Source organism: Chanodichthys erythropterus, chromosome 11 (assembly GCF_024489055.1).
Source record: "Chanodichthys erythropterus isolate Z2021 chromosome 11, ASM2448905v1, whole genome shotgun sequence".
NCBI lineage: Eukaryota > Metazoa > Chordata > Actinopteri > Cypriniformes > Xenocyprididae > Chanodichthys > Chanodichthys erythropterus.
The window spans coordinates 54,091,113-54,235,291 of NC_090231.1; the positions used below are offsets into that span (position 1 = coordinate 54,091,113).

Sequence of the window (144,179 nt, forward strand, 5' to 3'; positions counted from 1 at the left end):
CCTGAGGGCTGAGGATGAGCTGCTGTAACTGAGGTGGAGCCTGAGGGAAGGCGGAGCTTGCCGGAGCCGAAGGGGTGGAGAGCCAGAGAGCAGCAAACGGCCTGCAAGTCCGCAGTGAAGACGTGGCAGTGTCTGACCCGGGTGGAGCCAACATGCCAAGGGAGATTAACAAAGGTCTGATAGTCCACACTAGAGTTGAGGGGGGGGAGGAGTGTAGGTGCAGGAGTCTTGGGGGGCCGGTCGAGGTAGACCAGCGTGCTCCAAGGCTAAAAGCGGAGCCCCATGCTCATGGTGTTGCCACACCACTGAGAGGAGGTAGATGTTGCACCATGGGACCGTTGGGGGACAAGGATGACTGGGTGGACTGACTGACTGAGGATTGCAGAGGAAACTGGGGAACCAAACAAAATCCAGTGAAAAACAGAACATTCTTGATGGCAGTTTGAATTGGTGGTGGGAGAGGGAGGGTGGGCGGGGCTAACAGGACCGAAGACGGAATTTCTGATGAGGTCAAGGTGTACAGGAAATGCATCTCTCCACACATATCCAAACTCTCCATTAGGTTCAGCTGGTACTCAATCTCAGTGGCGGGGGAGGGCAGGGCTCGCTTCCATCCCCTTGAACTCGTTGGCGATGGACAGTGTTGCTGGCTTACACCCTTGGTCAGACTCTTCAAGCTGCTTCGGCTCCAGGGCTATGGTGTGCTCTGTGCTTGGGTTGAGGCTCACTCGTCACAGCAGACGGAAGCTTACAGTCTGTGGGGGGCTCAGGCACTGTCGATCGGGGTGGTGATGGTCTGGGCTCTGGTTTCGGCTGTAATCTGGACCAGGGGTATACACTTTCCAGATATTTAAGGACATCGTCCTTCCAGTGAAGACCTTGGATGTCTGGGAGGTCTATGGAATAGTAGTAATTGGCAGGACAAAGAACACTGAAAAAACAGGAACTTAGAGCCCGTACACACAGAGATGTGTTTAGCTGTATACGTAAAAAATTTTATCATATCAGCATTTAGTCCAGACGGATCCAGCATTTTGGGAGCCTGAAAGCAATATTTTTTTTAAACCGGGTCCTAGTGTGGATAAATCTGAAAACGACAGCCTTGCGTTTTCGTGTGTACAGCCAATCCATATATTTTGGTAAACGATGATGTCATCACCCCACATCTCGACACTTGTCAGACACCGCTACCTCACGTAACAGCAACAACAACAATGGCGGACTACACGCTTGTGTTCGTGCAGCAGAAGCTAAAGTACTAAAGTTAAGCATTACTAAGCTTTACTAAAGTTTGTATACAGCGAGTAAGGTTTATGCAATTGCTCCAAGTCTTCTTCTTTGTTTTTAGTGTATCTCTGTGGCAGAATTACAGTGACAAATACTGGTCTGGCATGTATGCTACATCGTTTTGAGTTGGATTCTACTGTGGCCCAGTAGTGCACAACACAACTAAATTAAAAAAGCAAACATAAGTTCACAACACAACGAAATAAAGCCACAACGCAATGGAATAAAGCCACAACACAACGAAATCGAGCCACAACACAATTGAAACAAGCCACAACACAGCGGAAACAAGCCGCAACAAAAGAAATAAAGCCACAACACAACGGAAACAAGCCACAACAAAACGAAATAGAGCCACAACACAACGGAAACAAGCCACAACAAAACGAAATAAAGCCACAACACAACAGAAACAAGCTACAACACAACGGAATAAAGCCACAACACAATGGAAACAAGCCACAACACAACGGAATAAAGCCACAACACAACGGAAACAAGCCACAACACAACTAAATAAAGCCACAACACAACGAAATCGAGCCACAACACAACGGAAATGCTCCCGACCACTTGGGGGCTCTCAGAGCTTGGTAATATTAGTATTCCTTGCCACTGTTCTATAAAGTCGACAGTCTTGCAAAGATATCAACACCATGATTAGTTTTAAGTATGTTAACATTGTATATCGACATGAAATTAATTAAAAATCAGCTACGTGCACAATAGCTTCATATTTATACTTGTGAATGATTTGACGCGATACAGCGCATGATAAAGGGAACGTCCACCAATTCCACCAAGTGGTTAAAACGTATAATTTGTATTCATTACAATGACTTTGTTTAACATTTAAAAACAGAAATGTTCAAATTCCAAAGCTTGTTAGTTCCTGTGGGTAAGACTGACAAGATTTGGAATTTGAATATGTCTGTTTTTAAATGTTATAAGTAATTTTAATGAATACAAATTATACGCTTTAACCACTTGGTGGAATTGGCAGATGTTCCCTTCACCACAGTGGTAGAGCGTCAAATCATTCACAGGTAAAAATAAAAAGCTATATTGCACGTAGATGATTTTTAATTAATATTTCATGTCGATATACAATGTTTACATAGAAGTGATGGCAAATCATATAGTAACCATGACAACAAATGAGTAGCAGGAAAACTGAACAAAGGAAAACAGGAGACAGTGAATTCTAACTAAAAGTCTGTGAAAGTGAAATTAAGATGATAGACAAATTAAGTGTGACAATTTCATGTTGTGTATACTAAACTAAGTAAAAAAAAAACATAAGTTCATGTATTATGAACAAATATGAATAAACAATGAACCTGCTAGGTTATATTTATGAATTTACATTGAAAACCTAGATTTAAAAGGCTGTAAAAATATTGTTTATTGTTACCAAATTGAATCTTTCTAAAGTGTTACACTGTATTTCTTTCCAGGTTTTAAATACATATAGAGTCCCAATTTTTTTTTTTTTATGTGGTGTCAGATTGTTGGTCTGTTGTGTATTCACAGTTAGAGGGAGTTAAGAGTAAGCACAAAAAGAAAAAGCTTATTAGGAAAGACTGCAAGTGAAAAGCCGCCAGTGGGAATGAGTCAGATTTTTCTATGGTCTTCAGTTATTAGTCACTGTCATGGTTCATGCCTGAGCAGTCATAGAAGCTTTTCAGTGGGGGTGATATCCAGACACTACATTATACACCCAAACACAGACCAGCGAGCGCAATAATTGCTCATACTTTTCTTTCTTTCTTTCTTCCTTTGTGTGTCTGCAGATCCATGAACCATTCGGTCCTTGAACTTGTTTTTTATCTTTTGCTGAACCCATTATTCTGAAAATGGGATGTGGGAGAAAATACTTTTGAAGTGCTATTTGAGCACAACCCTGCTTCAACTCATTCACCTACGATGAGCTTCCATGAAAGTTTGTCATGCGTGTTCACGGCTCTGGTAAATATAAGACATCCAAACAGCTGTAGCCAACAGCATCTTTTCGTGTCATTGGACATTTCATAGGCCATATGCTGCAAACTCCAGTTACCGTTAAATAACACATTTCAGTTTTAGCTCTCACATTAAACCAGCGCATGAGGTCAGTGTGCTCAGAATATATTCAGAAAAAAGATTAGATTAGAACTGACTCATATATCATGGCAAGCGACAACTAAACTGAGGTACTGAGAAGTGTTTTTCCACTGTGAGGGTGAAATATCAGTGGGCTTTCATTGCATTACACACACTAATGCTGGACATGAAAGGATTTTTATCCAGGCCAAAGTCTATTCTTGTGTTTCATAGTGAGACCCATCAGGATCATTCCTAATATTCTGTTGACCACAAAATGTATGACCCTACATGATCTTGCATACTGAACTGAGTGCGCCAGCTAGACCAGCGTAGGAATGGGTTAAAATATATATTTTCTGTTTAAATTATTTTATTGATTTTTTGTTAAATTGATTTTCTGGTAAAAGATATATATACAGTATATATATATATACAGGGCCTAAAATTAACACTCAGCAATTGCCAAATGCGAGTAAAAATCTGTGTTGGTAAGTAAACAGTTGCTATTGGCCGGTAATATTTTTATGAATTCTAGCAATGCAATGTTTTGAGAACATTAATGTGAACAAACGTGAACGATGCTTGGGACAGTTGACGGGCCAGTGCTCCATCGTCATGAAAGTTTAAGCCTTGCCAATTGAAAAATTCAATCGCAAGAAAACATGAAAGGGAACTCGATTTGTTACTTGGGAATTTTTCTGTGCGCAAACATCCGAAACGTGCACCCAGAAAGCAGCATCTCAAGAAAGTGCACTAATACTGAATTGAACTCTCTTTTACATCTTCTTGCGCTTGAAAATGCCCGTATTGGCGAATATCCTCATTCACATGGTCAGTTATGTTTTGGTGTCATAACTGTCTGATTTTGCAAAAAAGGCCCTAATTTTAAGTGAATCAAAACAAATAGTGTGACCAGAGGTGGAGTATTCAAGAAAACGGTAGTGAAGTTCCTAAACGTAATTTAGGGAGGAGCGAGTATATAAGCAGCTGCTTACCTCTCTTCAGTCTCAGCTGTTCCAGCATCCCTCCACCTCCCCAAACTCCATTTTCATCTCAGGTACCTTGCCCTATGTAATCACATCCTACATTTATTCACTGGGTGGGGGGTATATCAGAGCTCGAGCTGAAGCTGCTTCATCGAGCCCCTCCTCAGTGGACAGCAAGCCAAATTAGCTAACCTAATACCCTAAAGATTATATGGGCAAACAAACTCATTAATGCGATTTACCTATGCAAGTTAATGGCAAGTAAATGGCAAACCTCAACATTTGGTTCCAAAACCTGAGGTGACTTTCAGGTAAGTAGCCATAGCACAGTTAGTTTACTTCAGAGGTACTCAGCGCATGTATGCCCTATTGATGGGGTGCGAGTGGGCTTGACAGATTTCACACAATATTATACAGTGCTTGCAGTATTATTAGGTACATTGATTTTCTGATCATATTTTTTTTTTCCAGGCACATCTTACCAATTCCAAACCACATTAATCTTAATAACTATTATTCATTTTGTATTTAATTATTTATAAGTGATATATAATTGTTCATGAAGGCTGGAAATGAAAAATGCCTTATATTCAGGTGTGCATAATTATTAGGTACACTTTCTTTTCTCAGGCTGAAAAGTCAAAAATTATTAAATGCTCATGAGAAGGATGCAATACTAGAAACTGCAGTTGTGAAGTGTTGTAAAATACATGAAGACAGACTTTATAGGCTTTATAGACAGACAGCTTGAGAGTGACTCTTGAAGGACCAGCACCATATCCTCTTGTACCACTGTTTGAAGAATTTATCTTGCAGAGTCTGGCAGTAAGTTTTGGGAGTTCATTTTTATTCCATCTCCTAACCTGAAGTCCGTTTTGCAGAGATGGACTAAAAATGAACTCCCAAAACTTACTTTGTATGACCCTGCTGACCCAATGAGCATTTCACTGTCCAATGGTCATGCCTTAACTGCAGTTTCTAGTATTGCATTAGTATTGCATCCTTCTCATGGGCATTTAATAATTTTTGACTTTTCAGTCTGAGTTAAATCTGTTTTTTAGCGCATTGTATCTGTAAAAGAAAGCGTACCTATTAATTCTGCACACCTGAATATAAGGCATTTTTCATTTCCAGTCTTCATGAACAATTATATATAAATTATGAAATACAAAATTAATAGTAATTATTAAGATTAATGTGGTTTAGAATTGGAAAGATGTGCCTGGAAAAAAATATAATCAGAAAATCAATGTGCCTAATAATTCTGCACGCACTGTGCCATACCGCGGTTTTGGAACATGCATACTTCAAAGTAATCAACGTTTAGATTAATCAACCAAGAGTTTATGATATATGTGAAGGTAAGTTAAAGGGGACCAATTATACCCATTTTTACAAGATGTAATTTAAGTCTTCAACCCGCGGATATTAAAAACAACCCACGACAACAGTGTAAAAGTAGCCCAATTCAAAGAATACACACTAAGAAGAAGCGACAATAGAACGTTCCATTGGAACACCGGTGACCAGCAGCAGCCCTGTGTTTCTGGTTTTGAAAGCGAGTCGTCAGTCCACTAGTTTCTATGGCAATATCAGCTGCTTTGTTAAAAAAATGTACATTAAAGCTGAAATCCAACCTGAATGATGACAACACAGAATAAAATACTATCACTAGTGATTATCAAATCCTTTTAACAGTTTATTTTACAGACTTTGTGTTTAAGTCTTCCACTTTTTTCCACAAAAACTATGCTCTCTAGAAACCCAGTCAGTTTGGGTTAAAATTCTTTGAAGTTCAAGTATTAGCATTATAAACATTGAATTAATACAAACATATGAAATTAAATTAAGGACATGCATCAGAAAAAATTGGGAATGTTGGACAATAAATATATGAATATAACAGCTTGATTTTGCAGTGTTGTCTAATGTCCGTTAAAGCAAAAGTGTCCAAAAGTGGGAATTATGCGATAACGGACACAGCAATGCATCATGTATTATAAGATCATTATTATGTTTGAGGCGTGATCCATTAAAACGTACAATATATATATTTCAGTTCAGGCCTAGATATTATTACTATTACTCCACTAGGTCTTAAATATATTGTTAGCTGCAAACATGATGATCTTAAATGTATTAATTATTAATTTACTATTAATAAATGTGAAAAGTTGCATAAAATGGAAATACTCAATAAAGTAGGCTAACTACGTTACCTCAGATGATTGAATGGTTGGATTCCACAACTGGTAAAATAAAACATATATAAGACAATACATCATTACTGTAGGAGCCATACAATTTACGGGTGACTTAATAAAAAAAAAAAATGTTCTATTACGCTTCTGATTTGGCAGTGAAATTCGCCGATTTTGGGTGCGTAAGATGTGAAGGATTCTATGGCCCAGTAAGTATTTTCACCCCAAAATGGCGGCCGCGCTTCCGGAGCGCCATCTAGTGGCTATTACCCAAAAAGTATCAAAGTGTCGCCTCTTGGGTTCTATACTCTTTGTCCAATTCCGCAGGAAAACTGCGGACTTGGCAAAACTGTGCAGGACTGTCAGTCAGTGGTTGTGGGCGGGGCCTGTGGCTAATGTGACATCACATTATCACCATGGCTGATGGGAGACACTGCTTATGATTTATGGAGATAAAAAAAAAGGAGTAGGTAGATTTGTATCACTATAGGGTGTAGGGCTGGGCGATATATCGCATCCGATTGTCACGCACATTTCGTCAGTAAAGCTGGTTCCCTGATTACCGCTAAATCACCATCACCTGCTTTCAAATGGAGTGGCATTTATTAAACACAGCCGTAGATCACTGACAAACCACGCAATATCACGTTCATTATCACAGATAAATCGCCTTCGATAATGAACGCGATATTGCGTAGCTTATCAGTGAACTACGGCTCTGTTTATTAAATGCCGTTCCATTTGAAAGCAGGTGATGGCGATTTAGCGGTAATCAGGGAACCGGCTTTACTGACGAAATGCGCGTGACAATCGCATGTGATATATCGCCCAGCCCTAATAGGGTGGTTGTGTACACACACTGCCAACATACGTCCAAACACCACCCAAAAGTGAATTTTGCAAAATAGGTCCCTTTAACCTTGCTTACTGGAATACCCTCCTAATCAGTTCCCAAAACATATGACTCTAATGAATCGTCTCTTTAATGAATAGTTCAAAAAGATGAATAAACTTCCATGTATAATTTAGAGCATCAGCAGACTGAGGATTTCTTTCATATATGAGCAAAATGGACATTATAACTGAAATAACCCAAATGCATTGGAGACGAGTCAAACTGAATCAAGAGCTTGTGAATCTGATTAAAATAAAACAAAAATGATCAATTATCACGCCCAAGCCCTAAACATAAACCAGTCTGGGTTACAACAACAGTTGATTCTAATCTAAGTTGGTGTTTTTAGCAGGGGTCTGCTCAGGTGGAAGTAAAAGATCAGTTTCTAGAAGATGTGTCCTATAAAGGCCAATTCACACTGAACCGACAGACGCAGACCAACACCGATTACAGCACGTCATTTCTCAGACATTCTAATTCCAATTTTCAATTGGCCAAAACAAGCTCCAAAGTGCCTGTTGCCTTCTGTCGGCATCTGTCGGTACAATGGGAATTGAATTGAGGTAAAATATGATGGAAAAATCGAAATAGATTTTAGTACAAAGTCAAACGCACAATAGAAGCAAATAAACCTGCTCTCTTCACCTCAGATGACTCTGCTGCAGGGCTGCTGCAGCTGATTTCCTAATCCATCCCACAGACTAATGTTATTAACAATTAAGAGTTGACAAACACAAGATGAGGCTCTCTTAATATGGTGCTGATGAAACTGTGAGTTTGGAGTGTTAGAGATTGGGAGAAACGCCTCCAAAGGTTTTAAACCAGCTAATGTCTCTTTCTTTATGATTTATCAAAAAATATTTCTTGCTCCCCTAGAGGTGATATAGGGCGATATCTCTCGGTGCAGACATGGGACTATGTGTTGTTGGGGCTTGCGCATATTTAAAAGAAAAAGAAATGAATTAGAATGAGGAACAGCAGCAGACTGCATAAATGTCTTTTGCTCCTATGGCTTGCGTAGGCAATGTAAAACACAGCTGGAGCTCTTGTGGGTCGAGCTGTTTGACTTGGGGAAGCAGCTCAGTCAATACTGCCGAAGATGGAAGATCATAACCTGGAGAAAAATAACAGGTACCGGTTCATATGTATTCCATATTTATGAGTCAATTGACAGTGGTACTTATGGGACATTATGTGCTCTGGTGGTGTACTGATTGCCTCACAGAGAACAAACTTGACTACTGTGAAGCTTCTGCCACTGTATACTAACATAAAAGTACAATGATTTTGCAGTGAAAGATAATAAGGGTCACAATGACCCATACATTCATGAAATATACAGAAATTAATCATTTTGGGGTCTCAAGGGTCATTTTAAACCATGGATTTATCTTCAGCTAAACTTTTATTATGAAGTTAAAAAACATTGACTGGAGAAGTACAGCACAATCTATTGTCTCTGACCTGTTGCCGCAGAAAAGTTTCTGAGACTATAGCACATGAATATTTAACGAGGCAAGCATTTTTTAGTTTATGATTAGTCTCACGTAGCCACTTTGACACGATGGCAAAAGGTCTGTTTCACAATGCAGCTTATTCTGGCCAGAAATAACCCACTTAGACAGGAAGAGTGTCTGACTGACATGCAAAGCGTCCGTTTTGTTTAACGAGGTGCATTTATATTTAAAAGATTAAACCACAATAATAGACTGATGTGAAAGAGAAACATTTAAATAAATAATGTTGCAGTAGTTTGCATGAATGGTTATACAGAAAACAGCAGCAATATAACAGAATCTGAAAAGAATTTCCATCCCTCCAAAAGTAATAAAACTGACAAACTGACAAAACTCAGAAAACAAACCAGTTTGTTTCTTGTTGTTTCTTCTCAGTTACACTTTTTAAATCCACTTACTTCAAACTGTACTTGCAGATAATAAAATATTAATGATAAAAGGCCACTTAAGTGTACTTAAAAAAAGTACACTTTCATGGCTGTTTCTTAATGTCAAATTAAAAGTTTTACTTTAAAGTACATTTTAAATCATTATTTTTAATAAACGTTTTGTAGTTCTTTGATGAAGCACACTTATTTTGATGTGCTGAATAACATATTGAAGCTCAGATAATGCTTGTTACTCGATATTACATTTAATGTGAACATATTTTAAATTTACTAAAATTTAATTACTGCAAAGATGTAATTAAATATATTTAAATGCATGACATATACCTTTCAAAACAAATGACATTAAAGTGTATTTTATTCAGTACATTTTGCAGTGGTATATTTCAAACACATCAGAAGCAATTGTGAAATTACATATAAAGATGTACTGAAATCCTACTTAAAGGAACACTCCACTCTTTTTGAAAATAGACACATTTTCCAACATTTTACGATTTTACCATTTTTGTAATACTGTGTGCGTTATATCATTGCTCCTGCTGCACCCACGGTACGGCAGCAAAGTTCCTTGATTATTACTCCGGAATGAGAGTATAGCTCCTAGTCATATCGGTCTAGAAAATCGCAACTTTTCATTTTCCGTTGGTCTTACGATGTAACTACAGAAGAGTCAAGTTTAAATAGGAAAAATATCAAAACTCTTTGATCATTTTTGAGCATTTTTGAACGGTCTAATCAGATTCAATGAACTATGCTAAGCTACAGTGAGTTCGGAAAGTATTCAGACCCCCTTAAATTTTTCACTCTTTGTTATATTGCAGCCATTTGCTAAAATCATTTAAGTTCATTTTTTTCCTCATTAATGTACACACAGCACCCCATATTGACAGAAAAACACAGAATTGTTGACATTTTTGCAGATTTATTAAAAAAGAAAAACTGAAATATCACATGGTCCTAAGTATTCAGACCCTTTGCTCAGTATTTAGTAGAAGCACCCTTTTGATCTAAAACAGCCATGAGTCTTTTTGGGAAAGATGCAACAAGTTTTTCACACCTGGATTTGGGGATCCTCTGCCATTCCTCCTTGCAGATCCTGTCCAGTTCTGTCAGGTTGGATGGTAAACATTGGTGGACAGCCATTTTTAGGTCCCTCCAGAGATGCTCAATTGGGTTTAAGTCAGGGCTCTGGCTGGGCCATTCAAGAACAGTCACAGAGTTGTTGTGAAGCCACTCCTTCGTTATTTTAGCTGTGTGCTCTGGGTCATTGCCTTGTTGGAAGATAAACCTTCGGCCCAGTCTGAGGTCCTGAGCACTCTGGAGAAGGTTTTCATCCAGGATACCCCTGTACTTGGCCGCATTCATCTTTCCCTCGATTGCAACCAGTCATCCTGTCCCTGCAGCTGAAAAACCCCCACAGCATGATGCTGCCACCGCCATGCTTCACTGTTGGGACTGTATTGGACAGGTGATGAGCAGTGCCTGGTTTTCTCCACACATACCGCTTAGAATTAAGGCCAAAAAGTTCTATCTTGGTCTCATCAGACCAGAGAATCTTATTTCTCACCATCTTGGCAAACTCCATGCAGCTTCTGGAGAGGAGAGGAGAGGAGAGGAGAGGAGAGGAGAGGAGAGGAGAGGAGAGGAGAGGAGAGGAGAGGCTTCTGTCAGGCCACTCTGCCATAAAGCCCTGACTGGTGGAGGTCTGCAGTGATGTTTGACTTTCTACAGCTTTCTCCCATCTCCCAACTGCATCTCTGTAGCTCAGCCACAGTGATCTTTGGGTTCTTCTTTACCTCTCTCACCAAGGCTCTTCTCCCCCGATAGCTCAGTTTGGCCGGACGGCCAGCTCTAGGAAGGGTTCTGGTCGTCCCAAACGTCTTCCATTTAAGGATTATGGAGGCCACTGTGCTCTTAGGAACCTTAAGTGCAGCAGAAATCTTTTTGTAACCTTGGCCAGATCTGTGCCTTGCCACAATTCTGTCTCTGAGCTCTTCAGGCAGTTCCTTTGACCTCATGATTCTCATTTGCTCTGACATGCACTGTGAGCTGTAAGGTCTTATATAGACAGGTGTGTGGCTTTCCTAATCAAGTCCAATCAGTATAATCGAACACAGCTGGACTCATCTGAAGGTACAGAACCATCTCAAGAATGATCAGAAGAAATGGACAGCACCTGAGTTAAATATATGAGTGTCACAGCAAAGGGTCTGAATACTTAGGACCATGTGATATTTCAGTTTTTCTTTTTTTAATAAATCTGCAAAAATGTCTACAATTCTGTGTTTTTTTGTCAATATGGGGTGCTGTGTGTACATTATTGAGGAAAAAAATGAACGTAAATGATTTTAGCAAATGGATGCAATATAACAAAGAGTGAAAAATTTAAGGGGGTCTGAATACTTTCCGTACCCACTGTATGCTAAAAGTGGTACCACCAGACTCGGAGATCGGCTGAATGGATTCGAAAATGGTAAAACCCAACTGTTTAACTCTAGGGGAGTTGGAAAATGAGCCTATTTTCAAAAAAAGTGGAGTGTTCCTTTAAGTAGCTCTCTAAAGTTCAGCTAATTGCATTTAATGTAAATTTAAACTATGATACATTTTCATTTAATTGCAGTTAAAATGCAGTTAAGTATCCAAAAACATTACATTCAGTTCACACTTAAGTATATTCTTTTAAAATATATTATCTCCATAATAAGCACTCTTTTTAAAAGTATGCTAAACTGTATGTCTTTTTCACAAGGAGCACATTTTTCTCTTAATTATCTCTCTCCTCAGCAGGTTAAAGATCCAAAAAGGTGACGTGTCTAATGGGTTAAACCAGCACATCAGTCTCCTCCCGACAGACTGATCAATGGCATTGATCCAGTGGTTGGCACTTTACAGTCTGAGTCTGAGGCTGGATGTGGAGTTGTATTACAGATGGTGTTGCACATTAGTCTAGACACCACTACTCCATTTACTCATCCCATCCACTGAGAGGCAGCATGGAGATTTACCTGCCTGGATACAAATAGCCTACATGACTGCTGAAGGGCTGGGCATACATTTAAGGTTAGCACTAATGTTGTTCCAGGGACAACAAAGATGCTGATCTAAGAACACGCCCTACCCTGCGAATCATGTTCGCTGTTGTGCCACACTGAGCAGTGTAGGTGTTACTCCATGACAGGTGAATGTGCTTGGGTCAGTCTTGAGGTCAGAGTACTTGAAAAGGAACCAGGCTGAACTAGAAAGTAGATGACTTTAACTGTTCATGAATTTTACACTTCAAAAAGTTGTTCAAAGACAGTGGCACCCTATACCCATCAAAGAAAATTTTCTGCATTAGTATTATTACTTTATTAGTATGATGTTTAGTGAGTTTGGTCGGTTAATATCACTGTCTTTCTTAATAGGCAAGCCACTTTAAGCATTTTCTATAGCGGTTTTCTATGGGAGGAAAAGGCTTAACGTTATTAAACGCGTTGAGATCATTCAGTACTCATCTGATTTGTTGTAGGCCTACAGAGTATTTATTAGACCGATGTTTAGTGAGTTTGGTCTGTTAATATCACTGCTACAAGCCACGTTAAGCTTTTTTTTTACGTTAAGCGTTTTAGAATGTCGCGTTGCCGACGCGTCATGCAGCATAGGCTATCGCGTTTATTCCGTTTTTCCTTTTTATTTTAAATATTCACAAACTTGTTAACTATATCATGAATTATATGATATATTCCGATTGTCAAATATGTGGAAGTGAATGTGTTTTGTTGTTTATAATGACCATGTTGATAAAACAGAGGATCAGTCGGATTTATCACGTTGCCTAAATTTCAATAACGTTATGTAAAAGTTTTGTGAATGTTAGAAAAAACATTTCTAAAATAATGTTTCAGGAACATTCTTATAATGTTTTCATAGTTAAAATACATTCTCATAACGTTGAGAGGAAACTTAGAACAACATTGTTGGAACGTTCTTACCATGTTATTTGTACTTGACCGATGTTCTCATAACGTTGAGCAAAAACGTTCTCATAACAACGTTCTTGAAATGTATTTATTATGTTAAAATACATTCTCAGAACGTTGAGAGGAAACATTCTTAGAACAACATTGTTGGAACGTTCTTACCATGTTATTTGTACTTGACTGATGTTCTCGTATGTTGAGAGAAAATGTTCTTATTAGGATAACATTCTCAGAACATCCTTTTAATGTTATTATCATTTGCTGAATGTTTGCATAATGTTATTATAATACATTCTGAGTACAACGTTTCTAAAAAACGTCCTTACATTGTAATCTGTACTTAATGAATGTTCTCATTATATAGAGAAAAGGTTGTGAGAACAACGTTCATGGAACGTCCATACAATGTTATTTTTACTTAAAAAACATTCTCACAACATTGAGAGATAACGTTCTTAGAACAACATTGCCGTAGCGTCTTTATGATGATATTATTATGTGCTAAATGTTTTTGAAATGTTAGCTGGATGTTCATCTAACATTTTTTTTATTTTATTTTTTAAATAGAACTGAAGAGAACATGAAGCCACATTGTGACCTTCTCTGAACGTTCTGGGAACGTTACTAGGTGACAGTTTACCACGCTAGAAATTTTACGTTCCCAGAACATTCTCAAAACATCCACTGGATGTTGTCTAGTAACGTTCCCAGAATATTCAGAGACAGTCACGATGTGGAGTTCTTTTAAGGGTTGGGGGACGTTATTTGGTGGACCTTCAGGGAACATTCAGGACATTCTGGGAATGTTTAGGGGACCATTACTATAGGACGTTCTGTTAACTTCCCAAATGTCCTCTTTGTAACGTTCTCAAACGACCATAAAATAACCAAAATAGAACATCCCCCTAAACTCATCGGGAATGTTATTAAATGAACCAGGACCATGTGGCAACGTTCAATTAATGTCCAAAATATCCTCATTGTAACATTCTTATGTAACCATAAAATTAACCAAATTGGAACGTCCCGCCAAAATCATATAAGGAACCTTGAACTGCAGCACTTTCATTACCAACAGAAGACGTTTTATGTCCCAAATGTTCTGTAAAATTTCTGAATTTTTGTCACATTTAGAGAACTTTTAGGCAAAGTTGCACAAGGTCATGAGAACGTCGACTTCTGCTTGGGTGTTAATAGAAAATAATAAAGTTTGAAGTCACCGTTATGGAGGTGAGCATTTGCTTTAGATGGGCTCTTGATTCTTGACTTTTAACATAAGATTTTCTCTGCTTTAACTGTTTTATCAAGACGCGTTAGTTATAGCAAAAAACGCAAGAGAAATTCTGTTTAAATGTGTTGTGTTGTTAAGTGTTGGTGATTCAATCATCATGGAGTGTCCTGATTCACTGATCATCACCAATGTCTCAAACTATGAATATATTAGCTGTTAGTTTTGCACTATCAATGTTTTACATTTTTTTATTGAATTTGTTATACAGACAAGAATTTTGACAGTGTTTTTCAATCTCACACAGACATCATGAATCAGCATTTGATCCTCAACGATGGTGACACTAAACAAAAATCTTTTTTGTGACTTTAGTAGCTTGTTTTGTGATGTGCAGAGTTAAAATGTTGTCACCATTGTTGAGGATCATACGCAGAATCTTGATGTCTGTGTTAATCTGTATGATGCTGTTTGAATAATTTCTGCCCAATAATAAAAACTTTCAAAACAGGATTTTATTCATTATCATATGACAACAACATGAAAGAAAATACAATATTCAGAGATAAGTGAATAAGACCACTGTATGATGAGACAATCATCAACAATGAGCAGCCAAATCCATATGATCAGATTTTCATTTTCTCACAATTTAAAAAAAAAAACAAAACATTAAAACGTACTCGGTTACTAACGTAACCTCGGTTCCCTGAGATACGGAACGAGTACTGCGTATGGGGAAAGGTCTCCCTTTTTCCCCGCTGCTGAAGCCTTTTTCAATAACGCAGTGTAACTGCACCGTCATTGGTTCACTCATAGACAAGTTGTTGAACCAATGGCGGCGCGGCATAGCTGCGCGGCCTATGGCGACAAAGCGCGCGAATATTCCCGCCGAAATGGGCGGGGTATAGGGCTATATAAGCAGGCGTTTCGCCATAGGATTTCAGTGTCAATCGACTGAAGCGACGACCCTGAGCCGCAGCCTCGTGGCACGGCAAGTGACGCAGTACTCGTTCCGTATCTCAGGGAACCGAGGTTACGTTAGTAACCGAGTACGTTCCCCTTTCGATACTTCACTCGTACTGCGTATGGGGAACGAATTCAACCACGCCGTGCCACGGCTGGGAACGATATAGCTTGCATTTGGCCACCCAGAGGGGGCAAAAAGGACAAGCGGAGGCAAAGCCTAACCGAACCCATGGTTACACTGAAGGAAGATACTTCCTATGGTGGCGTGAAGCGGGACCTGTTGGAAGCCGCTAATCACACCGACAGGACCCGAGCTTGTAAGGTCGGGACATCGAAGGTGATAGAACCTGACAAAGGTGGACGGCGAAGACCAGCCGGCCGCCTCACAGATGTCTTGGATGGAAACTCCGTTGGACCAAGCCCACGAGGAAGCCATTCCTCTAGTGGAGTGGGCCCTGACTCCTATGGGGCAATTAGTGCCCAGTGAGGAGTAGCACAGGTTAATAGCATCCACTATCCAACGGGAAATGCGTTGTTTCGAGACCGGAGACCCTTTGGTGCGGCCGCCAAAACAAACAAAGAGCTGATCCGACAGTCTGAAAGACTGTGATCGATCTATGTAGGTCCTCAATGCCCTGACTGGGCAGAGTAGCTGCAGCTCTGGTTCGTCCGCCGAGGGAGGAAGAGCAGAGAGCGAGATGACCTGAGCTCTAAACGGAGTTGAGAGCACTTTAGGACGTAGCCATGCCTAGGTTTCAGAACGACCTTAGAGTCACCAGGCCCGAATTCGAGGCATGCAGGGTTCACAGAGAGGGCCTGCAAATCGCCAACACGCTTTACCGATGCTAGTGCTAGTAGCAGAGCGGTTTTAGTGTTAGGGGCCTGAGGTCGGCTGAACCCATTGGTTCAAATGGGGCTCCTTTCAAGGCCCTGAGGACCAACGAGAGGTCCCAGGAGGGAATAGTGAGAGGGCGAGGAGGATTCAAACGCCTAGCACCTCTCAAAAAACGGATCACGAGCCCGTTTCGTCCCACCGATTGGCCAGCAATAGGAGCGTGGAACGCTGCAATGGCTGCTACGTAAACCTTAAGCGTGGAAGGGGAGCGCCCCATTTCCAAGCGTTCTTGGAGGAAAGACAGTATGGAAGATACGTCACTCTCCACAGGGTCTATGTTGCGTGTTGAACACCAATCAACAAAGACTGACCACTTCTGGTCGTAGAGGCGCCTCGTAGATGGGGCTCTAGCCTGAGAAATGGTATTTAGGACGTCCTCGGGGAGGCTAGTCGGCTCCCATCGAGGGACCAGAGGTGCAGAGCCCAGAGCTGCGGCTGTGGGTGCCAGATTGTTCTGTTTGCCTGAGAGAGGAGGTCCCGTCTCAGGGGAATCGGCCACGGGGGCTCTTAGAGAGAGCCTGAATAGCTCTGAGGACCAAACCTGGTTCCTCCAGAGCGGGGCCACCAGAAGGACTCTGTGCTGGTCTTCTCTGATACGCCTGATGACCTGGGGGATCAGTGCGATCGGAGGGAAAGCATAAAGGAGCGTGCTGGGCCATGTGTGGGCCAGAGCATCTACTTCCTTCGAGAAAAATGTTGGGCAATGAGAGTTGTCTTCTGAGGCGAAGAGGTCTACCTCTGCCTTCCCGAAGAACTCCCAGATCGTGAGGACCACTTGGGGGTGGAGCATCCACTCGTCGGAGGGGATGTTGCTCCGTGACAACATGTCCGCACCCAGATTGTTCCTGCCAGGAACATGAGTCGCTCTGAGCGACTGAAGCCTCGGAAGAGCCCATTCCAGCAGTCGTTTCGCCAGAGCGCATAAGCGGCTGGACGAAAGACCGCCTTGGTGGTTCAGGTATGACACCACCGTCATACTGTCTGACCGAACTAGAACATGACGTCCCGTCAAGTAAGCCTGAAAGAACTGAAGGGCTTTCATCACTGCTAGCATCTCTAGACAGTTGATGTGTAGATGGCTTTCCTCGTGGCTCCACGAGCCGAAGGCCGGTCTGCCCTCGCACACAGCGCCCCAGCCCAAGTTGGAGGCGTCTGTTGAGAGCACCGTCCTCCGTGAGACCGCCTGTAAGGGGACTCCGCGTTGGAACCATACTGGATCCATCCAAGGTTTCAGGGCTAGAAGACAGGCCCGATTGACCTTGAGACATAGGCGGCCGTGCCGCCATGCGCTGGGAGGAACCCGGAACTTCAACCAGTACTGAAGAGGCCGCATCCGAAGAAGGCCTAGCTGCAGCACCGGGGAGGCGGAAGCCATCAGCCCTAGCAGCCTCTGGAAAAACTTCCAGAGGGAGATAGGCTTTGTTCGTGACAGATGCCGTGAGCTGCTGAATTGCCAGGGCGCGCTCTGGCGAGACTACTGCCGTCATACGGACCGAGTCGAAAACTGCTCCCAGAAACGAAATTCGTTGAGTGGGGCATAGCGAGCTCTTGGCTAAGTTGACCCTGAGACCCAGGCATTGTAGATGGCTGAGGAGCACGGATCTGTGGCGTTCCAGCTCGTCTCGCGAACGGGCTAAGATGAGCCAGTCGTCGAGGTAATTCAGAACCCGGATTCCCATCTGTCTCAGAGGGAAAGCGCCGCGTCCATGCACTTGGTGAAAGTGCGGGGAGCCAGAGACAGCCCGAAGGGCAGGACCGTATATTGGTATGCCACCCCTTCGTATGCGAATCTCAAGAATCGTCTGTGACGGGGGGCTATCTGGATGTGAAAATACGCATCCTTCAGGTCCAGCGAGCAGAACCAGTCCTCGGGGCAAATGTGCGCGAGGATCTGCTTCAGCGTCAGCATTTTGAACTTCCGTCTCATGAGGGAGTGATTCAAAAGCCTGAGGTCTAGGATGGGTCTGAGACCGCCATCCTTTTTGGGGACCAGAAAGTAGCGGCTGTAAAAGCCTGTCTCGCTCTCTGACGGAGGAACCATTTCCACAGCTCCTTTTTCCAGCAACGACATGACTTCGGCCCGGAGGACATGAGCGTCGTCCGGATTGACCGATGTTTGAAGCACCCCGGCGAAGCGAGGGGGCCGTCGTGCAAACTGGAGCGAGTAGCCCTGGTTTACGATCCCCATGACCCATTCTGACACATCGGGGATGGCCTGCCAGGCCTCGGCCCGAGTGGCTAGGGGTTGAATAATGTTGGGTGACAGACCGCCGTTGAGAGGGTCGTACACCGCGAGGGGTGGAAGAGGAAATTTGCTCTTTTTGTGATGAGGTAAAAATTTGTCCGCCGTGAAAACGGCGTTTGGAGTGGGCGCAACAGGTGTGGGCCCAGCTGTCACTTGGAGTATGTTTCCCACGCCCGGAAATAAACGAGGCGGAGGGGAAATTACCCGTGGGAGCTTTTGGGGTGGTCCGGTCGTAACGGGACGGTCCCCCATCCTCTTCCTGTCCGACGAATCAGGACGACTTCGGAGGCACCGGGTCCAGCACAGTCCTGGGCCGGGGTCCCTGGCGCCTCGGGAAGGGGAGGGCGCTTCGCAGGGCGCGAGCGCTGGCGATGCTCCTGGGGCGGCGCTGCCTGTGTTGCAGGTGGGGCTGGTTTGTTCTGCTGAGCCGGCGCAGTCCTGGGGCGGCTAGACGCAGAAGCGGAGCTGGAGCGCTTAGGCAAGAAATGCCTCATAGCCTGAGACGATTTCTGCGCGGCAGTAAAGCGCTCAGTGAAGCCATCCACTGCAGGCCCGAAGAGACCAGAAGGCGAGACCGGGGCGTCTAAGAAGGCCGTCTTGTCTAGGTCTTTGATCTCCGTTAGGTTGAGCCACAGGTGGCGCTCCAACACGACCAGGCTGGCCATGGAACGACCGATGGCCTGGGCCGTAGCCTTCGTAGCTCGCAGGGCAAGATCCGTGGCGCTGCGGAGATCTTTGAAGGCTGGCGCGTCGATTCCAGACTCATCCAGAGAGCGGAGGAGTTTGGCCTGGAATGCTTGAAATATGGCCATGGTGTGGAGCGCAGAGGCAGCTTGGCCCGCCGAGGTGTAAGCCCGTCCAGCCAGAGTAGAGGTGGTCCGACAGGGCTTGGAAGGAAGGGCCCTCTTCGTCTTCCAACCCACAGCCGCGGGAGGACAGAGGTGAGCAGCCACCGCTTCATCTAGGGGTGGCAAGCGCTCGTATCCCTTCTCCTCGGCGCCGTCGACGGCGGTGAGGGCGGAGCGGTGCGTAGTGTGGAGGCGGGCAGAGTAAGGAGCGCGCCACGACTTCGTCAGCTCTTCGTGGACCTCAGGAAAGAAGGGCGCTGAACGCTGGCGAGGTGCTTGGCGGCGGCCTGGCAGAAACCATTCGTCCAGGCGGCTGCGGGGACGGCTCCTCTGGAGGGGCCCACTCGAGGTCCAGCTCTTCAACGGCTCTGACAGGATGCGGAAGAGCTCGGCATCCATGCCCTGGCCATGCTCGATGGGTTCCAAGGGAGGCGGTGGAGCGGGGTCTTCCGGCTCGCCAGCCCATCCTTCCGCTTCGGAAGCCGCAAGAGACATGGAGTCGTCTTGTTCGTCGTCTGTTCCCCCGAATGAGACGAGGTCACTCGCTTCTGCGGAGGGACGCTGCTCAGGGCGAGAGAACAGAACTGGAGAGAGTTCCCTGGGAGGAGAGGGCGAGGCACGCGGGGGCTGGGCCGGCGTGAGCTCGCTCAACTCCTGGCGCTGAGTCGCTCTACCCCGCTGTCTTTTCCTCGCCGGACCGCGGGAGGAAGGAGACGGGAGGGCGCGAGCGGCGAGATCGCCCTCAGTGAAGAAAGGCGACCCGCGAGCGCAGGGAAGCGAGACTCATACACTCGCAGTGCGGGCATGAGTCTCCAGCGAGCGCGCCGTCTGCGTGGGGCTTGCCCAGGCAAGCGACACACTCGCTGTGTCCATCGTCGTCGTGCAGGGGGCCCTGCAAGTACCACATGAGTGGCGGGGCATCGTGAGACGCCGCTGCCGTGAAAACGGCAATTGGGTGGCTCTTTTAGAGCGGCGAGGGCCGCGGCACCTCTTAAAGCGGTGAAAACCGCTGGAAATCGCTCTTTTAGAGCGGCGTTTAAGCCGCGGATGAAGCTCTCAGGCGGCGCGCCGGATGGCGGCAGGGGACGCACAGGAAGCGGCCGGAAGCGGGAAGCGGGAGGCGGCGGCTCGGCGACGGCGCTAGAAGCTGCAGTCCGCGAGGGCGCCGGCGCTTTCTTCCACCGGCGAGTCCAGGCGAGTCCGCTGCGGGAGCCTCTTCAGACGGCGGCGAGAGCAGAAGGCGGCGAGCTTCTTCGGCTTCAGGCGGAGATCAGCGAAGAGAAGTAGATGTCGTCGCTGAAGGAGAAAACACTGAAATCCTATGGCGAAACGCCTGCTTATATAGCCCTATACCCCGCCCATTTCGGCGGGAATATTCGCGCGCTTTGTCGCCATAGGCCGCGCAGCTATGCCGCGCCGCCATTGGTTCAACAACTTGTCTATGAGTGAACCAATGACGGTGCAGTTACACTGCGTTATTGAAAAAGGCTTCAGCAGCGGGGAAAAAGGGAGACCTTTCCCCATACGCAGTACGAGTGAAGTATCGAAAGGGAAACACAATTACAACAATTGGAGAAAACATAATCAAAATGTTAAGGGTCAGGAGCCCAACTAAAGCAAGTGCTTACCTCCGTAACGGTGACATTTATAAATTTGATAAAATATCAACACCTAATTAAGAAGATTTGTATGAAAGAAACAAAGTCAGAGTGGTTTGTAATAAGTGAAGATGCTGATATCTAGAGAGATGTGTTAGTGTTTAATGTTGTTTCTGTTATCTGAGTTTTGTGAGGTCACCATTGTGCTGGAAAGTAGAGCCTGTGCTTCAGTCAGTGATGATCCAGAAACATTGATATTTTGCTGCATGTTGCTTTATTTAAAGGCTGCAGCAACTGTGTAGTTGCTGATGCAGTGAAACAACATATTTATTTATATATATATATATATATATATATATATATATATATATATATATATATATATATATATATGGTTCTCTAAACATTCAGAGAACTTCCTGAAAGGTTCTGGGAAGGTCTGCCAAATAACGTCCCCCAAACCTTGAAAGAAATCCAAAATATGTTTGTATATTTGGTTAACAATTATTGAACTAGTGGCTCAGAAAAGCAAAGTTTGTTCTGAGAAAAACTCGTTCTGGCTTTTGTTTGCAGATTCCACTTGGTCTGATATTTCATCGAATGCATTTTAAAGTGCTTTAAGTATCTGAAAGTACTAAAATACCCTGTTCAAAAGTTTGGGACTCCTTGGTTCTCAATACTGTGTGTGGTTACCTGGATGATCCACGACTGTTTTTATGTTTTGTGATGGTTGTTCATGAGTCATTTGTTTTTCCTGACAGTTAAACTGAGCTCTGTTCTTCAGAAAAATCCTCCAGCTCCTGCAGATTCATCAGTTTTCAAGGATTTTTTTGCATATTTGAAACCTTTCCAGCAGTGACTGTATGATTTTGATATCCATCTTTTCACACTGAGGACAACTGAGGGACTCAAACACAACTATTAAAAAAGGTTCAAACATTCACTGATGCTCCAGAAGGAAACACGATGCATTAAGAGGCGGAGGGTGAACAAATTTGAAGATCAAGGTAAATTGCACTTAACTTGTCTTCTGGGATACATGCAAATATCTTCTGTGGCTTCCGAAGGGCAGTACTAAATAAATAAATTAATTAAAAAAGTTATTTCAACAAAGTAAGAAAAATGTGGGCACATCTCCACCCCCTCTTAATGCACCATGTTTCCTTTTGGAGCATTAGTGAATGTTTGAATCTTTTTTATATTTGTGTTTGAGTCCCTCAGTGTGAAAAGATGAATCTCAAAATCCTACAGTCACTGCTGGAAAGGGTCCAAATATACAAAAAATGCTTGAAAACTGATGAATCTGCAGGAGCTGGAGGATTTTTCTGAAGAACAGAGCTCTGTTTAACTGCTCAGAACAAACAAGAGACTCATGAACAACCATCACAAAACAACAACAAAAAAAAAACAGTCATAACCGCACATGAACCCACAGTTCCCAAACTTTTGAATGAATAAATTCAGCTATTTTTTTCATCTTGTGGACTATGTAAACACCTTTTATGTAAAATATCTTACTCGGGACAGTACTAAATAAAAAATAACATGCAGTTGGTAGAATCACTCTTATTTTATTACAATTATTCACATTTGTACAGATTCTGCGGTTCCAATTCTTTTTCATGCAACTGTTATATATAATAAAACAATGCTTGAAATGTGTGTGTGTGCACAGAAAACAAAACCATCAATCTTATGTGAAACTTAAAGCAATGTTCCCTTCTTTGTAAGCCTCTGCTGTAGTTTTTCCTCTAGTTCAACCATTTGTTATCAGGTGCTGTCAGCAAATATTAGCATTTTGCAAAGCTCCTTCATCTACATCTTTTCAGGTTCTCTCAGAGGAAGACTGGAGCCAGGCAAACGCTGTGCTTGTTTAAATGCTGCATGTTATTGTCTTATCCTGTCAGCCGTTTCAGAGCGTTTAGCTCCTTTATGACACTAACCATATCTACTCCCACCCAGAACGCTCGTAATATTTCAGAACAAACGTTAGGATGCCACGACACCAAAATGATGGATGTGAGAATCTCTTTGAGCTTCCTGTCAAAAGTTTTCAAAAACACAGAAGAAGCTCTTGGAGACTGCGCTGGGTTTATCTATTACAACAATCAGAGGTAAACTGTTAACTCATTAACCAGATTATCACAAGCCAGTAATCTGCAATATAGAACAAATTTAAGGTAATTACAGCTCTTCGTGTCAGGTTTATGAGCTGAGCATTAAATTTAGGATCACAGAGAAAGTATTGATTAATGTCGCCTTTGAATGGACACTGAGCAATTATGGAATATTAGATCTTGTGAATAAGATCGTGAGGCCGTTCATCATGACTGCATTTATTAGAGCTGGGGATAATGGAAGATACAAAAGGCAGGCATATTATAAAGCATATAAGCCTGATATAAGACGGTAAATTGGAGCTATAGCTGTATTAGGATTACCAGTCACACTTTATTGTACTACTATGTACTTATATATAAATAAATGTACTTATTGTGTTCATGTTTTATTGCAAAACACATTTGCTAATATTGATGTGTTCAGGTATGATACGGGTAAGGTTCGGGGCAGGTTTGGTGGTATGGGTAGGTTTAAGGGTGGATTAAAGTTATAGTTCACCCAGAAATGAAAATTACCCCATGATTTACTTACCCTCAAACTGTATATGACTTTCTTCTTTCAGACAAACACAGTGAGAGAGAGTTATATTAAATAATGGCCTTGGCTCTTCCGAGCTTTATAATGGCAGTGAATAGAGGATGATATTTTGAAGGTAATAAAGGCTTTTTGAAGCAAAGCAATACATTTGTTTAAGAAAAATATCCATTTTTAAAACTTTAAAAACTAAAATAACTAGCTTCCGGCAGTAGTTTGGCACAGCATTAGAGGATCCGTTACTTTAGTGTGGTAAGTCAATAAAGCAACAAAAACATGACCTTCTGAAAAGGCACTGGCAATTTTCTGCCAGGGCATTATCCGTTAAGTTTATGGATATTTCTTTTAACCCTACGACACAATACAAAGCATAATTCAAAATACTGTATGGATAAAAACGCCTGTAAAAAATCTATATTTTTTATACATATTAACAGTACATTGGCAACAGTCTGTGCACCCCAGATTTCAGTTACACTTTATTTGGATGGTCCACTTTAGACAATCTACTAACTATGAGCAACTTTGCAACTACATGTCAACTAACTCTCATTAGAGTAATAGTAGATTGTTAAGGTTATGGTTTGGCTTAGGGTTACTACAATAAGTTGACATACTTGACATGTCGACAAACTTATAGTAGCATCAAAATAAAGTGTTAGTATATATTAAGCAGACACACTACTAATATTCTAATGAGATTTAGTTAGTAATGTCTAAAGTGGACTCAAAATGAAGTGTTACCCATTTTTCTGCAATATCCACTTTCAAAGGTGAGTGTGAGAAAGAGATATTAACTAGTGAGGTTTGGTGTTTCTCATATTACAGAACTCTTTACTATATAACAGAACACTTTCTGCTAAATGTGACTGTTTAAATAAAATGTAAATATTAAGATTTAGCTTTGTTTGTTGTGGGACCGGTTGCACACTAGATTAATATCGTGCAAAATGATGTAGTGGTTTGTTAGCTTGTTAGCTTGGTGTTTTTCAAAAGGGCTGAGGAATTCTAATTGTACATTAGCATTTATTGCAGAGGAAAATAAAATATTAAACAGCTGCAGTGGAATACAAATCTATGAACAATTTAGCCCAAGGGATCATCTTTGTGTGCAAGCAGAACAAGCCTGGGTGAAATTAACCACATTAATCTCATAAAGTGACCGCAATCTCAAACAGAAACAACCTCTTGTAAACACCAACTTAAAATGCACTTCTACTCACTGCATTTCCAACATATGCAACTGAAAGGAATAATATTAATACACATCATCTGTGCACGAGGTAGGGCCTTAAAAAAATCAGCCAATATACAACAGGACAAAACTAACACTACCTTTCAAAGGATCCTAATGCGAGGAATATGGTTATTTATTTTCAACAATGTGAATGTCTCAGTTGAGCTTTATTTATTTGTATTTGCGATTTCACTGTGGATTCTTTGGTAAATCAATAGCATTTCAGCGCAGGCTTTACAAACAGACTTTTACGATATGGACTCGACAGTAATGCAACAACATGTAAGTAACCGAGTTCATTCTAATGCCTGATCTGATATGGAATGATTCATGTACAGTCAGATGTTCTTTGTCTATGTGTCAGTAAATCAAACCAGTGACTAAACACTCAACTTCACGTTGTTTCTTTTAGTAGGATGAAAAAAATCTGTTATTTAATAGGTGATTCAATTATATAAAGAAAGCGATCAAAGAACGCTCCCTTTACAATCGTTTATCAGTGACTGAGTTCTGGACTCACACCAAAACTCCTGTTTTATTCAGCGTATCTCTTAGTTACAATGCGTTTGGACTATCAGTTACAATGAAAGCATTTGTTATTGTGCAAAGTTGAGTTGCAATGACAAAATCACTGTTTTCATGCACTCAACAAGTCTGTGATCTAGTGTTCTAATGCCATAGATATAAATGTAATGCAACACTTTTCACGATTAGTTAACCTTGAGAGCTGCAATAGTAAAAATGTGCTAAAAGTTTTCCAGAGAGTAATATTTGGCTATTTCATATGCAAAGATGTTAGCCAATCACAGCAGTGGGCGTTTACACTGAAGTCTCACAGCAGACACGCCCCTTAAAACAAAGCGTTCAAATAAGAGGGCTAAAATCAGGGTAGGAAAATGCCTTTTATTTCTAAATTATGATGGTTTTTGATGTAAAAAAAGCATACTAACATTATTAGTGTACCCCAGGAAACATTATAAAACAATAAAACAACACGGTTCATGACCCCTTAAAAATCATGTTTGGTGTAATAGTGGTGTTTCACTCTTCCACTGATAATTAGGAATGCGTATCATGAACTTTGAAGAAGTATAATGAAGCTAACCTTTCAGAGAAGCTAATCTAAATAACCTGCTAATATCCAAATTAAAAAACGGACTCTATTTGCTTTTCCAGACACTGCCCAGTTGGTGATAGAAACGTCTCTTTTTGGGCACTGTGGAGTCAGTGGGGTGAAATGCCACTGTTATGATGTGCAGCCTGTGCTTTGAACATTCATTTACATCAGAAATGCAAAGCAAAGAGGGCAGACATCAAATACACGCAGCTCAATTGAAGTTTCTATTTTGTTGTTTGTTTGTGTGTGTTATCAAGACATGGAAATGGAACTGCCTGCCACCCAGCCAAAATACTGCCAGTGAATTTGATTAGTAGCACAATGCCAGTTCATTCCTCTTATAAAGGCTAAAATGATAAACACATTTTCTACTGCTGATACCAGGCATTCTGCAAAAATAAAACTAGAATTGGATGTGATCTTGTGAATTTTGCATGTGGGTGTTTCTTCAGCTTTGGTTCAAACTGAACATTAAAATTGAGACTTTTGTTGCATTCTCGCCATGTTGTAATTATCGTAATTAAGAGATGATAACACATGACTCTGTACTTGGAGCTGTACTTGGGTTAGTTCACCCAAAAATGAAAATTCCATTATTAATTACTCACCCTCATGTCGTTCCACACCTTCGTTCATCTTCGGAACACAAATTAAGATGTTTTTGATAAAATCCGATGGCTCAGCGAAGCCTGCATTGCCAGCAAGATAATTTACACTTTCAAAAGCCCAGAAAGCTACTAAAGTTATATTTAAAACAGTACACGTGACGTGGTTCAACCTTAATGTTATGAAGCGGTGAGAATACTTTTGTGCACCAAAAAAAAGCAAAATAACAAATAACAAAATAACTTTCTACAACTTTCTCCCATCTCCCGACTGCATCTCTGGAGCTCAGCCACAGTGATCTTTGGGTTCTTCTTTACCTCTTTCACCAAGGCTCTTCTCCCCCGATAGCTCAGTTTGGCCGGACGGCCAGCTCTAGGAAGGGTTCTGGTCATCCCAAACGTCTTCCATTTAAGGATTATGGAGGCCACTGTGCTCTTAGGAACCTTAAGTGCAGCAGAAATTTTTTTTGTAACCTTGGCCAGATCTGTGCCTTGCCACAATTCTGTCTCTGAGCTCTTCAGGCAGTTCCTTTGACCTCATGATTCTCATTTGCTCTGACATGCACTGTGAGCTGTAAGGTCTTATATAGACAGGTGTGTGGCTTTCCTAATCAAGTCCAATCAGTATAATCAAACACAGCTGGAATCAAATGAAGGTGCAGAACCATCTCAAGGATCATCAGAAGAAATGGACAGCACCTGAGTTAAATGTATGAGTGTCACAGCGAAGGGTCTGAATACTTAGGACCATGTGATATTTCAGTTTTTCTTTTTTAATAAATCTGCAAAAAAATTCAACAATTATGTGGGGGTTTTATTGACAATATGGGGTGCTGTGTGTACATTAATGAGGGAAAAATATGAACTTAAATGATTTTAGCAAATGGCTGCAATATAACAAAGAGTGAAAAATTTAAGGGGGTCTGAACACTTTCCGTACCCACTGTACACTAAATGGATGTATTGGGACAACACAGACTTTAATGACATTGCATTCTAAATTCATAGACATTAATATTGCAGTTACAACAGCTTCCACTCTCCTGGGAAAGCTTTCCACAGTGTTTCTGTGGGAATATTTGCTCATTCATCCAGTAGAGCATTTGTGAGGTCACTTACTGATGTTGGATGAAAAGGCCTGGATCACAATCTCTGTTCCAGTTCAATCCCAAATGTGTTTGATGGGGTTGAGGTCAGGGCTCTGTGTGGGCCAGACCAGGACAAAACTCATTCAACCATGTCTTTACAGACCTTGCTTTGTGCACTGGGGCACAGTCATACTGCTATAGAAAAGCGCCTTCCCCAAACTGTTCCCAAAAAATTGGAAGCATAGTTCAAAATGTCTTGGTATGCGGAAGCATTAAGATTTCCCTTCTCTGGAAGTAACGGGCCAAGCCATTATCCCTCCTCCCCTAAACTTTACAGCTGGCACAAAGCAGTCAGGCAGGTAATATTCTCCTGGCATCCGCCAAACCCAGACTCGCCCATCAGACTGCCAAACAGAAAAGCATTATTTGTCACTCCACAGCTCCAGAGTCCACTGGCAGCATGCTCTACACCACTCCTTTCGACGCTTGGCATTGTAATGATGAATGAAAATGGCTAATTATTTGACCAATCATGGCAAAGCACACATGTATTTAAACTGACTCGTCAGGTTGAAAATTTCTATATTCCGCCATGTAAATGCAATCTGCCATGGTCCAAGCGCACCTGGCTTTTAAAGGGAATGGGAGATGACACTGTGATTGGTTTATTGCACATTATGCCCAAAACACACCCATGACTCATTAAGAGACTAGGTAAAACCCTTTTGGACCATGCACCTGGTTCGTTGACCATTTTTTCCCGTCGTTAAACTAGCAAAAGTGGATTCGGACATAAGTGCACCTGTGCCATGCGCTTCAGACCATGTGCTTAATAGATTGTTAAAATATTGCCCTATATCTTTATAATGAAACACTTTCTAAGCTGGCTAAATTCAAGGATAGACATGACTATATAATTAGGCAGGAGGTGGTGGAAATGGAAAGTCAGAAAGAAGGAAATCATAATGTTGGGGAAAAAATCAAGCAAGGAAACCAAAGGTAAAAACTCTATAGAAAAGGAAAAGGCTAATTACAATTGTGATACAATTTATGATTTCTGAGGGATGCAATGAAACATATTTACATATACCCCATTCAGAGAAGAACATTCAGTTAATTCATTCAATAAATCAGTTAAAAGTGAACATGTTTCTCGATAAGGTGTTATTTACAGTATGTGTAGAAATAGTGAAAGGTAAAAAAAAATGCTTGCATCTGACCATGAATAGGATGGGTGAATAAATAAATGAGTTCAACAATGATATGATATTGACATATGAACCTTACTCCCACACTCAGATCTTAGAGAACATACTAAGTATTTATGCTCATACAAATGTGCATTTTTGATGGTCTAAAAAACCCATTTATATTTCAAAACAGTGTCAACATCTGAGACCGTAGCAATTCTGCGCTATTCTTTGAAAGCCCTGAACTTCATTCAAGGTTGTTCGGCTCTTTTAACAATTATCTGCTCCTGCTCATCTCGCTCCATTTCTTCATGGCTGCCCTTTAAGCACCCAGCACGATCTCCATGGCAACTACAATCATTCATGCAGTCACCCAATGACGTGACGCAACTGAGGTATGCTGAGAAGACCTCATCATCTTTAAGGGGACACCAGTGATCTGGAAACCGCATCACGTAAATCACAAGATTCACTTAGATATCGCTTTAGTGCAGCACGTTTTGGTTTAATGCTCATATGGTGTGAAGGCTGACAAATTGAAAACAAAAACACATAGTGGATTTCATTTACTTGTGGTTTGAAATAGGTTTATAACAGTACTCATCTGACTGTGAAATGAAGAAGCATAAAAATGTGCAAAAACTGGTTTTGAGCAGAAAAGAACATTGTTTAGGTATATATATGACTTTGAGAAAAATTGTGAGCTGAAAAACAAAAATAAAACAAAATAAATATATATAAAAATAAGATTTTTAAGTGAGGGCAAGAATTTCACATTGGACCTTTAGCTGAGCAAATCCCATGAAAAATGACCCTTTTATTACATCTAATAAAAATGCCAGGATCTTTATCACCCTATTTTGCAAATCAGGACTAGTTTAAACGTGTCTCTTTTTCTAAATAATCTTTCTTTTCCTCTATTTTAGATTGCAGAGTGTGATGTATGTATTGTAGATGTGACCTTACACTCTTAAAAATGAGACTTACAGTGAACAGTTCTAATCATTTTAATAATCTAAAGAACATTTTTCCACAACGAAGAACCCTTTTGTGTGATGAAAAGATTCCATTGATTCCAAAAAAGAACCTTTATTTTTATTTTTGTACTCAACTAAACCAGACATGCATAACATTTGAGTCCATGACTGGTAATTAGAAAAAAGCCCATTGTTTTAACTCCAGGCTATTTGAACGGATTATTATCTTAATCATTTGAGCAATAATTGCAATATAATTCACTTTCTTTGAAGCGCAGGTCTTCAAAACACACTCGATGGGCCTTATATTTACCTGTTAATATGTAGGACTGACTATTCCACATAAAGATATCTGCATGAGAGTGAATGGAAATAAAGCAGCACCTATACACTGCAGAAATGACCTGGAATTATAATGCTTTAAAATGCTGTGCATTGCCTGGGTTGATTCTAGATGCACATTTGATGCGTTTTTCATGTTTATGTAATGACAGATGTGGCTTCTGCTTAGATACATTTATGTTGCTGGATGCATTTAAAGGACCACCACAGATTTCCTGGAACCAGCATTATTACTCAGATTTCAATAGAATGTGACCTAAATTCAAGTTTTCAATTCAAATCTCAAGTTTTGCAGATTTGCAACCAAAATTGCAAACAATAATGGGCCATTCCTACAGCTTTGTGGATTTTTTTTTGTCCCCATGAAACACAGCATATTTTACATACAATTTTAATAAATTTTCATGTCACATGGCTTTTCATGCATATATGTACCCTAATTAACACAAATTTATAATGATTAGCACCAAAGAACACTATTTGAAGCACTTGACAGGCAAATTCCCTTGTCCCCAATCATGTTTTCTCAATTTCACTTTGAAGTAAAGGTTGCATTTATAATTCTAAATTAGCCATTTTAAGTATTAATATATACATTTCCTTATTCTCTTTGACATAAAATACAATTTATCATGACACATATTTTAATGCAAAACCATTAGTTTATGTCCTTTAAACTCCAATCCACCCTGTTACATTGGTGCTATAAAATCTTAAGCGTATGTCCTAACAAAAAATAAATCATAAATGTTTGTCTCTTTTCCTCATTTTTACGTGAATAATTTCTTCTGTTCCCTGTCAGTCTCCTACGCTGTTGATGTTGTACACACAGTGCAGCGCTTCCGGGTAGGAGACTGACAGGGAAATTGTTGAATAAAGTCATAAATTTTGTTCACAAAAATATTCTCATTCAAGGTTGAACCACTGTAGTCACATGGACTGTTTTAACAATGTCTTTACTACCTTTCTGGGCCTTGAAAGTGCTAATTAAATTGCTGTATGGAGGAGTCGGAGAGGTCTCGGATTTCATCAAAAATATCTTAATTTGTGTTCAGAAGATGAACGAAGGTCTGAACGAAGGTTTGGAACAACATGAGGGTGAGTAATTAATGACAGATTTTCATTTTTGGGTGAACTAACCCTTTAAAGGTACAATATGTAAAATTTTTGCAGTAAAATATCCAAAAACCACTAGGCTAGTGTTATATATTTTGTCCAGCTGATTACTAACAATATCTCTAATGTTTTCAACTACCTGTAAATCATGAGAAAATTCCCATTCTAAACAGTGACACGGGGCAGTGCAGTCGCCTGTCAATGACGTCAGTTACCTTTGTTACCGCCTTTACTGACGTAGAAACCACATGACAACAGTGCCGTGGACAAATGCGGAAGTAGAGTCTAGCGTCCAGCAAACCACTAGCTTGCTTCAAGCAGTTCCTTATTTACTTCTTGCACGTTTTATGGTGGATTGTGTTAATTATTTATGGAACATAATTACTGTTTACCATCTGCCGCTGGTTCTGTCGACAAGGAGAGCTCCCGTAAACTCATGACCGGAAAAGCGGAAGCGGCGCCGGCGACTGTTTCATAATAAAAGTCCCGCTGCTCGTGAGGCGTGTGATGATCAATCGCTCCAGCTCCTCGTTCAGCTCCCACAACACTCGCTCATGCTCTGCTTCATACTACAGTAACGTTAATAATCGCATCCACGAACATGAGTTCTTCCAGACTCCAATCCCTATTCTTTTGCACCGTCCGTTGAGATGGAGACCACATGTCCCAAGTTTCCGCTCTAAAACTTTGTCATCAAACTACGCCCTTTTTTTGAATAGGCTTCTAGCGACCTCTAGCGGAAAAAATATCACACATTTTACCTTTAATAGTGTAAAAACATAATGTGCACCCCATTTTGTCAATTTATACTGGACATGTAAATGTTTCTTTTTTTAAATAGATTTTATAGATCTATTAAAAATCTTCTGCAAGCTTGTTGTTCTTTCCTAGCTAGTATGGCTTTGTTAGCCTTAAAACACCCATCCTGTTATGGTCCGCCCTGTTACAGATTACACTGTAAATATGTCATGTAACACAAATGCCATACATGTGAAATTTGAAATATTTGGTCAAAATTATTAGGTTATACTAACCCTAACCCTAACATATCTTTCTCAATCATATTTGATTCTTGCTCTCTTGGTGTATCTTCTGCAGTATGTTGCAATGGTGGATGCTCTATTTTTCTTCTCCGATCCTGCACAGCGTATCTCCCGTTGATGACACAATGTCTGGTATAGTACAGAGTATAGAAAAAAATTGTACTGTGCATGTGTCGAACTCAGTCATCCGCAGATGAAAATACTTTGAAAGATGCACAGACACAAATGTGAAGTATACCCGGGCCTTTAGTCTCAGCCTCAGACGTCACACCCACAGACTGTTGGCTGAACGTCTGATGCACAAGGCACACAAAATGGGAACACTTTGGGGGTTCTGAAGTTGTCATCTGATTGGTTGAATTCTCCAGGATTTCCAGGAGATGTTTGTCATGTTCTTCAACGGTCCACCTTGAATCAAAGCCATCGTGACAAAAAACCCCCTCATGGAAGATGAAAGCCGCTGTGATGCCAAACCCCCTCATGGAAGAAGAAAGCCATCATGTTTACAACTGTGACAATGAGCGCTTATCAGGATCAACTAAATGCTGGATTTTCAAAGGTACGTGAAGTTCATGGCTCCATTGTTACAGTAAACTTCCACAACGTTCTTGAATAATTTATTATATGCATGCCGGTCTGTTATTGTAGGAACATCGACTTTACATTTTCACTCCCCTAAACATGACTCAGAACAAAACGAACAGTGATTGGATTCTTTACATGTCAGTCAGACGTATTCTTGGGCGGTCCTTTACCAATGAAAACTGCGATGGAGTCCAGACCTTCTGCCGTCACTCTGAAGGTCTGGCTACATGAGACTATACTAGCCTAAACTTGACCGGCGTGCTTTTATGATAGCAAGACATTTTCTTGTCTAAAAATAAATTTAATTTTAAAAATGTTTTCAACTAACATGCTCAGACCAAAATCCACCAAACTGTTAGAATGACCCATATGCATTATTAGTTAAAAGTTTGGACAAACTTAATTGAAATGTTTATGATCTTAAAACTTGCTTAAAGGGTTAGTTCACCCAAAAATGAAAATTCTGTCAAAATTTACTCACTTTCAAGTTCTTTTAAACTTATTAAAATGTGTCGGGTGAGTTGGGCTAAATAGAGAAAGAGTCTTAAGGTGATGATACACGGGGCAACTTTTTGAGCAATGTTGCCGTCAACGGGCAACCTGATGAGACACAGGGCAACTAATTAGGGCAACAGACAGTTGGCAGCAACTAATCAGAGAGGAGCAAATCTATTGCTAACTCTATAAATACTTTATTATAAACACTTGTTAGGCACTTTATTTCAACTTTTCAAATATTTTCTTCATTTTTATTAAAAATAAATGCCTTTCCGATCTGATTTGTGACAGGAAAAGGGAGAAGAGCGAGTTCGGCAAAAGGCGGGTTCGAACCCGCGTCGATCGCATCAAAAGCTATTCAAATGTCAAACGCCCTACAGCCTACGCTACTAGAGACCTAAAAACATTTCGTCTTTTTAGTATTTATCTGAAATCATTCAATAGCTTCATTACAGCATACATGCATACATTACTTCCGGACAGTTGTTGGTATTTTAAGCAATATATGAGGTAAATTCCCTTTTTTGGGTTGACGCATGACAACTTACTAGCGTAAAAAGATAAAGGTTCACACTCCTTTTCTCCGCTCCACTGCCGCTGAGATGCTGCCATCTTGTTTGAATTTTTTCTGAAATCTCCGAACCGGTCATGTGATCGGCTGCTAACATTATGATTGGAGGATCTCGTATCCAGATATATATTTGTTGCTCATTCTCAGTGGGAAAGTGCCCAAGCAACGTTGCTCGGCAACATTGCTCAAAAAGTTGCTCCGTGTATCATCACCTTTAATGCGATTGAACTCTTTCCTCACCATTGATGGGATTATTTTATCATTCATGACACAACGCCTGTTCTTCTGGCAAGCCATGTTTTCACCGTTATAGACATCTTCTGAAAGAGTACAGAATCTCCTGGTCCACAAACCAGCAAAGAAGAAGCAGAAACAAGCGACAGAAACAGCCAACAGCATATAAATCAAAACTGCCTATAATGCCACCGAATGAAATGTTGAACCCATAAGGAGGTATAGGACTGTTCAAGCTTTTGGGGTGTTTTGATCATTTTTCTGAATCCAATCTGGATGTAGTCTTTGCACAATGACATACCACCATTCAGTCAAATTACTAAAAGATTTATTAGCCTCGATGCAGAAGTCTAGACTACAGGAAATGAGCTGGTGCAACAGCAGACTCGCTTTCAACAAAATAACACTGAAAGAAATCAGACAGGTACATTTCAACACAGAGGAGTGTATGCAGTAAATCACAGCTTTTGAAAGAGATACTTCCAGTAGTGTCACTGGCTCAAAAATCAAAGCATTGTTAAAGCATAGATGAGACAAAATATGTTCAAATGACTCCTCTTGCTCCCTGTAATCCAGCGCCTTTGACAGTAATAACAATACAGTTTAATGAAGATTTCTTTTTGGACAGCATGATCTGCCTATCTTTTCAATGCTTTTGGATGCAGCTGACTTAATGTGTTACCTAATATCTCTGAGGTTGGTATGAATATCTAAAGCTGCAATGACCTCAGGCTGCAAGAAAATACCATCAGGGTGATGACCCATATTCCAAACGAATAGCAGAAGGAAACTCATGCTCAACATTTACCTCTCCTTCTGCTACTATGTGGCAGAGTAGCACCTCCGAAAAAGAGGGAGCAAACTTGACCCCAGGATACACTCAACATGCAAATGCAGTCCATTTGGAAATGGATTAAAAAGACAAGCAAAGAAAAGAAAGAAGTATTAATAAATGCTATGTACAAGACCGCTGAGCAAATTGGCTACATGTACAGTCCAAAAAGCCATTTCAGAAACAGCAACATTTTAAGATCTGGCGACTTTCATTTACATAACCATATCACAATGATAATGTTGCAGTTGTGCAATACGGGCTTCAGAATAACAGACAGAGAGGTTTCGTTTGTGCTCTTGTATAGATGTGTACTAAGCACATCAAACATGTGACACTTTTCAGTTTTGACTCAAGGCTATGCAATAATGTTAAGAGCAAGAAGATTCTGTGCCCAAAATTGTAAATCACTTTATATATGCTCTGTTGAAGAACTCGAAACCTGCACTTAAAAAAGAAGTGTACATTCATGAAACACTTTTAAATGATTTTCTCTTGAAGTCAAGATGCAGTCCATTATCATATGCCAGTAAGTTTTGTTGAAGCAACTGTGACAAACTGTCTAACAGATATATAATGCTGGATAACATAGAGACAGTTTCTCTCTAGTTGTATGAAAGGTTGCAAGTCGACAGTTTATTGAGAGGGCAGGTATTTTTGTGCAAGGCAATACTGAATATGTTTTTGTTTTTATTATTATGAAGTTATCAATGTTCACCCAAATAAGTTCTACTGTAATAGGTAAATATATCCATCACTGTTTGTTTAGTGTTTGTAATTGAAGTCATGCACTGTAGAACTGAGCAGCCATCCATGTTTGACATGGCTATTGTTCAGTCAACCTGTAGTTTGATGTAAACTCTGTGTGTACGGCAATGAAGCGTGTCACTGAACAGCAGTCAATTAAACAGTAGGCTGCATCTGTTTGAGTGCAACTGCCACCCAAACATCAGAATGAAAACAGCACTTTACACTTTTTTTTTTTTTTATCACTTTTCATATTCACTTTGCCTACATTTTACAAAATTTCAAATGAAAACTTGCTTTAAAGCTATTTCAATGCTTTGTTTTATCACATATAATGTGGCTACCCTTGTGAAAATAGGTACACTTTATCATACTTTTAAAGAGTACTTATTACAGAAATAATAAAGAATATACTTAAGTGTGAACTCAGCGTAATGTTTGCATTGCAATAAGATGTAATTGCATCTTATTTACAATTAAATGAAAATGTATTATAGTTGAAATTTATATTAAATTCAATTAGCTGATGGCCCACTTTAAGTACATATTTATATGTAATTTCATAATTATTTCTGTTGTCTTTGAAATATGGTATAAAGTATGGTAAACTACCATTCAATTATAGTAAATTAAAATATTCTTTAATGTCATTTTTATTGAAACTCGTATGTCATGTATTTAAATATATTTGTAATGGTGACGTTGCAATTTAGTACATTTTAATTATAGTAACTGCATAACACGTTACAGTTAAAATTAGAATCAAGCAATTTACATGCTCTTTAGTTTGTTAGTCAACACATCAAAATAAGTGTACCTTTAAAAAACACTAAAGATTAGAAACTTTCAATTTGATATTATTACAAAGTGTACTTTTTAAAAGTGTACTTAAGTGTGTTAAGAAACATTCATAAAAGTGGAATGTCTCTAAGTACACTTAAGTTGCCTTTTATATCATCTACAAGTATACATTACATGTTTTTTTTTTTTTTAAATATATACTTTTAAGATTTGAAGTACACTATAAGTGGACATTCAATACAATAAAGCGCATTTTTTCACAAGGGAAGATATGCCATACAGTACATAGTTTGGGGTGGACTATCCATTTGGCAGTGTTGAAACAGTTCTGTTTGGTTCTGCTACTGCACAAAAATTATACTTCACCTTTTTAATCAGAGCAGAGATTTGTACACGTCTCTCATGATTGACACAGTGCCTGTTGCAATGATCAACTGTTTCCACAAACCACTTAAATAGGAAAAAAATATCAATTAATGTACATTTGAATAAGAGCATTGGCGCAGAGACACACAATATTGATGACTAGGGATGTGAACAAAACATTCTCAGACAACCTACGGACTAGTTGACTTAAAATTCTTAAAGAAGTCCTGTATAATTAGGCTGGCTTCATTTTCACCAATCAGACGTGTTTGTAATGGGATGTTAACAGATGCATTCAAGTTAGACATAATGGAATGAAACAGATAGATTTTTAAATGGTATTTTTCTGAAAAACTTTTTAACTTTAACACAGCATCTTAAGACTGCTCATGGCGTAAGATGCTTAAAAAACAGCATGTCTGCATGTGTATGGCTGTTGCACCGGTGCTTTAAAGGTGATGGATTTAAAGACGCAGGTTTTCCAAGTGGGTTTCACGGTGCAAATTGTCAAACAGCGCTCTATCAACATGCTAATTAAAGCACCACTGCTAAAATATTTCAAACTAGTTGACCTGACTAATTGACTAGTCAGCTGATGACCATTTTCACACCCTTTATCTTTACATCAAAATGATCATGATTTTTAGCTATATTTGTCCAGCAAAACCAAAGCATTCAGTCAATGTACATGCAATTATCTATAGAATAACTCTTCATATTACATTGAACGTTTGCGGCCAGTTCTGTTCCAGTTCTCCGAGAGTCCAGAAATGAAAGGAGCCCACAGATAGTCTTCGAAAGCTCTGAAGGACATACAAAACAGCAGAATGCAGAAGTGTCCTTGTGTAGTTGAAAAGAGTCAGCGGGGATCAGAAGGCCTGTGGTGATGATGGGAATTCAATGTACTGTCAGCCCTGTCTGAAAAGGACTCCGGTTTGCATGCTGGGGGAGCAGTCATGGTGTCAAGGGTAAGATCGGCCACCAAGATCCAAACCGTCAATCATGTATGAACACCTTATGAATGAACAAAATGGAGTCAGTGTACTGTATGTTGTGGCAGAGCAGCCCTGTCCCAGCTCTTACTCTTTACAGTACCGTGGAGGAGTACAGGGCTAGACCGGAGGCTTGAGTGTTATTCAGGTGTGTTGGCGATGGAGTTGGGGGCTGAATTCAGCACTGGGTTCATGGGCGGTATGGCCTTGTGACTGAAGTACTCCACTACCTGTTTAGGCACCTCCGCAAGGACACACTTGGCCAGTGCAGCTGGTGAAGCCTGCAAAAGTTACACTTTTATTGACCTCCGTGAGGGGAAAAAAACATTAACAATAGTAAAAAAGAGCAAATCGACCAAATTCATGGTCAATTGTGTTAAAACAAAGAGATGAGGAAAGTATAATTTGTGATTTAAATTGTTTGGTAGAGAGCCAAGCAGCAGGCTGTTGAGAGTATTTACACATTTTTAATCTTCACTTCTCTAAAATTATTGTTTTTCAGTTTGTTTTTTTCTGGCTGTGTACATCAGTGGAGGGAACAAACCACTCTTGTGGAGAAAATTTCTGCACCACTGGCATATGCTGGTTCGCCTCGCTGCCTGCATCATTCACCAACGCACCATATCATTTATGTAAGGCATCCGTGACTGTTTTACATTTACTTTTCAAATTTTATGGCCATATAAAGTATTACAATCTATTAATTTTTGTTTCCAAAGGCCTTAAATTGTAATTATGCAATTAGGTACTGAGTAATATTAATTAACAACATGTACTTACTATAGAGTTATGGTTTGGTTTAGGGTTAGTTGCTGTAATTATGCATTTACTGTATAACAATTTACTGTTATTACTATAGGTAGTTCATGCAAGTACATAAAGTCTAACCCAAAACACTTTTGCTGCTATTGAGGTACACTCTAAAAAATGCTGGGTTAAAAACAACCCAAGTTGGGTTGAAAATGGACAAACCCAGCAATTGGGGTTGTTTTAACCCAGTGGTTGGGTTAAATGTTTGCCCAACGTGCTGGGTAGTTTTATTTAACTCAACTGTTGTATAAAAATTACTGTATTGCTTGCTTAAAATGAACCCAAAATATGCTGGAAATTAACATTTATTAATATGTTTAATAAATGAGCATGTATCAATAAGATAATGAATAATTAACAATAAACATTTATTAAATTGCTTATTAATAAATGTACACCTTTTGATTATTATTGTTGCCTCTAGTAATTATGTGTCTGATTTCTCACCTATTTTGGATTAATTTTAAGCCAGTCATGTTTAATCAGTAGTTGAGTTAAATAAAACTATCCAGCAGGTTGGGCAAACATTTAACTAAATTAAAAACTAATTAAAACAACCCAATTGCTGGGTTTGTCCATTTTCAGCCCAACTTGGGTTGTTTTTAACCAAACATTTTTTAGAGTGTAGGATACGGGTAAGGTTAGGGACAGGTTTGGTGGTATGGGTAGGTTTAAGGGTGGGTTAAGGTGTAAGGGATGGGCCAACAGTGTAATTATAGATGTAATTACAGAAATTAATTACAGATGTAATTACATGCAGGTATTTTTAAGTATAAGAACAATGTACAACATATGTAGAAAATAAGTGCATTGTATTAAATGGTTAATTTAAATGTTAGTACATAGTAGTGAAAGACAATTAATATAAAGTGGGACCTGTATTTTCTAGATTAGTACTATTTATGAAAACCTGCTTATTCCCCAGAGTAAAGAAAATAAAAAGGTCTGTGACTTTATTTCTATATAATAGTGACTTTACATCTCCCAGTTGTGTCTGTGCGGTATATCTTGCAATGCAGTTTTGGTTCTCATAACTGCTACTTTATATTTCACAGTGTGATTATATTTCAGAATTGCAACTTTATATACAGTATTTTAATCTTAACTTTATTTCTCAGAATGTGCACACTTGCAAATATAACCTCACTGGCCACTTTCATAGGTCAACCAATCACATGGCAGCAACTCAGTGCATTTAGGCATGTAGACATGGTCAAGATGATCTACTGAAGTTCAAACTGAACATCAGAATGGCGAAGAAAGATGATTTAAGTGACAGATGGGCTGGTCTGAGTATTTCAGAAACTGCTGATCTACTGGGATTTTCATGCACAACCATCTGTGGGGTTTGCAGAATGGTCCGAAAAAGAGAAAATATCCACTGAGCAGCAGTTCTCTGGCCGAAAATGTCTTGTTGATGTCAGAGGTCAGAGGAGAATGGCCAGACTGGTTTGAGCTGACAGAAAGACAACAGTAAGGCCGTGTGCCCACCAAAGTATTTTCCCCCGCGACTAGTGTATTTTTCCATTAGTTTTCAATGGGAGCGCCGTGAGCACATATTTCATGCTGAAGCACTACTTTTTACCGGTCACCAAAGTTGAAGAATGTTCAACTTTGGGTAAAACACTGCGCTAATCACTTTGTACCCAGCCGTCCAATCACAGTGGAGGAGGGGCGGGACAAATACTACACTGACCAACCATCACATTCTGCTTGTACAACATCAGCAGACGACAACAACAAGCATAATAACAAAACAAAATAATTTAAAACAAGAACCAGAGCAAATACTTTTCATTGTATCAACATTCTTATATAGAAACAATGCAGAAACAAACTATCTGTGAAATGAGATACTAGACACACTTCCGCGGATATTCCGTATCATAGCAAGGAAAACATCTCAACTGAAAGCCGCGCTGCCGAAGCACTCTCAAGCGCTCACAGCAAGGCGTTTTCAGCAGAGCGCCTAGCATTTTCAGCTGGCTAAAAATGCTTTGGTGGACACACAGCCTAACTCAAATAACCACTCATTACAACCGAGGTCTGCAGAAGAGCATCTCTGAATGCACAGAATTTGGAGTAAACAACATGAAAGCATGGATTCAGTCTTCCTCGTATCAACGGTTCAGGCTGCTGGTGGTGTAATGGTGTGGAGATATTTTCTTGGCACATTTTGGGCCCCTTAATACCAATTGAGCATTGTTGCTGGTCATGTTCATCCCTTTATAACCACAGTGTACCCATCGTTTGATGGATACTTCCAGCAGGATATAATACACCATGTCCCAAAGCTCAAATCATCTTAAACTAATTTCTTGAACATGACAGTGAGTTCGCTAAACTCAAATGTCCTCCACAGTCACCATATCTCAATCCAATAGAGCAGCTTTGGGATAAGCTGGAATGGGAGTTTCAGTTCGTGGATGCGTAGCTGACAAATCTACAATAACTGCATGATGAAATCATGACTATATGGACTATAATTGCTGAGGAATATTTTCAGCACTTTTTTGAATCGATGCCATGAAGAATTAAAGTAGTTCTGAAGGCAAAAGGGGTCCAACCCAGTACTAGCAAGGTGTACCTAATAAAGTGGCTGGTGAGTGTAAATTTCACAATGTGATTTCTTATTTTCAAATGTATTTCTGGTAACACTTTATTTTAGGGTCTTTTAACTAGTTGCTTATTAGCATACATATTACTAGAATATTGGCTGTTTATTAGTACTTATAAAGCACATATTAATGCCTTATTCTACATGACCTTATTCTACATTCTTAATCCTACCAATACCTAAATCTTACAACTACCTTTCTAACTATTAATAAGCAGTAAATTAGGATATAGTTAATAGTTTATATGTGTTCCCTATACTAAAGTGTTACCGTTACTCTGAGGTGGAAACAGTCTTTCTTACTTAATATAAATATTTTTGATAGGGTGAGGATCTGCTGCTTAACTTATGTTTTTGTATTTTATTGCGTTTAATTTTTTGTATTATTATTAATTACATTTCAAGTTTAATTCTGCAAAACACAGATATCCTCTTTCTGAGCAACAGGAGCTACAATAACACATGTACCTTCATTTGCGAATTCCCAGTGACTGACAAAAAAACTAACCGTTTTAAAGTCTCTGAAGGGCACAAACTGGACGATGTCCCTCAAGACAGGTTCCCCTTTGGGTGAGCGCAGGACTCCATCATCTCCATCGAGGATCTGCATGTCCGTGAAGTCTGCGTTTCCCACTCCCACTATGATGATGGACATAGGCTGGTAGGAGGCCCGAACAATGGCCTCCCGTGTATCGGCCATGTCTGTTACCACCCCGTCTGTGAGGATCAGCAGGATATGATATAGCTGGCAGAGAAAAGGGTTGTTATCAGGTATTTTATTTTATTTTTACACTGTTATATACATATCTGGAGCTCATCCAAGCACTTCATTTCAAGGAAAAATGGAAAAATTAAAATTCTGTCATTATTTACTGAGCATCATGTCATTCTAAAATCCATTTGTTTAGCATAAAAAATGTCAAAAATTCTTCTTTTGTGTTGTGCAGAAAAAAAAAATAACAGCATTTGAGTTTAGAACAACATGAGTGTGAGTAAATAAAAACTGAATTTTAATTTATGGGTGGACTGTCCCTTTAAATGCCTCAATAGTAATGAACAGAATATGAGATAGATGCTAAAATAGGCAGTCACTAGGCTAAAATTAGCAATATTTACTGGCCTGAACATCCCCGGGGGCCGGCCAACATTAAACATGCAAAGTCTACAGTTTGAATGAATGGCCTGGTTTCTGAACATTGATCTCACTGAGCTCATTTACTGAAAAATGATCACTTTTGGGGAAGGGGTGATCTAAGAATAAATAATAAATGAAGATCATCACAAGGACATGTGTAGAAGACAGAAATGAAATAGGGCAATGCATAGAAAATTGCTAAGCCTGAGGGCAAATATTTGACCCGAGACCATTAAATGACATGTAAAGTGACTTAATAGAATTTTAAATTGATTGTAGTTCCTTTAATTACCAAAACAGCCCTCAAGATAATAAGCTGAAAACACTATAAAATGTCTTATTTGGACCTTTACTAAATTTCTAAGGTTATGTGCACAAACCAATGACATGGGGTGGGGGGTGGTGAGCAACAAGGATGGTCAGAGGCAAATCGATTAAAGCACTTTAAAGAGTGCAAGGCGCAAAATCCTGTTTTTATTCAAATTTCACCTGCAGTCCAGAAATTAAATTAACTTCACCAGCATATTTCATCCTGAATATAAATGTTAAGTCTTTTTTTTTTCATTGAAAGTACAAACACTGTCTTTTCAATTCAAATTTGGAAAAGGCAGAAACCATCATTGCAATTTGCATGATGAAATTAAAAATGCAATATTATTGCTAGGGACTCAAAGCCAAATACCTCATTTAGAAAGGCACAAATAATGAATTCTATTGAATAATATAAGCTGTAATATTTGTTAGATTAATTATCCAAGTATGGAAGCTTGTTTCTGCCATGAAATAAAAAATAAAAAAAGGTAATTGCAACTTTTTATCTCACAATTCAGACTTTTTTCTCGCAATTGCGAATTTTTAAATCTCACAATTCTGACTTTTGCGAGTTATAAAGTCAGAATAAATACTCGTAATTGCAAGTAAAATGCAATTCTGATTTTATATCTCGCTATTCTGACTTTATATCTTGTAATTCTGACTTTATATCATGCAATTACCTTTTTTATTATTTTTTTTTATTTAGTGGCAGAAAGAAGCACAAACATAAATTTATATTTTTAATGACCATCTAATATTATTGGACTCATCAGTGAATGGTGAGATATTTTGCTAAATGAAATGATCCTGCCAGAAGTATTGCGTGGGAACTTTATTATTTTAACATTATTATGCTTCACAGTAAGGTGAATTGAGCTTTTTCTGACTTTTCATTATGAACGCTAGTGTGTTTTGAAACGAAAACATTTTCAAATGTATCAGGATTAATGTAGACATAGCCTAAAGTTTGAGCTTTAGGAATGAAAAATGCACACAGTCTGATTTAATATTCAAATTGGATGGCCGCATTGTATGCATCTCTGAGTTACATACTTTTATGGCCCACTTTAGACATTCTACTTACTATAAGTAACTTTGCAACTACATGTGAACTAACACTCATTAATTTATAACTCTCATCAGAGTATTAGTAGACTGTTAGGGTTAGTCGAATAAATTGGCATGTAGTTGCAAAGTTACTTATAGTTAGTAGAATGTCTGGTAACACTTAATTTTAAGGTGACGTTGTTACATGTTACTACATGTACTTACTATAGTAATAACAGTAAATTATGCATACTTTTTAAGAAACTAACCCTAAACCAAACCCTAACCATAGCTCTATAATAAGTACGTAGTTAAATAATATTACTCAGTACTTAAGTACAATGTAACTACGTCACCTTAAAAAGTGTAAACAAAATTTGTCTAAAGTGGACCAACGAAAGTGTTACCAACCTAAGATACCATATCATAAATGACGTCACAATGTGATTCAAGCAGAACGTTTTATTATTAGCCATTTAGCTTTTTTAACTTTATTTAAAATATGTAATGAAAAACAATTACATCTAAAATAGGGTACAAAATTTTGAGTAACACTATTTTACAGTGTTCTTGTTACACACGTTACATTTATAGTAATAACTATAAATTATGCATAATTATGTGCAACTAAACCGAAACCAAACTCTAATCATACCCACACCATATAGTAAGTACACATATAGTTAATTATTATTAATCAGTACTTAAGTGTTTAATTACATGGTAACATGGACACATTAAAATAAAGTGTAACCAAATTTTGTTTCCGGTTTAAACCCTGTCCACATCTGGATCAGAATATGGATATGGACACGGCTCACTTTGTCACTGCAACAAATACAGATAAATACACAGAAAATAGCTTCACCGTACACCCTGGTTACACTTTATTTGGTAACACTTTATTTTACAGTGTCATTGTTACATATGTTACATGTAGTTACTATATTAATAAATATAAATTATGCATACTTACATGCAACTAACCCTAAACCAAACCCTAATCCTAAGGGTTACATAAGTACATGTAGTTACTTAATATTACTCAGTACTTTTTATTAAATTATTTTAAAATTATTTATTTAAATTGATAATAACAGTGTAACAAAGACAGCTTAAAATAAAGTGTAACCCTATATTTTAAGGTCTCTGTGTTACAGTATAATTATACATTTAAGTACTAGTAATAATAGTTAACTACATGTACTTACTATTAGGGTAGGGTTAGAATTTGGGTTTGGCTTAGGGTACGTAATAATGTTTGTAATTATGCATATCTTACAGTAATTACTACAATAACTACATGTAACAAGGACACTGTAAAATAAAACGTTATACACACACCCCTACTTACCATATAAAGCTGGTGGTTAATGTAATTTAATTTTTAAAAGGATGTTTATATACATTTTTGAGTGATCATAGTACTAGTAATTCATCAAATAATGGAGACAAACATATCCAGATGCATGCAGTAAAACAAACTTTCTGCATTTCAAAGTGCCTCACTGGGAAAACATTTTTTTAGAACATTTTCACTCAGACTAAAAGACTGAAATAGTGTTTTTTATATAGTATTTTCTTGTAAAACATACACTAGTAATCTTTATTTTATTTACAATTTTGAAAAATGATTTTAACATTTACAGAACTCACAGCAACACTTTTGTGTTTTACCTGATTGCACAATTCTTTTAACGATTCCAGTGTTCATTTTTAGTGAAAGTCCCCTTCAGTAAAAATAAACTTTAAAGAAACTCACAGAAGCGTCTTTGATGGGTTCTCTCCCAGCCGCCAATTTAGCTATTCTGCTGATGATGGGAGCCACATTAGTGGGACCGTAGAGCTGGATCTTGGGCAGGCAGTTTTGGTAGGCTTCCACGACCCCCTGGATCTCTGATCAGAGAGAGAGGGGACACGGCTATCACTTCTGTTCTGGAGGCTTATTTGTATTTCTCTCTCTGTCTCGACGGGTTTCTGAGAGCAGTGCTGAAGTATTGGCAGCAAAAGCAACAGATTTTGGGATCAAATCAGTGGAGAGACTGAGCTGGAACTCTTCATCTTCTGCAGAAATGTAAAAGGACTGAAGCAAGCCCAAGATTTTTCACAGTCTTCACACATTCCCTTTGAGTGTTAAAGGAATTGTTCACCCAGAAATTAAAATTTGGTCATTATTTACTCTCCCACATGTCGTTCCAAAACCATATGTTTTTTCTTTTTCCATGAAACACAAAAGCAAAAATGTTGAGGAATGTTCTGTACACTCATTTCTGAGTTTTCTGGGTCATGGACATTGGTTGGTCCAAAAAACAGCTTAACCACCTTGAGCTGGTAAGACAAACGCCTTTGTTGCTGGCCTAAGATCGTCTACCATGACTAATTTGGACTGGCTAGAAACCAGCTACCAGCTTCCAAACACAGTTAGCAGCTTAAAGTTTGTAGTTTTTTTTTAATATTGAAATGCATTATCTTAGCCCAGGCCATTGACTACTATTAATATGCAAATCATGGGTTTATCTCCTCTAAAAGTGAATACATTAAGCCTCCCAGGCACCATCTAAACATTGAGAGCATCCACTAAATCTGAAAACTAATATCTCTTTCCACCTCAAACTATAGCATGAGTTAAGGGCGTGGCTACTGTAGCAGGCGGAGCCAGAGGGTGTTTAGCCACTATGGGACCATGACTGACGCATTACATGGGAAAAGACATTTATCTTCGGTTACAGAAATGCAAGCCAAAAATCACTGCATTTAGACCTTCAAAGATTAAACATGTCAAAGTGAACGGGCATTGAGATGCAGCATGCTACAATGTATGCTTCAATATAACACAGCATCATCATGCACCCATTCAGAAAGAAAATGTGCTGTTCATAATGTTTATTCAGCCTCAAATAGTTGTGGCACACTGTTAAAAATGTGACCGATGCAGATATGTTGGATGCAGGGCTTGACGTTAACTTTTTTGCTCACCAGCCACTGTGACTAGTGGTTTTGCAAAGTTACTAACCACTCAGTATTTTCACTGGCCACAATTTTGACATCGATACCATGGGGGGAAACTGCCACATCGATATTTTTAATATTTTCTCATAATTTGGCAGCAGGTATATTAGGCTGCTGTCACTTTAAGACCTGACGCACAGATCAAATATACTGTTACACATGCATTTTCTTTCTCAGCTGTTTACATTCACTTAAACCATAACTGACTGTGTTTACGTGAATACTCGCCATGACATTATTTTGCATGTATTTGACTGTTTAAGCACAATAAGCAGTGAAAAAGAACACAATTTAATACTGAGAGGCGGCTTTATGTGTGCGCACTTGCGCACAATCTGCGGGAATTAGTCAATTTTATGCACAATATGCACAATCCCATGCTGAAATTCAAGCTCTGTAACACCAACAATATTCATCCGGAGCAAATGAAATGAGTGAGGGGAGGGGGGTTTGTATGTCAATTTGCTATCAGAGAGATGAGAGAGAGAGAGAGCAGCTGGTATTGTGTATCTATTCTGCGGAAAATGAGTACTGGAAGGGCTGGGCGATATATCGAATTCCTTTGTCACGCGCATTTCTTCAGTAAAGCCGGTTCCCTGATTATCGCTAAATCGCCATCACCTGCTTTCAAATGGAGCGGCATTTAATAGACAGAGCTGTAGTTCACTGATAAGCTACGCAATATCGCGTTCAGTATCGATATGAATCGCGTCGATATTGAATGCGATATTGCGTGGCTTATCAGTGAACTACAGCTCTGTCTATTAAGTGCCGCTTCATTTGAAAGCAGGTGATGGCGATTTAGCGATAATCAGGGAACTTTACTGACGAAATGCGCGTGACAAAAGCATTCGATTTATCGCCCAGCCCTAACTGGAAGAGCTTCAGATATTCACTTTTGATATTTTTATCGATAATTTTGACAACACTACATTGCACTTAGTTTATTATTTCAGATGCCTTTTTAAAAAACAATTGAAAAATGTATATTTGTAAAATTCAATGTGCCAAAGTGGCTGTGACTGTTACACGCCACTGCTGAAATTCACCCGCATTTGGTGGGTTGGCAGGTATTAAGGCCCTGATACTTCAAGCAAAGTTCGTTTTCATTCAAGTTCGAAATACGTGAGCAGTGCTATACTGTAGTTGAACATCTGACGCCGCCCACACCGCTGAGAGTGACCATTAGATGAATATGTAAAAATGTTGTGCGCTTTCCTCTCAGTAATAAAATAAACACAACAAAATTGAGAAACTAGCAAGGATTTTTTAATAAAGCATAAGAAAAGCATCTGATCTTGGCAACGTGGATATGTTTGTTTGCACGAGCTCTGTAATTCAGCACTCCAGTAAAGTCACGGCACGTTTATATTATAACATTTTATCAAATAGATTGCTTAAAATCAAGCAGCTTTACCATATTAAACACGAAAAACTGTGTCAGTCTCTCATTTCATCAGAAGTACAAATTCATTATTCATACTATAAAGCAGTTCTCCAGTGTTCATGTTTTTACTTGCAGATGTCTGACTTCTACGAACTCGAGAGAAGAAATTAACTGTAAAAGATTTTCTGAGTAAAAGAAGGCAGAGCCTAAGCGCACACCTACCTTACGTAATGGCCATGGACCACTGGCAGTACGAAGGTGTTTACCAGCCGAAGCGAAATTTTCCAGAAAGTTAGCTTTGGCAAGCTGTTTCGAACTTCCAAAACAAACTCCAAATTAACTTCATTTCAGACTGATTTTGTTCTACATAATGTCACATCAGTTCGTTCTTCAATTTATTTTGAAGTATATTGGGGCCTTTAATGTCAAGCCCTGGTTTGATGGGTTTATCATAAGTGAAACGCTCACATTAGCTCTAGAAAGAGCATTAGCCTGAATGACACATAGCAACTTTTATTGAAAGTGGCCTACTTTTACCTGTTGAGACATGCCTTTACAGGCACCCATAAGAGCTTTTTCTGATGTTTGAGTTGGGATAGGCGCAATGCGCAAAAGGGGTGTTTGCAAGGTGTCGCAGAAACTATATATATATACTTTATTCCATTCAAACTTATGCCTTTTGACAGATTTACCATGCCATGATTGGTCTGGTGCATGACGCAGGTCTGATGTCAATGACGATAGGTCAGGACACATTGGTGTCATTGATGTCACTATAACATTGATATCAAACCTGACTTAGAGCCTTAAAGGAATGTAATATTAGAATGGATGGTGACAGCAGAGGGCGAGATTTTTTTTTTAAATAGAACATATATTTTGATCTGTTCCTCACACAAAGATGGCATCAGATGGCTTCAGGAGAAAGGGGACCACTTTTATGAAAAGCGCTTTTTTGGAAAAAGTGGCCATTCTTCAACATTTCTTCTTTTGTGTTCCACAGAAGAAAGAAAGCCATTTAAAGTTTGAAACATCAGTGAGGGGAAAACTAAATGTTGAAAGAATTTTTATTTGTGACTGAACATTTCCTATAACTTTTACAATAGCTTCAGAAACATCACTGAGTGTCTCTGTTCAATTCCCATGAGATACTTTCTAACATGTAAAGTGCCTGTTATTTTTACCTTCACATTCATCATCCTCTGGGTTGAAATTGATGGCGAAGTCATGAGACACCTGTAGTTTAGAGAAGAGAAACACACAGAAAGGCTTTGTTTACTCAACTTCAGCTTGTTTAGTATGCTCTTACACACCTGGTTTCTGGTTAAAAACCTAATTCAAGGTCAAAAAATCCTGCTGTTAAAAGAAGGCAATAAATCATGCAGTGCTTGATGGGCTTATTTGCATGTTTCTGCAACACTATGCATGAAACGACCCAATGATGTTAATGCTAAAACAAAATAGCATCCTCCCTACTGATTTTCCCAACAGTAAGCAACAACCACTGTGAGCCCACTCTAATCATTTTTAAGCACAAATTTCATTGAAATAGATTTTCTTTTGTTGACAAAGACATTCTGAATATAACTATTATTATTATTATTATATTTCTTTGAAAAGGAAATAGACCTCACAGCTGCATTGTGGACTGCAATCTGCCTGAACAAACAGAGCATAAAATGAAATCCTGTGACAGTTTACTTTCAACACAAGGGGAAGCCTTTGCAAGCTGTTATTATTTTAATTATGTGAGAATAACCTATTTTTGCTGTAAAGGTTGGTATTTCATGAGAGAGAGTCTGTAAATAAAAATAAAATAAGTTATGACTTGGCACATGTAAGATGAAGCGTGCCAAGGGCTGCAGTCTACCAAATACTGAAGATGGTAGATACTTCCACATTTACAAATTACACCAAACAAGACCATCCTTGTGAAAAAGACACACACTTAATATTATTGAATGTGCACTTGCAGATAACTTGAAATCTTAAAAGTACTGCATTGTGGCTGAATTATTGTTTTGATTTCAAGTATTTGCAAAAACTTGCTTTGTCTTATAGTCACACCAGTTGATATAGGCTTTATTACCAAAAGTATTGGGAAACCCGTCCAAATCATTGAATTCAGGTGTACCAATCAGTTCCATTGCCACAGGTGCATAAAATCAAGCACCTAGGCATGCAGACTGCTTCCATTCTGATGAAGTAGTGACTTTTAAAGATTTAAAACATTTCTTTTTCTGTCTAAAATGACTGCACTACACCAGAGGGTTAAAGTCCCCCTGTAGTCAATAATTTTAGTCAACATCTTTGATCAACAAAATTACATATTTAAAGTTTTTTCCTTTGAAAAAAAATCGTCATGCCTTAAAATAGCTTGAATGTAACCTCATTTAGTATACGCAGATCAATGAATATGCAAATTAGCCCCGCCTCCACTCGCTCATGAGATTAACTCAATTTACTGAGGTAACATCACAATGGTATCGCTCTTTACAACATCAGACACATAATGGTATTTTAATCATTTAATATGATTAGCTTTTTACTTCCCTAAGAACTCTTGGTAGCACTTTATTTTATAATCTTGTTCCCCATGTACATACTATGTACTTATTTTAGTTATTACAATAACTGGTTAATAACTAGGTACTAATCCTAAACCTATCCATAAACCTAGCCTTAACCCATGTAGTTCCCTTATATTACCCAGTACTTTCTTTGGTAAGTGCACCGTAAGTACATGTAAGTGCACGTACTGTAAAATAAAGGGCAACCGTACTTTTTTTTTTTTTTTAAGTATGCTAAAGTGTACTTTAAGTGTCTTTTTCACAAGGGGTATTTATACTTTTCACAAGTAACTTTTAGGACATTGTAAAAAGCAACAACCATAGTCAAGAAAGCATACCATCGTTTTTTTTTTTTTGCCAAAATATACTATTCACTACAAGTGCACAATTAATACAATTAAGTACACTTCTTTTTCACAAGGGACCACACATGAATATACAAAAAAAAAGGTCTTTTACCTCATAATTAGGTGGAATTCTTGCCCCAAAGCCCAAAGCGGAGAATCGTTTGTCACTGTGATAAGATGAATGCATTCATTAGTAAATAAAACAACAAATAGCAAACACATTATATACAGTGATTTACTTCTTGTGCAACTTCTCTTTCTTTTTAGTATCAGCCTCAGATGTTCCTCTCCAACATATTGGGGGTTGGGAGGGCCAGTTCACTAGCTTCATGGTGGGGGTGCAGGACAATATTAGGTGTAAATCGGTGCTCTTTCATACGAAGAGTGTTGGATAGCCTTTCTGATGAGTGTTTTAACTTACAGAGCAGGCACAGGCAAAGTTTGTTTCAGGATAAATGTCTCGATGTGTTCAAATGTACCCTAAGCTATAAATATTGTAGGCCTAATGGATTTAAGGTTTTACATAAAAATGTTCAATCTATTGAAGTGTTCAATCCAAGCATTTCAAATGGTTTTGTAGGTTTTTAGAATATTTAAGTATGTGTTATGAGTGTAAACAACTGGTATTACCTAAACATGAACTGAGAGACCCGGTTCACATCAGCGAGGGAGACAAAGAAACTTGCTGAAAGAGATCCAGCATGTCCGTAAGAAATAATGACAGACAATGAACAACAAAGCTTCGAAAAGTGTGTCGAATCAAAAAATGCACATTTCAAATGTTTTTATTTGTGCTAAATATAAAACTGGAGGCTGAAGTTTGTGACCAAGCTATCACATTGGTTTGAAATGCCTGAACCTCGAGCTGGGACTCGAACTCGGAAAGCCTGCAAGCACAGCTGTGGCATATATGGCGCTGCCCACAAGGCTATGGTCTTGTCTATTTTATTCTCCCATGCAAAGCCTAATTCATGTAGCCTATTAGAAAACTATGCTAGCACTCTGAACACTCCCATGCAAATGTGTTGCCTATATAATTCACATTTCTGTATTATTTTAGTGTAAGAAGAAAAGAAAATATGGAGTAGTACTGCATCATAAAGCACAGAAAAGAAAAGAAAATTTTGACATCTAGGGCCTTATTATACACCCGGCGCAATGCAACGCCAGACGCGATGCAAGTGTTTTTTGCTAGTTTCAGCCCGAAGCAGTTATCATTTTCACATCCAGTGCCCACGTTGTTTAAATAGCAAATACACTCGCACCCATCTGTTCACCCTTGGGCATGCTGGTCTGAAAATGAGGTGTGTTCAAGTGCACTGTTGGCGTTTTGCTATTTTGAGGCAATTAAAAACGACTACGCAAATTGACCAACTGAAACCTGGTCTAAAGTCAATGACGCAGTATTTTTGGGGGTTATTTAAAGGGCATGTTAGTAATATGCGCCTATAGGCAGGTGCACACAGGGACGCGAAAAACAAGCTGTGATACGTCCACTTCATAACATGGGAAAATCTATGGTTATAGCGTCACTTAGTGGTCAAGAGAAGAAATGCATTTCCCACCGCAACCGCGACGGTACCCGCTGCGACAAAAAACACAGTCTGTTTGAGTACCATCTGTATGTGCAACTCTTAGGTCCTTTCTAAAATATTTTATTCATCAAAACTAATTAATCACTCACAAGGCTTATTACTGACAAATACCAAACCAACTTAACAAAGTTCAAAACTCAATATGGCACTGAGGTGAACATGGTGTACTGCTGAGGCCAGAGGTGTGTGCAATATCATCGAATTCATGGAGTGTTGAAGGGATGAAAGAGACTCCAGTGTGAGAGGGGAAGGCACAGACACAGCAGGACAGCAGATCCACACAGCTGATCACTCAACATGCGACAACTCACAGCCGCGTGACAAAAGGAAGGGTATCATGAGGTCGGAATCACAGAGGCGTGCAGCAGAGAGCTGAGACTTAAGAAACAAGATAACCACAGGCACAGAGCTTGTCTTTCACTTGCTAATGAAAGCTAGATGAGGTAGCACCGTTCTGATCGCTGTCACCAGAGGCCACTAATGTTGGCCAATCAATGCCACCTTCTCATGCTACAAAAGTTGAGGCTGATTTGAATGAATACCAGTTGAGCCAACATAATATTTCATAAATTCTCTGTATGAATCCAAAAATTAAGTCCACATAACTTTTATTCATACCTGAATTGAGGATGCTTTAATTCAGTTGAACTGAGGCAGCAAACAGGATGCAGAATTGCAATTCAAATTTGAATGTAAGAAATTAAAATGAATTGAAATTCAAAGATATTCATATGACTAATTTTAACTAGAAAAGCAAGACAGAAACTTAATGTTGGCTTGACAGCCTTGGTTGAATTAAAAAGTCTAGGTCTAAGTCTTTGAAGAATGAAGGTTTTTATAGGTCTTAAAGAAAGGCAGAACAAAAGACTTGTAGATTTGTAATTTACATTTCATCATATTAAATAAATTTTCCATTCATGATGAACCAGGGTTGAAGAACACTTAATTTAGCAGAATGCATGACCTGTGTTTTGTAAATTTCTGCCATTCAAATTCAACTTCAACATAAAATGGAGCCAAATCTTTAATTCTGCATTTTGCAGCACTCTGAAACCACTGGCAATCCAGTGTAAACTCTTGTTGCTTAATTTAATTTAATTTAATTTAATTTAATTTAATTTAATTTAATTTAATTTAATTTAATTTAATTTAATTTAATTTAATTTAATTTAATTTAATTTAATTTAATTTAATTTAATTTTTAATTTAATTTTTAATTTAATTTAATTTAATTTAAAATAGATGTTTCTGTAATCTGTACATTTTTCATTGATCAGCATTAGTAGTAATCAGTAGTAATTGATTGATTGATGATGTAAAAATGGAGAAGTATTATAATGAGGAAGATAAACAAACATGCATAATTTCTGAATTTAAAGAGTGGATTCATGTGTCTGGATTGCAGAGGTTGAGTTCTACTTTTCAACTAAATGCATTTTTGTTGCTTATTTACATGACAACAGTGTTTTGGGGGCCTGAAAAACAAAACTTTTGAAAATGGGTTTCAAAGTGCAAGTTTTTGAAAACGATGCCATCTCCATGTAAACTACAAACAGTGACGTCACGCTCAGTCTGTGTGCCATCTTCATTGTCAGGTTTGATTGGAGATTTTCTTACTCAAAACATACAGGGATTGGCTCCACTAACAATTTTTGTATCTAAAACAGCAATTATGAATGATAAACGGAGCTCACACAGCAAAATCTCCAGAGTTAAATCAACTCTGCTCAGAGTACATATGGGCCTTCTATAAATAGTGTTAAGATAACACTGAAGCAGAGTTAAAGTTAATGAGATAATTAAACAATTAATTATGTGATGATTGTGCATTAGTGATGAACACCTGCTGTTAACAAGCAGAATCACTGAAGAAAAGAGAAACACAAGAACTACAACTGACTTCCAGCCACAGCCTTATTAATTGATTAATTATCTCATTAAATTTAACTCTGCTTCAGTGTTATTTTAATGCTATTTAGAGAGGGACCATATGCACTCTGAGCAGAGTTGATTTAACTGGGGATTTTACTGTGTAGACATCTCACTGGCACTCCGCTTGTGAAAAATTAGTGCACTTAATTGTACTGAATGTGCACATATTTTTTAATCTTAAAAGAATATTTAAAACAAATTTACTAGCAAATAATACAATATTAATGAAATAAAAGGCCACTTAAGTGTACTTAAGGAGAGTCCACTTTTATGACTGTTTCTTAACACACTTAAGTACACTTATTTGATGTGTTGACTAACATACTAAAGCACATTTTAAGTACGTTATACTTTTATCATTCAAAATGTAGTGTGTTGTTTAAGGTTAAAATATCTTAAATGTACTAAATTGTAACTTTACAAATGTGTATTTACAAATATTTTAAATATATGACAAGTATATTTCAATTTACTATAAATGCTTGTCAGTAACTTCAGCAGCACACTTTAACCATATTTCAAAGACAATAGAAACAATTATGAAATTACATATGAATATGTACTTGCATGCAATTAAGTGTCTGAAAACATTACATTCACTTAAGTATATCCCTTTAAAGTATGCTATTTCCACAATAAGTACTTTTTTTAAAAGTATGCTAAAGTGTACTTCTTTTTCACAAGGAAGTACACATTTTCACGAGAATCAATGCAATCTGTCTGAAAAATCATCCTCCAATAGAGCAGAACTCTGGACCCATGTGCGGCTCAGCTGATTCTCCTCACATTAACATGTTTTCTTGCCTGAGGACATCATGCTGTGACGGCTATTGAGAAGCTGATCCATGAAGAGGAGCACACTAATCTCTAGCATGATGCAATCTCCATCTCCATAATCACATCATAGCTAAAGTTAATATGAGCTATTGAGCTGTGGCTTGTTTACCATAGTGAAGAAAGGAGAGATTATTGTGATACGCCCATGAGAAGACAACACAGAGACAAATATTACAGCTGTTCTATTCTCCTTCAACTCTTGACTTCCAGCCATTTCGGGCACAAGTAAACCCATTAAGGCCCAGCAGGCAATTAAAATTGAGAGAGTCTGAAGTGTTTTAAAACAACTGGCATAAGAGATAACTTTTGGTTACACTTTATTTCGATAGTTTTTATTCTACTAACTATAAGTAACTTTGCAACTACATGTCAACTAACTCTCAATAATTTCCAACAACAAGTCAACTAACTCTAATAAGAGTATTAGTAGACTGTAGTACACTGTTAGGTCAGGGTAAGGTGTTAGGGTTAGTTCGCAAACTTACTTACAGACAATAGCATGTCTGTTGGAGGAGCATCAATATAACCTTAACCCAGACAGTCTAATAATACTCTGATGAGAGTTAGTTGACATGTGGTTGCAAAGTTACTTAGAGACAGTAGAATGTATAAAGTGGACCATCAAAATATGTAAGTTTTGCAGGCTTTTTACAACTTGCTGGATAATGGTAAGCAAATCATATTTACATGAAATAAACACTTTAAAGGGTCATACGATAAAAAAGGCACATTTTTCTGTGTGATAAGGTTATTTTCAAAGTATTTTTTCACTTCTTGAAAGAAGAAAGGTCAATATGACACAGTTTTTTATTATTATTATTATTATTATTATTATTAGGTTGATGCACAACCTGAAGAGGCAAATTTGAGTATGCATTCTCAAATTTGAGAAATGCATTAACTAAAATCAGGGGGGGGGGGAAATACATTGAAAGACTGAAGGCTTTATTTCCACATATTTATGAAAATAAGCATAGTATATAGAAATATGCATTTGTTTATGTAGCAAGGGGAAACAGGCTTAAAGACAGGCCAAAATGCATCCTTAAGTTAAAAGAAAAAGTAAAAAAGCATATAAAAATAAAACACTTAAATATTTTTGTTGATGTTTATAGGTATAACAAAAAGAGTTTGTCACATGGCACAGTCATTCAGTTATTTTGTTACTGTAACAAACACCACCCATCTTGTAGAATAGATTGGAAAGATTGCAAAGTAACTGCACAGCATGAAAGACAATAATTCTATACCTCCAGGAAAAATCTAGGCATATTACTCGATATGCCAAGGCTTCTGAAGCCATATGATAGCCGTAGATCTCAAGTTTCACTGTAGCTCTCAAACATTTACTGTTTGTATATTTTCAATAAAGAAAGAAAGTAAATCATATGGGTCTAAAATGACATGAAAGTGAGTAGATGATGGCAGCTTTGATTGATTGATTTATTGATTGATTGATTGACTGACTGACTGACTGACTGACTGACTGACTGATTGATTGATTGTGAACTCTTACTTTAGTTTAATGGAGACGCAAAGTAAATAATAACTGCTGTTGCTCTCCAAGCTGTCATTTTTCTTTTTCCCCTACAAGCAGTTCCCTACAAATATCTGCACCATTAGCATCCATCAGAATTTATGACATTTACTGCTCCATTTACTGACATTGTCTAAAACCTTGGCAGGTGGGTTGCAGAAACATCATGGGTGTAAGATTGGCAGATTTGTTCATCATGAAAAGTAAATTTGATGACAATCTGTAGCTTAAACGGGTCAGCACCATCTGGCTTCCAAATGTCACTATTTTACACACCTGTTGCTGTTGCAGTCACAACTCTAACATCCCTTGAAGAACAAATAGAACCATATTTCTAATAGCAGATTCAGATTTCATTCTCTGCTGCTTGTCCTTTCATTTGTTTACAGTTTATGGCCACCATGCATGCAAAATTTGTGCAAATCAGTTTGAAAATATGAAGAAGAGTTTTTATGAAATACCCAAAAAGTCAAAAATCCAGAACTAGCACAAATAAAAAAAAAAAATGTAATGGTTATTTAATTTCAATAAATGATTTACATAGTTTTAGTAATATAGTATATATAGTAACAATAATAATCCTGATCTGTATGCAAAGTTTGCTAACTTTTGACCATACAGTCACACCTGTTTAATCAATTTTAAGAATATAAATATCAAATAAAACATAAATATAAAAATATGAAATCCTCTTCATGCTCCCAAGCCCTCCCTGCCATATTTCAGCACTCCAAATGAATTTTTTGATGTGCTCTATCCATCAGCATGATTTATATGTATGGTACAATGATGCCTGACATGCTAAACATTCACACATCCGTGATTGCGAGGCAAGCTGTTCCGACAACTGTGACTTCTTCCCTCATTGCCAACTGCTTTGCAAATGAGTAAAAAATAGTGTCTTCTCAGCTTCCCAAAAGCATTCAGCTTACTCATAGGCCACTGTGAAACTGGGTCACAAGAAGTGCATCCATATTATTCAGTCATTTTCCATTTACTTATTCCAATTACTTGCATTCTTAATGTCATTCTGCATTTTGATTTAAAACAACAGCTTAATTCCAACTTTTTTGCCATAATGAAATCAAATATGTGGATGCACCAACATAAACTGGTTATAGTGTCTTTCAGGCATGGCAGTTGGAGAACATCCATCACGCCTTCCACAGAGGCACAAATGGCACTAAAAGCTGAACAATTACGAACTTTTCTTGCTCTCTCCCTCTCAAGCCAGTACACCAGGAGAAAATGGTGTTTTTTATGTTCCTCAGCACTTTTTTCACAGCTCCTCTGAGAGATCACATCAGCACATCTCCAGCAAAATCTGATGAGGGCAGTCAGACTGCCACCGCCGCCCAGTCTCTCTCAAACGAGAAGCAGGGACAAACTTAGGCTTATAAGAGGCCTAATCCTGCTTTTAATAAAAGCCCAAAGGACAACCAGCAGGGAGCTATACAGCAGCAACAAAGTGAAACGCTGCTTGCCAAAGTCACATTGGCTCTGACAAAGCATATGAACAACTGCAACAACACATGCACCAGTAATTAGCCTACCATGTGGTAATTGTTTTTTGGCCTGTGAATGAGTCATGCCACCAAAGTCTTGGCTTGCAAAGAATCTCAGATGCAGACACCACAGTATTTGAATTATAAAATCTTAATTAGTATATGATTAGGTCTCAGTGGTTACTGTTGTTTTAGAAATTATCTTACACAGCTGTACCACATGTGAAAGGCAGTGTATTTCAGGAAACAGCCATTTTGTAAATTCTCTCTCTGCCATTTTCTCTGCCCACCAAGGCGATGCATTAAGCAGGCAAAATGAAATCAATATCCTCTTATTTTCACTACCATTATCAGAAAAAAAGCAGTGGGATGAATATACCCCCAAAGCAAAGTGTATCTTTCAATGCAGCTGCGGTTATAGGAATGTGAAGAGAAAAACATTTCCACAATCATTTCTATAAGAGCTGCAAAGAGTATTGATCCACACATAAAATAAGATAAAATAATGAATGCACGCTTACAATCACAATATATGCAAATGTGCAATATATGCTTTCGTTATTTAACGACTTTTTCTCATAATTTAATAAGTTTATTCTCAACATTTATCTCAACTTTTTTTCTCGAAATTTAACAGCATTTTTCTCATAATTTAACGAATTTGTTCTCGTAATTTAACAACTTTTTTCTCGTAATTTAATTACTTTATTCTCAACATTTTATCTCAAAGTTTTTTCTCGAAATGTAACAACTTTTATCTCAAGATGGTTTTATTTTTTTATTATTGCTTGGCCTTAATCCTCTTCCGTACCTTTTTCAGCTGACAGCACCAACTGCACATATTTAATGTTTTTGCAAACTCACACTAGGTCAAGCTCAGTTCCAGTATGTATTTGTGTGTCAGTAAAATTGTTCATGTGTTAATGATTTATGTTTTAGATGCTGTCAATACATCAATATTGTACTTTTTAGTGTCTATAAACATAAGAAAATGTGTGTGATAGAACCAAACTTTATGTAAAATACGTACGAATACTCATGAGATAATGTAAGGTGTTTTTATGTTATGTACGTATACCTACATACAGTATAAACAATGAGACCAGGCTGGTTTATCAAGTAAAATTGTTTGCGGAGGACAATTCTTACTGAACAATGTATAGTATCTCATTGTTTGGCAGTTTGGCTGCTTGTTTGGCAGTTTGGTGCTTTGACACACAATCCGAATGATGATTCCACACAAAAGAGTCATAACGCTGCAAAGCTTCCAGTGTTTTGAAATCGGCCATCACTATATAAGGCAAGGCAAGGCAAGGCATTGTTTTGTTTTTTGCTATAAGTCGTTATTTTGTTTCTTGGTGCACCAAAAATATTCTTGTCACTTTATAATATTAATATTGATCCACTGTACTCACATGAACTGATTTAAATATGTTTTTAGTACATTAATGAGAGAGGAAATGGCTATGCAGGCCTCACAGAGCTATCGGATTTCAACAAAAATATCTTAATTTGTGTTCCAAAGATGAACGAAGGTCTTACGGGTGTGGAACGGCATTAGGGTGAGTAATAAATGACATTATTTTCATTTTTGGATGAACTAACCCTTTAAGGTAGCAGGCAGCTCATAAGAGCCAAATTCTACCTCTTATAGAGGGGGGAGGGGACAAACAAAACCCACACCGTCCCACTACCATGATCACATCCATTCTGTTTTTACAGTAACTTCACGCGGTCAACTGATGTGTGATGATGAGTAACACACCCTTTTAGCCTGATCAGGGAACCCACACAGCGTAGGTGTACAACCCAGGAGAACTTCAAGCATCTCTCAGCAAATATAGTTCAGACAAATATAAAATTTCTGTCATCATTACTAACCCTTATGTCATTCCAAACCCATATACCTTCTGTTCATCTTGAACACAAATTAAGATACTTTTAAAGATACTTTTAATATTCTCTCATCCTTTTTGTCCATCCACTGAAAGTCCACACAACTAAAACTTTCACACATTAAAAACTCCAAAAAGACATTGTAAAAGTAATCCATATGAATCAAGCGGTTTAATCCAGATCTTATTTTATAACGATTTATATGGTTGCTTTTATTCACATGTAAACATATAAAAACATTTATCAACGCACATAAAGAACAGCAAATTTGGAAAACGGAAGCACAAACGTGCTTGCTTGACACACGAGAACATATGAGGTTTGTTTTCACATGTCACACAAGTATGTTTTAGCTTATGCAAGGTTTGTTTTCATTCGTCAAGCAAGTTCGGTTGAGATTAAGATCCTTAATGAGCGAACGAAGGTACGCCTGCCCGGAGAAGGTCCTCAAGGGACATTTGCCCAGTATGTGGAGTGGGTGCTCCTAGACTGTGGATCCCACTTCAGCATCTGCGAGCCAGAGCCAACCGCCATGTCTGTCCCACAGCTAGAGCCTACCACCAGAGCTCACACACACTGCCCAGCCAATCCCAGAGCCAGGAAAAGACCATTGCCTGATAGATCTGTGGTTCACGGATCAAGGTCCCACCCTAGTCCCCACCCTCAAATGAACAAACTCCAGTCCCATCCAGCTGTTTAGATCTTCCGGTCTCATACGGAGCCCTTCCTCCTCCATTGTTCCTCTCCTATACGCTGGCTCAGTCCAGTCCCCTGGATCCACCCCCTAAGCTAGCTCTCAACTCTCCAGGTCTACCTTAGGCCTCCCAATCTCCAGCTGCTCATGACGTTGCAGATTCCCCTGCTTCACTTCGGTCATCCAGGCCAATGAATCCCCCTCGACCTGTCAGCCCATCAGCCCTGCCCAGGCACTGCGCTCCTTTGGCTCAACCGTGATCCATCAGCCCTCTGGCTCCACCGGGCTCTGCCAGTCAGTTCCCAGGTTCTGCCAAGACCTTCCCCCAAATCTCCACCCTGGCTTCTCCCTCTGATGGCTTCGCTATGGGTTCATCCTCCACTGGCTCTCCGAAGGTCCCCTAAACCCCCTCCCTCCCTCCCTCCTTCCCTCCACCATTGGACTTGCAGTTACGACACGAGGATGCACCTTCCGGGAGGGTGAATTATGTCCTGGCTACATTCTGTTTGCTCTTATTTTGACATTCTGTTCCATTTGTAGCTAGTTCCTGTTTCCCTACTCTGTTTTCTTGGTTTTCTGATTATCGCCTTGTTTCTTTTTTTCACACCATTTAAAATGTCTACCTTAAAATGTCTACCTTTAAAATTGTCCAGGCTACTTCCCTACTATATAGGTTTTTACCTATATAGTAGGGAAGTAGCCTGGACAATTGGACAGCCTGGAAAAAAAAAAACTGAAAAAAAGTATTATATCCAAATTCACAGTATTCCTAAAACAGTAGGTGAAAAGTACCCAGATTACTTACTACTTTTGGTAGGCTCTAGGAGAAGATTTGTGAATGGCAGTGAAGCGACACAACTGACGCTTTAATAGTCACATGATAATGACAACATGATGGATGTAGTACCCCCGGACTATATTCATTCCACACACTTTCATACTATATAGAACAGGGGTGTCAAATTCAGTTCCTGGAGGGCCACAGCCCTATACAGGGTTTAACTTCGACCTTAATTAAAGGCAGCTAATCAAGTCCTTCAGGCTTATTTGAAAACTGTAGGTATGGAGCAGGGTTGGAACAAAACTCTGTAGGACTGTGGTCCGCCAGGAGGAGTTTGACACTGCTGATATAGAACTTACTTTTTTTAGTTGTTTCAAACTAAATACTTATTCTAAGAAGTACATGCTCTGAGAGTATTCAATTTTGGACAAAGCCATTCTCTTTAACGTACGTCATGGATTCACGACGGGCACTTTCATATATTCCAGTTGATATTTATGAAAAATAAACACATTTTGTTGAAAATTATTTAAATGTTTTAAACTGTATTTTACTGTAGGATACATAAAATGCTATCTATAAAATTAGCCTTAGCGACACAAAGAAGTTTGCAATTTTATTTAAAATATGTTTGAAAATTCAGTCACACTTTATTTTAGGTTTCCTTGTTACAGTGTAATTTTACACTTAAATACTGAGTAATATTAATTAACAACATGTACTTACTGTGGGGTTAAAATGTTACTGAAATTTAATTTCCATCACAGTTGAATAGATCAAAAAATTAATTTAAGAATTACATTGATTGCTTCAGAAAAAAAAAAAAAAAAAAAAAAAAACTGAATTCTCTTGTGATGCAATATATATATACTGTTGGACACTGTAGAAAAAAATAGTCCACAGGGGTAAACATGGCCAAGTTTGAAAAAACACCCTCATGGTTAAGCTTTTTCATTAAGCATAATGCCTTTTCTTTTTGTCCATTAGGGGGATATATCTGTTGACTCATTTGGCTTTGATCTGAGGAGAGAATCCTCCCTTTGGAACAGATCTCATTATAAATGTGTAAGACGGTAATTAACCAGCTCCTATAAGGCTAATTATAGTAAGCCCACAACAACTTACGCAAATACTGATTTAGTCATTGTGAATCCAGAACTACCATTAAATAAAACATGAACAGAATCAATGATCATGGGATACGCTGTTTAAAGGACAAACAGTGAATGCCTTTCCTGAAAGAAACACCCTGAACACACTAATGCACAATTTTCTGAATCTACAAATTTGAGCATCACACAATTAGAGAGAATACACCAACGATATTAACCACCCACACACAATGCTTTAGTTTTCAATTTGGATAAATAAAGAACAAATAATACAGGGAAATTCTGTTTGGCTGATTAGTCAGTTCAGATTTCTTCCTATTGTTTCTCCCCAAGCAGAGTTGTTTAATAAGCCACAGACTACAGACATTGGGGAGTCCCTGGCACCAGTCGCTGACAGGATCTGGGGTGCCATGGGTTATTATGATGTATCCCAGAAGAAGAACTCAGCCTCAGTCATTGGATTGGATGGACCCCTGATATCTTCACTAGCAGCCAGGAGGCATTAAGTTAACTACCAGAAACAAATTAAACAGTGACCTGAGTTAACCAACAAAGCCTCAAAGACAGCAAACAGCCTCCAGGCAAGCTTACTAAAGTGATCCCCCTAGCATTGTACAAAGGTCTTTGTTATTTAAGCCATTTAACGTAGTAACAAACATCTAACTGGGTTATGTATGCCTTTTAAATTAAAGATGTATACTACTCAGCCCAAGTGTCTACATAAAACTGTATTCGCAACTCAATTTACTTCTATACCGTGACAAATTTTTGAGATTAACAGAATATTTAATGAGGAAAAAAAGGTTGGGTGAAACTAACCCTAGTGAAAAGTATGTTTTTAAAAAGTGTACTTATTATGTAAATAATAGACTTGAAAAGAATATACTTAAGTGTGAGCTGAATGTATATTTTCATACACTTAATTACATGCTAATTTAATTAAAAATGTACTATAGTTTAAATTTATATTAAATGCAATAAGATGAAATTTTGAGTACTTTTTGACCCACTTAAGTAGGACTTAAGTACATCTTGTAATTTCATAATTACTCCATTTGTCTTTTAAATATGGTTGTAAATATGAATGTACTGACAAGCATTTATGGTAAATTAAAATATACTTTAATGTAATTTATATTGAAATGTATATTGCCATGTATTTAAATATATTTGTAATTACAATTATAAAGATGAAGTGGCAATTTAGTACATTTAAAATATATGAAACTAAAATATGTGACATTGAATAACACTACTGTTCAAACTATAATCAAGTACTTTATATGCTTTAGTATGTTAGTCAAAACATTAAACTAAGTGTACTTTTTTAAACTTTATCCCCCGGTTTCACAGACAAGGCTTAAGAATAGTCCCAGACTAAAATGCATGTTTGAGTTGTTTTAACTGAAAGCAACTTGAACGGACATATCTTAAAATATGTCAGTGCCATTGTTTTGTCTCAAGATGCACATTGGTAATGTTTTTGTTTTTTTTTCTTTTCTTTTTTTTTTTCAAAGACATGTTTATAAAAGCTACTTAAATGCCCTAATTGAACTAAGGCCTAATCCTGGCTTAATATAAGCCCTGTTTGTGAAACCGGGCTAATGAGTTTAAAAATGTACTTTAAAGTAAATCTTTTAATTTGACAAAGTGCACTTTTTAAATGTGTACTTAATTGTGTTAAGAAACAGTCATGAACTCTTTAAGTACATTTAAGTTGGCTTTTATTTCATTAAAATTATATTATCTGCAGTTTTTTGAGAGGAAAAAGACATTTTTGAAAAAGTCTTTTTTAATACTTTTAAAATTTGAAGTATGCTACAAATGCACATTCAACACATTTCTTCATGGCAATTCACAAAGAATTGCAGTCCTACGAGGCCTCATGGCACTACTCTTATCGGAGGCACCCCTTATCACAGTTTCAATTACAAGGGATATAGTTATGAGAATAAATTCATATTCATATGCGCATATTGCAAGAGACAATAACATACCACGAGAGAATACAACATCACAGCTGCGATAAGTTGTTCAAAAGACTCTTGTCAGTGCTGACAAGGTGTCATGAAAAGATTTTCTCTTTTCTTTGTTCATTTCATACTGTGCCACCAGTCAGCAGCACACATTCAAGCACTGTTCTATAAGTTTCTATGTTCATTTTACATGTGTAGTGGCTTGTGTTTTTTTTTTTTTTTTTTTTGCTAGGATTTTCTCAGTTTGAGGCTTCTGGTAGTCAGACACCCTGAGGCACTGGCTTCATTGGCCATCCATCCTTGGACTTGTTTTTATCTGCTGGGAACTGATTGGGTCATGAAAAGTGAGCATTCCAGACCTGAATGCGAGTCAGCTGAGGAGGAGTACTCTCTTCCTGAAATACCTCCGGCACCCACTTTTGATGAGGTATTTTGAACAGGAAGAGGAGGCTGGAGGTTAAATTCACCCTCTAGAGCATCTTGGTGTGTTAAAATGGTAACACTTCCTTGTGTTGTTCAATTTTGGCTACTACTACTGTACTTCATTGTATTAAAGTGCCCATATAATGACCAAGTTCATCATTTTATTTTGGGGTATGATTCATGATTTAAAAAAAAAAACACGTTTAAAAAAACCCCACATTTTTCTCATACTTATACATTGCTGCAGCACTTCTTTTCATCTTCTGCCAGAAACACTTTGTTTCAGATTAGCCTGCCTTCCGAAAAGCCCAGTCTGATCTGATCGGTCAGCTGGTGCATTCTTGTTATTGGTCAACCGCTTAAAGTGTGTGTCAGAAATGTAACGCCCCTTACCGTGATCAAGTTTCATCTCCCGAGGCTTCATGAGCAGCTTTAAACAGTATTATATCTATGGTAACTATGGTGTCAATATCATAAGTGCATACAATCGCCATACATGCGAAATCAAATACTTCTCTACTATATGCGAATAAACTTTACGCCAAAAGAGTATGTCCGAATGCACAGTATTCGAAAAACAGTAGGAGAAAATCCTCGAATGACCTACTACTCCCGCAGAGATTCTGAAGTGCGCATTTGAGAAACACTTTACTATCCCATGAGGATTTATGAATGGAAGTGAAGCAACACAACTGACTCTGGTTGGTCACGTGACAGTAACAACATGACGGATGTAGTTAATTTCATACTAGCCATATTCAGACTTTATAGAGCTTTTTTTTTTTTTTTGTATGGTAAATTTAAATTTAAATGCAGTAATACATGGAATGTTTTCTCTCACAGCAAAGAAAAAAGAAGAAAAAAAACAGCATCACCTCACCATAGCAAAATCACTTACTGACTGACAGTGGGCCAAAGAAGCCAGTAGGTGAGCATTATGTAAATGTGAAACATGTTGATGTAGCTAAGTAACTGAAATAATGGCAAGACTACAAACAAGGCATTTCAGGTAGGTGTTTTCTGTTGGAGAGATGAACTCCTTTTCGCATGGACTTTGTGTTTTGTAACTTTGCAGAATGTTTATATGCACAAACAGCTATATTACACACTAGAACAAAGGTAAAATAAAGTATAATACATGCCCTTTAATGGGGTTTCAATTGTTTAAACTGGTTTGAATCGGACAAACTTAAATTAAATTTACTTTTTTGAGTATTTAGCACTTTCTTTTTCTTTCAAGTTCACAGAACTGATATATTTTAAGTAAACTGAACTGTTTCATTGTTTTGAGTTTTATGACCTTATTTCTTGTCATTTAGGGGGCTTTCACACTGGGCTCATTTGCCGCGGTCCGAGCCTGCACTGTAAAATGTAATATGCTATATCTACTCCATAAAATTTTGGCAACAGATTACAAGCAATATTATTAATTAAATTCAACAAATAGAATTGAGTTAGAATTAATCATATTAATTCCTTAAATGTCAACCATTTAAAACAAGTAAAATTTAAACAAAATATCTGAATAACAGACAGACGTCAAAGATGAATTAAGAACTCTTTATTTTTTATTTCCAACATTGAAGGAAAGAGAAACACATGAATTAACAGAGGTTTAGATGTTGATGTTATTGTTTGGTCGCCATTGTGGTGATCAGTGTTTCAATTAGTTGTTCACTTTGACTCTTTGCTTTTTATGTCAGTTTGCTGTTTTTGTAATGGTGTTTGTTAATTTTACACATTTTAAATGGTTGACGTGTGCGGCTGCGCGCTCCAGTAACTTTCCACGCTCCACAGGCGCCGCATGCAATGTTTTTGTCAGGAGACAGGAGTAACAACTGCAGATTATGAGTTACCTGCGGTGAGTCCGACATAATGAATCCACTAACACGACACAGCGAATGCCGGTGGTAAACACTCCTGTTCCAATACTCGTGCACGAGTTTTGGGAGGCATTCCCTCGAAATGAGCTGTGAAGGATGGGGGTTGTTCTTACGCATGCACTCATTTCAAAAACTCAGTAACAGTCTTTGGTTTCTCAGTTGACGAAAAGATCCTCTTTAGCACCTTTAATGTTTTGTTATGCTAATTTAGAAGAGTTTTAATGTGGGTTTTTGGTGAGTTACCATCTTGGTGACAAGTGGTGTATGTGGCTTGGTTTAAGAGCAAGTAAGATAAATGCTTTATATTGCTGTGCTCATACAGCAAGTGTTATACCATACTATTGTTAACATGTTAGCAACTGAGCAAGTTAGCATTTTCTGAATTAGCTTGTTAATATAGCTAGCTAAGTTTTCATTAATAAAAATGTTTATAATTAGGTTACATTTTAAATTAAATGTATGAATTAGTGTACTCAAACATTTAAAGTTAAGAATCATTAAAATGTATCCACCTGTTTCCGCGGGCGCTACTGTAAAAGAGAACGTGGGTACAACTTCCGGTGAGGCGCCGGAAGCAGAATATCAATGGTATTTTGTGTTCTAATTAGCAAAGAGGCTAAGTGTTTTTTGGATCATTGTTTACTTTGTAAAGTTTCAAATCTTTATGAGAGATGTAGTTACGGTGCTCAGGGACAACATCTCAGTTTACTACATTAATATCACAATACAATAAACAGTTTTCGTGCCCTTAATTGCTCTTTACTTTACTGACCTTCCACAAAAGTGCTGCTGCATGACTAGAGCATCTGCAATACATGAACAACCCGCTGTCTGTAGCTACTTCCCGTCACTGATGCTAGCACCAAAGCCTTATGATGTTATTGACTCCTAACGTGCGTGCCAGAGCCAGTCGCGTTTCCACTGTATGCGATGCTAAAGGCTACTTATGTTAACCACTGCGATAATACACTTATGGAAAATATCAGAGACTGCTTGAGGAATGAAGACAGTTCTTATGTGATTATAATCGTGTATTTATTTGGTTTAATGTTTTATCTGTCTCTTCCCTGTGCTTGTTGATTCCTGACAAATGCATATTTCACAGATTCACACTCCGGTTAACTCGTTTAACTCATAACTCTTGTTGTCTTCTCATGAGCTCCCTCTGTTGCTCTGGCTGAAAGGATCAGGATAGACGGAGAGATCGCGCAAACATCCTCGGATATCAATCATCGCATAATTTAGAGGAAAATAAATAGAAAGTCTCAGAAAAGTGACGTAAACATAGGGTATGTTATCAATATATTTCTAAATGTGTAAGCCTTTAGATTTAAAAGCCTTAATGGAATTGTTTTTTGCATTCTTGTGATCGCAAATAAATGGAAGCAGGCCTAACTGAATAGGTCTGTGTTTTCTTTTTATGTCAATATAAATATCAGTTAGATTTAGCATGATTGATGTGCACTCCAGACATAAATTAATACATTACTATTACTGTAAAAAAAATTTTTATTGTAAAACATTGTTCAAATATTGATGCCGGAATCTTAAATCTTTAAGTAAAAAACAAACGTTCGCAAGTTTGGATCGTTAAATCTTGAATCACTGTCAACTGTTGAATGAATGAGTGTCACGTCCAGCTTGTTTACTTCGAACCGGAAGACGCTCCCACGTTTGACGCAAGGCCTCATGGGGCGTAGGAAACTTGTGGATAGTGCAAAATAAAAATCTGCCAGTTCTGCTTACTTAAACTTTGAATTTCTTAACTTAAAAATTTTGAGGCAACTGATTACCTCCATTTTTTTGTTTTGCCAACTTATTCGGGTTTACAGTTCGATTAATTCAATTAATATATTAATTATTGGCATGTTTTTTTTTTTTTTTTTTAGGTAGCCTAAAACAATACCTAAATAGCCATTTGGGTATTGGTTAAAATTACCAATGGCCTGCACAGCCTATGTGATATCACCCAAAAAGGATAGTAAGAGGCAGAGCAAATCATTCTGAAGAAAGATTACAAAAGCTCAGAAGTTACAAAGTCAAAAATCAGTCACTAACTTTCAGAGACGTTCTGCATGCACTAAATTCCAAATAAGAAAAATTGCAAACCTACATGATAATGTCCACCTCCATCAGCAGGAACACCAGCACTTACCTGTCGTAATCCTGGCAGATCTCCCCCACGGCTATCAAAGCTTTCAGATACTCGTTCGGCTGATACGGGTTGATGTAGTGCAGGGAACAGCTATTGCGAGGGTCCCCATTGGACGCCGTGAAGTCAATAGCAACCTAGAAAGATAAACGTATGACACACTCTTGATAAAACTGCAAAATGCAGGACAAAAATGTTATGGGTTACATAATCTGATCGATCGTCAAATACGCTTAATCATTTTAGTTTTACGCCTGGAACAATAGTTGTCTCCATTGTAGAAAATTGAAAGGAAATGTCTGTCTACAAAAAGCCAAGCACTCAAGAGCTGTCTTTCCTAGGAAGCTACACAAAACCTGACTAGAACAGTTCTGCAATCAAGTGCCCATCTGTATAAATAATTAAAGTGCTTAAAATTGACAAAATGTACATTTTATTTGCTTAGAGGCATGCCGATTGTATAGTCATTCATCAAGCAGATGTTATAATCCAAAATAGCACAAACGGTTACCATATGCTCTGTAATACAGAGATACAGCTCATATCCCAGTAAACACTCAATATAATATATTAAACCACTGCATTACACTTAAATGAAGATCCTATGTGAATCCTGCACCACTCCAACTATTCACTATGAGGCTTTCACTCCTTGACATCTGATTTTCTTTCATTTTAACAGGCAACGGGAGAATTCAGATATTTAAATAATGAATATTCGATTGGATTCATTAATAATCTTGGCCCATTTTACTGCTCTAAAAGGGGGCATGAGGTGGGGGACCTAAAACAGTTTGGATGAGGTATTAATTTGTTCTGTTGCCTCCAGCCGTGAAACAATCACATTCTTACTCAAGAGTAGCTGGTCAAAAAATGTAACAAAATGACAAATGTGAATGGGGATGAAAAAACATATTCTGATCTTGTTTTAAGAATAATTAGCTATTTTTTCTAGTGAACAAGACAAAAAACCTTTTGCAGGATGACTCACAAAATCATGTATAATCTACTATAACTGAGCTGCTTTGCTGTGAGGAAGCAGTTACCGGTCCAGCTCGTCTGGCAAAAATATCTACATGCTTGGTGGTGAACATGGGCAGTAAATCTGTGAAGGGTCTGGATCGCACTGTGGTGCTAAATGTGGAGCGCACTGCTGTTCCCACTTACTGTGAAGTGTATTTGGCAGCCCCCCATGATGTAGTCCAGGAAGGAATAGACTCTGTGAAGCTGCAAATGAAGAATGGAGGGTGAGTCTCAGAAACCTTGCCACATTTATTTGCAAAACTATCTGCAAAATTTCAGCCTCTGGAATTTTACTCAGATCCATATCAAACACACACATACTGTACATGAGATATGAAGCAACTCACAAAAAGTGCAACTTACATAGCATACAAAACATCAAGAAAAGTGGTACCATGTTTTTTTGTTTGTTTTTTTTTTGTTTTTTGGGGGGATACCATGAAAATGTTGAAAACCACGAAAATACCATGAAATTACACCATTACTGTACCATGGTACCACCACAGACAATCATTTTTGTATGGTTATACGCATTGTTGGAGGTAATGCATTACAAGTATTGTGAGATATGTAATCAGATTACTTTTTTCAAGTAACTAGTAAAGTAATACATTACTTTTAAATCTACAAATAAGTAACGTAAGTTACTTTGTTTTCCAAATTATAGACTGACACCTCTGCATGTTGAGAGAAATGGGGAGAAAGAGGCAGAGGAGTTGTGTGCGCTGTGTAAATATGATGGTTATTGTAGTTGTTGTTGAACTTTCTTCTCCTGCGTCCCATTGTTCTGAAAAATCCAGAATGGCAGCACAGCTGAAAGGTTTGTTTGAGCTGCGCCCTCTACTATACAGGTGTGAATTTGCATTTCCTTCAGCCTGAGGCTTATTCATTTCACATTTGGTGTGAAAGGGCCTTTAGATTTGCCAAAATATTACTTTTTGTTATTTAAAACAGACAAACAAGTCCATTCCAGGTGAGAAAAAGAAACACAAAAGTAATGTAATGCATTACTTTCCATAAAAGTAACTAAGTAAAGCAATAAGTTACATTTTAGGGAGTAACGCATATTGTAACGCATTTTAAAAGTAACTTTCCATAACACTGGTTATACAGCATAAATTCCAACTCTATTCTATACGAGTTTATGCTGGTTTGGTGCTGGTGAAGCTGGTGGACCAAGGTGCTGTCAAATTAGATGCCTGGAGGGGACTCTGTATAAAAATGATTGCCATTACTACTGCCATTATATATTGTCATTATTATTAATAATTAATTATTATTATTAAATGCTATTTTTTTTTTTTATTTATTCTCATCCATTTATTTCATCTGTTCAAGGTATTTATTGTCATTCTGTACATGTTGACACATGAGAATGAAATATATACAAAGGTCTAGCGGCATACTGTATAGAAACTATTGATTTCTAAAAGGCAGTCAGAAAATGGAGATGATAGCAGGGACACACACACACACACGTCACTTTCACAGCATCTGTCTAAAGCTCAACAAGTGGAATACATATATAAATACAACTACAAACCCGATTCCAAAAACGTTGGGACACATTGTGTATAAAAAATAATGCAATAATTTACAAATCTCATAAACTTATATTTTATTCATAATAGAATATAGATAACATATCAAATGTTGAAAGTGAGACATTTTGAAATGTCATGCCAAATATTAGCTCATTTTGGATTTCATGAGAGCTACACATTCCAAAAAAACTGGGACAGGTAGCAATAAGAGGCCGGAAAAGTTAAATGTAAATATAAAGAATAGCTGGAGGACCAATTTGCAACTTATTAGGTCAATTGGCAACATGATTGGATATAAAAAGAACCTCTCAGAGTGGCAGTGTCTCTCAGAAGTCAAGATGGGCAGAGGATCACCAATTCCCCCAATGCTGTGGCGAAAAATAGTGGAGCAATATCAGAAAGGACTTTCTCAGAGAAAAATTGCAAAGAGTTTGAAGTTATCATCATCTACAGTGCATAATATCATCCAAAGATTCAGAGAATCTGGAACAATCTCTATGTGTAAGGGTCAAGGCCGGAAAACCATACTGGATGCCCATGATCTTCGGGGCCCTTAGACGGCACTGCATCACATACAGGAATGCTACTGTAATGGAAATCACAAAATGGGTTCAGAAATACTTCCAGAAAACATTGTCGGTGAGCACAATCCACCGTGCCATTCGCCGTTGCCAGCTAAAACTCTATAAGTCAAAAAAGAAGCCATATCTAAACATAATCCAGAAGCGCAGGCGTTTTCTCTGGGCAAAGGCTCATTTAAAATGGACTGTGGCAAAGTGGAAAACTGTTCTGTGGTCAGACGAATCAAAATTTGAAGTTCTTTTTGGAAAACTGGGATGCCATGTCATCCAGACTAAAGAGGACAAGGACGACCCAAGTTGTTATCAGTGCTCAGTTCAGAAGCCTGCATCTCTGATGGTATGGGGTTGAATGAGTGCATGTGGCATGGCAGCTTACACATCTGGAAAGGCACCATCAATGCTGAAAGGTATATCCAAGTTCTAGAAAAACATATGCTCCCATCCAGACACTGTCTCTTTCAGGGGAGACCTTGCATTTTCCAACATGACAATGCCAGACCACATACTGCATCAATTACAACATCATGGCTGCGTAGAAGAAGGATCCGGGTACTGAAATGGCCAGCCTGCAGTCCAGATTTTTCACCCATAGAAAACATTTGGCGCATCATAAAGAGGAAGATGCGACAAAGAAGATTTAAGACAGTTGAGCAACTAGAAGCCTGTATTAGACAAGAATGGGACAACATTCCTATTCCTAAACTTGAGCAACTTGTCTCCTCAGTCCCCAGACATTTGCAGACTGTTATAAAAAGAAGAGGGGATGCCACACAGTGGTAAACATGGCCTTGTCCCAACTTTTTGAGATGTGTTGATGCCATGAAATTTAAAATCAACTTATTTTCCCTTAAAATGATACATTTTCTCAGTTTAAACATTTGATATGTCATCTATGTTGTATTCTGAATAAAATATTGAAATTTGAAACTTCCACATCATTGCATTCTGTTTTTATTCACAATTTGTACAGTGTCCCAACTTTTTTGGAATAAGGTTTGTATATATATATATATATATATATATATATATATATATATATATATATATATATATATATATATATATATATATACACACCGATCAGGCATAACATTATGACCACCTTCCTAATATTGTGTTGGTCCCCCTTTTTCTGCCAAAACAGCCCTGACCCGTTGAGGCATGGACTCCACTAGACCCCTGAAGGTGTGCTGTGGTATCTGACACCAAGATGTTAGCAGTAGATCCTTTAAGTCCTGTAAGTTGCGGTCCCAGCAGAACATTGCCCAAAGCATCTCCCTGCCTCTGCCAGCTTGCCTTCTTCCCATAGTGCATCCAGGTAAGTGACGCACACGCACACGGCCATCCACGTGATGTGAAAGAAAACGTGATTCATCAGACCAGGCCACCTTCTTCCATTGCTCTGTGGTCCAGTTCTGATGTTCACGTGCCCATTGTTGGTGCTTTCGGCGGTGGACAGGGGTCAGCATGGGCACCCTGACTGATCTGCAGCTATGCAGCTCCATACGCAACAAACTGAAGCACTGTGTATTCTGACACCTTTCTATCAGAACCAGCATTAACTTCTTGAGCAATCTGAGCTACAGTAGACTGTCTGTTGGATCGGACCACATGGGCCAGCCTTCACTCCCCATGTGCATCAATGAGCCTTGTCCGCCCATGACCCTGTCGCCGGTTCACCACTGTTCCTTCCTTGGACCACTTTTGATAGATACTGACCACTGCAGACCGGGAACACCCCACAAGAGCTGCAGTTTTGGAGATGCTCTGACCCAGTCGTCTAGCCATCACAATTTGGCCCTTATCAAACTCGCTCAAATCCTTACGCTTGCCCATTTTTCCTGCTTCTAATACATCAACTTTGAGGACAAAATGTTCACTTGCTGCCTAATATATCTATCTATATATATATTAATCAATCAATATACCTAATAAAAAACAAACACAAAAAGAACACAATTCTCAATCTCAGTTGATAAATGTGAAAAGGAGAACAAAACAGACTTAAACAGCTCTATAAATAAAAAATCTTCCCTACATGAATGTGCACAAACAAGACGAATGCATTAGCCTCTTCCCACCCCGCTAATGTGTTTAGGCTAAGCTTGATTGTCACACCCACCCACAACAATAATAACTCTGCTGTCTTTTCATTGACAGCCTGTTGGCCAGTATTGTGCAGTACTAGCACTCCTAAAACAGGAATGGCATTTCTATAAAGCTCTCTATGCATGCACACAAACTGTCAGGCTCTTACCTTGAGATCACTGAGAATAACCAACCCAGAGTTCTTGTAGTTCTTCTTCTTCAGTTTGTATTTTGGATTGATGCAATCCCATGTGACCTTCAGGAAGAGATCAAAGAGGTGAGCTGAAAATTGAAGGCGGTACTGCAGCAAAGTCACTTTTACCACACATGCAGAAGGGTTGTGACATTTCTTTAATCCATTCTAGTCATCGGCAGGAAACAGCTATGACCAATATCAAACACCAATGTATGGCTGAAGGTCTCACACTGACCTTGTTTCCAGAGGAAATCTTCTGCATTTCTTTGAAATTAGTGTAGAATTCACCAATGAAGTCATGCTTTCCCCTTGAGTCATAGTCCCAGACTAAGCACTGCAGTTCACAGACAAGTACAACAACTCATTAACTCATGTGTCTATTATGTTTCCATGTTTAATTTTGGTTTTATTCTTGTCATTTTTCTTAAAAGGGTTAGTTTACCCAAAAATTAAAATTATCTCACATCTATAATTTACTCACCCTCAAGCCATTCTAGGGGTATATGACTTTTTTCTTTCAGACGAACACAACCAGAGTTATATTAAAAATATATATCCTGGCTCTTCCAAGTTTTATAATGGTAGTGAATGATACCTTAGATTTTAAAGCCTAAAAAAGCACATCCATCCATCATAAAAGTAATCCATATGGCTCCAGGGGTTAATAAAGGCCTTCTTAAATGAAGTGATGTATTTTTGTAAATAAAAATGTATGCGAGTCGAGCTCTGGTGGAAGAGTGACCTCTGACCTGACGTATGGTGTAGGAAGTAGGAGTATCGAAAGCTTAGACAAGTCTCGCGGTTCAAACGTCTCTGGGAAACAAACTCAAGCTCCTCTTTTCTCGTTAAAAATTCTCATTTTAGACTTCTAATTTGTGTTTTTTGTTTTGCTCTATCCTCTGCGCTTCTGCGTTCGTCAATACGTCATACGTCCGGTCTCGCTCGACTTGCATGTGGCTGTTGCCGGAAGCCAGTGATTATAGTTTATAAAGTTTTAAATATGAATTTATTTATTTTTTTACTAAAACCCATCGCTTCGCTTCAGAAGGCATGTATGACTGGAGTCTTTTATGATGGATGGATGGATGGATGGATGGATGGATGGATGGATGGATGGATGGATGGATGGATGGATGGATGGATGGTTGGATGGATGGATGGATGGATGGATGGATGGATGGATGGATGGATGGTTGGATGGATGGATGGATGGATGGATGGATGGATGGATGGATGGTTGGATGGATGGATGGATGGTTGGATGGATGGATGGATTTATGCGCTTTTGGAGCTTCAACAAACTCTGGCACCATTCAATCCCTTTACAAAGCTTGGATAAGCCAGAATATTAGGATATCCGATTATGTTCAGCTAAAAGAAGAAAGTCATATACACCTAGGATGGCTTGAGGGTGAGTAAATTATGGGATAATTTTCATTTTTTGGGTGAACTAACCCTTTAAAGGAATAGTTCACCCAAAAAATGCTTGATTTTATCATAGCAAATCTTTGTGATATTCTTAAGTGAACCACCAAAATGGTTATTTAGCAGAATGTCCAAGATTCTGTCATACAACAGACTGGCCAATCAATCATAATGATGAAAAAAAGCACTATAAATTCACCACAAAGGTAGTCCATGCATTTCCCATGACTTCTGAACACACATGATAGCTATATGTAATGACTAGATCCAATGTCAAAGTCTATTCACACATGTTCAAACTTGGGAAAATTTTCAGTGAAAAACAACTTAAATTCTCATCTGTTCCTAAAACACAACTAATGAATGTCTTCATAATATTTGGAAATTAGTGCAGGAGTCGTAAGCACCACTTTGATGGTGCTTTTATTGGAACTTGACAGCCACTGATCACAATATACTTTTATTGTAAGGAAAAGAGCATCTTGGACATTCTGCAAAACTGCATATTTTCTGTGTTGTACAGAAGAAAGTAAGTCATACAGGTTTGAAACAACATGGGTGATAGAATGTCCATTCTGGAGAGACCGATGCCATCAATATTCACCTTTAACTTCCGTTCGTCATCACAGCTGCACAGAGAAATGAGTGACACCTTAAAGGGTTCCCACACAGGGTTCAGGTTGTTTTTAATCACCTGCAGATAAAATCAATATCACTGTATAAACTGGAGAAGAATAATGAACAGCACAAGAAAGACTGTTATCCCATGGGATGACAAATACTTACTTCAGTTCTGTGTACAAGCTGTTCTGTTCCATCATCATTGATCCGGTAAATCTCCAAGAATGGATCTGACTTGCTGAAGAGATCCTATACAGTCACAAGATCATTTTAATACAGTCTAAGCATTCAAAGGAGAACATCATGCAATGGATATTTTCTTAAAGACCCCATGAATTTAAGAATGCAATCTTTTCTGAATTAATGTATTTTATTAATATAGTTGGATGAGGACAAAAAAAAAGGACTTGTACTTTATAACACAGCCAATCGAGTGGTGCAGGGATACGACTAATTCGCCACTGGTTCCCTTGAGATTTTTATAATGGGGTTCAATTTATGAGTAAAATAAAGCATGTGGTAAACATGTTTTGTTCTACAATGTAAACTGCACACACTCACACCCCAAACTTTCTAATCTAGTTACTTATTAAAAACATACATTTTCAAAAATAAACATAACTGCTCCAAAATTAATGTATAGGTGTGTGCAGTTTATATTGTAGAACAAAACATCAACGTATCATTAAGTTATGTTTACCACAGGCTTTATTTTACTCATAAATTGAAAAAACCCATTATAAAACCCCATAGGAAAATCTAGAGAGAACGGGGGATGAATTAGACTTCCGGGTTTTGACGTCATCCCTGCACCACTCTATTGCCATTTGCTAATTGCTATCAAGAAGATCTAAAATTCCTGGAACCGGATCTATTCTGAATCATCTGAATGTTAGTTACTCTAAAAACAGTCACTGGTATCAAATTTCTTCTGATAATATCACGAAATATCTATAATTTAAAGGGATAGTTCATCCAAAAATGAAAATTCTGTCATCATTTACTCACCCTCATGTCGTTCCAAACCCTTAAGACTTTAGTTCATCTTTGGAACACAAATGAAGATATTTTTAATGAAATCTGAGAGATTTTTGTACCTCCATAAACAGCTACACAACTGACACTTTGACGCTTCAAAAAGTTAATAAAGAGATCCACATGAACTCCATATCCATATGAATTGAACGGTTTAGCCCAAATTTTCTGAAGAGATTTGATCACTTTACATGTTGAACAGATTTAATTTAGGCTTTTATTCATCAACGCACACGTCAGTTATGATAAACAGAAGCTCAAGCATGTTTGCTTGATGTGCAATAACCATTGAGGTTCGTTCTACGCAGCATGTTTGAGCTTCGGCAAGAGGTTAGATTGAGCTTTTGTTCGCTGATCAATGTTTATATGTGAATAAAAGCCGAAATTCAATCTGTTCATCACATAAAGTGATCAAGTCTCTTCAGAAAATTTGGACTAAGCAGCTCAATTCTTATGGATTAGTTTTACAATCTGTTTATTAACTTTTTGAAGTCTCAAAATGTCAGTTGTGTAGCGGTCTATGGAGGGACAGAAATCTCTCAGATTTCATTAAAAATATCTTCATTTATTTTCCGAAGGAAAGTCTTACAGGTGTAGAATGACATGAGGGTGAGTAAATGATGACAGAATTGTCATTTTTGGGTGAACTAACCCTTTAAATGTTTCTTGTAAACAATTATTATTTTTAACACATAACTGCTTTTGAATGGCTGCCAAAGTAAAATTATGCTTTTTGCCCCATTGACTTAGTTGTGGCACCTACCAGGAAGGGTTAACTGTTCTAACCATGCTAACAACTTGACACCTATGCTATTGCATGGCCATGAAAGATCCTGTGAACAAGGTTAGCTATTAGTAGTTCTGGTCCATTTCCCCTAAAGACTTTAAAATCGACTAGGAACGGTAACATTTACCATTGTTCTGCAAATTTCCATAGGCAAAATCCAGTCATTTCAACAGAAATCCACACAATTTCTCCAAACAGATTTCACTAGAGGTTGACGTTGATCACACAAATTCACCACAGTGACAAACAGAAAGCTGCTTGGTTTAAAAGTGCCTTCTTTCTTCATACGCTTCATACATTACATCGCTACACTATTTAAAATAGATTTTTTTGCCCACAACATTTCCATATTGATTTGGATGAAGGCAACAAAACGAAGTTCATGGAGTCTTTAAGTAAAGATAAGTAACGGGAACATACAGATGTGCAATACACTTTCGGGTGGAATAATTGGTCAAGGGAAAATGCATAGTTCACGGTTATTTTCCAGAGTGCACACCCATGTGTTGCTGCCGATTGTGCTCATAGCTGTGGCAAATCAAATCAACAATATTGTCTGAAACAATCATTCAACATAAGGTTTCTGAATTGCAGCTCTCCGGAGAAGCCACATAGGACTTTGTTCCTAAGTGTGTGCAGATGTGAGAGAGAGAATGAGGCACAGAGAGATAAAGGAAGAGAGAGAGAAATGGGTAGAGCAAAGAACGAGCCATTTAATATCCCCATTTCTCGCTGCATTAGTGTGCGACATCTCCACAGGGACGCTGAAAGAGGAGGTGCCCCCACTATCTGGTTGTCAAGGTAACATGCCAGTGGTTTGAGTGAAGACTGATTTAGACAAGTGATTTGTCTGTTGTTCGCATTCATCACATGCATCGCACCTCTGAAATCTGTCATTGCATTTGCGAAGTTCCCTATGGACCGATGATGATTCCCGGCTGTTCATTATTCCTGGAAGACATTTAAGGCCGCCAGACTCCAACAAGACAAGATCTTTAATGGCATTTTCCTTTAGCAGATGGCTAAATGCACAGATTAAAGGTTAATTCCGTGCTTGACTTTTATGATATGATGAAAAATAGAGCTATCAATGTCCCCTGAAAAAGACAAAATATGTGCTAATATCTACAAAGAACCCCATGTGAAGGTACAGCACCAAATGAAGCATTAAAATTCACAGAGAAATTTCCAAGTGAAGAGTCTTTGATAAATGTCACATAACCTAGAGCGACTTTTCGATTCAAAACGCATTAGAGCCATCTTCATAAAGAGAAATGGCATTCACAGAAGCGTCACGTGCAGAAGCTGTCATGAAGTCCAATATAGCTTCATTTGCTAATGTTTCCATTTCGTTTAAATCATATCAGTCTGTATTCAGAGAATGCCAAAGTTATTTGAACAGACAGATCTTGTCCAAAGATAGCAGCACAGCCATTATTCTGCCTAGCCGTTTATTAGACTCCATCCATCCTCCCGCTATCATATCCGGGCCAGGATGGAGCCAACTCTTGGTTTCGAGGATGAGTGCGAAGAAGAAACACTAATCAGCTCACATAATACAGCAAATGTAAACGATGCAAACATTCAGAACGCCCATATTAATGATTGTAATTCCTAACAAGTACATGTAATCCATTGAGCAATAATTAACAGTCCTGAGGGCAAAAATGTGTAAACGCAAGCTGCAATATAAACAGCAATTACAAGAGAGGGGACAATAAAATCTGCCCTCCCTGAAAAAGAGCATTAAAATGGTTTCATTTCAGAGATTGCTTGAAATGAAAGTGAGAATTCAATTGTATTGCCTTATGGAATTTGCCACCATTAGCCTTTCAGAATTAGCCTGGTTAATGTTCTGACGGGCAGGCGGACAGGCTCATCGCGAGGACGGAAATAAATTAGTGATGTGACCGAGTAGCCTCTGCTTTCATGCATATGCAATGTGCAAAGAATGAGGCTCCATATTATAAACATGATTTACTGCATCAGCATGTGTATTTTACCATGAGAAACCCTGCCTTAAAGGGATAGTTCCCCCCAAAATTTAAATGTTGTCATCTTTTACTTCCCCTCAAATCAAAGTTTCTTTCTTCTGCTGAACACAAAAGAAGATATTCTGAAGAATGTCAGTAACCAGAGAGTTGAATACCCATTGACTTCTATAGTAGGAAAAAAATACAATGGAAGTCAGTGGCTACCGCCAACTGTCTGGTTACCAACATTCTTCAAAATATCTTCAACAGAAGAAAGAAATACAGTTTTGGAACAACTTGAGGGTGAATAAATTTCATTTTTGGGTGAATGATCCCTTTAACAAACTTGAGATGACATGCTGAATTAGTTAAACCATACTTAGCCAAAGCACATGTGCATTTTTAAGTTTGAGAGATGGGGGATTATCTACAGGCACGGGACAACCCCTCTATGTAAGGGTAAATTTGTATAGAGCTGTTTTCACACTGCTAGAAGCTGCAGATTTACTGTGCCTTACCCAGAGGTGTAATAAATGTATTTACACAGATTCACAATTGCAGGAAACAATTGATCACGTGCATAGATTGTTGTTTTGTGAGCACAGCAGACAGAAAATAAGAACCATGCTGACTGAGCTGCTTCAGTTTGTGTAAAGATGCAGACTTTACCAGGGGTGCATATCCTGAAAGCATCATTAGCCAACTATGGTCACAAGCTCCGTTGTTACTAACATAGTTCAACAGTGCCGTGTTTCCTGAAACCTAAAGCTCTCAACCTGTGGTTAGAAGCATAGTTTTTTGTTAGTATGACATGCAGAGTTACATAGAGCAGTACCCTTTGAAGGACAGCTTTGTACTTTATATCCCTAAAAGGTGCATTTTAGTACTTTAGAGTAGGAATATGCACCCTTAAAGTAGCCTACTATAAATCTTTTAGGGGTAAATAAGGAGCAAAATGTCTTTTTGAGGGTACTGCCCCAGAAGCTGTTGTACTTAACCCTCTGGTCCTCTTCGTTTAGGGGTCAGTCTTGGGTCCTTCATGGTAAAAAGTGATTGAAGCTTTTAAATGTAACTTTTTTTCCAGGAAAACCAATGTAATATATTTTTGTTCAATAATATTTTTCTGATTATTATTTAGAATTTTGAAGGGATTTTATGCAATATTTATACAATTTTTACTAGCTATTACTCCACTTTAAAATTAATACTATTTATTTATATTATATAATATGTATATATAATACTTATATATATATATATATATATTATAATTATATATAATTATTATTATATATATATAATTATTATTATATATATATATATATATATATATATATATATATATATATATATATATATATATATATATATCATTTTTCAATTAAAGTAGTATTCCATGTTAAAATAGAGACAAGGTAATCCAATTTTTGAAGGTGGGAGTGTGGTGGGAGTAAAAAAGAAAAACCTAATGTATGCCATAATATAACCACTAAATTCCTATAAAGTTCTATATTTTCTATATAAAATACTTCTGTAGTGTTTTTTTATACATAAATACTTATTTTTATTAAGTTGTGGGTTTTGATTTATACTTAGACATTATTAATTTGACATTAATTTGTTTGAAATGTTGATTTGAAGTGTCAGTTTTTGCATTCATTTTACTACAGTCAAACACAGAGGATGACATTTTGTTAAACATAACATCAAAATTCAATAGAAAATGTAACAAAAAGGTAATAGTTATGTCACAGCTTCATCAATCTGGGTCTGATTTGATTTTAATCTCCTGTTTGAGTCTTTTGGCTAAATTTTATCATATTGTTACACCCACACCAGTTCATTTTTGTGTATAATAGTGTGTGTGTGTCACCGTACTCTGTGTTATAGTCGCGCTAGTTCATATATATGTGTGGGGTGGGTGGATGTGTCTATTTTGCACTCTTCGTATTTCCCATTTTTCCATGTCGGTCATTTTTGACCACAAAGGAGCCAAGTGTGACTTTTTTTCAACCCTTTAACATATCCGAATCATGTCAATGTTTTTTTATGTGTTCACATCGCTAATGTGGAAGTCACCAAGTGTCATCCCATCCGATGAAGCAAAAAAAAAAAAAAAAAAAAAACAATTTCAAAACGTAAAATTTTTCGATGATTTTTGACCAAAGAGGCCCATTTTTTCTGGGAGTATAACACCTCTTTGCAGCTCCAACATTCCTAGATTAGCTACATGCTTATCAAAAACATTCCTATCAACTAAAACAGATTTTACGAACAGGGAAAGAAGAATTGTTATGGTTTAGGTCTTTCCATTCAGATCAACCAATCATTTCCATCTGATTTAATGGGAAGAGGAATGTTGTTCCAGCACCAGCAAAAGATGTTGATCCAGGAACACGTCCTAGTTGGCAAAATTACAGTCAGCCAATGGTTTGCGTAGGTGCTTTGGCTTACTGTATGAGCGTCTCCAATCAGAATCACAGCCTGTGCTTTCTGTCATGGCACAGATGCCAACTAGCATTTCAGCCTCACTGTAAAAAGATGAATAGACAATATATTGATTTCACCACCTAATGTGGAGTTGAGGGGATGTGAAGCTTGAGTGAACAAGTCATGGCTATCGATTTTCTGTTTCCCTTCATTACTCGAGATGTATCAATTCATGAAAGCCAGATTTACAAAGGGTTGAGGAATGAACAAAAAAGCTGTGTTTTGAAGATAACCGCTGAGCACAAATGTCGCCCCAGGCTAAGCGGAAGAGAACAGCAGCATACGAAAGAGGAAGAGGGAGGGAGAAACAAGAGGAAAGAGTAGGAGAACCAGATGAGATGAGTACTGAGAGTAGGACGAGGGATGCAGAGGCGTTTGTGTACTGTGCGGCAGCGCAGCGGGAAGTGCAGACACCTGCAGAACTACAGGGCACGGAGAGAGCTGCGCCGTGGGCCGCGCTGTGTGGGAGAGGCTGTTTGCACACTGAGAGTCAGCCAGCCACCCTACGCTCCCACAGCGCTTCAGCTCCGATAGTCCTCGCTATTCAGAGATCTTCCATTCTCATTAGGAAACCTCAGCTGAATGAATAGTGTTTCAAACATTATGCAAGAGCCAAAAAAGAGAGTGGGGTTTTATGAAGACATAATAGCTCTAATGGCTCTTAACAGGGTTGAAATGGAGAACCCAAAACATTAAAAGTGAGTTGAAAGGTTCTTTGGCAGCTGCGATTATTGGTTTCAAAGGGTCAAAAATCACTGCTTTACAAACAAAGAATATCATTTCCTGTCACTAAAGCACACCGACTGTAAAGTTGTTTATGCTTGAAAACCTATTTTTTGATGGAAAAAGAAAAGCAGCACTCCTTACCTTATCATCCAACTTCTTGGCACAGAAGGAAAGCTCCACGTAACCATTGTTCCCAGAAATCTCTTCAGCGTGAATCTTGGGAAATAAGAAAGGGATTAGCTGAGACAAAGCCAACATACTGTTATTGTTTGTACTCTATATGCAGACTCCACATCCATATGTGCTTTTTAAACATTTTATTTCAGAACCATTGGCATTGAATTCTATCTATCTATAACCCTGGACACACTTAACCACTAGCTGAAACATTCTAAGACTGAACTCAACACACTCAAAGACGATGTTTCCATTGACTGGAGCATAAACCTTACGGCTGACTAAGTCCACTACACATCACACTTAGCGATTGGTGAATGATGACAGGACATTCTGCCGAACTCAACTGTGTGAGATCTGCGTCAACAGTACAAATTTATGTTTGTATTTGCCATGCTATTTATACGTAGAAATGACTTTTTACGTGCATTTGGTACACAGTTTTCACGTGCATATGTTACGCACTTTGTGGCGTGATAAGCACTTTTCGCCTACATACACTGCTCAAAAAAAATAAAGGAACGCTTTTTAATCAAAGAATAGCATCAAGTCAGTTAAACTCCTGTGATATTGATCTGGTTAGTTAAGTAGCAGAGGGGGTTGTTAATCAGTTTCAGCTGCTTTGGTGTTAATGAAATTAACATGTTCTCCAACCAATACGACCATATAGGTCGTTTGTCACTTCCCTGAAATACGACCCATAAGAGCGTTTACTAAAGTGGCGCCCCTATCGACAATAGGACACTTTCATTTGAATTCATGAAATACGACCCATAGGAGCGTTTGCTAAAATTGCGCCCATTTCGACAACAGTACACTTTCATTTTAATGCATTATTCCCTTTTATCTGCGTCATATTTCATGTTTCATGTAGCTCAATTGGCAGAGCATTGCAATAACAATATGCAATCATGTGATCATGCGATCGTGGGTTCGATCCCAGGGAACACATGTGCTCATAAAGTGTGTATGTGTCTCATACGTCCTGAAAAGTGAAGCTGCGGGCTCTTTGATCACCCCCTGGAGGCTGGATGCAGTACAGGTCATAAACCGCACCCTCTCAATGCAGTCGAATGAGACTTCAGTGAAAACTTAAAAATAAATTCTGCTTCAAATAAAACTTTCTGAAAGATGGTTTTGGTCATTTAAGGTAGTTGTTATCACACTGATATATATTCAATTGTTCGTTTTTGTGATGATTTAGATTTTAGCTAGCAATTTGATGCTATAAAAACGGGGTGTGTCGTCATGATTCGCAGTTGATTGACAGCTTGTCTGAGGACTGTCGGAGCTTCGAGGGGAGATTGAAGATGTATTAACTAACTGTTAATTTTCGATTTCTTTGTCATTAACACCAACAAAATGAGTTGTTCAGCAGTAAACTGTACTAACCGACCTACAGGATCTAACGGATCACTGAACTTTTTTTCTGTAATATTAAATGTGGGCGTTATAAGCTAATTAATAAATGTTATTAGTTAAGATAACACACCTAATGTTAACCATGTCGGGAAAAAGCAGGTGATCGTTATCTGGCAGTTACTTATTATTTTTATGGGTATAAAATAATAATTAGCAGGAAAAAACTAATGATATCTTACTCTAATTACAGCAATCGATCTCCTGTAACGTTAGTTGAACTTGATTTAAAATGGCAGGACCGTTTCTGACGATTTAGAGTTGTTGCTGGCATATTACATTGAGTCTACTGAATTTGCTGTTTCAAAAGTATTATTGCTCTAGAAACAGAATAGCCTATTATTTTATAGGTAGAATTTTAAATTGTGTATAATTTTTTATAGTCTATTTAAAATACATGAATGATGATGCAGTCGTCTGGGCGGAAGTTTGATATCGCGACTCCGGCTCCGGCTCCACTGACGATTCCTTCTGCACATGCCCAGGCTGCAAATTTTTTTTTTTTTTTGACGTAATGCGTAACATGTCAGCACCCATTCATCGGCCCATTTTGGCTTCAATTCAATACAAAGGAAGGAAGCGGCGTCGCGTCGTCCATCTTTTTTTACAGTCTATGGTGTATGCACTATAAATCACTAAGGGTAGGTTTAGGGGTGGAGGTGGGATGTAGTCGTTAATAAAAAAATTAGTTTTGCTAAATGGAGAGAAATGGTGTAAATGGTATACGTCATTTCATGACGACAGACGTAACATGACACTGTCATTATTTTTATGCCCACTAGAGGGCACATGACTTCAAAACGTAAATACAGGTCGAAATAAGGTGCTTGAAAAACGACCTCTAGGTCGTTTTTTTTTTTGGAGGACAGTCTCGGTGAACTAGATGGGCAACAATGAGACAACCCCCAAAACAAGAATGTTTTACAGGTGGAGGCCACTGACATTTTTTCCTTTTTCATCTTTTGTGACTGTTAGTTTTCACTAGTTTTGCATTTGGCTAGGGTCAGTGTCAACTGCTGGTAGCATGAGGCGATACCTGGACTCTACATAGGTTGCACAGGCAGTCCAACTCCTCTAGGATGGCTCCCAGCACAGTCTCAAGAGCATGGAGGAGATTCCAGGAGACAGGCAGTTACTCTAAGAGAGCTGGACAGGGCCGTAGAAGGTCGTTAACCCATCAGCAGGACCGGTATCTGCTCCTTTGTGCAAGGAGGAACAGGCCACTGGTGTGAATGTCTCTGACCAAACAATCAGAAACAGACTTCATGAGGGTGGCCTGAGGGCCTGATGTCCTCTAGTGGGCCCTGTGCTCCACAGATGTGGAGAACGTTTTGCTGCCTGTAACATCGTTCAGCATGACAGGTTTGGTGGTGGTCAGTGATGGTCTGGGGAGGCATATCCATGGAGTGACGCTCAGACCACTACAGGCTAGACAATGGCACCCTGACTGCCATTAGGTATCGGGATGAAATCCTTGGACCCATTGTCAGACCCTAAGCTAGTGCAGTGGGTCCTGGGTTCCTCCTGGTGCACGAAAATGCCCGGCCTCATGTGGCGAGAGTATGCAGGCAGTTCCTTGAGGATGAAGGAACTGGTACCATTGAATGGCCCCCATTTTCGGGGTGTCTTTGAATTCAGTCCTCTGTAGTTTGATCATTTTCATTTCCATCAAATGACGAGGCATCCTTTTGTTCCTAACACATTACCCAGTCCATATCAGTATAGATATCCAGCATGATATTTTTCCCCATTGAGATCTGATGTGTTTTCAAATGTTCCTTTATTCTTTTGAGCAGTGTATAATACGCACTTAACCCACACCACCAATCCTTCAGCGTTTTGAAAAGTGGGAGTGTTTGAAAGCAGGCTCCTATCCCTTCCTTCTATCTGTCTGCCCCTCCATCCATCCGTCTGTCTGCCCACGTAGCCCGGCCAATCCATACATCCATCGACCCATCCCATCTATAAATCCCTCTGTCAATTCAACCAGCTGCTCTTCCCATCCATCTGCCCAGCCCAGCTGATCCATTTATCCATTCATTCATCCACCCACCCATCCCATCTATCCTTCTTTCTGTCCATCCTTTTGTACAGCCAATCCATCTGTCTGTCCACCCAGCCCATATCTTTCTATCTATACATCTAAAAACTCTAAAAACTCAAGTACAGTATAAAATGAAGAGAAGCTGTAGGCACTTATTCAAAAGTCTTGAGTTTAAATGTTCTAAACTTGCTTTTTCTGGAAATATTTTACTACGTAATTTAATGGGAATAACACTGATTAAAGCTCCAGTCTGTAAGTTTTGCCTCTTTGTCGCCATCTCTGTTTGAAACCTGCAATTGCAGTTATTTGTGGAATTATATTTACGTGGGCTCCTCATGCTCCTCAGCGCAGATGAATCTAATGTTTGAATCTAAATGAGAAATAAAAAGCAATAAATCGCACTGCCAATGGTGATTAAATCTAAAGATCACTTAGCTCAGATCACGTCAAACCGTGCAAATTATTATTATTGTAATACTTTGTTCTCAAATTGTTAATGTTAACAACTTCAGGATTGAGTGTCTATGTGTATTTAGTGTGTATTAGCGTTACATGTAGAATTCATTTTCTGTAGCCACTCCGCAGTCTGAAGTCTTTTGTTTTTTGACTACGAGTGAATCTCCAGTTGTCACTAATGATTGTCATTTTGACCTTTGTGGATTACAATCCACCATCAAAATGATAAGTTTAGTTATTGCAGCTGCTGTGAGAAAAGGCTATGATCCGTTACTAGCAGAATCCTCCACATGCCATATAGCCTACTAGCTGGGACTCCTTCTTTATGTAAACAGACTTGACGTAATGACACAAAGATGAATGCTCGAATTTCCCACGGAAACCCACCAATACCACCCGAATTAGAAAACATTATTAAAAGCTTACCGTTGTGAATCGGGCTAAGGTAAGGAGATAGTTTTGAACACTGGCTGATTATGAAAATTGATTTCGGATCATTTTTAACCAAAAAAAGTTACGGACTGCAGCTTTATGGAAGCCATTTATGGAGTTGTCTTTGACCTCTATCAGTTTCTTTGATAAGAAAAGAGGGGTGAAATGCTGAAATCATCCCATTTTGTCTCATCTCAGATCAAAATGTGATTTCGTCAGCATTAAAAAAAAAGAAATCTACAACCAGAGTGTAACCTAATGAGGAGGTCCAGCAAAAACAGTCATTGCTGTAGGTGTTTCAACATGAAAAGGCCATTAGTCTGCAGTGTGGTCAGGAGAAACTGAGTTAAAACTGATGAGAAAGCAGAGAATCAAAACCTATGATTGGGATGTGGTATTACGTTTTGTCTTACGAATGAACCTTTTCTGTCTGCAACAGAAAGATGCAAAAATAGCTTGGGGTATCAATTTTGTATGTTTTTTTTTGGGTTTTTGTTTTTTGCATGTGTGCCTTGTTTGAATCGAGTTGAACTAGCTGTGATATTGTAATTGAAATACTATTTTCACATAGTGAAATTGATATTTTACACCATGTTAGCAGATATTGTAAGAATATCCAGGGCCCGTCTACCAGAACAATAAGGTTTAACTGTGTTATGATATGAGCTCAGCAAACAGCATAATTTAAATTGGAGGTCAAACCGCCGGCACTGCAACCCAAACTACACAGAGTTATATTAAAAGTCCTTACACAGGTTAGACCTTATTCCTGAAATCTGATTAATTTTTAATGCACCGGTGTTAGAAATTCCCCATTATCTATCTCTCAGCCATCACTACTGTACTAGCGGTTTCACTCAACTGTATCAAGAAATATTTTAAAGTGACATTTCATTCCAGAATAGGGGAAAAAATCACTCATTTTGTAATGTGCAGTCATCCTCAGAGTATAGTGATGAGCAACATGGGCAGGATGGGGGGGGGTCCTATGATGAATATCAACTCAATGCAAAACTGTACATCGTATAGGGGTGAGTGTAGGTGCCAACAACCCTCCTATAGTTAAGGCCTGTTCACACAAAGAATGATAATTATAATGATAACTATAAACTGTAAAGTTTTAATAATCATTCTAGCTGTATGAGAATAGGGAAGTCCTAAGGGATAACGTACACCAAGCCAGTTGTTATCGCAGAATAAACCCAGACAGGGTGATCAGGTCTTGCATCACCCTGATGGGGTTTATTCTGCGATAACAACCTGCTGGATGTACTTATTACATGGCTACTTGCCACATAAGTAAATAATTAGACATGAAATATTGACTTGAGTATTTTATTGGGTCTATAAATGCAAGTTCAAGTTCAAACTAGACGGATATTTAAGGGACACGGTACAGTCATATCACTTATTACATGGCTTTTCGCCACATAAATAATTATGGGGATAAGGGATATTGAGATATAAGTGATGAAACTGTTTTAAAATTGTACCTGTTTTACAAAGCAGTCGTCGCAAAATGGTAGCAGCTGCGTTTTAAATAACTGTACACAAAATACTGATTTGAGTTTTAATATTTTATTAGCTCGCCAAACGCAAAACTTCCACAAGGAAAAAAACGTTCCTAGCAAGTGTCAAGCACTGACTTCATTTACCCAGATGAGCCTGTGTTATCAGTTTTTACCGGTGTTATGAGAAATCAATCCCCCGCACAGGAATCGGGTCTCCTTTAGGACCCAGGCAGTAATGCCTGATCAAAAGTTGTTATCGCGATATCTTGACTAATTATTACCAATTTCACTATTGTATGATGTTTATTACATTAAGTGGACTAACAACATGCTTGAAATATAAAACGAATGTCTATGTATTGCATAATAAAACAAACCAGAAACACAACTATGCCTAATAATGTATTTTTATAAGGATAAGGACTGTTGCAACATACTATGTTGAACATAGTCACAGATGAATATTTACTGAGTAATCCTCGTTTTGTAGAGGGGGGTCAAAATCACAATTTTCACTTGAGTTTTGGAGCCAAATTAGAGGTGGGTAAAAATGACTTTAGAAAGATGGCAGAATCGTTGTTTTATTTTTACACAGAGATTGTTAGGTCTATTATTAAAATCTGCTGACTTTAGCAATCTTTTTTTCATTATATGCCAACAGTGACGGTTCAAAAATGGCAAAAAGCACTTCCTCTGTTTTTTGCCTCAAGTTTGCATGCCTGTAATTCAAGAAGTATTAAAGATATCTTAATAAGCTTTTAGATTCTGGTTCTTATACATTTCTTTTGGTATCTTCATTTTAAAGGGCCTCAGTGGTTCAATTCCAGAGATATGGAGATCTTAATGCGGCTCCATGAGTAAATTGGTAAATAGTATACATTTTCAGTAGTCAAAAACCAAATGTGGGTCACTTTGCATACAGCTGATACTTTTTCTTTTAAAGAGGAATATCTTAAGAACAAATAATGTTAAAACTATCTCATGTTTTTCTATCAACACTATTACATAGAACATACCTGTCTGAGTGCCAGGAATATTCCTTTTCCAAAGTTTGCATGCCTGTAACTCTAAAAGTATTCAAGATATCTTAATATCCTTCTAGATTCTCATTCTTAATACGCTTTTCTTTTGTTTTTTCATTTTCATTTCTTTGTTCTTCATTTTCAAGGCCCTATATAGTTCAGTCCCATAGATATGGGGATCTCAAAGTAGCTCCATGTTCAAATTGTTGAATTTTACCCATTTTCAGGCTGATACTTATTGCATTTAAAGAGGAATGTCTGATGAATAAATAGTGTTTAAACTAGAATAAGGTACCTTGTTTCCTATATCAAAAGAGCATAAAACACAACTCTCTGAGTAACAATAATCCACTGAAAATGGTTGAGGCACATTACAGTTTTTTACAGACGCTAGGACACATTTCTCAATACTTAGGTCACTTTTGCAAAACTCTTCACACAGTGAGCACAACAGAAGTCTATGTGGGCTAAACTGAGGATCAATTATCATTGCTTTGGCACAAAATGCATTCAATGACTACATCTCTCAAATTTCATGAATTCTTTTCTCACTCAGACACAACAACTGCCAAAACTCTTTGTACGTACAGGCCAATTTGCACATGCTTACATACTGTTTTCAAAACTGTTAAACTTATGTTCAAAACAATAACATAATACAAAACTGAATAAGACAGCAATTTGCTACATTCCTACAGTAATATTTTAATGAAATATATTTTAAATCTGAAAATGAAATGCTATAAAAACAATTGAATTGTATCTGTATCAGTGGATGGTGTGTATACAAATTCTTGTATTTTGGAATTATAAAAAATTATAAAAAATAAATAAACGACATAAAATATTGATGAATTCTGCATCATGTCTGATTCATTCCAGTAACATATATTGCAGTGAATTATAAACAGAGATGTGTCCTTGTTTTACACAAGAAAACATTGTATAATGCTACATGTTGTTAGTGTTTTTTAGGTCATTGTTTTGTGGGTGACAAAGTGTGTTTGTCGGCTGTCAACCTTTGCTAGTGTTCTGGAAGAATGAGTTGATTTGAGACCTGAATAAAGTGTTTTGGTAGTTGTAGTGCATTTTGAGTGTGAAATGAACTGCTTTGCCAAGCTGAAAGTTGGTTAGGAGAACTGTGTGAAGAGTTTTGCAAAAGTGACCTAAGTATTGAGAAATGTGTCCTAGCGTCTGTAAAAAACTGTAACTTGCTCTCAAAAGTGTATTTATAAGAATCTATATTTGAATCAGTTTGTAAGATTGGATTTTGTTCATTTTAACAGCTTCTGAAGCTACCAAGTGTTCAAATACGCAGTATCATAACTACATGTTACTGCACTGACATCCCTATATCTATGAGATTGAACTATATAGGGCCTTGAAAATGAAGAACAAAGAAATAAGAATGAAAAATGAAGAACAAAAGAAAAGCTTATTAAGAATGAGAATCTAGAAGGATATTTTGAATACTTTTAGAGTTACAGGCATGCAAACTTTGGAAAAGGAATATTCCTGGCACTCAGACAGGTATGTTCTATGTAATAGTGTTGATAGAAAAACATGAGGTACATTTGAAGAGTTCATTTGCAAAAACCGATAAACGCCATTTTTTAAAAAAAAATGAACTAAGTGCTGTGCATTATTCTCCATATATAGCACGTTCTGTACCCTAAATCCATTTTGTCAGAAGAGCCGGTTTTGCCCACTTTCAGGCATCGCAAGTTCACGTTTTACAGCAGAAGCCGACAAGCGCCCTTGTTTGTGTACAGACAGAAACCGATAAGTCCGTTTTAGCGAATCAGCGCGCAGTATTCAGGTCAGGTGACAAGGCTTCTAGTCACTTCAAAAAGACGCGCTAGCTGAGGAAAGTTTTATCAAAGCTCACTAAAAGTGATCTAGGATTTATGATTTCGACTCCTGTAAGTCCTTGTACACCATACACGACTTACATGCTGAAAAATTGGTTGTCCTTTTGCTTGTGTGTGTGTGTGTGTGTGTGTGTGTGTGTGTGTGTGTGTGTGTGCGCGCGCACGTGCGTGTGTGGATGAGTGCGTGTGTGTGTACTTGTGTGCCGATCTGTGTGTGTATGTGTGTGTGTTTGAGAGAGAGAGAGCGTGTGTGTGTGTGTGTGTGTGTGTGTGTGTGTGTGCCGATCTGTTTGTTTGTGTGTGTGTGTGTGTGTGTGTGTGTGTGTGTGTGCGCGCGCGTGGGTGGGTGGGTGTGTGTGTGCGTTTGTGTGCACATGTGTGTTTGAGAGTGTTTTAAATGCAATTACTTGGGTTTTGTTTAACTATGAAACATGAAATGTGGAGTTATCTGCTTTTGCCAAAAAACGACTGTTGGAGTTATCTGCTTTTGCTAAAAAACAAACTTTTAATATATATATAAAACATACTTTCAATGAATTTTATTTTTTTAATTTACCTGTATTTTTTTAGAGTTATCATTTCTTAATCAAAACAGCCCAACTGCAGTTTGATTGTTATTACTTGAAATGCACAATAAAAAAAACATGATTTGTGAGAATTCATAAAAATGGAGTTATCTGTTTTTGCAAATAAACTCTTCATTTCTAGTTTTAACATTATTTGTTGTTAAGATATTCCTCTTTAAAAGAAAAAAGTATCAGCTGTATGCAAAGTGACCCACATTTGGTTTTTGACCACTAAAAATGTGTACAATTTACTCATGGAGCCGAATTACACTCTAAAACTGCTGGGTTAAATATGGACAAATCCAAGGAATGGGTTGTTTTCACCCAGCCATTTTTTAAACCAATTTTGGATTTAGTTTTTTAGTTTTTAGCCAGCAATATAGTAAAAGGCATGTTTTTGCTCACCCCCAAATAGGGGCAAATTTGTGGGGTATTTTAAGTTGAAACTTGTCCAGACCAGATACTTATATTACATCTTGTGAAATAGGTGCCGTTTAACCCAACCTGATGGGTTTGTCCATATTTAACCCAACTTGGGTTGTTTTTAACCCAGCATTTTTTAGAGTGTAAGATCTCCACATTTCTGGGATTGAATTATCAAGGGCTTTTAAAATGAAGATACCAAAAGGAAAGTTTGTTAAGAACCAGAATCTAAAAAGAGGATATTAATATATATAAATTTAATACTTCTTGAGTTACATGCAAACTTCAGGCAAAAAAACACAAGAAATGCTTTTCTCAAGTGAAAATTGTGATTTTGACCCCCCTCTACAAAGCGTGGATTACACAGTATATATTCATCTGTGATATTTAATATTTTGTCTTTCATCACTATTTATGTTGTTCTGACCAATCAGAATCAAGTATTCCACAGAGCAATGTAATAAAGTTGGATTTTTTTTCAGATGATATATGATTATCAGATGCATTATCATGTCTTGGTATGCTAATACAGTTATCGTTGTAGTTATCATTGGTCTGAACAAGCCTTTACAGACCTGATACTAAAAGAGAGAGAGTGATTGATTTTTTTTTTTTCTAATTGAACACATTGATTTGGACACCTCTGGTTATTGTCAAATGGTGAGGTGGCCTGGCAAACAATGTCTGCTATCTGACTGTTTTGTGTCTCCGGTAAAGTAACTCAAATTGTCTTGTTATTCTGTAAACAAAATCAAAATGCCTCTGTGGATGCGAAAATTAAGTAAAGCTAGATGAAACTTCTACCATGAGAGCTCTTTCAGTGAATGTGTAAATGTGAACAGCGGCAATTAAATATCAATTGTGTGTGTAGATTGTTTCAACTCACTGTGATAGTGGATTTTCCAGCATATTTTCCATATTTCAGCAACAGAGGTTTCACCATCTTTTTTTGGGCCACTATCTATGGAACAGATTAAAATGTTTTAAAGTCACAACGAAATCAAATTTGACAATTATTGTTTTTAATGGAATATTTCAGTATTTATTATAAATAATTTATCCGTGCATGTCAATATTTTTTTTTTTTTTAAATTAATGTGCCCTCATAAACTTTAAAAAGGATAACTTCCCCTCCAATGACATCTCTTCTCTGATGACTTGTTTACTGACGCGAGGGCGGGACAACCTGTCACTCACGTGAGATCTTGTTTAAGAAGCCATTTCACTTGGATTTACGTCACAATAAGGAAACATCCATTTCATGCCGACTTTAAAGGGTTAGTTCACCCAAAAATGAAAATAATGTAATTTATTACTCACCCTCGTGTCGTTTCACACCCGTAAGACCTTTGTTCATCTTCGGAACACAAATTAAGATATTTTTGATTAAATCCGATGGCTCAGTGAGGCCTCCATAGGGAGCAATGACATTTCCTCTCTCAAGATCCATTAAAGGGATAGTTCACCCAAAAATGAAAATTTGATGTTTATCTGCTTACCCCCAGGGCATCCAAGATGTAGGTGACTTTGTTTCTTCAGTAGAACAGAAATTATGATTTTTAACTCCAACCGTTGATGTCTGTCAGTCTTATAATGCGAGTGAATGGTCACACAGTTAATAAACACGCACAGACGAATCCAAATTAAACCATGCGGCTCGTGACGGCACATTGATGTCCTAAGACACGAAACGATCGGTTTGTGCGAGAAACCGAACAATATTTATATAATTTTTTACCTCTAATACACCACTATGTCCAACTGCGTTCAGCACTCGGTTAGTGAGGTCTGATCGCGCTCTGACAACGGAAGTGATGTCTGGCACTCATTGAAGTATATGCGCGAGACATCACTGCCGTTGTCAGAGCGCGATCAGACATCACCAAGCGAATGCTGAACGCAGTTGGACATAGTGGTGTATTAGAGGTAAAAAATGATATAAATACTGTTCGTTTTCTCACACAAACCGATCATTTCGTGTCTTAGGACATCAGTGTGCCGTCACGATCCGCAGGGTTTAATTTGGATTCGTCTGTGCATGTTCGACTCTTATAGATTGTGTGACCATTCACTCTTATTATTTGACTGACAGACGGCAACGGTTGGAGTTAAAAATCATTATTTGTGTTCTACTGAAGAAACAAAGTCACCTACATCTTGGGGTAAGCAGATAAATATCAAATTATCATTTTTGGGTGAACTATCCCTTTAATGTACTTAGAAAAACATATTTAAATGAGTTCATGTCAGTATAGTGGTTCAATATTATTATTATAAAGCGACGAGAATATTTTTGGTGCGCCAAAAAACCCCAAAATAACGACTTATATAGTGATGGGCGATTTCAAAACACTGCTTCAGGAAGCTTCGCAGTGTTATGAATCAGTGTATCGAATCATGATTCGGATCGTGTGTCAAACCGCCAAACTGTTGAAATGTCATTGCTGGCTATGCAGGCCTCACTGAGATCAGATTTCAACAAAAAAAAATATCTTAATTTGTGTTCAGAAGATGAACGAAGGTCTTACAGGTGTGGAACGGCATGAGGGTGAGTAATAAATGACATTATTTTCATTTTTGGGTGAACTAACCCTTTAAGGGAATCAAACAGTTATAAAATAACGGTTAGTTGAGAATGGCATAGTACACTACATGGACAAAAGCATGTGGACGCCTGATCTCCACACCCATATGGTTCTATTGAACATTGAATTTCAAATCCTTGATCCTCCCTTTGCTGCTATTATAGCTTCTAATCTGTAGAAGGTTTACATTAAATGTTGAAATAGGATGCTGGGATTTGCTCCATTCATGCATGAACATCAGTGAGGTGAACCAGAAATATCCAAACCTATTAATTAAAAATTAGTCAGGATTTACTAGACATGCAGTAAAAAAAAAAAAAATAGCAATGAAAAAGTGGTTGATCTTATCGCAAATGCATTTGTAGGAGTTTCCCTTTTTAGAGGCAAAAAAAAAAAAAAAAAATCCACAAAAAAAAAACGTCTTAACCCATTTTGCGTTTGACATGGCTGTGATAGTTGCTTCTACGAGACGGCAGCGCAGAGAACAGAGAGCGTGTGGCAGAATTTTCTCCACTCATGATCCTTTATTTGGAATGTCAGAGGAAGACGTTATCAGAACATATCGTATGCCAAGTTATTTTTAATTTGTGCTGCTCTTGGTAGATTACATTGGTCATTATGGAAATTAGTTGGCAGCGTGTGTGTGTTCTTTAAAGGGGAACTATTATGCAAAATTCACTTTTATAAGATGTTTGAACACAGATGTGTGTTCACAGTGTGTGTAAACAACCAGCCTATAATGGTAAAAATCCACCCAATCCTTTTTTAATAAACCCCGTAAATTATAAACAGTCTCTCGAAAAGAGCGGTAATGGATGTCCCCCTACTCTTACATAAAAGCCCCGCCCATGACTGGTGATGGAATCTGTCCTATTACCTTAGCTCCTCCCCTTAGTGAGCTGTACACAGTCCGCCATGTTTATCTCTGAGCTGCTGCTCAAGGCCCGCTTTCCAGAAGAGGGCGGAGCTTTAACAGCTCACGCTTCGGTTGCTCAAGAACAACAAAGCTGGAGAATCTCACGCAGCCAAAATGAGGATTGTCAGTAACGGTGTTCAGCCTTACATTGTTCAAACCGGAGTCGACACTGATGGAGAGACTCAGGAAGAAGTTACAACTTTTAGAATGAAACTGGACATTTCTGAACTTTTAGTGGATAAATGTATGTACTGTAGTTGCTGTGGAGTTGATTCAACTCATCCACTAGCATGTGTCGTCTTTTGTGCAAATCCAGCGTTGAATTGACCCTCGTTTGTAAAGCAGTCTGAAGTAAAATGGCGGCATGGCAACAACACTCTGCTACAACAACTCTTCCTCTTCTCTAAAGAAGCTCAACATGGCCCCGCCCCCTTTATTGTGGGGTGGGGTTTATGTAAATTTTAGGGTTTGTGATGTCACCAACCCAAGAAGAAGCTTGTTGTAGTCCCTACCAGCCATTTGTTGTAGCCCTTTGCATTGAACTTTGAGCGTTGTAACTTTGCAGATGTTGTTTATGCTCAAAGAGCAACATTACACACTAACTAAAGTTCATATAGTGAAATCATAATCAACCACCCCTTTAAAGATACAAGCACGAAAACAGCAAGTTTTCCACTCGAAAATGGGCATTTACAACATGGTATAAAAAATTATCTTTTGGGTATTTTGAGCTTAAACTTCACAGACACTTTCTGGAGAAACTAGAGACTTTTATTTCATCTTGTAAAAAGGGGCATAATAGTTCCCTTTCTACTGCTAATTTGTAAATCTGGTGTATTTTAGAAAAATTAAATCAAATGTACAGGAAAAGTGACATCACCTGTCCAAGCGTGCACTCCACACCACCCAGGAAGTCGTCATCGCGCGTTCCAATACTGTGCGTTCCATGGATGTCGTAGACTTCAAAGCGTAGTTTCTGTACTTCCTCAAAGTAGTAGTCCAGCATTAAGACTTTAGCAAAGACCGGATTCAGGTTACTCTTGATCACCTCAGTACGGTCCAGCTGAAAGACAGAACAGCAAATCAGTCAACAGTACCTGAAAATTCTCTCACTGGAAGCATCTGGCTTCTCCACATTATCAACAGTCAGATCACAGGCTGTACTGATTATTCATCTGTTTGTGCGCTGTCCCCGGATAAAGTCAAAGAAACGACGGCAACGGGGATGAAGGCCTCATGAGTCTGATTGTTGAGCGCTTCCACACATGCAGCTGCGATGATCATGGCCCTGCGCTCTACAAAACGCATTTGTTCTCGTTTCTCATTCATCAGCTGTCTCTCTCCTCACCTCCCCCTGCTTTGCTATTGTTCACTGGTGCACGTCAAAAACAAACAGAGCAAATACAATCATTTCTGAATTAAAACCTCGCTGAGGCAATTAGCTGTAGGAGTTAATGCGTCATTCTCTGAGATATTAAGGAAATCGTTAAGTTTAGAGATGTAATCTGACAATAACAGTACAGTAGGCATTGATCGAGACAAGGATTTGGGCTTTACTTTCCAATATACCAAAAGCATAGGCTGAACGAACAAAAAATGGAAGTTCACAAAAAAGAAAAAAGATTATAAAAGCAAGTTAAGCTCATTGGGCCTTGTATTCGGTCTTGCGACCATCCATTTTGGAAATTTGAGTAGAAGAGCGACAAGTGAGCAGGTTTGGGGTGTAACTAAGCATTGCTACTAACTTAACTACATTTTTCAGAATGTGTTTTGATAATTATGGAAGCTTGTTTCCGCCACTAAATAAAAATAGTTAATTCTGACTATTTATCTCACAATTGCAAGTTATAAAGTCAGAATTGCAAGATATAAACAATCCTTAGAAAAAAAGTCATAATCGCAAGTTTATATCTCAATTCTGACATTTTTTTTCTTACAACTACAAGTTATGAAGTCAGAATTGCGACATAAATAATTCTGAGAAAAAAAATTCATTGAGTTTATATCTCGCAATTCTGACTTTATAACTCACAATTCTGACTTTATAACTCGCAATTCTGACTTTATAACTCGCAATTCTGACTTTATAACTCGCCATTTTGACTTTATAACTCACAATTCTGACTTTATAACTCACAATTCTGACTTTATAACTCGAAATTCTGACTTTATAACTCGCAATTCTGACTTTATAACTCACAATTCTGACTTTATAACTCGAAATTCTGACTTTATAACTCGCAATTCTGACTTTATAACTCAAAATTCTGACTTTATAACTCGCAATTCTGACTTTATAACTCGCAATTCTGACTTTATAACTCAAAATTCTGACTTTATAACTCAAAATTCTGACTTTATAACTCGCAATTCTGACTTTATAACTCGCAATTCTGACTTTATAACTCACAATTCTGACTTTATATTCTGACTTTATAACTCGCAATTCTGACTTTATAACTCACAATTCTGACTTTATAACTCGAAATTCTGACTTTATAACTCGCAATTCTGACTTTATAACTCAAAATTCTGACTTTATAACTCGCAATTCTGACTTTATAACTCGCAATTCTGACTTTATAACTCGCAATTCTGACTTTATAACTCGCCATTTTGACTTTATAACTCACAATTCTGACTTTATAAATCACAATTCTGACTTTATAACTCGAAATTCTGACTTTATAACTCGCAATTCTGACTTTATAACTCGAAATTCTGACTTTATAACTCGAAATTCTGACTTTATAACTCGCAATTCTGACTTTATAACTCAAAATTCTGACTTTATAACTCGCAATTCTGACTTTATAACTCGCAATTCTGACTTTATAACTCGCAATTCTGACTTTATAACTCGCAATTCTGACTTTATAACTCGCAATTCTGACTTTATAACTCAAAATTCTGACTTTATAACTCGCAATTCTGACTTTATAACTCGCAATTCTGACTTTATAACTCACAATTCTGACTTTATATTCTGACTTTATAACTCGCAATTCTGACTTTATAACTCACAATTCTGACTTTATATTCTGACTTTATAACTCGCAATTCTGACTTTATAACTCACAATTCTGACTTTATAACTCGAAATTCTGACTTTATAACTCGAAATTCTGACTTTATAACTCGCAATTCTGACTTTATAACTCGAAATTCTGACTTTATAACTCGCAATTCTGACTTTATAACTCGCAATTCTGACTTTATAACTCAAAATTCTGACTTTATAACTCGCAATTCTGACTTTATAACTCGCAATTCTGACTTTATAACTCGAAATTCTGACTTTATAACTCGCAATTCTGACTTTATAACTCGCAATTCTGACTTTATAACTCGCAATTCTGACTTTATAACTCGAAATTCTGACTTTATAACTCGCAATTCTGACTTTATAACTCGCAATTCTGACTTTATAACTCAAAATTCTGACTTTATAACTCGCAATTCTGACTTTATAACTCGCAATTCTGACTTTATAACTCAAAATTCTGACTTTATAACTCGCAATTCTGACTTTATAACTCACAATTCTGACTTTATATTCTGACTTTATAACTCGCAATTCTGACTTTATAACTCACAATTCTGACTTTATAACTCGAAATTCTGACTTTATAACTCGAAATTCTGACTTTATAACTCGCAATTCTGACTTTATAACTCAAAATTCTGACTTTATAACTCGCAATTCTGACTTTATAACTCGAAATTCTGACTTTATAACTCGTAATTCTGACTTTATAACTCACAATTCTGACTTTATAACTCGCAATTCTGACTTTATAACTCGCAATTCTGACTTTATAACTCACAATTCTGACTTTATAACTCGCAATTCTGACTTTATAACTCAAAATTGTTATATCACGCAATTCTGAGGAAAAAAAAATGTCAGAATTGTGACATATAAAAAGTCCCAAATAAATCTTGTTTTCTTTTTGCAATCTGGTTAGCATGAAAAATTGTTGCTTTGCAGAATGGTTCATGTAAATGAACCTATTCAAATAATCAATCCACCAATTCACTGGAGGCCCTGAATGGAAGTGCTGATGTTTATCACTGTTTTTCACACATTTTTCTGTTTTTTCTAATCACATTTAATGTAAATGTTTCCCAAATGTATCACTGTTTTTTTGCTTACAGCTCTGTTTGCAAAAAAGGAAGCTATGGGATTTTGCCTCCTTAAACAGCATCAAAGCAATTTAGTAGCTTAGTATATCTGACTATTTTTTAAAAATGGAAGGTCTGTTTATGAAACTTTGCGGGAAACTACAGTTTCAAAGTAGCATCCAAACACTGCTAGGCTAACTGTCATTCTCTGGTGTATTTCTAAATAGGTAATTTGTTATCGTCACACAAATAGAGAAAAAATCAATTTAAAATCAACATGTGAAGTAATCAATAATACTAGCTCTAAATCAGATTAACAGTGTCAAACTCTAATGTGTCTGTATAACATATATCAAGCAGGGAATGACCCTCCTCCATCAGCCCATGTGTGACAGAGTCTTTCTCAGCAAATACATACAGCCTCGCATATAAAATATTCAGCCCTTCAATCTACTATGCATGTGCCCTTGAACTGAGGTGTACCTTCACATAGTGCAAATGGTAGTAAATCAAACTAAAGCTGGAATGAACCTTAAAAAAATTATGTATCCAGGTCATAATTCATCCCAAAATCAAAAGCAGGAAATAAGACATTGGATTCAGCATAAAGAAAATGACAATTAATATTTTATTCATTGTGATATGGTTTTCATGAGAATTAAGTGTATTTCCCAATCAAATCCTCATTATTATATACTATAATGAGATATTGTTAAGTAGTATTTAAACAGAAAATGTAATTTAATTATATTTTATGCTAATTTAAATAAAAAAAAGTCACAATGCAAAAGAAAAGTTTTTTTATTGAGTTTGTTTATAGAAATTATGATTTTACAAAAGACCTGAATGTGTTTTAGTGAGATTCACATAGAGACAATGTAAAGATATTTTATAGACTGTTTAGACTATTTCCTCCTGGGAGGTCAAAAATGTGCTGTTCTGGAGGAATATTGCTAATATTACTTTTTTTTAAGCAGCATCTTGGATATAGAGCATGGCTTTGAGAATCTATTATGACCAATAACCTCTCGACTAGATTACTGCAATACTGTGCTGGCCGAATGGTTTCTGAATCCCACTAGTTTATACTGCTGTAACTAGAGTCTCTGATATCACTCCAAACACCCAACTGCCTCCCGCGGCTCCTCCAATCACAGGAAAGCAGACCTCTTATCAATTCCAAGTGCATCTGCTGCAGGAAAACCATTTTGTTACAGAACTCCCCAGTTACAGAAAGGCCACCCTGCCAACATCCAGAAATCAGACACATTCCCATTACTGAAGTCTAGGTTGAAAACTCTATTTTTCAACTTTTGGCTGGGTCAATTCACGACACGTACACAGCCAAAACTGGATTGCGTGCCTATGCCACATAGAGCCTGAAATGAAATTATGATATCGTCAACCTTCCAATTAACTTGTTTACTCGAGTTGTGAGGTGAGATGAGGCGAAAGGCCTTAGAGTACCTTTGAGTGGATTTCGAGTTTGAGCGTTCACCGCTGTTTGCTCACTGCGACTTTAGACTTATCGCCATATTAAGATTGTTAAAAGCTTTGAATTATCAAATAGGTGCCAAACTTCTGTTCAGTTCAGCGGAACAAATCTTCAAATACATAAAGAAACCAATAGGAAAAGATCTTAGTGCCAACATGTAGAACGTCATAGTGAGTTATACAGCTGTAAAAGGGCGGTTAAATGAGCCGGTGTTTGTCTCTTTACCCCTTACTGTGGCTGCTCTATGATGTTTGAGTAGTGTAAGAGAAGCCGTAACAGAAAGGAAATGATGTATGTAACCTAAGAGTGTTGTAGAGAGATTACACGGCAGGTTCTTGAGGGTCTCAGCGCAACAGAATATTATGCTAAATTTACACATACTATGTAATGTTCACCTTGAGAGAGAGAGTAAGTGAAAGAGAGCGCAAAGAGAGATATGAGTAGGCTTAGCTCCCACTCAATTTTAGCTCTTGATTTGCATAACAATGGCACTTCCCATTGATAGGTGCTGTATGAGCAGATAGTGGAACACCTAATGGCTCAAGAACATCAGAGAAGCACTCAGTACAACATAGAAGCAAAAATCCACATGGTCAAAATCAGTTACGAATAGTTAAAACAGCTGCATATGAATATGCCAACCCAGGCTCGCTGGAAAAATGCTGATATTTCTGCGAAATTATATTACGTTGCTTCTTGCACGTTTCATGACACTTTCAATAAGAAATGTCTAGTGAGTTTCACTGCGTATAATGGCATCTCGGAAATGAAATGTTCAGCGAGTGGCAGCCAAAACGCATAAAAAGTTTCCGTTTTTATTTGAAAATGGTGTTGTGTAAAGTCTCCCTCAGAAACAGTGTTAATTTCATTGACAAATAATTTTCGTCATTATTTTTGTCAACGACATTTTTTCACAGACGAAAATGAGACGATGACTAAATAAAACTGCATTTTGAATGCGTTTAAAACAATGACGAAAATCTACTCTAATTTTCGTCAATGAATAAAAATTAGACAAAAATGATAGAGAGGGACGATTTGGGAAGATATCCAGCCAGGACTGCTGTCCGGTGTGGAAGATGCGCACTTTTAAAGTGAAACGTGTTATATTATATAATTATTATTTTTTCTTGGTTATTTTTTATTTATTTATTTTGCTTACACAATAAACTGTATTTAATAGCTTCTAAGCTTTAGTTTAACCTGATGTACTGAAATAACTAAAACAGAAATAAAAAACGATAGACATTTAAAAGCAAAAACTAAAAGTTACTAAATTACTAAAACTTCTAACTAAAGTTACAATGAAAGCAGAAAAACTAAAAATCCAATCTAATCAAAATTTTAAACAAAAACTATAATAGTACCTCAATGATAAATGTGTCAATCCCTGAAAAGCACTGAACTGAATCTTTTATGTGTTTTTGCACTTGAACGATCAAAAACCATCCGCTTTGGTGAGTAAAGTACAGTAGGTTGTCGTAAGTGAACATAAACAGTTTGTAGAATATTAAATGTATTATCAGTGTATTGGATCTGTGTATTGTTAGAGAAATGTTTACTTAATGCATTACAATTTCACTAAATTAGATTTTAGTCGACTAAATCTACTGTAGATTTAGTCACCTAAAATCTTATGATATTTAGTCGACTAAAATTTCCGATGACTAAAATATGACTCTTCCGATGACAAAAGACTATGACTAAAACTAAATCAAAGTTTGCTGTCAAAATTAACACTGCTCAGAAATCACAGCTTTGACAAGAATGATATAAACAGAGGGGCTGTTTACACGACCATTATCAACTAAAAAACTTCTGAAAATGGGTTTTAAAGTTCAAGTTTTTGAAAGTGATACTGTTATCTCCATGTAACTTTTAGCAATTTTCAACCATTGAAATTTTCAGCCACTCATCTATTTTATATAGAGTCCGTTGAGAATGATTATCCTGAAATACCTAAGTAGGCTACACAAATTTCCTCAGAAAATTTAAATAATATAATATAATAAAATAAATATTTTTTTTCCCTTTTATTTAAAGTTGCCGTCTATAAGTTTTGCCTCTTTGTCACCATCTCTGTTTGAAACCTGCAATTGCAGTTATTTGAGGAATTATCTTTAAGTGGGTTGTGGATCGGTACAGCTCGTCAGCGCAGATGAATCTAATGTTTGCTGTCAGTCACCGCACCAGTGTGGATACTGTACTTCGAAATCACAGATTCTACGTCTTGGAAGAATGACCAAAATAACAATTTTCAACAGAAAATATCATCTGAAGGAGTAAAAAACACTTTTGTTCTGACCAACTGAGGTAAAAAAGTAATAAATCGCGCAGCCAAAGGTGATTAAATCTAAAGATCACTTAGCTCAGATCACGTCAAACCATGCAAATTATTATTATTGTAATATAATACTTTGTTCTCAAATTGTTAAAGATGCCTCTTTCACAAGATGTAATATACGTCTAAGGTGTCCCCTGAATGTGTCTGTGAAGTTTCAGCTCAAAATACCCCCATAGATTTTTTTAAATTAATTTTTTTAACTGCCTATTTTGGGGCATCATTAACTATGCACCGATTCAGTGCGCGGCCCCTTTAAATCACGCGCTCCCTGCCCCCCAAGCTCTCGACTATAATACAGTGCATAAACAAAGTTCACACAGCTAATATAACTCTCAAATGGATCTTTACAAGATGTTCGTCATGCATACTGCATGCATGCTTCGGGTCATGTGAGTATAGTATTTATTTGGATGTTTACATTTGATTCTCAATGAGTTTGATGGTGCTCTGTGGCTGACGGGCTAATGCTACACTGTTGGGGAGATTTATAAAGAATGAAGTTGTGTTTATGAATTGTGCAGACTGCAAGTGTTTAAAAATGAAAATAGCGACGGCTCTTGTCTCTGTGAATACAGTAAGAAACGATGGTAACTTTAACCACTTTTAACAGTACATTAGCAACATGCAAACGAAACATTTCGAAAGACAATTTACAAATATCACTAAAAATATCATGTTATCACGGATCAGGTCAGTTATTATTGCTCCATCTGCCATTTTTCGCTATTGTTCTTGCTTACTTACCAAGTCTGATGATTCAGCTGTGCACAGATCCAGACGTTAATACTGGCTGCCCTTGTGTAATGCCTTGAACATGGGCCGGCATATGCAAATATTGGGGGCGTACATATTAATGATCCCGACTGTTACGTAACTGTCGATGTTATGTTGAGATTCACCTGTTCTTCAGAGGTCTTTTAAACAAATGAGATTTATATAAGAAGGAGGAAACAATGGTGTTTGAAATTCACTGTATGTCTTTTCCATGTACTGAACTCTTGTTATTCAGCCATGCCAAGGAAAAATTAAATTTTTGATTCTAGGGCACCTTTAATGTTAACAACATCAGGATTGCGTGACTGTGTATTTAGTGTGTATTAGTGTTACCTGTAGATTTCAATTTCTGTAGCCACTCCGCAGTCCGAAGTCTTTTTCTTTTGACTATGTCTGAATCTCCAGTTGTCAACTGATGATTGTCATTTGGACTTTTCTGGATTATAATCCACCACCAAAATGATAAGTTTAATTATTGCAGCTGCTGTGCGAAAAGGCTATAAATGATCCGCCATCCTCACATGATATTGCCTACTAGCTGGGACTAAACAGACGTGACGTAAAGACGCAAAGACGAACGGCTGCATGCTCAAATTTCCCACGGAAATCCGCCAATACCACCTGAATTAGAAAACATTATTACAAGCTTACCGCTGTGAATCAGGGTAAGGAGATACTGGCTGGTTATGTACTTGCGCAAAAGCTGATTTTGGATCATTTTTAACTAAAAAAATTTATGGATTGCAGCATTAACATTTAGTATTTTTGTTGTAATTAGAAGAAATCAATACATTTTACAATTATAATAAAAAAGGATTATTTTATGAGTTATACAAGACATGTTTGTTAAAAGAAAACAATGATGGGAACAGAATTACATTTAAAACAGGCTTCTCATGTAATTTCACAAACTTCCGGTTAAAGCCCTGCCCACTTCCAGATTTATTCAAATACAGATACAGATATAAATAATTTTGAGATTGTTTGAGATACAGATACAGATATTGGCTCCGCTGCACACCCTTAATGCTAACAACCACTTGCAACTTCTTGGCAACCACCCAAACACCCTAGCACTGTGGCAGTTTTGCAGAGTTTTGAATATGCATTTTCAGGCAGAATATCTGAAAATCTATTTTTTTAAACACTGGAGAATTTCTTGACTCAATTTTGAACTCAAGTTTTTCTGCGGTGCAGTGCATGAACATACAATGAATTCATATATTTATATATATATATATATATATATATATATATATATATATATATATATATATATATATATATATATATATATATATATATATATATATATATAAGCTTTTTACAAACCACTTGAAATCTTAACAAAAATGCCTAATGTGTTCATCGAGCCATGATTTCAAAGGATACGTTTTACAAAACGGGTCAATGGTGAACATATCTGTTGCTCTGAACATTCAGCGATTGTAGAGTAGCATCCGCTTAGTGTCTCATGCTGTGACAATCCACATCCTCAGTGCTTGCATGAAGACATTAAAGCCTAATGTTTAACTTATCATATTCTGGGCATTCTGATAATATGATCATGGATCAATGTAATGTGTTCATTAAGAAGTCATGGGATATAATGGGAATAACATGGGAATATGAATAGGATGGGATTGAGAATGAGGACTGTGTGAAGCTCCTAAGGAAATTGAGACTACATTGACACATCCTAGACATGTATGCCAAGATCCCTGAAAATGGCTGGCAGACATTCAAGACAGAAAATGTAGACTAATGGCGATGGCAGGAATACAGCATTGCATACATGTTTTGCACTGACTTTGGCAAAATTCCGCTGACTAATATTAGTTTTTTTCTGCTCCTGTGAAAAGCAAAAAGCAAAGCCAATGTTAGGGAAAATATCAAAATCATTAATTACAAAAATACTATTGCTCTTTGACTGAAATGACAAGTGTGAAACCATGCAAATGACATTCAAAGTGAGTCTACCTTGAATATATGGCAGTCTGTATATTCCAAAAGCATTTTATAAAGCAGTCAAGTTTGAGAGACTGTATTTTGGCATTTTGTGAATAAAATCAAGGAAGGTTGTCAAGTATGGATCTTCTATGCTCACAGATGATTGTCCACTTTTTACTAACTATAAATAACTTTGCAATACATGTAAAAAAATTCTCATTAATTTGCAACTACATGTCAACTAACTCTCAATAGAATGATAGTAGACTGTTAGGGTTCAGGTTAGTTGAATAAGTTGATGTGTAGTTGCAAAGTTACTTATAGTCAGTAGAATATGGAAGCTTGTTTCCGCCATGAAATAAAAAATAAAAAAAAAAGGTAATTGCTGCTTTTTATCTCACAATTCTGACTTTTTTTCCCCTCAGAATAATAAGCTAAAAATTGTGAGTTATAAAGTCAGAATTGCGTGATATAAAATCAGAATTGTAAGTAGGGGTGTCGCAATATACCGATATTGACTATAACCGTGATATTCAAAGCATGAAATATCGATATTGTGTTAATTTAGGGTGTGACGATATACCAGACAGTAAGTTGCGATTATTTTAATAGTCATGGAATGAGAAATGTTATATTAATCTGTTAACAGCGATTTTCTTTGTTCATATATTTAAATTATTTTAAGTACCGCATTTTCTTTACTCGTTTTATTCAGCGTGATGTAGCTATGCATACAGTTATATGCCCTTAAAATTCAAGATACATGGGCATTTTTTGCCCCGACAATTTTTTGTCATTATATCATATTATAAGATGTAGTTGTTTTACAATATCACAGGAGCAAAATTACCGTTTTCCCCAAATCAGCACAAATGCAGTGTTCCTTCAACTTGTTAAATGAACAATGTGAGTTACATTTTAGACACAGTATTGTTAATATTGTTTTTTTTCTTTATTTCGCCAACGAAAATTTCAAAATGATGAACAGCAGAACAACCCCCATGCAACAGAAATGTTTTTGTTTTTCTGACTGAATCCGCGTTTAGAACGAATGAATCCGAGCTTCGTTCCGTTTGACTGACTCACTCATTAAGACAGTGACTTGATGGCACTTACTGGCAGTATAGTGTAGTTTCATATTTAAGGGACATTTTAATTAAAAAGTTAAAATTAGAAAAATTGTAAATGCTGTGTAAATATATTAATGCGAATTCTCTTTCTGTGTCACCTCTGTATTGCAAGGATGGATTTTGTTGATAATGATTTCATTTGATTGGTAACAGCCATAATGTATAGGCTACTATGCTAGTATTCATTTTTATTTCTTCAGGTCTTAAAAAGCCTTAAATTTGACTTTAAAAATGTGCAGCAACCCTGAAAGAGAAAAACTAAATAAACAAAGTAAAATTTATTTAGACTGATACATTTTTCCCCTCAAGGATTCTATAAATATCGCCATTATATCAATATCGTGATATTTTTTGGCCACAATAACTGTGGTGTGAAAAATCTAATATCATGACAGCTCTAATTGTGAGATATAAACTCGCAATTGTGTGTTATAATGTCCAATTGTGAGGGAAAAAAAGACTGACGGTTTTTCTTAGAGTTGCAAGTTTATATCTCACAATTCTGAATTTATAACTCGCACTTGTGTTTATATCTCGCAATTTTGAGAAAAAAGTCAGAATTGCGAGTTATAAACTTAGAATTGCATGATAAAAACTCACAATTGCAAGAAAAAAGTAGGAATTGTGACTTTATATCATGCAATTCTGACTTTATAACACGCAATTCTGAATTAATAGCTCACAGTTGCAAGTTTAAATCGCAATTCTGAAAAAAGAAGTCAAAATTGTGAGATGCATACTGGCAATTGTGAGAAAAAAGGTCAGAATTGTGAGATAAAAAGTCGCATTTAGCTTTTTTATTGTTTTATTTAGTGGCAGAAACAAGCTTTCAAAGTAGAAGTTGGAGGAGCATCAAAATAAAGTGTTATCAGATATTAAGCAGACACTCTACTAATACTCTAATGACTGCTAGATGACATGTAGTTGCAAAGTTGCTAAGCTAGTAGATACAATGAGACAATACAACGAGTCAATGGTGTCCACTGTCCAATGTTGTTTTGGACACCACTGACTTTGACTGTATGGACAAAAACAGCTGAAATAAAGATCTTTTATGTGTGTTCCACAGAAAGAAAAAAAAGAAATTCATACAGGTTTGAAGCAATATGACGGTGAGTAAAAGATGACATGTTTTCATTTTTGGGTGAACTATCCCTTTAAGAGGCTGTTCATCCAGTGACTCACCAGCACTATCATCAGCTTAACCACTACACTTCAAACCGAAAGCTTATCATGTTCACAATTATGCATCTCAAACCATCACAACTTGCTGCTGCAGTCATGCTTAATCATTTGCACACAAAGTGAAGAAAATGAATTTAGTGTTATGATTGTCTTATCCACAAGGCTGCGGCGCATAACATTTTTTTCCACGGCTACACAGCTCATCTTTGTGTACCGCAGCTCCCAATGTGTGACTGAAATATGTTATACAGAAAACTGAACATTTTTTAGATGAAAAAAAAGACTGCAAAGAGTCAATTAGTCTGAAATGGACAAAGATAAGCAACAGTTTTCATCGTCAGCTAATTTTCTTCATTAATCAATCTAGATCTGGCCTTTGCCAGCATGTGGAGATATGCAAGAAAATCTGAAGTGTCCAATTAGGGCAATCAGTTATTTTCTATTATGTTGATTGTCAAACAAATCTTTTGGAAAAGAAGCCAGCAATGATTCACAACAACATCTCAATGGTTTTTCCTTTTTCAGTTTCCTGTTTTATGTCCCTTCTTTTAAATACAATGAAAGCTGCAGCTGAAGCAGGATGGCGTCTCTCATTTTGTTCACTGTGATGTTGAACGTGACACAGTTGTTGGAATAATGGGGCCAGGATTAAGATTTCATCCTTCAGCCTGACACATTGCAGCAGACAGCTTCGCAGCTTCGCCGAGCTGTCTTCAGAACCACTGCTGTGGCTCCAGATATTTTTTTCTTGCAGTGACTGCTTTGATATGGAAAAAACACCAGAGTGGTCTCTCTCCCTGCTTCAAGCGCCCTTTCCTGCTGTGTGACAATTCCGTGCCTAGATTCATTCCCACTCACATGCACTTTGAACAGCCCAGTCAACCTTCACAGTCAAGCCCTACTATCAGAATGTCAAATGAAGGCATTGTGCGAAATTATACCCATCCATCAGTTTTTAACCCAAAGCCTACAGGCTTAGAATTTAATACTTAGGCTTGTTTTAACTTTGAATTATTAAAGATTAGAAAGAGTCAGTTTTATTAAAAATAAAATACAAATGTATTTACTTCATGCTATCATGCTGATATTTGGGAAAATTCATGTGATGTTGCTTAAAGATGCTCTAAGTGATCCTGGGTGGAGTAATTTCCTGTTGACGTTCAAAAGTGTTGTCAAACAAAACAGAGGCTAGCTAGACCCTCCTTCCCTCCTCCTCCTCCTCCCCTCCCCTCCGTGCTTCCTGAAACAGTCATGAACGTGCATTTAAAATCATTCTTGTCAGTTACAGGCTGGAGCATGTTTATTATTATACATTTTCATTCATTTTGGTGGCCTTTTTGGCCCAAGCCTCCATTAATTTCAGACCCTACTAGCCAGAGCATCAATCAGTCAATACTGATCATTTGCAAATTGTCGACTTTATCAATAAATAGCGCTCATTTCCAAAATTTTGTGAATTGTGAGTATATTTTCTTTAAAACAAAATTTGATTCCAGTTGAGCAATTTTGTGTATATCTACATTGGTTAGTGACGTCACGCAGGTGGTGGAGTAATAACTTCTGTAACCCCCTGGAGTCTGAGGCTGATTTGGGGCCTGGAGAATTTTTGAAATGCCCTGACATTTGTGCTTTTTACAGTTCATAAACATATTAATGACAGAAGTGACATTACACTGTATTCAGCACAAACTAGGCTACCATAATATGTGAGGAACATGTATGTACATGTTTGTGTTTTTGAAGGAATAACGTTTATGCAAGGTTATTGAAAAAACTAAAAACTTTAGTCACTGAAATAAGGCCACACAGTATGCGTGGAGGCGTGAATCATCATGAATAATGAGTGATTCTCACCTGAGAAGACAAAAGAATCACATAATAATGACCTGAAATGACTTGCATAATAATGAGCTCCTTCAGTCAGGTAGGCTATGAAAAAATCCTCTGTGATCATGTGGTGTATATCAAACATACAGAAAAAACAGCAATACTGTGAAATATTATTACAATTTAAAATAATGGTATTCTATTATATTCTTTAAAATATAATGTATTTGTGTGATGCAAAGTGTCTGAACAATTATGTTACCTCTGTGGCATTTCATATAGGCTTTTAGCTTAAAAGCATGCTCATTTGGAGAAATATTGATGGATTCTCATATGTTTGTCAGTTTTCTATACAGAAGAGTAATATTTATTCATTATTTATTGTCGTCACTGTGAACGCTGGATACTGTGTTTACAATTCATACTTGCAGCCGGAGGGCGCTCTGTGCACCTTTAGTCCACAAATGCCTGCTAAAGAAGAATAGGCAATCCAGGAACCAACCGAACTAACAGAGGCCAGAGATCGCTAACTATGGCTATTCAAAACACTTTTCAAGACAATAAATACACGGTTGAGACGATGTATGCATGTATTGACTCAGAATTTGCGTCTGAATAACGCTGGCTCTGTGGGCGTGGCCGCATTAGCGGATAATGAGCTGAATCAAGGACTTCTGACATGGCTCTCTTTTCATACAGATTACATAAACAGAGAATATTTGTTTTCGATTTGACTTACACGATTTAAAACCTGACATTTAAACGTTTTTTTAGACATAAGTCTAATTTTTTTGTTATTAGTATTCACTATCAGATTGGACTTCCTTCAGAGGGAGACGAAAGATCACGCATCATGTTAGTTTTCTTTATTTTGCAAAAAGCACAACATTTTGTTTTTACTCTGAGTGTACACAAATAAAAGAAGATATTCCACAGATTAAAATGGTGTATAACTTTTAATTGTATGTGCAACATTGACGGAGTATTTTGAGTCTCTTTCACACTGGTAAGAAGAAAACCTCGGTGGTATCACTGGCGATACCTCAGACCTCAGAGTGTTAATGAACCCATTTGAGATTGAATTAATGCTAGATTTTTTATTTTATGTAGGAATGACACCCAGTGGTCGAAATAGGTACTGCAGTCCAAATTCAAAATATTGTTTGCCCGCCCCCTCCTTCAAAGATGCGGGTTGCCAGCTTGAGGACATGCAACAAGAGGGAGCGCAATTGACAATGAAATCTGAGGAGACTTACACACTGTAAGCTGATGAGTTGATTTATCTGTGTTTTAATATGCTGTCATTCATAGAGATTTTTAGATGGATGCAGAGAGGTAGAATTTGCGATTCTCTGACCCAGTTTGTTTGCTGGTTTCCATGGCTGCAATCCACTATCGTTCCAACCACACAACTTTGCAGTTAAGGTTAGGGTTAAAAGGATGTTGATCCAGGAACATGTTGTCCTTGGTGAAATCACATTCACCCTACTGGTCTGCATCAAGTTAGGTGAACATGATTTCACCAAGTACAACAATCTCTGTTGATCCTGGAACAACATTCCAATCAACCAATCAGATTTGAGGGACAAGCTTACAGTTTATGTCAAGTTTAGGCTTACAACCAGGGGCTTCTACATAAATGTTATTCACCCTGATTTTAGGGATAAGTTATGGATAGGGTTAAGTTTAGGGGCAGGGATATTAGGACTACATTTTCAGATGGGAATGTTGTTTCAGGATCAACAAAATATGTTGATCCAAGAACATGTCTTATGGCATTTCCACACCTTGTTTTGTTCGGAAACAGGTACTTAATTTATTGTAATGTTGCATTTTCCCCTTGCTTTGGTTCGCTATCACAAGGCAACATTTCAAAGCGTAACAAAATGTGTTTATGCAAATCACATGCGAGTAAAACTATCCTCTTATTGGTCAGAGATTCCCATGCATCATCCATCAAGATGATTGATAGGAGCTTAGTGTGTGTTATTTGTAAATTGAGACACCAGCAAACACTATACGAATGTATCATTCTCGCTGTTAAAATATATATTATATTATATTATTATATATATTACATTTGTATTAATTCAAACGCACTCTCTCTGGATCTCCCAGCACTGTCTAGTAGGCTAACTGTGTCAAGACACGTACAAACACTATACGAATGTTATAATGCAGCAGAGCAGGAATCAAGGCTCCGTCGGGACACAACATTTTAAGATGAAGAGGCGCTTTAGTTTTCAACTGCAGTAACTAATGTGCTCACTCACAGAATCAGACACAACTGGCTTTTATATAACACATTTCCCATTGTGAATATGATATTGTTTGGTCCGTTGGGTTGGATTGCTTTCACATCTCAAGCGAACCACCCCAGAGTTCATTTGCAATCATGTCGAGACTACCTTGTTTAGGCGGTCTCAGAGCGACTGTTTTGGTGCGGATCCAAGCGTGATTACCATGTTCACATATGCCTAAACGAACCAAATCAAGGGAGAAAATGCACCAGGTTCCAAAGCAAATGCTCAGGTGTGAAAGCACCCTTAAATTTGATTGGTTGATTGGAACGTTGTTCCAGGACCAACAAAGATGTTGATCCAGGAACATGTTGTACTTGATGAAATCACATTCACCACTGAGACTAACAGCCTTAGTCATCATTAACTTAAATGCATACCTCGGGTCTTTAGTGACCCTGAACGTCATTCACCACCCTCCTCCTCATTCATTTTTTAAAGTTAGACTTCAACCTTCTTGGTATTCCTCAATCAATTCATTATAAAGAATATAACAAGGAAAAAAAAATATATAAAATTATAAAAGAATGCCTATTTTTTCATTAATGTTTTGTAAAAATTGTATAGGGTCGCTAACGACCCGAGGTGTGTATCAGTGTATGTATATTTTTTTCTGCACAACAATAATTGAATTTTAGATGATGGAATAAGTGCAATTCACCTTTATTCCACAAGGTGACAATGTCTGATACACAATGCTGAAGTGATGACTCATTTAGACAGAAAACGAAATAATAAGAAAAACATGAAATGGCTCAGAAATTTACTGCAGAGCAAGTACTGAACGCAATCAAATATGACTGTTACTGTCACTGGATGGATCTGGTGAAGTTGTTAGCGATCGAAATATTGATTTTGAAGGTGTTGAAAATTATATCGTTTTGAGAATACGTTTGAGATCGCGAATGGGCTCATATTCGTGACCTCAAACATAAAACTATGTTAAGCCTATTATTTGCTGAATTTACTGGGAAATGAGCTCTGATGAGGACAGTGATGATGGCATAATACATCTGCTCAAACTCAAACAGAGGAGTTTTATATTATCATGACAGGTAGAGATCCTTCCGTATTAGATATAGAGCCGGGTTGATAAAGACCCAAATATGTAAGAATGATTGGTGAAACAGTCATGCATTTAAGGAAACTTAAAGGGATAGTTCACCCAAAAATGAAAATTCTGTCATAATTTAGTTCCCATCAAGTTCCAAAACTGTATACAATTCTTTGTTCTGTATACAAAGGAAGATATTTTGAAGAATGTTTTTAACCAGGCAGATCTCACCCCCATTGACTTCCATAGTGTTTTTTTTTTTCCTACTGTGGAGGTCAATAGGGGGGTGAGATCTGCTTGGTTACAAACATTATTCCAAATACCTTCCTTTGTGAACAGCAGAACAAAGAATTTTATACAGGTTTGGAACAACTTGAGGGGGACTAAATAAAGAAAGAATTGCCATTTTTGGGTGAACTGTCCATTTAAGTTTCATTTAATTTTTTTTTTTTTTTTTTTTTTTTTTTTCATTCATGGCTGTATTTAGGGTTCTACAGATGAAAGTGATTCATACAGGTTTTAAATTGTTTAAAATATATTTGCATTTTATCAGCCGTTGCCCACACTGCTCTCTAGATATTGGCCAGTATTTATAACTGAACTGCATCATAACAAAACCAATATTGTAAAATAAATATTCCAATAATGCAAAGAACTAATCAAGCCCCAATAAAAAGGGAAAAAAGGAAAACTCACTTCAGTCCATTGACCTTGGTTCTGTACCATGAGCATGACGCAGGGGTCAGACTTATTGAGCGTGTCTCGGTCCAACAGGGACTTGCAGGAAACACGCAGCTCCACCTTGGAAACACAAGCAGCAGGGCCTCCTATCCCTGCCACCGGGGACGTCGCTTCCTGTGAGTCACTCATCTTGACAGAAAGTTGAGTGCGGAGGGTCAACCGGAGATGGGAGACGGGCGATCTTTAAAAGCCTCAGTTTGATTGAACCAGGACTCTCCCATGCAGGGAGTCTACCTTTAAATGTAACCTTGTGTTGTTTCTTCGCAAAGCAAAAGATGTGGAATGTCTTAAAACGTATCTGTCAGTTCGACTTAAAGTTCTTCACAGAGAGACATCTCTACGTTTGATTCGCTTTAGAGGAGAATGAGCTGCTGGGAGTGGTTCAGATTTAAAGGGATCAAATGGGATGTTGTAAATCAGAGATGTCCATTAGTATTACAACAGGAAAATCCCAGATGAGATCTTCTCTTCACAACAGACTCCTAAGCAGGAAATAAGCATGTGAGCATAAGAAATTTACTTAAAAAGATTTACTTTTAACGTCCAATGAATGGACAAAAGCACTGAAATCGCACTATTGACTTACATTGAGGAATACAAGGTTCATAAGTGAGTATATAGGCTAAATTAAAAAGTGAGCACTCTGAATACCATATGAAGGGACTGAATGCGTTTTTGCATCTTTCTGTGCAGCTTTTCTTTGTTTTCTTTGTAAACATGAGATATAGAGTCTTTAGTGTCATCTTGCTCATGACATGGCATTCTAAAACGCAACGCTTAAAAAAACGCGTCTCCAGAGCTTGCTGGTTTTTAAAGGATTAGTTCACTTTCAAATTAAAATTTCCTGATAATTTACTCAACCCTATGTCATCCAAGATGTTTATGTCTTTCTTTCTTCAGTCGAAAAGAAATTAAGGTTTTTGATGAAAACATTCCATTCCATTCTCCTTATAGTGGACTTCAGTGGAGCCCAAACGGTTGAAGGTCAAAATTACAGTTTCATTGCAGCTTCAAATTGTTCTACACGATCCCAGACGAGGAATAAGATCTTATCTAGAGAAACCATCGCTCGTTTTCAAAAAAAAAGTGTATAATTATACATGTTTTAACAATAAATGCTCATCTTGAACTAGCTCTCTTCTTCTTCTTCTCTATTAGAATTCCGACACTGCTAAGTGTATTACTGCCCTCCACAGGTCAAAGTTTGAACTAAATTGTCATATACAATATGCTAGTGCAAGTATATAACAATTAGTCTACACTGCTGGATTTCTAATAGAGAAGAAGAAGAAAAGAGCTAGTTCAAGATGAGCATTTATGGTTAAAACGTATAAAATTTTAATTTATAATTTATAAATGAGCAATGGTTTCTCTATAAGACCCTTATTTTCTCGTCTGGGATCACTGTAAACTGTAATTTTGACCTTCAACTGTTTAGGCTCCATTGAAGTCCACTGTATGGAGAAAAATCCTAGAATGTTTTCATCAAAAACATTAATTTCTCTTTTACTGAAGAAAGAAAGACATGAACATCTTGGATGGCATGGGGGTGAGTAAATTATCAGGAAATTTTAATTTGAAAGTGAACTACTCCTTTAAATTCCACTGCTAATTTGTGCCAATGTGGACGCGAATGCGAATTTCGAACGCGATTTAGGGTCTTTTTGCCTCCATGTCAAAACAGGCGCTCTTATTAACTTGTCATGTAACTTTGTGATAAAACTCAGTAAAACTATGCAATTTTAAGACCCCTCCAACTCAGTTTGTTTCGACTTCCTTCACGGTGTTCAAGCAAACCCACCCCCTATAATTCGTACCCGGCGGTCATATTTCGTCATCACATCTACAATAACATTAAAGGAACACTCCACTTTTTTTGAAAATAGGCTAATTTTCCAACTCCCCTAGAGTTAAACAGTTGAGTTTTACCGTTTTCGAATCCATTCAGCCGATCTCCGGTTCTGGCGGTACCACTTTTAGCATAGCTTAGCATAGTTCATTGAATCTAATTAGACCGTTAGCATTGCGCTTAAAAATGACCAAAGAGTTTTGATATTTTCCTATTTAAAACTTGACTCTTCTGTAGTTAAATCGTGTACTAAGACCGATGGAAAATGAAAATTTGCGATTTTCTAGGCTGATATGGCTAGGAACTATACTCTCATTCCGGCGTAATAATCAAGGAACTTTGCTGCCGTATCATGGCTGCAGCAGTGCAATGATATTACGCAGCGTCTCTCACAAACGTCTCCATGGTTGCAGGGCACGTTCCCTGTGTAAGCAGAGGCTCACAGGCGCTGCGTAATATCATTGCGCCTGCTGCAGCCATGGTACGGCAGCAAAGTTCCTTGATTATTACGCCTGAATGAGAGTATAGTTCCTAGCCATATCAGCCTAGAAAATCACAACTTTTTATTTTCCGTCGGTCTTAGTACACGATTTAACTACAGAAGAGTCAAGTTTTAAATAGGAAAAATATCAAAACTCTTTGGTCATTTTTAAGCGCGATGCTAACGGTCTAATCAGATTCAATGAACTATGCTAAGCTATGCTAAAAGTGGTACAGCCAGAACCGGAGATCGGCTGAATGGATTCGAAAACGGTAAAACTCAACTGTTTAACTCTAGGGGAGTTGGAAAATTAGCCTATTTTCAAAAAAAAGTGGAGTGTTCCTTTAATGATGTGTTTTACGCATTAGCCACTCACCCTTTAAATGATCAAATAAACAAAAAAAGAGTAAATATATCAGGCAGCAAAGTGCTCCAGCAGCCCAGTGCGCGGTCGGTTCAGCAGCACAGATCATGGACAGCTCCTCTCACAGCATCATATCCACTTTACTGCCTGCAAGAACCAATCGAGCCATTCTAGCGAGGAAATTACTGCACGGTTAGTGATCTTTCTCGCGTTTTACAAGACAAGACTGCTATCTCTTGTGCCTGATATATTATTTGATTCGAGCCACAAGTTAAACGACACATGAAACGAGCAACTGGCGCTTGTAGCTACATTATTTTAATATGCAACAAGAATACGCCAAACTTTTCCGGTTTAGCGCAAATAACCCAGTCTAAATTGCGTGAATAAAATGGCAATAATAGAGAAACCTACTATGAAGAGAGTGTTAAAAGATTACACTTTAGTCCAACTTCTCTCGCGCGCGCCAGCAACGCAACGTTTGTTTGGCAATTAACCCACAATCCACTTTATATATTCTATTACGCGTCAAACTTGCATGAATGTAGGCTATGTGTCGATTAAGAATACTGTTTATTAAATATTTATTTACTGATTTACCCATTACGCAAAGACTTCCAATCACTGGCAAGTTAGATGACATATGGTAATCATTACTGACTTCGCATATGCAAAAGCATAATAATAATACACATGACTGTAAATACGAGAGCTGTGTTCTTACCTGCTGTTGCTGCTGCTTCTCTCAGTGTGTGTGTGTGTGTGTGTGTGTGTGTGTGTAGAGGAGCGGCTGACACATGCCCACCGCGCGCTAGTTCGGCTCTGCCGTCATGTTGCGCTGAAGAGCCACAGTGGAGTGAATTAAACAGCTTCTTTATCCGACACCCTCAGCAGGAGAAAAGGCTTTGACTGACGTCAGGTTTGACAAGAATCGACAAAACAAGCTTGAATGAATGTGCAGAAATCATGTCTGTATGGGTTATAATGCCTTTAAAAAATATTTTTCTATAAATATTTCCGTCACAATTTATGTGAGGTGTCTTTATACTTACATAAAAAAAAAAAAAATACTTATTGTGTTGATGTAGGTTCTTGGAAAACACTTTAGGTGCTGCTGAGGTGGGATACGGGTAAGGTTAGGGACAGGTTTGTTTGGTGGTATGAGAAGGTTTAAGGGTGGTTAAGGTGTAAAGGGTCAACAATGTAATTATAGATGTAATTATTTACAGCTGTAATTACATGCAGGTATTTATTTAAACATAAGCCTACAATGTAAAAACCATGTAGCCTATACATGCATTGTATCAAATGATTAATTTAAATGTTAGTACGCAGTAAAGACTAAATTTTAATAAACTGCCAAAATTAAATATGCCACTTACTACATATAAATGTAGGGATATAATGGGTTAATTACATGCAGTGTTGGTGGTAACAGAGTTGACGCTGCTAAACAAAACTATACTAACAATACCATACAAAATCATGAAGATAATTCCTTAATCACATACAGAGGAAACTTTTCCTTCCAGTTTCATGCACTTCCAAGGAATGATAATGGCATTTTGACAGAATTTGACTTTTTTTTTAATTATTATTATTATGTTTATGATACACTTTTAAGTATCTGAACCACTGTTGTGTTTTTTTAATCACATCAACTAAGAAAATTATCCACTAACGTTTTATAATCAGAATGTTTACTTCAAACTGTTTTAATTTCATATACTTAATGGTTGAATAATAATGAATTGTTTGGTTGAAAAGAGTGTTTTTATTTCCTTTAAAGGATTAGTTCACTTCCAAATTAAAATTTCCTGATAATTTATTTACTCACCCCCATGTCATCCAAAATGTTCATGTCTTTCTTTCTTCAGTCAAAAAGAAATGAAGGGATTTGATGAAAACATTCTCCATATAGTGGACTTCAATGGCCTCCAAATGGTTGAAGGTCAAAATTACAGTTTACAGCGATCCCAGACAAGGAATAAGAGTCTTATCTAGAGAAACCATCGCTCATTTTCTAAAAAATAAATAAAAATGTTATATGTTTTAACCATAAATGCTCATCTTGAACTAGCTCTCTTCTTTGAATTCCAGCAGTGTAGACACTGTTAAGTGTATTACTGCCCTCCACAGGTCAAAGTTTGAACTAAATTATCATATACAATATGCTAGTGCAAGTACAATTAGTTCAAACTTTGACCTGTGGAGGGCAGTAATACACTTAGCAGTGTCTACACTGCTGGAATTCTAATAGAGAAGAAGAAGAGAGCTAGTTCAAGATCAACATTTATTGTCAAGCCCATTGAAGTCTACTAGTATATGGAGAAAATCCTGGAATGTTTTCATCAAAAACCTTAATTTCTTTTCGAATGAAGAGAGAAAGACACTATATTGAGTGTCACTGCATATAATGACATAATACTGTCATTAATAATGCTTTTATTTCTTTATATATGTTTTAATCTAAATGTGTGTATTTACTATATTGCAATCAGGAGACGTTAAAGGGTTAGTTCACCCAAAAATGAAAATTATCCCATGATTTACTCACCCTCAAGCCATATAGGTGTATATGATTATCTTCATTCAGACAAACACAATCGGAGTTATATTAAATAATATACTGGCTCTTCCAAGCTTTATAATGGCAGTGAATGGGGCTCGAGATCTTAAAGCCAAAAAAAATTGATATTTTTGTAAGAAAAATATCAATTTTTAAAAAAATATAAACTTTAATAACTGTCTTCCGTACGCAAGTCGAGTTCCTGCAGAAGAGTGACCTTTGAACCCACGTATGATTCACTGACAAATGCGGAAGCACAGAGGATCGAGCAAAACAAAACACTGGTCACAAATTAGGATAGAGGATTTCGATATAAGAGAAGAGGAGCTTGAGTTTGTTACCCAGCCCTATTTGCATCTAAGCTTACGATACTCCTACATCCTGCGTCAAATGTCGGGTCAGAGGTCAATCTTCCACCAGAACTCGATGCGTACGACCGTTTGCCGGAAGACAGTTATTATAGTTTTAAATAAGGATACTTTTCTTACAAAAACCCATTGCTTTGCTTAAGAAGGCCTTTATTAGCCCACTGGAGTCATGTGGATTACTTTTATCATGGATGGATGCACTTTTTTGGGCTTCAAAATCTCAAGCCCCATTCACTGCCATTATAAAGCTTGGAAGAGCCAGGATATTATTTAATATAACTCTGATTGTGTTCGTCTGAAAGAAGATCATATACACCTAGGATGGCTTGAGGGTGAGTAAATCATGGGATAATTTTAATTTTTGGGTGAACTATCCATTTAAAAACACAGGGCTGAGGACAGGCCAGAAAGGCATCTACACAAAACAAGGGAATTCAATTATGCCTAGATTTCCATTGTCATTATATGTTACTGAAAGACACAAAGGCTCTGTTTTATTGGAAGGCCTAACGTCATGTATCAGGATCTCAGAGTATAATGTCAGTGTGTGGCGTATCAGCCTAGCCGCATGAACAAGATGTTGAAGGCTCAAGAGTTATTGAAATGCTTTTATGCTGTTAGCTGATGCTTTCATTTTTTTTATAGCATAATGGCATAGTGGCATAATGGCAAAAGTGGTGAAAATAGCATTGTTAGACGATTCATACATAATATTATTTTAAGATACATTACAATCTGACTAGGATTCTTCTGTGAGGGATTTTCAAAAAGCACTACGGTCCTAGAAGCAAATGTGTCTTTATCACATATCATAAGAGTGCCATTAGACAGGATTTTGAGATAAATTACAAATTATATTCTCATTAAATTGGAGTGAGTTTCCTGTCATTTGTATACTGAGCAGCATGGATGCATGCACAAACAAGACAGGATATAACATAACTTGCAAATCAATAAAGTCTCATTCTAATAGCAGAGCAGTTGTCAGCTTATAGCAGTCTGAAGGCATGCTCAGGGGTAAAACACCTACATGCACACAACAGATGCCATTATTGTGCTCCCAGAACCTTTTTTTCTCTTTATTATTATTGTTTTTTAGATGGGACAGTAGTTGTGCTCATAAAACTAAAGGTTCTTTATTGTCATCTATGTCTCCATGAAGAACCTTAAACATCCGTAACCTTTCCATCGCACAAAAGGTTCTTTATAGTGAAAAGGTCCTTTAGATTATTAAAAAAAGTTTCACACTAAGAAAAAAGTGCTTTTTTGTTTTGTTTGTTTTTTTGGGTTTGTTTTCTTGAGTTTTCTTCAGGGAATGAACACATCGCAGTATAGTCATTTAAATAATTCCCACCAAAGGCATAATTGAACAGGTTCAATCTTAATATTATAAAGCGAAGAGAATATTTTTTGTGCGCCAAAAAACAAAATAAAGACTTTTCAACAATATCTGATGGCTGATTTCGATACACTGCTTCGGAGCTTTATGAATCTTTTGTTTCAAATCAGTGATTCGGATCTCCTATCAAACGGCTAAACTGCTGAAATCACGTGACTTTGGCGCTCCGAACCACTGATTCGATTCGTAAAGCTCAGAAGCAGTGTTTTGAAATCAGCCATCAGATATTGTTGAAAAGTCTTTATTTTGTTTTGTTTTTTTTGGCGTACAAAATGTCTCGTCACTTTATGATATTAAGGTAGAACCACTGAAGTCACATAAACTGTTTTAAATATGTTTTAGTAACTTTATGGATCTGGAGAGGTTCGGTGGCTTTGCTCTCACTGAGCCATCGGATTTCATCAAAAATATCTTAATTTGTGTTCCGAAGATGAACAAAGGTCTTAGGGGTGTAGAATGACATGAGGGTGAGTAATTAATGACATTATTTTCATTTCTGGGTGAACTAACCCATTAATTTTCATATATAATCATACAGTATACACTGAATATTTTGTTATTATTGCACTGTTTTATAATATACTACAGTACACAAATATGTATCTGGCACAATTTGCACTAAGTATAAATAGCATCTAACTACTATTTACACTTAGTGCAAAGAAAATACTGCTGTTTGCATTTCTTAGAGAACATCAAAAGCCACTCCATCAAGAATCCTGATGAGAAGGACAAACGGTACGTGACCTCAATCAGAGAGGGAACATCTACTTAAATGTGCAATATCTTTTTATGCAATCAATTTTTAAGCAATTTGGACTGTTTCTCTCCTCAGTGCATTCTAAAAAACCTAATGCTATTTAATTTTTCAACTAGAACCGCATTCATTGAGATTTTTACATTGAAGCAAATGACATAATGCCAAGACATGGTGGAATCTTCTAAAATATATATATATATATATATATATATATATATATATATATATATATATATATATATATATATATATATATATATATATTTTTTTTTTTTTTTTTTTTGCCCAAGATTAGGCCTAATAAAAAGGTTTTATGCTAAAATGGTTCTTTACATTTTGTTTTTTGTTTTTTTTTATTCCAGTTTTTTTTTAATCTGTAACCATATTATTGTTGATTTTTCTGGAGCTCAGACATTCAACTATAAAGACTGTAAACACACTCTTAACAGCTACATGATATGCTTCTTAAAATGTCAATAAAGTTTAACTGTCAAATTTTAGCTGGTTTCCTTCCAATCATGTTCAATTAACCAAAAGCACTAAGTGTGTGTAAGTGTGAGTATTTCTCTCCTCTTCTCCATTAAGCAAGAAAGTGATAGAGATATTGAATTTATGATCCATATTGTTAGAGATGTGAAAGGTTCACATACCTACCATTCACAATAGCTACTTTTTGCCTTCATATTTGATTGCTTTTACGTAAACAAATAGAAAAGATGTTGTGTAACTCATTTTTGTATTTCTACCAATACAGATGCTGTTAAACCCGACAACCTCATCATCTGCAAACTGCCACACAATTACACCAAAATACACACATAAAGACATCACAGAGGACTGTGTGGATACTTCACTATAACCTGGACCTTATTACATTAATTTTGTTTTTATTTTGTGTTGTATTTCTTCGTGTTCAATGTCAATCATCATTATTGAACTGTCATTTCTGTCAATAAAAAAATAGACATAGCTACCAAATTGACACAACTTGTCAGTAATGTAAAACCCTCAAAGAGGCTACAATAAGACCAGGTAGGGGCAAATATTTATATATATATATATATATATATATATATATATATATATATATATATATATATATATATATACTAAAAACTAATATTAATGAAAATAAACTATTAAAATAAGGTTCTTTATTACACCATTAAAGGGATAGTTCACCCTTAAAACGAAAATTAAGTCATCATTATAATGCCGGATGCCTTTCTTTCTTTTTTGGAATGCAAAAGGAGAATTTTTTTTAAAAATGTCCCGCTCACGCTTGTCCATATAATATAAAAAGGTGACATGAAATACAATGTACCTTATTCTCTGAGGTGAATATCTGTTGTGTTTGTTCATTGTAACAACTTATGGCTTTCACATTTGTCAACTGTCATTCTGACTGACAACTGGAGTTCCGGTCCGGAGATATTTAAATTTTGGGGGATTTCTAGCCATTTTATTTCATGTCACGTATTTAATAATCTTTTTTTGTGATTTCTCACAATTTGTGTGCTTTATCTGGGTGAGACAGAGTGAACCAGCGGTGCTAATAGCCTCAAGAAAGCGCAATTTGTGCAGCCAGGCAGTGAAGACCAATGGACAAAGTCGGGATTTTCGTTAATTTATACATTAAACTTCGATTAGTTTTTTCGCCAAACCCCATCTCATACCCCCAGAACACTCAGCAAACCCAAACGCTCCAAATACTTAATTGGTTTGAGTAGGACAAACTTAAATTAAACAAATTATTTCAGCTAAATTATGTTATGAGTATTTAGAACTTTCTTTTTCTTTTGAGTTCACAGCACTGACATATTTCAAGTAAACTGAACTGTTTCATTGTTTTGAGTTGTATGAACTAATTTTTTTTTAATTTAGACAAACTTAAGTTTAACTGAAAGTGGACTGGGATTTCTACTTCCCAGCAGTGTTATATAATGTTGTTGTTTTTTTTTTTGTTTTGTTTTTTGTGCAAGATTAATGTAAGGGAGATTTAGTAATTAATGTTTTGTTATGCTAATTTAGAAGAGTTTCTGTTAATGTGGGTTTTTGGAGAGTTACCATCATGGTGACAAGTGGTGTATGCGGCTTGATTTGAGAGCAGGTAAGTTACATGTTTTAAGTTGCTGTACTCATTAATTAAGTGTTATATCATGCTATTGTTAACGTAGCAAATTAGCAAGTTGGCATTTTCTATATTAGATTGTTATAGCTAGCAAAATTATTACGTTTAGATAACCTTATAATTTTAAGTCAAATGTATAAATTAGTGTAATCAAATATTTTATGTTAAGAACAATAACAAATGTAGGAGTACAAAATAAAACTTGCTTAAACTTTGAGTTTATTAACTTAAAAAATTCTCACCCAACTTCTTTGAGTTCTGACAACTTATTAGGGTTTACAGTGAAGTAAATAACTCAACTGATTTGCAATAACTCAAAATAAAAAGTAAATTAACTAAATCTTTTAAGCTATCTAACTCAGTACTAAGTTAGGAGCAATTAACATGCATGAATACTATAAACTCAAAACTTGATAGTTCTGCTTACTTAAAATTGGGAACATCATAACTCAAAAAAAAAAAAAAAAGTGTAACTGATTACCTCGATTTTTTGAGTCAGCCCAACTTATTTGGGTTTCCAATATGGCAAGTGTCGCATGGGATCATTCTTTTGAGTCTTCTTCTAAAAAGCTTGATGCTGGTCGCTATTCACTGCAATTAGGCCTATAGTATATGGACAAGCACAAGCGGGACATTTAAAAAAAAAAAATCCCTTTTTGTGGTCTAAAAAAGAAAGAAGGGCATACGGCATTAGAACAACACCAGGGTGAGTAAATGATGACTCGATTTTCATTTTAGGGTGAACTATCCCTTTAAAGTTCTATGTAGCACTGTCAAAGCATTGTTCTTTTTGGAATCTTATAAACAAGGGTTCCCAGATAACGGAACATTCTCAGAACTTTTGATAACGTTCCGGCAAAGTTCTCTCAAAGTTATAAACACACATTTTTGCAATAACGAAATGTTTGTTCAAAGTTATATAATGTTCTCGAAACATTAGCAATATATATATATATATATATATATATATATATATATATATTATTTATACATCATGGATCGTCTTTCTGAAATTTTTTAGTTCACTGTTCGTCTACATTTTTTTGAAATGTTACTGTTTAAGAATGTACAGAGAACATTCAAAAATAACATTCCCATAATTTTTAAAGAATGACAAAATGGAATGTTTCCTTAACGTTTTCTATAACCAACCATAAACATTTAAAAAAAAAAAAACTGGACGTTTTGAATGTTCCGAGAACATTAAGAAATAACATTTTAATAATTTAATGGGAACATTAGCAAAATGTTCTTAGATCATATTTTTGTTCTGAGAGTTCTGTTAGCCAAAGAACCATAAACTTGTCTTAAGAATGTACTTTAATATTTATAGTAGATTGACCATTCTCCAGTATTTAATGAGTGGGCTAAATCAAGTCTTTCCACCACCGATTCAAAAATCAAGGGTAACTACAGGACACATTCTCCATTTCTTATGTAACTTCATACGCGATTATCTCCCCACTCATCTCCCCTAGGTCAAGATATTTTTAGTTTATTGATCCATTTGTAGGTTTTCATGGAGAAAAAAAATCCCAATGGCTCATTGATTGTGGACAGGCCCAATTATAACAGTCTCTTTACTTCACTTATAATTGATTTAGGCCACTTTCAGCTTCACTTCCAATGACACTCAGTTCAGCAGCACTACAGGGACACGAACCATTACCCAGTTCTTATCGTTTCCTCACTAAAACATCTGAGTGCAAAAGCCTTAGAGAAACAAGTTTATAAAACAGAGGATACACAATCCCAATAATGAGCACCAAAACACAGTCCAGGCAGGAAGCGAGTAAAGATATAAATTCTCCTGCTCAAACTCGCACACCACATATAGATATGATGTGGGAATACAATGTTTGCATAATACACCCACAGCCCATTCATCCACCGAAAACCTCCACTGGACATTATGACATCACTTCAGGAATTGAAACACCAGCTAGCTGATTTGTATTTCCATCATGAAGACAAATGCCACAGTTAAACTGTGCTGACAGATGTTAATCAAGGTTTCACCCCAGGTTATAAACACAATATGCAAATTCAGCAGCTATCACAAATCATTAAAGGGATAGTTCACACCAAAATGAAAATTCTGTCATTTTTTTCTCATGTCGTTCCAAACCTTAATTATTAATTTGTTCTATATATAAGATATCTCTGCGTTTTTGGGGTTTTTGTTTCCATTCATACAATGAAGGTCTCCAGTGTTGCTTGGTTCCCAACATTCATCAAAACATCTGTGTTCAGCAGAAGAAATGCATACAGATTTAGAACGACTTAAGGGTGAGTAAATGATATAATTTTTTGGGTGGACAATCCCTTTAACCCGTCTCTCTAGCGCAGGCCTGGGAAAATAATATACTGTCCTGACACTGACCTATCCAATCACCAGGAAGAGCGTAACCTCGGCTATGTATGTATAAGTTCATATCATTTACAGCAGAAAAGACAGCACATGTCAGACTTCTTCAGATAATGTTATTGCTGAACTATGCCATTAACAAACCACAAAAAAACTTCCAAGCAAGGAAACATCCATGAAGGTAAACACTGCCATCTTCTGGGGATTGAGCAGCATTCTCACTCAACCTCAGTTAGTGATGCCCGGCCTAGGAAAATTAGCATCTTTATCCTTTAAATATTACAATTTTGTAAAAGATTTTGTATTATATAGTTGTACTTTGAATCTTGTATGTGATAATGCAACAAAACATGCCAAATTGTGCAGACAATGTTTGGCCAGGCTGTCACACAAAGAAATTGAAAATAGGAATATTAAAAATAACAAAAATAACTTATTTTGTAGTTGTTTTTCTATGCATTTTTTTTTTTTCCATAGTAAAAGCCTGTAGCTGTAGTTTTAATTTTATGCCAAATAATGTCAGATAAATACCATAATCAAGATTAGGGGTTTGTTTTCCCCTCTTTTAAAAAAAATATATTCTAATATTTTTGATCATTTAATCAAACCTGTACGGTCATAAAAAAAAAACCCTCTGGACATCACTTTAGGCCACTACTGTTTTTATAAGATACTTGTGTGAAATTCATTTTGTACATTTCATCAGTGCAGAAAACAAGCAGATGACTTTCACAATGCTGGGAAGTATTTCCAAATAAAAAGTCACTTTTGAGATTGAGAATCAAGTGCCATTTCACCAAACATCACACCGACATCCTCTATGAACCAGACAAGTCTACACAGTATAAAGGTTTTCCAAGAAATGACTCCAAAGACAAAAGATTTTTTTATACATTTATTTTTTTATGACAGTTCCGTACAAATTAACATTTATTTCTTCTTTTCGACATCCTGCTCGGCGGCCTCCTTTGCCCTCTTGGCACGGATGCCGAACAGACGGGCATTGGCGCGGGCCATACGCAGGCTGGCAAAGGCCTTGAAGTTCTTCTCGTCCTCTGAGATCACGCGGGCCTTCTCTTTCTTGTACACCTGCAGAAAATACGGACATTTCCTCAGATGCAGCAAAGCATTATATTATATATGAAGAACTGAGTCTATAACATACAAAACCAAAAAGGAAAGAACACTCCATTTCCACACATTACTCACTGTATCTTAAGCCAGTAAAGTCTGACATACGAAATAGTGAGGGAAAAAAAGTGATGTACATGTTTGAGTTAAATATTTGTGATACACAAGGCTTTTATGGGTCATGTATGATACAGGATATGAAACGCATAGAGGAAAAAAAACCCTAAATTTTAATCACCGCTCACTCTTGACAGTTTTTTTTACTTTAATTGTTAGAATTAATCTGTTATTCTACAATGAAAACTATCCAGTGTAATTTTACGTTTGTGTTATTCTGCACTTTATTTTATTTGCATCTTTATTCCATTGTATTAATTTGTGCTTGTACTTGTAATTTGTTTATTACTGTCTTTTTTGTGAATCCTATTCAGTGTGTGAAATCAAGCTTCCTTGTGCTGTGAATTTTCTATTGTAACACAATTACCCCCTCTTAAAACACATACATTGAGTAAGCAAACATTTGGACAAGATCATTTTAATGGCAACTGATCAATGTTTATATGGAAATAAATGCCCAAATTAAAATCTGTTCATCATAGAAGTCATGTCTTCAAAATATTGATTGACTAGAATTTCAATAGATGGACAAAAGAGACATTAAAATATCTATATGTCAGTGTATATGGTATCAGAAATGCTACCAAATTTTAATATTTTAAGGTATTGTTTCAAAGTTAGAGATTTCAGCGTGGGGACAACACTTAAAATAGATTATATTTAGTAATTCTTTTAATTTGTTTCTAAAAACAGTTGGTTCAGTCAAGCAAGTGTTCATCTTCAAATTAATAAAAATGTAAAAAAAAAATGAAAACAAACATTATGTTTAGCTTATAAAAATTATAAGATTCTGCAAAAAATATGCTCAAGGAACACAGAATGCACACAGATTGTGTTTTTCAGCAAAGTTACGATTGTTGTTCATTAAAGGCCTTCGGATTTTGCACATTAAAAATCAGTAGTTACTGATTTTTAGGAAAACTTTTTGAATTCAGTTTTATTTTTTACTAAATTCCATTTTTTCCCCAATTTAAATTTTTCTAGATTGTTGTATTTTTTTTCTTTTCTTGGTCTCCATTTTAATGATTAAATTAAATATTAGTGATCAAAAAGTATGTGTAATTAATTGAAATCGTAAAATTATATAATTTCCATCCACGTTTTCTGCATCACAGATACCATTGTAGGGCTGCACGATTAATCGTAATAGAATCGAAATCGCGATTTGGCTTAGTGCGATTATGACATCGCAAAGGCTGCGATTTTTAATGATATAAGTATGTACACAGCGTGTTAGTGAAGAGCTGCTCTGTGATCAGTTGTAAATGACGCTCCATCTGAGAGCACAGCATTAGAAAAAGCAACACGCATCAAATATACAAACTTTCCAAAAATGAGAAGCCTTTATGAACTTCTTTTCTAACAAAAGACAACATTTAATGTGTTTTTACTCCAAACTCACTTCATAACGTCAGTTGAGTGTTTGAAATAGCATTTTTATTAGCATTGGATTATAAATATACTTTATTATACGGAAATACCTGAGAAGGCTTGAAGAAAACATAAGCCATGTATTGTTGCAGTCATCTGTTTATTTTATTCATGTTTAATCAATCAAAACATTCCTACCTTCTTTTTATTCAGTCACAGCGATAGCATGATGCCCACTGGGGAACAGCGTTTGTTATATCACGTATATTTGAATTATTTGGAGTATCTGCTCAAGGGCGCCCTCCAGTATGAAACAGACATATTTATCGTCAAGTAATTTCACTCAATCCTATTCAGGGTAAAAAAAAAGGAAAAATAATTCCTCTCTCTAAAGAACTTAGTAAAACACATAATTAAAGTTTTTCTCCAGCGTACATAATTTTTATCCTTTAGACCTTTCTAATGATTTATAGACATACTGCTTGCATCTTAACAGGTAACCCCACATTTTGTCATACAAGGTAAGTATTATAGTTATATTTATAATTAAATACTAATGCTAAATACTTTAATAATGAAAGTTATTACAACAGTAATATTTCTTATTTGGTTTCATATTTTTATTAAGCGATAATAAAATTAATTAGGTCAAAATAATATTTTAGCACAAAATGTCAGACCAAATTGTGCAGCCCTACAAACAAGCAAAAAAAGTCTGGTAGTGTTTGTAATTTTATTTTTTTTTTCTTCATTTGTTTTATAAAATCGCATTTTAAGTCGCAAATCGCAATTTTAACCAGAAAAATCACAATTAGATTTTTTCTCCTAATCGTGCAGCTCTATACCATTGGGCCCCAAGTGGGCTTTATAGGGTTAAAGATACGTACGTTTTTGATGGGCATGACAGGTCCAGTGAGTTGTGTAGCCATCTTGAGCTCCTCCTCCTATACACAAAAAGGCAAAGAGTCAAAAGACCACAAAAAAACAAAACACTCTAGAGAATTATACCTGAATAGTTTGCAGTCATCAGCTAAAAAGGGTTCAAAAGTCATCAAGGATGTACAGAGATTCCGGAGAAATTGTCATCACTTGACTGCAAACAGTCTTCAGTCCTGTATTATGCTTTATGACATGACTTGATTTCTTAAGCTTCAAAACTGAGATGAAGTGAGCCACTTACAGTGCTGTCTCCCTTCTTGGGTGCAGAAGCCTTCTTAGGGAAGAGGATGAGTTTGGAGCGGTACACCTTCAGCCTCTGAACATTGGTCTGCAGAGACTCTGTGGATCGGTTACGCCGGCGAGGATCAACGGCGATGCCAATGGTGCGGGCCACCTTTTTGTTGATTCCTGCTGCCTATATGAGCAACGGGACAGACTTGTGAGACGAGATCATGCTGGAACAGCCCTGACACTCATACAGAGTCAAGAACAGTCATCAGCAAAAAGGGTTCAAATTGGATCATCAAGGAAGTACAGAGATTCCGGAGAATTGTCATCATTTGACTGTCTGAAATGACTCCAAGTGCATTGTACAAATGAGGAGATGGATAGAACTACATAAGAGTTAGTTCACCCAAAAATACCATACAAGTCTGATAACCAATAGCTGGAACAATTGTTTTTTCGGCAATAATCCATACTCATTTTCCATGTGACGAACGGCTGAGAAGGATCCGCTGTGATTATAAAGTGCAAGAGCACCCTCTAGAGGCCAAATCACTGACCTTGTGGCGTTTGTTTTGACACGCGAGATTGCGGACACTTCAGATATGGATTTAAAACATTAGACAATGAAACGTGTATACAGTACATGTTTTCATATCATTATAAAGTAAATGTTGACTAGATGCTGCATTAGTAGAGAAAGTACAGCAGTACGTTTGCCGTCGAGGATGAGAGGACGCTAACATTAGTAGCCAACCTCAAGCAGTTAAAACAACAACAAATGTGTAATGTCACGACTTACCATCTATTTGCATTCATTTATATCCAGCTGGTCACTTACACATTCGTTATGCAGCAAAGTAGCATATTTAAAGCTAGTGACATGAGAAAGCAAATTAATGTGTTTATGCAGCTGACAGAAACATTAATAAATCAGAAACATTCAATTTCAGTTTCTGTTTTATCATCACTGTAATGCATATTTTGTTATTTTGATTAGATAATCATCAAGTCCTCTAAAATATAAGCAAATATAGTCTGAAAGTACACTTGCAATATACATGCGTGTCTAATTTCAATGCTATGGCTTTTGCGTAGATATTTAAAGACGGCCATCTTTAAGCATGACTGTTTGGATTTACATGAAATGTTAACTTTACAATAAGAGTCCATTTGTAAAATTAACTATTCAATTCACATTTATTTGTATAGCGCTTTTCATGATATCGTTTCAAAGCAGCTTTACAGTGAATGCATGTCAACATTGCAATTTAAAGAATGCAGTTAGCAAATGTAATAATTTAGGCAATTAATTTACAATCACTGTTAGCAGTTTAAAGGAAGGTAGAAGCAATGAGCTCCTGGAAAAATTAATTACATTAACAATAATTAGGATACATAGAAATTTGGTTATGTGCATGTTGATCCAGATGATTGCTATTAACTAATAGTATTTATCATTTACTAATACGTTCTTACATTTTAAAGTTGCATCTCTTAACATTAGTTAATGCACTAAGAACTAACATGAATGATCAAAGCATACTTAATATCAGCACTATTTTATGCATTATTTTTGTTTTCATACAGTATCCATTTTAAAAACTACAGGTTGAATCAACCAATCAGCATGATCCAACCTAGTTATCAGTAAAACCCACTATCAGTCGACCTCTAGTGTGGATCATTGTTTAGATATACAAAATCCTAAATTAAATCTGTTCATTATATAAAGTGACTGTCTTCACAAGAATTAGATTAAACCGCTAGATTCATGTGGATTCGTTTCATGACGCCTATATGGATCTTTGAAGTTTTGGTTACCTGGACTTTTCAATGGCGAGACAGAAACCTCTCAGGTTTCATTAAAAATATTTCCATTTGTGTTTTGAAGATGAACTAAAGTCTCATGGGTTTAAAAACGACACTAGGGTGAAGCTCTCATTTTTGGGTGAACTAAGGCTTTAAAATCAAGCACAACTTGGCACCAAAGTTACCTTCAACTCCTCCAGGGTGAAACCACGTCCGGCACGGACCTTGTTGTGATACCGCATGGTTGGACACCTGACTGCCGGTCGGAGAGGTCCAGAAACTGGTCTAGGGGCGATACGGCGAGCCTTTGCCTGACGGGCCTTGCGTCTGAGAAAAAACAAGCAAGCAGCATTTTATAATCTGCCACTTTCTATGACCTTTTAACCCATTTACACCACAAACATGTTACCTGCGGAGCTTTCTGGCAGGCTGGTTGAACCAGGTGCGCACTCTCTTCTGCCAGTCTTTATGAAAGTGAGGGTTCAAAATCATGCCATTCCGGCTGGGAGCCATGGTTGTTCACTCCTAGAGCAAAACAAATGTCACAGCAGTAAGCAAGCAGCTCCTGAGCAGGAAACTATGCACTGATGTTTAGATTCAGAGAACTGCGCGTTCATGAGAGCCATCAGAACATCCTAGCAAACATTACTGAAGTCAGAAGCACAAGTGAAGACACTCATGTGAGCTCTGCTGCTCCCTGACGAGGTGTCAAGCTTGAGACAAGAGACCGTAAACACGCTTAAAGAAGAGTTCTGCTGAATGCAACAACCTCGTTTATTTCGACTGCTTCATGAGGAGCGCGTTAACATTTAAAACAAACACTAAAACAGGCGCGTTGAGACAGGGCACCGTGTGCTAAAATGATCTTTTCTCTCTCTCCAGAACAGAAAACACCAACAATACAGACAGGTGCGCGCGTGAAATAAAGCACACTTTAACGATGGACTATTTGGAGTATCATATAATAAAGAGATAATGAGGATTAAAGCGGATAAACTTGATGTTTAGCCGGAATAAATGCACATACCGTCCTTAGCGGAAAATGGCTGAAAGGGAAAAGGAAATGACAACGCAGGGTTTTAAGGGAAGTGAAGAAAAGAGCCAATAGCGTCGACCAACGCGCCGGTCTACCGGAAGTGTGAAGCCGGATTTTGTTGCGACAAATTAGCACGTGGATGTGACGTTTATTAAAAGTTCGACAATTAATATTTTTTCTATTATAAATATTATTTTATTGTATGTATGTGTATATATATATATATATATATATATATATATATATATATATATATATATATATATATATATATTTTAGAAAACTCGTTTCTGACGCATGATCGTGAATGTAAACGTCGTTAATTGTATGGGTTAACGTAATATATATATATATATATATATATATATATATATATATATATATATATATATATATATATATATATATATATATATATATTTAACATATTGACTTCAAAATAAAACTAATAAGACATGAAAAACAAGAATGTAAAAATGCAGATAAAGGAATAAAACTACTAAGATAAATGTTATTTTTAAAATATGCCTTTGTAACACTCAATTTATTGCAGTAATGTTGTTGCCGACACTGCACAAACAGTAACAGACAATTTTGACAAACTTATTGGTCACACACTGAACGTCCGTGACTTTTGCAGTCATGTGTGATGTGGATTCTTTTAAAGGGATAGTTCACCTAAAAATGAAAATTCTGTCATCATTTACTCACCCTCAGGTTGTTCCAAACCTGTATAAATGTCTTTGTTCTGTTGAACACAAAGGAAGATATTTTGAAGAAAGTTTGTAACCAGGCTGCTTTGGGGCTCCATTGACTATAGTAGGAAAAAAATTACTATGGTGCCCCAGAACTGTTCAGTTCCCCCACATTCTTCAAAATATCTTCTTTTGTGTTCAACAGAACAAAGAAATGCTTTCCTGTAGCTCAGTGGTTAGAGCATGGCACTACCAATGCCAAGGTCATGGGTTCAATCCCAGGGATTGCACATACTCAAATAGAAATGTATAGTATAATGCAATGTAAGTCGCTTTGGATAAAAGCATCTGCCAAAATGCATAAATGTAAAATGAGAAAGTCATACAGGTTTGGAACAACTTGAGGGTGAGTAAATGATAATGGGTTTTTTTTTTAATGGATTCTTTTAATGGATTCTAAATAGGCTGACTTTAGAACTGAACTATATTATAATATTATATTAATTATGTGCATGATTTTATTCAAGAAGAATACAAATATACAAACACCTTCAGGAGAACATTAGAATTTAGAAATAAAAGACGTATGTAGTATGTAGAATCAAATATCTAAAGGACGTATTAAGAATTGTTTACATACATATGAAGAGGACACATGAAAGACAAACAGAAATAAGAAGATACGTACCATACATTTTCTGTACTATACTAAGAAAACAATACTAAGAAATAATAAAGAAAGAAAAACAAAAAACAAAATGAAAACATGGTCAGTACATGAGAAAGCTAATTAAACTTAACCATCAGAGCCATTAAAAAAGAATTGTTCATATAGTTTAAGGAATCAATCACATTTTGCATTACTAGTTAACCTAAAAGATTTAAGCAGCGATTCTACCTCAATCAAAAAATGTGACAGAGTAGGAAGTGAGCTCATAAATTTCTGTTTATGGATGAAAAATTTGGAAAACAAAATAAAAAAATTGAAAATATATTCTTTAGATTTGTTGGAATCAGTCTAATAATGTATTGATGGGGTTTTTATTTAAATGGGAGTATAAGTTAGACCAAAACTTTTGAACCAATTCACAAGAATAGAATAAATGTATCAATGTTTCGTCTTCATGAGACACAAAATGAGCAAGTACTAGGAATATCAGCATATTTGGATATTGTTGAATTAATCGGGTATATCTTAAGCAGTTTTTTAAAGTGGACTTCTTTAGTCTTATTAGGAATAAAATATTTATAGGCTAACAACCATGCCTTACTCCAGTCGGTATTATCAGTTAAGGCAACCCAATGAGATCTGCCTCAAATTTGGTCTCTTTTCTGAAAAATTTGTCGGATGTGTTTATTATTACATGTCTTGTCGTAGATGCTAATGCCAAGTTAAAAAGTATTCAACACAGTTGTCTGCAGTCTAATGAGAGAATTAAAATCGATCATTAGGGGGCGTTGTAAGTAAGGCGGCCAAATGTTCTTGTGTAGAAATTAGAAAACGTGGAGTTGTTAGAGATGCACAGGTTCTTTATTAAATTAACAGATTTATTGTTGATTCAAACTGGTTTGTTCGTTTTAAAACAAAAAGGCTAAAACAAAGGCTATTGTCAGTTTGCTTTTGGCACTTATGTTATCAATGTCAATTTACATACTGCATGCTCCACAAATTAGCCATATTTTATTTGGTCCCTGAGACGGTTGCATTACGTGGAGTTTCAAGAACTTTTAATCTGTTTTACAATTACAATTTGTATATAGTGACCAAAAATAATAGCATTATAAACATCTAAGTAAGTGTCCTTCTGGTCAAAGAGTTAATGTTTCCTAAGAAATCTGATGTGAAATCTGAACACAGGTTTCAGATTTTCTTCAGGCAGAAAAAGATAATATATGATCACCTCTTCATTAATCATTGATCATTGGAACACTGAAACTCAGTGTTTTAATCTAAGGGCAAAGGTCAAGGTGTTCTGGGCTGGGAGGCGGCCATGTTCCCTTCTGCATGTGTGCACTTCCTTCTCTACACTTCTCTCTCAGCATCAAACAGAGCACAACAATAAAACACTGCCTCAAATTGTTTTAGTGCCATTTGCTGATAAAGAAAACAAATATCAGAAACAAACAATGGTGCATTTCTTGTGAAGAAATTAAAACTTTTATTCAGCAAACCCTGATTAAAATTTATAATTTACAAAAAATATATTCAAATGAATGCAGAACTTTCTATTCATCAAAGAATCCTGAAAATATACATAGTTTCCACAAAAATATTAAAATCCCCCTGTGGTGAAAATCAAGTTTTTAATGTTGTTTATATGTCTATGTTGTGTTTAGCATATCATTAACTATGACCGTTCTGAAGCAAGGGAGTCGTGTTACATTAGCAACACATTATTAGCCGTTTGATAACGTATTCAAGCAAAAGGCTAATCATATTTGTAAAGAGGGATACCATTGTGCAGCGTTTACCTCGGTAAGTTGACCGAGTGGATCTCTGAGCTCGTGCGAGTGAGTGGAGGCGGGGCTAATTAGAATATTCATAGATCCGCGTATGCTAAATTAAGCAAGGGTGTCGAGTTACATTCAAGCTATTTTAAGGGATTTGAAGACATTTTTTTCACAGGAAAAAACATTTAAATATGCCATTTTGGTAATCAAAGATGAGTTTTAAGGGATAGGGTTAGGTTAAAATTATTGACTTCAGGGGAACTTTAAGCGGCACAATCATTTTCAAATAAGAAATGTTTCTTGAGCAGCAAATCAGCATATTAGAATGATTTCTGAAGGATCGTGTGACACTGAAAATTCAGCTTTGCATAATAGGAATAAATTTCATTTTTTAATATATTCAAACAGAAAACGGTTAAATAAATATAGCCTTGGTTAGCATAAGAAACATCTTTCAAAAACATTAAAAACATTACCCATCTCAACTTTTGAATGGTGCTGTAGATATTTTGGTTATATATGATGAAATCATTTGCTGTAAGTACTATCACGGTACTCCTGAAGCAATGCTTCACAGTAGTACTTGAGTTGTACTGATCATGGAGAAAAAAAAAAAATGATCATGTATTAGTTGTATGAGCACAATAAGTTACAAGTGTCATAAGACTATTTGAATCTGAAAGGGTAAGAGCTAAACACAGAACAGAAGCAAACTGTGGCTCAAAATGTTACATTTTCGATTTTATTGCATGTCACGTTACACTGAAAACATACTATTTAAGACAATCAGCAGAAGCAGCCCTCTCTTTGTTTGAGTCCATTTAAAGCACCTCAAATTGTATCCAAAAGCCCTTTGAAATATTTGGCTTTTGGCTGCAAAATTTACAAGTTTGTTAAACTAGCACATTACAAAAGATTATTTTGGTGGAAAAAGAAATTACAAAACCAAAATAAATAGATTCCAAAGAATTGTATTAGTACTCATTCTACCATCAGCATTCTAAAGTAGCCGTCGTGAATCCTTAAAGGCTCTGAATGATCAATAACGGTCTGAAAAGCTTTATGAATCAAGGGATTTGATGAATTTTTCATAAGCAGCTTCATCCATGAGTTCATCAAGTTCTGCAGGTTTCTCTATGGTCATCTTAATTAACCATCCTTCAAGAGGGAGAAAGGAAGGATTTAGCAGTGTATTAAACAGGCATGTAGAGTATTTAGTGATATCAGCTGCACTCACCGTCTTCGTAGCAGGTTTTATTTACAAGTCCAGGGTTTTCTGCCAGCTCTGTGTTGATTTCGGTCACCTCTCCAGTCAGTGGAGAATACAGCTCACTAGCAGCTTTGACACTTTCTAAAACACCAAACTCCTCTGGAAAACAAATACAATCCGTGTCGTCTGTGCTGTAACAGGCAAAAGGCATAAGATGGAGATTTCAAATGATTCTCACCCATTTGTTCAAGCTTTGTTCCCACTTCTGGAAGCCCACAGTACACCACATCACCTAACGCTTCCTATGGTTAAGCGAAATTAAGGGAGAAGACCATTAAACTGAACTTGAGAACTCCATTAAAAGAACATTTTGAAATATCATTCATGTAAAACAACTATAACTTTTAAAATTATGATTTAGTTTCAACCCCTCCCTCCCCTCCTTCTTACTGAATATTTCATTTTACTTGGAAATGCATGATATGACTGTAAAATGGGTGCTGACTTTAACTTGACAATCATGCTGACTTTAACTTGTTAAACTGTCAGTCCCACTTTTTGAGCATAGACCTTAAAATGACATTTCCATCTTAAATTGTTATAACTCTTGAATACTTTGTCTACTTCTATGATGATCTGCCAAGTGTCTCCTTTAAAAAGAGACCAAATTGAAAAACTGAAAATTATCCCATAATTTACTCAACCTCAAGCCATCCTAGAAATCCTAGGTGTATATGACTTTATTCTTTCGGATGAACACAACTGGAGTTATATTTAAAAATATCCCGGCTCTTCCAAGCTTTATAATGGTAGTGAATGTGGGGCGAGATTTTGAAGACCAAAATAAATGCATCCATCCATCTTAAAAATAATCCATACGTCTCCAGGGAATAATAAAGGCCTTCTAAAGCGAAGTGATTGTTTTTTGTAAGAAAAATATCCATATTTAAAACATGATTAACTATAATAACTAACTTCCAGCAGGTGGCCGTACACATTGATTTGCGGCAGAAGAGTGACCTCTGACCCGACGCATGATGTAATGACGAATGCAGAAGCGCAGAGGATCGAGCAAACAAAACATCGGTCATGAATTAGTTTTTTTTTGGTTTATAAATTTTTTAAAATGGATATTTTTCTTACAAAAACCCATCGCTTCACTTAAGAATGCCTTTGTTAACCCCCTGGAGACGTATGGATTATTTTCATGCATTTTTTTTGGCTTCAAAATCTCAACCCCCATTCAACACCATTATAAAGCTTGGAAGAGCCAGGGTATTTTTAAATACATCTCAAATGCGTTCGTCCAAAAGAAGAAAGTCATATACACCTAGAATGGCTTGAGGGTGAGTAAATCATGGGATAATTTGAATTTTTGGGTGTCCCTTTAAGTATAAATTGAAATAAAGTTATGTAACTTTTTTTTTTTCATTAAGTTTAAAAAAAAAAACGTGAAGCTGTGTTTTGCGACACACACAACGATAACGTCAAAAATATATATTTTACAAAACTTGTTCAACTCTAAAACTGCAAGAAAATCAAAGCCATAAATCTGGATTGATATCTCAAAAAATTAACTTTCAGTACCAAACTTTACCACTAGATGAAATCCAGGATCCATTGATCACCATATAAGGACACACCCATTTCCAAATATGGTTAGAGTGAACTGAACAATATTTTTTCACAATATTTATGAAGTAGGCATCCTATTTAGAAGTAGAACGGACAGTATTTGATTTGAATTCAACCTCTAAGTCTATGTTCAGACTGTAGGCAAACTGGATTTTTTTCTCAAATCAGATCTTGTCAGGCAGACTGTCCACAATATTAATTGCAAGTGATCAAATAGGATTTGTGTGTCCTGACATAACCGATCAATGTATGTGACAATGCTTTTTTAAAAAACAGATGCAGGAACATTTTTTAAATTGCATGTGTTTTTTTTTTGCTGTCCACACTTTCAAAAACCCATCTGGATAAAATCTTTGCAAAAAAAATATTTTGCTAGCAGTCTGAACATGGCTTAACTAACATAAAAGACTTGTGGAGAAAGAATCCCAGTGTGTTACAGCTCACGTTGCATCACGAATGGAAAATCTATTGTTTTTTCTTTACATTTAAAACATTTTTAGACCTTTTTTCACTGAAAAACTAGGTCTAAACACACCTTATGAAGCTGAAGAATAATCTTGACGCAAATTATTAATTTACTGTTGCTCTGTCATTTCTAATGATTTCATTTCTGCTTTCATTTCTATTACACCAAATATGAATACTAGACACTCTCAGCTGAACTGACACCACGTCTTTAGTTAACACCAATTTCATTATAGAGGGGAGCAAACCTGAGCAAAGTTGCTGATGCCGACTGTTCCTACACTCCCCTCCACGCGCACCCACTCGTGTTTGTCTGTAAACTTCAGAGCTGTAAAGACACAAGAGCATTTGATTAATAAAGAGAATATTAATCATAAAACAATCAAGATAAACAGAACAACTAGTTAAAGGGGACCTATAAGTCTCCGGTGTCTCCAGAATGTGTCTGTGAAGTTTCAGCTCAAAATATCCCACAGATAATTTATTATAGTTTGTCAAATTTGCCCCTATTTGGCTGTGAGCAGAAACACACTGTTTTTGTGTGTGTCCCTTTAAATGCAAATGAGCTGCTGCTCCCGGCCGCTTTTCCAGAAGAAGGCGGAGCTTTAACAGCTCACACTTCAGTTGCTCAAAAACAACAAAGCTGGAGAATCTCACGCAGCCAAAATGAGGATTGTGTTTAATCCAGAGTCAGACACTGATGGAGAGACTCAGGAAGAAGTTACAACTTTTAGAATGAAACTGGGCGTTTCTGAATGGTTAGTGGATAAATTTATGAAGTTGCTGTGGAGTTGATTCATCTCATCCACTAGCATGTGCCATCATGTTCAACTTTTGTGCAAATCCAGCATTGAATTGACCCTCGTTTGTGAAGCAGTCCGGTGTAAAATGAAGGCAAGACCACAACACTCTACTACAACAACTCTTCCTCTTCTCTAAAGTAGCCCAACATGACCTCACCCCCTTTGTTGTGTTCTCGTGGGCGGGATTTATGTAAATTTTAAGGTTAGTGATGTCACCTGGAAACCCTGGTGAAAAACCCTGGAAGAAGCTTGTTGTCTCTACCAGCCATTTGTTGTAGTCCTTAAACAGCAAATTCTTTAAAAGAAAATATCTCCCTTTGCATTGATCTTGAGCATCGTAACTTTGCAGATGTTGTTTATGCTCAAAGAGCAACATTACACACTAAATAAAGTTAAAAAAAAGTGAAATCATAATCAACCACCCCTTTAAAGGTCTTATTATTGGGAGATACGAGGGTCCAGGACTCTACCTTTGGAGAAAGTGCAATTGGATCACGTGTGCCATGATAACCAATCACATTCACAGCCCTGACGCAAGGGCGTAGATTTGGTTTCAACATTGGGGGGGTTGAGCGTTGGTATGCTGCCTGTTATTATTTTTTTTAATAAAAAAAAAAAAATCTGTTTTATGTGTAGCGTTATTGGATCATTTATTTCTTCTCTATCTATCTATCTATCTATCTATCTATCTATCTATCTATCTATCTATCTATCTATCTATCTATCTATCTATCTATCTATCTATCTATCTATCTATCTATCTATCTATCATAACTTTATGGAATTTATCTATAACCAGTCATCAAATTCTAACATAACGGAGTGATTCTAAAAAGAAAGAAATTATGTTAAATATTGAAACTGCCAGTAGGTGGCAGCGATTCAACGTTTTAATGAGTGAGCTACTAAAATCGTTCATTCAAGCCAATTCGTTAAAATGTCAGATTAATTAAGGAAGAAAACAAACACAGATGTGAACACTTTTGTCATTGATAACTATTGAAAAATGAAGTAACAAAACAGACAGCTGTTTTGGTAACTGGTTACAGTTACACTGATAGTTATTATGGCTAAATTGCAATGGATTAGCTAGCTAAAATATATGTGGAGTGTACCTAGCTATTACAATGTTTTCATACCTCCTTCTCAGTACATGCTTTATTCTTTTTAACATCCCTCTTTGAACAGAAGTTTAATATAGTCGGCTGGGCAATTCTCTTCATTTTTTGGTGCTACCCGTGCTCTCCATTCAAACATTACAGCTCCACTCGCGTTGTTTTGGTGAAAGTGCGACGCGCATTGGTTGGGCGTTACCAGTCGGTTCAATGGAAGGGGGGTACTTTTTTGACTAATTTATTATGACAAACTCATATTCGATTAAAAACAAAATTATTGTTACAAAATAAATGAATTATACATATGTTAGTATAGATCTACTGTGATTTTCATGTTGAAATATTGGGGGGGGTTGTAACTGATGGATTTGAATATTGGGGGGGTTAC

General features: G+C 37.2%; 3 protein-coding genes and 2 non-coding genes across 5 annotated transcripts in view; all 5 read right to left on the reverse strand.

The window, feature by feature from the left end:
• Positions 1 to 38,154: 38,154 nt before the first annotated feature.
• Positions 38,155 to 116,626, reverse strand: cpne7 (copine VII). The gene is made up of 15 exons (XM_067401409.1): positions 116,453 to 116,626; positions 98,453 to 98,635; positions 94,958 to 95,032; positions 84,292 to 84,366; positions 77,305 to 77,388; positions 77,123 to 77,212; positions 75,329 to 75,427; positions 75,067 to 75,153; positions 70,829 to 70,888; positions 69,665 to 69,798; positions 51,451 to 51,505; positions 49,606 to 49,657; positions 45,788 to 45,921; positions 42,037 to 42,273; positions 38,155 to 38,382 (listed from the first exon to the last, which is right to left on the reverse strand). The coding sequence occupies exons 1-15, from the start codon at positions 116,624 to 116,626 to the stop codon at positions 38,242 to 38,244; spliced, it is 1,680 nt and encodes a 559-aa protein (XP_067257510.1). The 3' UTR covers positions 38,155 to 38,241.
• Positions 116,627 to 129,668: 13,042 nt separating this feature from the next.
• rpl13 (ribosomal protein L13) lies at positions 129,669 to 135,452 on the reverse strand. Its single transcript, XM_067400058.1, has 6 exons — positions 135,409 to 135,452; positions 134,791 to 134,906; positions 134,567 to 134,708; positions 132,586 to 132,759; positions 132,293 to 132,349; positions 129,669 to 129,875 (listed from the first exon to the last, which is right to left on the reverse strand). The coding sequence occupies exons 2-6, from the start codon at positions 134,892 to 134,894 to the stop codon at positions 129,717 to 129,719; spliced, it is 636 nt and encodes a 211-aa protein (XP_067256159.1). The 5' UTR covers positions 134,895 to 134,906; positions 135,409 to 135,452; the 3' UTR covers positions 129,669 to 129,716.
• On the reverse strand, positions 132,413 to 132,493 carry LOC137031414 (small nucleolar RNA MBII-202). Its single transcript, XR_010896552.1, has one exon. It is a non-coding gene; the product is annotated as a small nucleolar RNA MBII-202 (small nucleolar RNA).
• On the reverse strand, positions 132,822 to 132,903 carry LOC137031413 (small nucleolar RNA MBII-202). The gene has a single exon (XR_010896551.1). It is a non-coding gene; the product is annotated as a small nucleolar RNA MBII-202 (small nucleolar RNA).
• A 2,789-nt stretch (positions 135,453 to 138,241) lies between the features above and the next one.
• The window catches only part of gcshb (glycine cleavage system protein H (aminomethyl carrier), b), an 8,978-nt gene continuing 3,040 nt past the window's right edge, over positions 138,242 to 144,179 (reverse strand). Inside the window, exons 2-5 of the mRNA XM_067401410.1 lie at positions 142,122 to 142,201; positions 140,012 to 140,075; positions 139,801 to 139,932; positions 138,242 to 139,721 (exon numbers count right to left, since the gene is read on the reverse strand). Coding sequence (XP_067257511.1) covers positions 139,624 to 139,721; positions 139,801 to 139,932; positions 140,012 to 140,075; positions 142,122 to 142,201 — 374 coding nt within the window. The 3' untranslated portion in view covers positions 138,242 to 139,623. The remainder of the gene's footprint in view (positions 139,722 to 139,800; positions 139,933 to 140,011; positions 140,076 to 142,121; positions 142,202 to 144,179) is intronic.

Coding starts and splice junctions, on each gene's coding strand:
- cpne7 (XM_067401409.1), bottom strand. CDS start 116,626: ATGAGTGACTCACAGGAAGCGACGTCCCCGGTGGCAGGGATAGGAGGC. Junction 69,799..70,828: donor GCTGCCAAATACACTTCACA/GTAAGTGGGAAC, acceptor TTATCTTTCTAG/GTTGCTATTGACTTCACGGC. Junction 38,383..42,036: donor CCTTCAGAGACTTTAAAACG/GTTAGTTTTTTT, acceptor TAACTTTTGCAG/GCTTCACCAGCTGCACTGGC.
- rpl13 (XM_067400058.1), bottom strand. CDS start 134,894: ATGGCTCCCAGCCGGAATGGCATGATTTTGAACCCTCACTTTCATAAA. Junction 134,709..134,790: donor CCTGCCAGAAAGCTCCGCAG/GTAACATGTTTG, acceptor GTTTTTTCTCAG/ACGCAAGGCCCGTCAGGCAA. Junction 132,350..132,585: donor CCAAGAAGGGAGACAGCACT/GTAAGTGGCTCA, acceptor TTTTGTGTATAG/GAGGAGGAGCTCAAGATGGC.